The sequence below is a fragment of the Oreochromis niloticus genome, linkage group LG1, assembly GCF_001858045.2.
Source record: "Oreochromis niloticus isolate F11D_XX linkage group LG1, O_niloticus_UMD_NMBU, whole genome shotgun sequence".
Lineage (NCBI taxonomy): Eukaryota > Metazoa > Chordata > Actinopteri > Cichliformes > Cichlidae > Oreochromis > Oreochromis niloticus.
Window position 1 is genome coordinate 31408920 of NC_031965.2, and position 144179 is coordinate 31553098.

Sequence of the window (144179 nt, forward strand, 5' to 3'; positions counted from 1 at the left end):
GCTTTGAGATCTGCTATGGGCGGCAACACTTGCGTAAATGTGATGCTAGAGCATTCATTAGCCTGAATGATGTCCACTGAGTAGCTACTGATCACTCCTGTCCCTGATATTTGACCCCTGCCCTAGTAAGAGGAGACTTCAACCACACACAGATAGTGGGAAGTTTGTGGCTTGCCGATAAGGTGGTGATTAATTACAGCGCTGATGGGAGTGTGTTGGGTTTCCATCAGTGATGCTTAATGAATGTCATAATAACACAAGCATCTCTGATCACTTGGGTCAGTGAGCGGTGTACAGATGTATGCGGTGAGGGTGAGGTTTATGTGTGTGCATTTGGGGCTGATAGGGGGATGCGCCTTAGCTGAGACCCCCACCACTCAACAGCCTGCTAATGAGTCCACTAGAGACCCACCCAATACCTTTGATTGTGATGCTGTGGAAGAGAGAGGAGCAGTGCAATCTTTAGCTGGATTAAGTATCTCTTAAGGAGATCTACTTTCAGCCACAATGTTATCAACCCTTGAGTGTGTATTAATTAGGCCTATTGCAAAGGCAAAGCAGACGAATTTGCAGTATTCCCTCTACTCCCCAGCAGACACACATGTGCACACAAGCATGCATGCAGAGCAAAAAAATGCACTTAACAGTCTTTTGCAGAAATTCACACAAACACAAGGCTCCTGTGTAACAGTTCAGTTTATTTTAAAGGGAAAAATTCATGTATATGTTTAAAGTGGAGCTTCCACCGCTGTGCATGTTATGGCTTGCTGCTGCATGCTTTAATTTGACACCCCATTACATCCCCATCTACATGTTTCATCCACACTGGAGTATGAATGTTTTGGTATTGTATACATCATCCTGTTCTCATTAGAAAGGCTTTTGATATGAAGTGATGCATTATCTACGCACAAGGCAACAGTTGATTGAATGTGGGCCGGTAATGCTGTTTAGTCCCACTTAGAGCAGCCTGACTTTGATGTAAGTACATATTTCCTGGTTGGGGTTGTTATAATTTCAAACATTCACTGACTCATCATATGGGGTGCTGACATTGTTGTGGTTCACTTGCTTTTTTTATCTCTTACATGTGTTTCCTGGACCTAAAATCCACAATTTTCCTCTTCTTTGCAAATCATCAAGAAAACCCTCTATTAACTGGCCTGCAGGTATATTGTTTACCTTTTTTTTTTTATCCTATACGAATAAAACCCCTCAGCATATGTTAGCAGAAGCATTGATATTTAATCCAATGCCCTCCCACCCTCGCCCCAAACTTCATCATAACCCGGATGTTTAAGAAGCATGTCCAACTGGTATGTTTTGACTTGGTTTAAGTGGTGTTTAATGACAATGGACTGGCTGTTCTGTTCCGGAGCTGAGTTAAGAGTTTCTAATCAAACGTTCTGCTCCATCAATAATGCAGCGCCTTGGATCCCATGGAGGACTTAATTGTGGGTGTAGGGCTGATAGGGAGAGCCTTGGCTAGGGGTGTCTTGTTGCACTCTTTAATTAGAGACCCCCGTCATGTCAAGAGCAGGAGCCCTGGGTGTTTACTATGCAGCAACGTGCCCAGCACTACTTTGGCAAGAACTCCACTGTAACCCTGCCATCAGCTACCGCTCATAGCTTGCTCTTCCTGGAAGAAGAAATGAGGCAGGTGGGGGAAAGAGAGGGGGGAGCGTGAGAGAGGAGACAGAGAGGAGATGAAAAACAGACAAGGAAATGTACAAATTAAGGGGAAAAACTTGCTGAATACTGCTTGTATGTCTTTATAAATTCTATAAACATAATTTTGGTATACCTTTGGAACTGTTGGCAGCAACTAAAATAATTTAAGGGAATTATTTCACATCCAGTCTGGGAACCCACTGGCTAGTCTGCTGTCTTAGCCTGTGTGGACAAAAGCCATTTTTTTTCTTCACAGGGCTTCCTGTGAGGTCAGTGGATATTCAGGCTGAGATTTCCATTTCCATCCATGGGTTATTCTTTGAAAATACAAACAAATGCTTTTTCTTTTTGTTTTTTTTGATCGACTTAGCCATCAGGCAATAGCTGATGGCAACAGCCAGTGAATTTCACTAGTATGCACAGCACTATACATCTAGTCACCTTTACATGGGCTGTTTACCATTTATGCAACCAAAGTCGGTTCAAACTTTTGTTATATCAAAAATTCCTACCGATTCTACACATTCATATGAGGAACAATATATAATTATTTCATATCAGGTTTGCACCTGGAACTTTGCACTATACACTCGACCTTTTATTGATAATTTACGTGTGCAAAAGTTTCAAAAATGAAACAAATCTATAGTAAATGATAAAGCATTCTACAAAGATGACACTAGAGAGTTTTCCTCCTATAGTTAATTACTTATCAGTGTGGGTAAGGAAATGAACCATTTTCAAGTACCTTTTGATTATTTAAAAGTACTACTCGGTGTTTGTTTTAAATATCCAGACAAGCAGATGGAAAAATAAAAAGCAACGTTGTTATTTTACAGTTAGAGTTGGACTGCTGTAGTCTTGGTGGGGCTACAGGCCCATAGAGTTGCTGTGTTGAATAAAAGCAGTTAAGGTATTAATAGTTTTTTGTATACTTTACCAGAATCATGTATTTTAAAGGGATCTCCAGTGACCTTAAGGTTTGTTTTTACATAAACAGAACTTGTACAATGGTGCTCAAAATGTTTGACTTCAGATGGTATAAACTGAGAAAAAGTGTCTATTTCTGCATTGAAGCTTAAGGATACATTAGCTTCTACCAGCATAACAAATGTGTGGTGCCAGGATGTCCTAAAGCATGTTGGGTAAGCATATTTTTAACATTATTATGACATTATTTATCACAAACCATGATCTTTTACATAATCTCACATCATAGTTTTTAGTGCTTAACCCATAAGAACCCACCAGCCCTTTACACACTGAGGAAAGTTCCTGTTAAAGTTACAACACTGACTCTCCCATAGTTTTCCATACAGTAAAAATGGGTCTGGGCTCTTATTAACCATTATAAGTAAAAGATAAAGATTAGTGATCAATAACAAAGAAAAAGACTGCAAAATACAAGGTTCTCCAACACAAAAGAAATTGCAGTCTTCTGGCTGACATTCTTGTCACTTTATCAATACTTTTCCAACCTTCATATGCTGACTTTAAAAGAGAATGTTACCTTGTGGCATTCAATACTGATGCAGCATGTAGGCTCAAATAACAGATCTCTGCCACAACCGCCATAAATGACTCCCTGGGATGAGATCACATTGCACGTATAAGGAAATCTGTGGAATCAAATGTTTCAGTTCCATAAAAAATTGATTAAAAAAATTTATGGCAAACAGTCTGAGCTTCAACTTAATAGTAAAATAATGAGTCTTAATATTAATCTGTGGCTCTATTCCACAGCATGTCTTTTGTCCTGTCTTCCTCTCCTCACTCCAACCGGTCGCTGCAGATGGCCGCCCCTCCCTGAGCCTGGTTCTGCTGGAGGTTTCTTCCTGTTAAAAGGGAGTTTTTCCTTCCCACTGTCCCCAAACCACTTGCTAATAGGGGGTCATATGATTTTTTCTGTTTTCTAGTTATTATCATGCTGTATGTATAAAATTGAATTAAATTGTTTTGAATGCTTATTTCTTAATTTCTTTTAAAACTTTAACCCACATTTCCCACAAAACAACATCAAAATGCAACACAAATCCAGTGCAAACACATGTAAAATGTCTTGCAATTTTGAAAATTAATTTTTCAAAAAATAATTCTGGCAGTATTGCTTCCTATGAAGGAGTCCGGTCATGAGGTCATCTTTCTTTTTTACTGTTTTTTTTTTTCTTTCTTTCCCCCTGCTGTCATGGTTATTAGAGCAATTATCGATAACAGGCAAACACTCCACTTCTGGAGTCTGAGCTTCATGTTTTTTATAAAATCAATATGGCCTCCTGGCCCTTATCTTCAATCCCAAAGAAAAATGACAGAACAAATTTGGAGTATGATGGATGATGGTGCTTTTATGTGGCCCATGTAATGAAAGTGATGATAAGGAGTGGAGTGGACTTCCAATTAGCAGGCTTCTTCTATTGTGATATGGATTAATGTATTGTTTGAAATGGTCACCTGATTTCATTAAATTGGGAGCCTGACAACTGAAAGAGTGACAGGAAATCTTAGGGCAAAATAAGAGAAAACAGGTGGTGGCAACATGGTGGTTACCAACTATGTCCTCCAACCAATGTATCTTAAAGTGAACCTTGACCTCATTGCATCTGACCCAATCTTGTGGTGAAATGCAGAGATGCATGGATTTCTCAGTGCGAAACCTCAAGCAACAAATTACATAATTTGTTTGTTGTATGTCAACTGAAATTCTCTCACATTTGACGTGGCGGCTGTGATCCATCTTAATGTTTGCCAGCAGCAAAGTGGTCGAGATGGAGAGCCGCAGAAAAAGATATAATTCAGTGTCTAATCATTCTATCAAGCCACAGCATGCTTTGTGTTTGTGGGGTGTCAGAGATGGAGGGAGACCCCAGACAAACATCAGGTGTCACACTCAGCGCCAATGAATGGACAATGGTTATCCATCAATCTTCTATGTCAACTTGTCTTGTGGCCTGAAACAAACTACAATGTCCATCTCAAAGCAATTTGATCCATTCAGCTGACTCATTTATCAGCCTGGGCTCATTTGCAATCTAGGCTGATTTCCTGAAGAAAGGAGAGTTGGATTCAAAGGAGAGGATGGGTGCAAAATATTGAATTTGAGGGAAATGATGACCAGTAGTCCAAAATATTGCTTGGAGCACAGTAGCATGGTGGCTCATTTATTTTCTTGATGGATTGTTTATCAGTCTGGGACAATAGACATGTATCTGAGTAGCTGGAAGGAAGTTTAGAGGGTTTTTATGTGGCAGCGCTGTAGAACAGCCATGTACATCCCCTTCAGCCAACTGACCTCGTCGGGTCATCAGGACTTAAGTAAGAGTGAAAGTCGCTTTAAATGGAGCGAGGCTCCCAGGGACCTAGCCTTGGCTGAGCAGCTGCTGCCGACTGGCGACTATTACTTTTCCAGGGGCTGACTTTGATGTTTTAACAATCCATACATATTGATTCAGACTGATAATAAACAATTTGATTAGCCTCTTTCTATAGGCTGTCATTTCAATCACTTTCAGAGCTCCGATGGAGTGGAAGTGAGGGCTGTGGAAGGAGGGAGGAAAGTGGGGAGGGCGAGAGAAATGGAGAGACAGAGAGAGCAGCAAAAGCTGAAAGAGAGGGTGGAGGGCTAGAGCCCCCTCCTCAGACAGAAAAAGGAATCCAGCCCTGATTAGGCCTCTGCCTTTGGTGAATTGGACAAGACAGCTGAGCTGCCAGGTTATTAACTCCCTCAGAAAATTCTCAGCCCTCTCTCAGGCCAGCCTGAATACTGCGATCTGGATCGATAAGCAATCTCCGGTGTGTACCAAATGCCTGCTGGATTCATTTGTCTCCCAGCACCCTCTCCCTCCGCTGGACAATACACCTGCACAACTGAGACCCTCACCCCCCGCCTCTCCCACTCCCTTCTTTCCTGAGTGCTGTTCTCACTCTCTCTCTTCACTCCCTCTTTCTTCGTCTCCCTCCCTCTTTCCCTACCTCTCTCACATTCACTCACTGGAGTCTCTGTCACTTTTTAAATAATGACCCTGGGGCTGAAGGAACAACTGCCTGCCTCTATTTCATCACGGTGAGTCCCTCTCCTGCAGGCCTGGGTGCCCAGGCCGTCCAGGAGAGAGAGAGGGGGTAGAGAGACAGAGCTGCTGAGAGAGAGAAAAAGAGAGAGAGAGGAAGAGGAGGTGCAGGGGAGGGTTTGCCCACGGCAATGAGGAAGGTGGGGGCTGCAGCAGCATCATGACTGACAGAAGCACAGATGTCACTATTGGAGCTCAATCGAGGCATATAAATGACCAGCCCATGGCAACTGTCTAGTAAACATGAAAACATACAAAGTAGCTGAAGTTATGATTAAAAACAAACAGAATAAGTATCCAGCTGATTTAGCATTTTAAGAACCTCGTGTCTGTTTTTGAATTTTATTGAACTGCTTTGTACTCCTTGTTAAATCTGGTGAGAATATGAAGCTCTTCTGAGAAAACTATCAGAACTGTCTTGTGCTCTGTGCTCTGAATCATATACTTTATCATACAGTTGAAGCTGACACTTTGAGTATCCAATATTGTCCATTTCTGTAACACATTCTGTTCTAACTAAATGCAGCTTCACTCAAACTCAGAGCTCTCTCACACTTACAGGAGGCTCGTCTTTGTGAAGGAGAAGTAAAGATGGATTTACATAGTGATTGTGTGTGCTGATTTGGCAGCGCTTCAGCTGATAACTTTTAGTGATTCGCTGCAGCATTGATCTCCTAGATGGATTTATTGACGAGGGTGGACGGCTAAGGATGGGGGTTGAGTTGGTGGGAAAAGAGGCATGGGGGTGCTTGCTGGTTAGGTGATATGAGGAGAAAACAGTAGATAGCTACTCAGGCGAGGTGGACAGTGGATGAGTTTGATGTTACCTGCCGTCTTTACTTGTTGGCGAGGAGTTATTCCCCCAAAGGAGTTAAAAGCCATACTGTTTCTCATAGCTCATTTCTGTGGATTTGTATTGTCTTTCTATTGTCTCAGTGTGGCTGTAGAGTTGTGACCCCAGAGGGAATTGTCTGTCAGCATGCAATAAAAGCAAGGCCCGCGACCGAGGACTCCATTTCTCCGGGCTAATTGTCAAAGACAATGCATACTGCAGAAAAAAGGGTATGAAGGATAAACCTGGCGGATGTTTAGATTTTCTTATCACAGTGATCTTCCACTGAGAAAAATCAGGCTGCAGCTGAAGAGATGCTTATTAGCAGAAAGTTAAAAAAAACTGTGAGGGAAATGCAGTTATTAAAAGGAGCTCTGTAAATATTTGAGAGGACTTTAATGTAGCGAATAGAAAAACACTCAACAGACAGAGTGCTGTTCTTAGGCGGGGATGTGAGACAGACCAAACAGGAAGTCCCTCAAAAATGTATGCTGGAGTTTTTAATCAGTCAAAGATGGCTTTCTCATCAAGGGTTGATTGCAACGGAACAGTTTTGGTTCATAATGTTTTTTCCTTTGAAAGATCACAGGCTGTGATATCATCAAAGAAAAATTGTAATAATGTAATTTGGCTGATAACGTGATAGAGAAAACTGATCTCTTGATTGTTGTAATTGCAGTCCTGCATAACCACAGCGTTATCACTGCCATGTGATGAGCCTGATTCCCAAGTAAGCACCTTTTACTTAATAATGCTGTCTAATGTACACCACAAAGTGCTGCTTTAAAAGACATTGAACGTCAGTAATTTACTAGGAGTTGTTCCGGGCCCTCCCAATTCTCACGTTGTACATTTGTTAGCCATTTTAAACCACCTTAACCTACACTGTAACTCTATCCCAGAAAGAACTTTTTCATTAGCATCTCCTTTTTTCTCTCTCTCTCTTCAAGGTCATTTGTAATGTGGAATCCATAAACTTCTCAATGAAGAAAGTTATTTGAATTCTTAGATTTTAATGGTGGGGCTTAAAAATTCCCATTTCAGACCTGTAGTTTTAAAATGAACCTCCAGTGTGTATGTCAGCAGATGAAATTACTGAGGAAAATTGCTCTCATGCCATTCTCGTCTCCTCTCCCTTTCTCTCTCTCTGTCTGCACACTTACTGTATCCACACATATACTTCTTTTAATCAGGATTTACTTCAGATTTGTTAAATTTGGCTTTATGCTATTTTGTATGTGCTTATATCTCTGGCATCTTACAAAAAAAACGATTTTTCATGAGCTCAAAAATCATTTTGACACAAAAAATTTGTTTATTTAATTTTTTTCATGTTTGTATTGTTTTTTAATTGTGTTTCATTCAATACTTCAAACTGTATGTGAAACTTCTGTGGTTTCTTTTTTTTTAATTGCAGAGCATTAGTGTAATCACATTATATTTTTGTTTTGACTATACTAAATACAGTTACAATTATGTCATTACTTGTGTTACAATGATTCTTCATTATGTGCACCACAGCTGACAGAAAAGCCCTTTTTCCATTAATACCTGCTTGGATTGACTCGGCAGGGTTCGCCACAGTTTTCAGGGTTTTGCGTTAGGTCATAGTACCTGGTAACAAGTACGTTTTTAGTACCTGCTTACCCGGGATTCCAAGCAATCCGAGCAGGTACTAAAATGTGATGTCATCAGACTGCATCCCACCGATTGGCTGGTCAGTAGCGTCACTTGATGAGTCATGAGCGCATCTCATTGACAAAAATTAAAACCACCATTTGAAACCTGGCAACGAAACGGCTACAAAAAACAACGCAGTGAACGAGTGTGACGAAAAGCCACAGACCGAGCAGCAAATATATTCTCGCATCAATGTCCACCTTGTCCACCTTTGTTATAATAATTAAGTAGTGGGACACACTGCTATGATGACAATTGGACATGTTAGGTAGTTGCATTATATTGCTAACTTTGTAAACATCTTCACAGATAGCATCCATACATATATACATATATACATATATATATATATGTATATATATCTTGTTAAGGATGGGGATTTGACACAGTGCATTTCGGGACATGTTACAAAGTAATTCAAATGTAATGTAAGGAAAAGTGTTAAACCTTTTTGACTAACAGCCCCAGCACTCTATATAGAAATAAAGACTGGTAATACTGGCACAGAAATGTAGCAGAGACAGACTAGCAGCAATTGTAATTGTAATTGTAGTTTTTTACATTTTACTCACAGACTGCTTCAAAGGGAGCGTTTGATAAAGGGACACATATATGTGCACTTAATAATAGTACACTTGGAGATAACTTCCTGATCTCAAAATAAGTTTTGTCCTTTGAGTAGAACTGAAGAAATGATGGATTCTGTTTGCTTCAGAAGTTGGATGTTGGAGTTGGGAGTCATGAAAATCCCAACTTGAGCACATTTCAGGAGTACAGTCAGAAAAGCAAAGGAAAACATGATTTGTTTCACTCCTTAGCAAGGTAGAGCCTTTCATCGATCACTAGCAATAAGCACAATGTACAACATTTGATTGCACTTAAAAACACAGCTGCAGCACAGTCATGGATAGAGCCTGCTCAGTGTTCTGTATTAAATAGATAGATAGATAGATGGATAGATGGATACTTTATTAATCCCACAAGGGATTGGTGTTACAGCAGCATGATAAAGAATAAAAATAGTACATTCTACAATAAACAACAAAGTTAAAATAGAAGTGCCAGAGGTGCCTGCTAAGGGTCTTATACTATGAGATAGTACAGGAATTTATGTGTATACAACAGTGATAAAAACAAAGAAAAGTAAAAATGAAGTACATTATAAATCTAATAAAAACTGCTGCATGAAGGTATAATACAAGAATATGTTTGGGATCTTATGCCTGACAGGTGTGTTCACCTGTCACAGTATAAAGAGTTATTACACACCTTTATAGAGAACAGTAGGAATGATTTCCTGAAGCGATCTTTATGGCAGCAAGGTTGAATCAGTCTGAGGGAGAAGAAGCTCTGCCGCCTCAGAAGTGTGGACTGGAGCTGGTGCAATGGGTTATCCATGATGGAGAGCAGTTTGTTCAGTGACCTCCCATTCCTCATTGACTCATATGCCTCCAAATTCTGACCAATGATGTTTTCAACCTTGCGGATTAGTTTGTAGATCCTGTTGGCATCTCTGACACTAATGCTTCCCCCCACCAGCAGACAGCAACAAAACAGATGGCATTCAATACCACAGACTGGTAGAAGATCTCCAACATCTTGCTGCACACATTAAAGGATCTGAGCTTCTTTAGGAAGTAGAGTCTGCTCATCCCTTTCTTGTACACAACATCGCTGTTGGTCCTCCAATCCAATCTATCAATTAGGTAAACACCCAAGTGCCTGTAGCTGTCCAGACTCACAATGGTAATAGTGCAGATTGCAAGTTTTAGAGTTTAACATGCACTGCAACCACCTTGGAGTGTTAAGTCGGGTTGGAGCTCCTCTGACTTTTTGAGTTGAAAGTCTGACTTGAGGGGCATCCCAGTTAAATGAGTGTTTTATGGTTGCTGCATATTCGGTGCTTAGACAGCATCCCACATGAAAATACATTTATATTTTTTAAGTTCCGGTGTGTCCAGCGTTAGGGACTTCATTTTATTAATTTACAAACCCTCTTTCTTTACTTAGAGCTCGTGACACTATTATGTGTCTAGTGTTACTTTTGGACTTGGAATATTCAAGGTTGTATAATAAATCATCAGCATTATAGCCAAAGGTCCTCCAATTATACAATCATATGTGCTATGTGTTCCAACTGATAGGCAGTATTTCCACTTAAAGAAGCTAACACAGTCTATGAAGGTGGAGTATAAGCATAGTCCAAGGGACTTTGGGAAAAGTAGCACAAACTCAGAACATCCAAGAGACTGCAATTCAAGTTTCGATCATCCTTCACCGTTGTTTTCACGTGTTGGTCAATATGGTCAGATTGAAACCTTAAAATATATGGCTCTGTGTAAATTACACGTGTTTCCCCTCATAAAGGTAAACATGTGTAAAGGTCTAGTTTCTAGATTACCTAGTTACTGACGTCTGCCTCAACTACAGATGGGAATCCAGCCCACATGTTATATGCTCTTATTGGAACTGCTGTTTGAGGCCTCTTAAAAAATCTAACAAACAGGTTTGTTAGATTTTTTTACACATTATTTCTTTAAAGTCGTGTATAATATAAGAAAACTGCACTGTTTCAAGGTGTTTTATGTTGCTCCTTGTAGTTACCTTGGTTAAAGAAAAGTCTGTGTGTGTGTGTGTGTGTGTGTGTGTGTGTGTGTGTGTGTCCCTCTATCGCTCTCTCATTGTCCCTTCCTGACAGTGACGGTAATGCGTGAGTAGGTGAGCCACCCTCGGGGCTCTGTACATCCATGTCTGACTCAATATAAATCAGCACTTGTCATCACAGACTCATATCACACACTCTGATCCCACATCCCCTCTACAGATTCCTCCTTGTTGTTCGATACCATCCGAGATGCCAGTGGCCAGAGTATTAAACCTGTCCAGTCTTACCGGCAGTGTCTCCCTCTCTGTGTTGCTGTGTTTTCTCCCTCCTAGACCTGAAGCTGCTCCCGCATGGTGAAGTTAAACAGATGTGACTGCATTAGATTCAGCCCGGACAGCAGCACACCTCTGCTGCCCTGAATGCATTCTATAATTATCCACCACACCTTGTATCAGGAAGTCAGCTCATGTCAAAAGTGCAAGTGAAAGCTGGGGTCACTGTCAGGAAAATAAGTCTGATAGTGACAAAGGGCCAAAGCAGCTGCACGGGAGTGAAATAAGATTTAGATAGTGATGCTGAAAACATGTAGTCTGATGGCAGCGGTGACTTCTTTGTTGCAGTTTCAGATATCGATTGTTAACTATTTACTGTAAATGTACTTGAGGCAATATTTCTTCTTTGTGTTACCTGCTAGCACTGGATTAAGATTGCTATGTAATTGAAAGGTGATCTTCAAACATGAACACTAACACTGACTAACAAGATACATGTTTTTTTTAGTAACATGATTACTAAACAACAAAGCTCCAGCAAGCTAGCCTTCCATGAGCCTGCAATTCATTGCTTTGGATTAAATGTTAATGTTTTCTTGCCAAAATGCTCATAATGACAATATTTTACATTTTGGTTTACATAGCATGTTTCATGAAGGATAAAATTAATGTTGAGCTATTTCACTCAAAAACAGCAAACATCATCTGTGTGAAGATACATGAAAAAATCCAGAAATCCCCTAACACATTGATTCTCTGAAGACGATATACAATTTTATGGAAATCCATCGGATGATTTTTGAAGCAGCTTGTTATGAAAATCAAAATGGTACTGCAATATGTGGTAGTGATTAGAAACATGCTGGTGGAAAGTATTCGTGGGACAGCTGAAAAACCAAGGACATGCATTAATGGACTCTAAAGAATGAATTGATTTGAATACAGTTAATTTCACAATAAAGACCCAATGCATTTAGTAACTTATTGGCTGTTGTATGAGAGATGAGAGCTGCAAATATAAACATCATCAAAAATTAGAATTCATTTGATGCCTCCAACATTATTGATGGAGGAGGAGCAGCTGCCTTGGCCCGAATTCATCCAGCTACTCTGACTGTAGCCACTGATTGATTTTTAAGTTAGGAGGAGGCAATCAGTAAATACTACCCAATCAGAGGCCAAGAACATTGAAAAGATTAGACAATTTGAGGTAATCAATGAAAATATTCTCTGATTTGTAGGCGCTCAATGACCAGCATAAATCAGGCATCATAGCACGCAAGTTAGTTTGCAATAAAGCAAAGGCCAACGACAGGCAAACTATAAGAGATGAGTTAAAGGTCTGGGGGAGGAAGTGCCGACTAGCGTGGTAATGAGACGGAATTACAGGCCACATATTCCGGCCTGCTTCTCTTGCAGAAGCTGTCAACAACTAATGGGGTGCAGCAAGTGCTGATATCCGTTATCCTGCTTCCTGTCCACATATTTACCCACTTATTTATCGCCACTGATGCAATGTCATCATTTTTAATGTTAGAGACGCTACACTCCCAGCAAAAACAGTCCCTCTGCAGAGGACCCAATATGGGTACTCACAGGATATTGCCCTCACTAAGTCAATATTATTTTACATTTGAAAAGCAACTTAAACTCTGTAACTGCACCTTCATAAATAAAGAGTAATACCACATAAAACTGGATGACTTGAATTAAGTGTCACAGAACCAACAGGTCTTATAATGACTGTCATCTGCAGAACACATATAAACATAAACACACTGACTCCAATTTGTCTCTATCCATAGGGTACTCTGGTTCTGAACCCTCATCTTCATAGTGCATGTTTGGGATAGGGGAGAGTCACACTGTCTTGGCAGGGACTTGAAGCCCACACGCTCCGCCTTAATGGACCAACTAGACAGATGATTCTGACAGCGACCTGCACAAGTGGTTTTGATTCTATCATCCGCTATGCGGTTTATCAGAGGAATTACCTAAAGTGCCTCTTATTTTATCATCCACAATGTGAACAGGATGCCATTCTTTTAATTTATACACACCCCAAAGAATCATACAATCATACATCACACAGCGGCCTCTGAAAAATCACTGTTAAGAGCCTAGGCCAGGTACAAAGTCATTAACCTACACCATGGATTGAGATCAAGGTCATTATAGAACACTCCTTTAACATTTGTCTGAGAGCTTCTTTTGTTACTTGACCACTCCTTTATAACACTATCTACACAGACAGAAGCATGCATCAATAAACTCATTTCCTCCTCCTCTGGGTAACTGCAAAAGGTCTGGGGATGTTTTTTCAACTATGTAACTATATTCAACAATGACCTGCAATTATACCAGAGTTTCCTTACCTGGTATGCATTATGTTTTTGTCACATCAAACCTGTTTTCTCACAGTCTTCAGGAATTATTAACTCATTAAAAACATATGATTTGAGATACAGAAAATAGAATACCCTACCTGGCCCAGAAGCACTTACCAGATAAAGGTAATCAGGTTTAGCATTTTTCTGCAAGGTCTTGTATACATGAGGTAAGACCAACACATGATATCTTATGAGGATCTCTTTGTAGCCTTTCGGAGACCAGAAATTATTTATAGGCTCTAATGTAAGATGGAAATGTTAGCACTGGTCACTTACTAGATTTCTAGTCATAGAAGCAATCTAACCCAGAATTACTTTGTAGACCAAAGAGCATCATTAGCCTATTATGTTTTGTAGAGTTACAAATCACAATAGGAGATTCACTAGTTCAGTCTAGAACCAGGCCCACATATTTCCACTGAAAGAAGAGTAATCCATAAAATAGTGGGATTTGAAAATCAGAACCAATGATGCAAGGGTGCTATAGACAGGGATGCACATGGCTGGTACGTAGGTATGCATGGGCGACAAAAATTAGGAAGGCGTAGTGACCATCTCATTTAACCTTACACGTGTTGTTTGTCACCATCTAAATATCCAAAAAACAACAGGCATTAGGCAGCTACTTTGGTGTTTTGGCACCAGCTAAGAAATGCCAACCAGAGCCAGAGCCAAAGAAAAGACTTTTCTCGGAAAACTGGCTCCAAGATGTGCTGTGGCTTGAAGCTAACAATGAGCACACTGAAATGTGGTGCAAGATTTGCCACTCCCATTCACATCTAGCAGGCAAATCAGGTGCATTTTTAAAGGCCATCCTTTATTTGACAAACATGAAAAGAGCAGGAAGCACATGAATGTGGTGCAAGTCATTGCTAATAAACAAGCTAGCCGAGAAAAATTACGAGTCGCTCACTTAACAGATGGCAAGACAAGCAAAATGAAGAACAGCGGCTAGCTCTGTTTAATATTTTTCTCCTCGGCTTCCATAAAGCTAAACATGCACGTCCCATGTCTTCATATTCTGAGGATATTCCTTTATTGAAGGTGGCTAGGCATAAATGTTGGAGGTGCATTCACGTGAAGGGGGCACATGGATCCTGTAGAGCATCGCTCACACCATCAGTGGGGAGTTACGAAACAAATTCCCGTCTGCCAAATTTTGGGGGCTGTTTTTTGATCGATCTGAGGACATCACAAAAACTGAGCAGGAAGTCGTTTGCATTTCTTGGGTTGATTGAACAGACATAACAGACTGTTATGCAGACATAACAGGCGAACTTGTGAGACATATTCAGGACACAAGCTTGGATGACTGAACAACAAAGTTGGTCGCTGTGTGCCCAGACGGGGCTGCTGTCAACGTGGGTATGTACAACGGCATTGTGCCAAAACTCAGACAGCTTGCTGCAGTTGGAGACTCCCTTGTGCACATTCTGTGCACGGCACACACACTGAAGAATTGCCTAAAATCAGGTGATCACAACTTTACTTACTGTGAGACATTAAATCGCTCTGTGGTTAAGCTATTGCAGTTTTATCTGCAAAAAGGTGGAGCAAAAAAAAAATGCTGCACTGAAGAAGCTGTGTGAAGAAAACCCGTTGTGAAACTGGGTAAGTTTCATAATATCAGGTGGTCTGCATGAAGGCATGAAACACTGTTAACAAGACTATCGCCAGCCATTAAAATGCAACTGGCTACGAGTGATAACAGTGACTTGCAGCATATCTGCACAGAGCGTTTTCAATGCTTTCTGTCAAACATGCTTGACATTGGCACCATTTTAAAGACAGTATCCATTAGGTTCCAGAAGGAAAAGCTGATCAATGGAAACTGTAAGGATGAACTCATGGTGACCATTAAAAAGTTTTCCCTTCTGCTTGATAGTGAGGGCCACTATAGGGCACACACTGTTTCTAATGCTGATGCTGACAGAGATAAGACAAACTTACTCAGGGGGTTAATCGAAGAGTTTGAAATTAGATATGACTCCCTCGAGTCATGTGATCATTTCTTAGTATTTGATCCTTCAACATGGCCTCAGGAAATGCAAGTCCTCCACAGTTCTGGAAACACAACAGTTTGCAGCATTCTCAAGAAGTATGAGGTCACTTTGCAACTTGACAAAGACACCACGGTGACAGAATGGATGCAATTAAAGCAGACAGGAAAATGCCTGGGAGCCTCTTCTGTGTATGACTTGGTCCAGATAGTAAATAGAAGTAACCCCGGTGCTTACTCCAACATCAACAAGGTGGTTAATCTGTCTCTTACACTGCCTTTAAGCATTGAAGCGTATGAGAGGGGATTCTCATCTCAACTTGATAAAAACCAAGTACAGATCTCGTCTGACACATGCTCATCTCTCTGCCCTGATGCACATTCATCTGTCAAAGCAGACCGCAGAGACATTTGACCCAAAGCCAGCTGTTGACCTGTGGCTGGAGACAGCCAACCAAGTACAAGGAGGTGCATCTGCAGCATCTTCATCATCTACCATGCAGGAATCTGAAGCAGAGGACAGTGAGGGAGACTGCACTTATTAAGACAACCCTATGTATTGGGTGAGTACCAAACACCTGGTACTCACCAGAGTAGCTCACCCCTGACTATAGATCACCATAGATATAGATCACAGCTATTGCAAAAAATAAAATAACTGATAATTTGTAGATGTATTTCACAGATTCTGTCTTCGCATGAATAATGTTCCAGTTTCTGTTCCACAATTGTTTTTTTCTAAAAACCTGCAAAAATGTGGGTTGGTTCTCAAAAGGCACTAAAGCAGAACTGCCAAACAGTGAAAAAGAACTAAAATACTAATACTCTTAAAGATATTGTGTATTTATACGTTACCATATGAGTGTGTAGCACACATATTTGAAAACCATTTCAGTTCTCCTGTGTGTATACAGTGTATAAATTAGAATGGCAACATTTAGCTCAGTTTAATTCTTTAATGTAATTATAAGACATTAGTTTTCATGGTCAACAAGTATATTGTACAAGAAAAAATGGGCTCACATAGTGCATTTGGACAGAAGACACCACAACATGTGTTTTAATCATGTGTGCAAAGGCATATGTTGGTACAGTACTGACTCCCCTGACTTTGCTTACCCTTGGAAAGCTTTCTGCGCCCTATGATCCAACATCTGAAGAGCTGATAAAAACCCTTCAGTTGCCTCAAAGCAGCTGCGAGGCTTAACATTGTCAAAAAGGGGTTTTTATTTCCCTACCGTTTCGACCTCCTGTGTATATTTTATTGAGCTGTTCTCATCCCACAGCGGTGCGCGGCAGCAATAAGCTGCCGAAAATGTATTTCGAAGCTCATTAACACAGGACAGGCATGCGTCGAACATGTAGCATCCCTTTTCAGAGACACTTGTGAAAGAGCGTGAGGACCATGGTGAGGGGCTCAGAAATCGTTGTTTTTGATATTCAGTGAGCTTTTCATCTTTTTTTTTTCTGCTGCAACACCACATGAGAGGATTAGGAAAGTTAATGAATTATCCTCGCAGGGGCAAGACAGTGTGTGTAAGCTGCACTATCCCACGTCTCATAACATGGAGCTGTTTGAATTTATTGAACTGAGGGCTGAATTTTCCCACACTGATCTGTCCCAATTCATTATACACAGTCACTTTTCTCTATAAGCAGGATGACAGTATGAAAAAGTACCTGTATAAATCAGAAACATTGTTAAACCTAACCAGGGTTGTCCATAGTGCAATGCTCACAGTACTATTCTACAAGAAGCTAGGTATGTATCTACAACAATTTCTGTGATCAAATCAAGTGTGTGTCTGAGTGTGTGCTTGCTGGATCCCTTTGGGCAACTAATGCTGGAGATTATATGCTCCCAAACTTTTAAGTGAAAACAGTCCACAAAACTGAAATATCTCTTTAAGATGTCGCCTTTTGCCATTGGCGTCTGTTTGCTCAACTCCCAGAGGCAGCCCAGTATCAAATGCACCAGCACAAATGATAATAACACAGCAAGACCTTTCTATTTTTCCAAATTAGGTTGAACCCCAGATCGGTGCCCTCGAGGCTAGCACAAACGCTCTAATTCTTCCCTGAAGAGTTTTCTCTTCAGTTTTCTATCATATAAAGCAAATATCAAAAATGTGATTTGAATCTTGGAAAAAATTAAAGTTGAAGGGCGCCAGAAGGTGGACCAGTGTAGTGCAGTGGGTGACAACACACCATCTCGCTTGAGCTCTCTTTTACAGGCATTGATTGAGTCTGTTTAGCTCACTGTCAGCTGGCTACTACAGCATCTTAGATACTGTGCCCAGAGTCACTGAGCGACTGACCAAACTGCCCCAGGGGTTAATTGAAGTCTCTCAAGTGACGCAAGTGGTCTCACTTTAATGGCTCAGCCCATAAAATACTGGATCTCAGAACAATGGGAAAAAAAATATTTCCTCTCATGGGCTTTTTTTTCTTATCGTTCCCCTTCTTGACAAGGGAACTCGGATGTGACTGTGCCTAAAAGCACTTAATTTCTGGAACATCTTGGACAGGGTTAGTCTAATAATAACATGTCTCTCTCTGATTTCCTGCAACTTTGTTATTTATTATATTTATTGTAGGTTATATATTTAAGTAGATTCTGCTAAGCACCAACTGCTTGTAAGACCTGGTAGCATGTGTAAATGATAGCCCGTCTTGATCAAGACTCTTTTTATACAAATAGCCAAGTGTTTGGCTATTTGAGTATGCACCTAAATATAAGTGGTTTGAGGTGGTTTTCACTGTTCCTGTTTTTCATTAATGAATAACAGGTGCACTGTCATCACAGTGAGAGACTATGTAATTATTGACCTAATGGGGAGTTGCATTTCTTTCTTTCTTTTGTTCTCTTTCCAATTTGGGGATTTCTAGTTTGGTCATCTTGTTGTTTGTTACATGTGTCTTTCCTCTATGCTTTTCTTAACTATATTCTGTCCCTTCACTCCCCAGCCGGTCGCAGCAAACAGCTGCCCTTCACCGTGCCTGGTACTGCCAAAGGTCTCATCCTGTTAAAAGGGAGTTCTTCATTCCAACAGCGGGCAAGTGCATATTTATAAGGGATCGTTGGTCCTTGCTCTCTCTAATATTTCGAGGTCTTTTTCTTGCAATATAAAGTGAATGTCACTGTTACCTGGTACTATATAAGTAAAAATGATTTATGAATTGAACTGATGTGAATGGAATAGAGTTGGTCGAGGCTTCTTCTGTTTTGGTTCTGAGCTACCATTTATGTTTTCAGAGTTGTCATATAGTCCTACTTATTCATTATTTCCCCACCGCTGATATCTGGTTACAAAAAACCCCCAATAATAATTGACATACAAAATTATCCATAGTGTTAACAAGCTAAAATGATCTAGTTAAGTTACTTAAGTTAACTTGATTTTATATTTCTTTTGTGAAACATTGCATGAGACACTGCAGATGTGTTCAACGATCTACATAAATAGCTGTCAATATTTGACTGTTGTGGAAGGAAGTCTCAGTTTCTCACACCTCTAACAATCATTAATGGCTGCAGATTACATTGTAAAACTGGTCAGTGATGCTTTAATGTAGGTGGAACACAAAGAATGCAACATAGCTCTTCAAGTAGTTCTAACCACAGTTAATTACCATTTTACTCCTTTATTCATTGGCACAAATATGAAGCTAGGATGGATCTTCAGATGTAACTCTTAAAAGATATTATAAAAAAGTACAATCAAGGTGCCCATGAGCAGGGCACTGATACTGCAGCAGTGGAACTCTCTTTAAAGAGTACAACTACTGTGCAACTACAAGCTACAGAGGGGCACAGAAATAATGTGATATGTTACGTGAATACAGCATCAGCCCCATCAGTGTGATCAGTTAAGAACATGCCCAGAGAAAATGGAAGGCAAATACTGTTCTATAATGATGCCTGCTTTGCATTGTCGACACATTTTACAGCTACTCCACATCTATCAGTCGAGTGATTCCTCTACTTTGAATCGGAGGTATCTCTAAATGAAATCTTTAAACATCTTAAATCTTTAAAAACTAATTTACCTAATGCATTACAATTCCAGATTAAAAGCTTTGTCTGCAATTATATTGCAGTGATTACCAGGTTCCATGATGCACTCTGCAACTTCCTTCTGTCTGCATCTCTGTGTTTATGTGTCACTTTTTGGATGTTTACTCAACCTAAAATGGTGAGTCATTATATACGAATGTATATGCAAGTGTGTGTGTGTGTGTGTGTGTGTGTGTGTGTGTGTGTGTGTGGGTGGGTGTTGAAGAAAAACAAGATGGTGAGAGATGATGTTATTGGCCAATGTTCAAAATGCCGGCCTTGCATCTCTCTCATTTGTTGGAAGATAATCTTGCCATTGATTTGTAAAAATGCTTTAAAATAAAATGAGTGTCTCTCATCCCACTTAATCACAAAAGCATATTGATCAGGTTTCTAATGAAGGATCATTTAGATAGGGTGGAGAAGAATAGGCTGGCATATCATATTATGTCAAGGAGTAATAGGATGTCTTTATCTGAAGATTCCCGGATATCAGTAAAAGCAAGCCTTCCATATCATCATAATGGAAACCTGCATCACTTTCTCATCTTCTAATGTTCTCTGCTTAAAGGGATATTCCAAATATAATATACTGTAACTACTGATATTTCCCATTTTCTCTAGAATGATGCGAGATAATAGCAAAGTGACCTTTAAGTAACTCTCACTTTAAATGTTGCATTACTAAGTAAAACTAGAAGTCTCTCATCATGAAGTGACGACATGCACAAAGTGGCCACTTTATTCAGTACACTCTGCTAATACCAGGTTAGACTTTCTTTTGTCTTCAGAACCACCTTAATTATTTGTGGCAAAGATTAAATAAGCTGCTTGAAACATTTCTCAGGGATTATGTTCAATTATGATATTACACCATGTTGATATGATTCTGTGAAAGGTGGTCATCATCCGGTGGATGACGATCTGGTGACAGTGGAGGCCATTTGAGTATAGTGAACTCATTGTCATGTACAAGAAACCTGTTTGAAGTGATGTGGAGCTTTGTAGTATGCCATGTTATCCTGCTGGAAGCAGCCATCAGAAGACAAATACACTGTGGTCACGAAGCGATGAACACGGTCATCTACAGCACTCAGGTAGGCTGTGGCATTTAAACCATGTTTAAGTGGTACTAAGGAGCTCAAAGTGTGCCAAAATATCCCCTTTACACCACCAGCAGGAGTCTGAAATGCTGGGAAAATGCAGGATGGATCCATGCTTTCACCTTGTTTATGCCAGATTCTGACTCTACCATCTGGCAGCAACAGCGTAAATCAAGATGTACTACACAAGATAACAATGTTTCCAATCTTTCGTTGTCCAGTTTTGGTGAGCCTGTGCAAATTAATTCCTTAATTTCTTCTGGTCTTCTGCTGCCCATCTGCTTATGACATATTTCACATATTGTGAAATATGTGAAACTCTTCTGCATACCTGGGTTGTAACATTGATTGTCAAGTTGCTTTCACCTTCCTGTAAGCTCAAAGCAGTCTGGTCATTCTCCTCTCACCTCTGGCATCAACAAGGCTTTTTCAATCAGAGAGCTGCAGCTCATTTTCTCTTTTTAGACCACACAGTATTGTAATTGGCCTTTTGAACAAATGAAAGGCAATATATGTATAAAAATTCCCAGACTACTCATACCGCTTAAAAGTAAGTGGCTACTGGGCTAAATACCATTGGATATGGGTCCAGTGATCAAACCTAGCCTTCAATGTGCACAGGGCTTCTTTAGTTCCTGTGTGTGAAATTATATCTTTCTCAGAAATATTGAACAAAGACTAGACTGACTCTATTGGACTACCCTGCACACAGAAAATGTTTTTATGCTAATTTATGTTAAATGGGGTCTCAGTGCAATACAGTTTGACTTTAAAGTCTCACAGCTGCTCAGCTAAAATAATTAACTGGAATAATCTGAGTTTGGAGGGCAAGTAAGCACTGATATCTGTTATGTGCGCACTGCCCCGCAGAACCTCACAACTCCCACCGGGGACTCCTTAAAGGGATGTGCTTGTTCTGAAACAAAGTTTAGACAGTTGTTACATGATAAATCAACATCTGCTTGAGTGCCAGCATCAATGTAATGGGATTATCAATGTTATTCTCCTGTCAGTGATTTTAAGTAGTGACTATCTGTGCTCCCAGAAGTAATTCTCATAGGTCTCTTGCAGCCACTCCTCCTACATCACCTGATATTTCAAGCCCCTCTGCTTACCTGATTCAATTCTTCTCATTAGCCAAAGCAGTGTATATGTTCTCAGACTCATTCTATTATTCTCCTTCCTCTTTTTATTTGTTTTTTATATATTTTTTGCACAAATAGAAAAATACTTAAAGGCATATCATGCAGTGATATTAACCATATCGCTCCTTATATTTAATATATCAATAGTGAGGTGGTCAAGGAACATGGGCCAGTGCTAAACTGTGCCCGCTGCGCACTGGGAGGTGAACTTTCAACTTTGCAGCCAGATTTATCCACTGAGCTACTCAAAGCCATTAACAGTGCTTATGCCATGAAGTAGAGTTCTTGGCAACAGGGTGACCATTACAGAGTAAACTGAGTGATGTGCCTCTAACAAAAGAGGGTTATGGACTCTCCTTCTTTTCTGTTTGTTTCTGTGGGCCTCTCACGTGTCCTTGTATCCCCAGACTTAGCACTCTTATGCAAAGTTTAAATCTGAAATGCACTTCCCATAAAAGGACGAAAGTGCCCAATCACACCTAATGGCGGTGTGTTAAAACACAGTGTACATAGCCTCCAGGGCTCCATATACTACCCAGAGTGCATTGACCACAGTGACTACATGCAGAAGGGCACTGTGTTGTGATCAAAGACACAGTGGGGCTAGTGGGGATGGAGGACGAGAATCGGCTCTCATTATGGCTGCGGAACATCCATTTGAGCATTTTTAATATGTGTATCCTATTAGGCAGTTTAAGTGCTTTTTGATAATTGTGCTTTGTACCTTTACAGCACTTCAGTCTATTCCCAGTTCAATTTCCTCTTTTATCGGACGTTTGAAATATTGATCTCTGACAGATAAAAGCAAACACCATAATCTCACCCGGGTGAGCTGGCGAGTGAGTGAGCGTGCGGTGCTAGGGGAATGCACCGGGGGCCGGTCGTCCTGCCAACCTCTGTCTGTTTTATTACCTTTATTCGTCAACAGAATTTGCTTACTGCTCTGGGATGTTTATGTAAAGCACCTGCAATCTGATAGGTGGTTGATATGACCATCTCTCCTAGTGACCCCCCCAGTCCCCCACTCCACCCCCATTCTGTCTACCAGACCACCCGTCTCTTTCCCTTCCATCAACCCCCCCATGACATTTTGCAGAATGCAGCACACGGGCTCCCGAGGTGCTTCTGATGATTGCCGCTGCTTAAACTGCTGTCAGCGCTGTCAGGATAACAGTGATTTATCTCCATAGCACTTTATGGAAGTTAGTGTTTTCTGTTAACCTGAGCACTGAAATGCTGCTTGGTGCTGGCTTGCAGTCACATTAACCTGAATCAATCACGTCTTGATTTTTCCATAAAAGAAAAACCCTCTGTAAATAACACTGGAGCTATTGGCGCACTGAATACACTAAGCTCAATAGCAGCCCTGCTGAGCTCTGGTTGATGCACAGATATCGTTACCTGTTTCCAATATCCTCGTGCCAACGCAGGGATTTGATGCTTTGACTTGCGTGTATAATTTCTTCAAAAGGGGCAACACTTAATACCGCTACTGTCAAGAGATGCACTAAACCAATGGTAAGAATGATGGAGAGAGAAAAAAGTTTCCGAATACAATCCTGGGATGGTGAAACAATAATGCACATTGTGTATGAAGCAGTATGTTCTTTGGTCTGACTTAAAATCTGTTCGGTTTCAGATGGCAGGTCCGTCTTGAGATAATAGAAAGACTTGTTTTGATGTTTAAAGCATTGCTAATCTCCTAAAGCTTTAGGCTACTCATCCCACTGCATATTTGCAGGCTTGTCAGTTTGAGTGTGGATGCAAGAGGATGGTCCTCTGAGGAAATGAATATTTTTTTCTGTTTTTCCTTTTTAGCTTTGCAGACACTATTTGAGATTTACTGCAAACATTTGACCACCAGCCTGGTGTATTGACTGCATTTGACAAGCGTAATCCTTTTCTTCTTTCCAGTCACTTCCATTCTGCAATCAATCAGAGCATCAATGCCCTGTAGACTGCTATGAAGTGCAGAGTGTTCGATCATGAGCCAGGCACCTTGTGGACTTTCGCTATAATATAGTGATTGATTCATCTTCAAAGATATCTTAAGTGGTTGGCTGGGCACGGTATATAATGCCTTTTGTTGACTGCAGCCCTTTCTTTTTACCCAGCTTGCAATCCTTTAAAACGGCAACACAAGCACACACATCAAAACTTAACCCAAGACAAATACACGGCATCACTTTTGATGTGATTCATTCCCGCTCACCCCTTGAATTTCTCTTGTGGGACAGAACTTTGATTTGAAAAATGTTAAAGTGTTGAGTAGTGTACAAAAAGAAGATGCTCTTTCAGTCTCTTCGGATCTTTACTATGACTTTCCTGTTTGAAAATTGCAAATTTGAACCTGAATCACAAATAGAAAACGGTTTGGATTAATCTTGCAGTAACCCTGTACTTTAAAGGAAAGTTGCTGCAGACCTATACTTTGACCAAACACACAATAAGGCCAAATAATAGACTTTTAAGTTTCAGTAGAGGCCCGACCAGACCCATAGGTCTGCAATACCTTTATGTCCAGTTAGATGTTTGAGTTAGAGTGTGTTCAGGTTTGATTGACCTATTTGGGCTGTGATACTCTTGATCATCTCTGTGAGCTGAAGTTTAATGCTACAGCCATGTCACCAGAAACCAAAGAGCTGCTTGTGAGTGGAGCGAAAAGCAAGGATGGGTCGTGTGGTTTCTTGCCAAGTTACAAATCTGCCTTTTTATTATATCAACAGGATCAACACCTTCAAAATCCTGTCCCAGAGAAAATGAAGATAGCATTTAATTCAGACAATGCGCTTGTTCTCTTACCGACCGACATGTTCATGTTTGTCTGGAAGAGGTGTGTGCATGTGTGTGTGTGTTGGGGTGGTGGTGGGGGAACAGAAGGAGATGTGGGTGGGAGCATTGCAGAAGTAAGGAAGTGTAGTAATTACAGCAGAGGCAGTGTCAGTGACCTCTAGATTGCACTATCTTGTCTCCTTTGTGCCTGCCTTTGCAGCCCGCCTCATTGAGTGAAATTGTATCTTTTCACTTTGGCTCTCTTAAAAATGTGCATGGTATTGGGAGCCAGTGAGGCGTGATTTTTTTTTTTTTAATGCCTTTTCTCCACCTCCCCTGCACCCCTCCCTCCAGCCTCCCCCAGCTGCCCCTCTCCTCCATCCCCACTGTCTTACTGGGAGGTATTTCATGAACAGCTGGGTCCCGGGAGAGGAGAGGTTAGTCAAAGAGGCGCACTGTGTATAATTCAATGATTATCAGGTGTGTGTATGTGTGCGTGTGTTTATATATGTGCGTGTGTGTGGCCCTCCCCCTTCTATTGGCAGGTGTCAGGTGACAGGCAGGCCATGTCACTGGCTGTCAGCTGGCTTTCTATTGGAGCAGTCACACTGTTCACAACATTACCATAAGCTGATGAGCAAGGCTTGGGCCGTCTCACGCTCTAAGCTGCAGCTCTGATGTCATATAGGAGACTCGGACAATGTCAGCGCTAAAGCACCTAAATCTGAACAGCCTTCTTTTGTTATGATTTTTTAAACTCCATTTTGGGTTTTGATTAGTCTAAACCAGCATTTTCTACTGCGTGAAAAGTAAATGAACTTGAATTGTTGTTGTATGAAAATCTAAAAGTTGTTTTCTTGAAAAGCCTGATTGTGATGGTTCCAAGCTTAGCAATACTTTTATGTAGAGTTTCTTTAGCTGCAAACTTGTATCTGTGACAATACAGGTATAGGAAACAAAAAACGCTTTTTACTGCTATATTATCTGTTTTATTTGTTTGTATTTTTACAGACCACGGTGAGAATTTCGAATGTTAATTTGGTCAGGGCTACTGCACATAAATGATCTGATTAGCGTTACTTAGTCGTAAGTTATCTCTAACAGATAGTTATCTTAATAACAATAAATTTCTAATAACTTAACATGCATTTCTCACTGTTATGTTATCATATTTTAATACAGATTCTTTGTGTTTTCAAATGCTTCTGACAATCTCTGTTCCATAATGCAAAGCACCCTGATCTACCCATATTGTTTTTAGAGGAAATTAATTTTATTTGATCATATTTACAGTGTGCATGTAAGTAATCTACAGTAAAAAATCAAAAAATCATATATTACATATATTACCATCACATATTAACCTCCAGAATCTGCTACGTGAATTATGATAATCTTCGACAAATACTAACCAAGACCTCCTATTACTAAATTCAAATGTGAATTGGATGTGAATTCAAAGTTTGTCTCACATTTCTTTCACCTTTTTAGCATGGTAATTGCTATTCTCCTCCTCAGCGGGGACCTGTTTGAGATGGAAGGGACATGTGAACTTCGTTCGATTCCTAGCTGTTGTTCCCGGCTGTCCTGTCAACATGGCGGGCCATGGGGAGCACAGTAGAGCTGGCATCATCACTTGCAGGACTTTTTAAAATTCAGCTTCTTTGATTTGTTATCAGGTTATGTTTGCCTAAGAGCTAGTTCTTAGCAGTGCACCAAAATAAAAGCAAATTTACAATCCTAAACGTGCAATATATTTGAACAGAAATTGGAATCCACATTCAACTGAGTTTTATTATGCATCGTGAATAGCGTTAGTAGCCTGATTGGCACACCAGCACCTGCAATGACCGTTTTTTAGACGTCCCGCTCTTATAAAAAAAAAAACTAAACAGCGGTATTCTTTTGCTTACAAAGAAGTAAATTTTTGAAATAAACAGTAGCTTTATTTCTAAAAGACCATCAGACACTTTTGAAGCTAAAGAGCACATAAAAAGAGAATTTGTTAAAGTTTTAAAGGGTCCACGGAAAGTGGCAGCCCTGATCTGATCAATAGCATTAGCTGGGACAAAATACATAAAAAGGGAATCAATGCTAATAAAGTGAGCTCAGCCTCACAAGAAAGCCTCTGCCATTTCCATTCACCTCCAGATTGGTTGTCTTCCTTGTCTACTTCTGTGTGAGACATGGCTGACTATATGTGACACAGAGTCCAGGTCAGGGATTGCATCTATTTACACTAAGGCCATCAGTCCAGTCTTATGTAAAAACATGAATATCAGGACATCAAATGATATTACAGTAATACATACATGTTTTTGTTTCCTGTATCTCCTCAAAATGGTATTCCAAGTGCATGCAGTTAGACTTCTAATGGTAAAAGTGATGCTGAGATATGAACATATTTGCTGTTAGGCAGCTTCATTTTTGATTGCCCACAGAATAATAGTGTTGAAAAATCCAAATATTGTTTTTTAACACATTTGTTAAAAAAAATATTGAGCAAGAAGCTGGTAGCAGATTGGCATTTAAACTTTTTATTAGTAGTAGTAAATCTGTTTTTACAAACAAACTTTACTATGGCAGCAATCCATGTAATATGTTTTTAAAACTGACCTGATCAGAATGAACAGGTTCTTTGTTGGTCCATGTTCTGACCTTTCAGCCGCATTTTATGAAAATTGGGAAGGTAGATTTTGCATAATCAGACAGAGAGACATTTGTTACCACAATCTGGTGGAAGTAATGATTATTAACCTTCAGTTTAGCAAATCAGCAAGCCAAGTTGTATTTCAAAATCGGAAAGAAGCAGTAAAACTGAAAAGAAAAATTCATTTCACACATGATGCTTAACATAATACAGCAAATACTAAGTTTTGTCGGATGAACTTGATAAGTTTAGTGTATAATGAACATTTTTCCATAACCTGAATTAATTTGAATTTCATCTATGTAACAAGAAATCATCAAATATGATATCTCAGGTTACTTGACACAGGTAAGTCAAGGCCTTGCAACATTATAGAGACCCAGTGATTCACTCTGAGCAAGAATTTGTCAACAGTGCACCAGTCATTCACCAGTCAGGATCTTTACCTAGTCTAGCACAGTGTTTGGAGAAAAGTCTGTAACTAAATGCAATGTCCAGTGATGAATTATATTCCATCTGCTTGTAATGGGGTTTTAAGTGTGAAACACCAGGACGCCACTCTACATACCTTGGCTAACCTCCTCACTGTATGAGAGTCTCCCTCTCTTGAGTCTCAAGCACCTTTTAAACTGTGAGAACACTCGACTGCATGACTGCGTTCTCAAACAGAGTCATAGTCCGTCAGCAAAAGCACAAAGTCTTTATGTACAGAAAAATAATTTTATCAATAAATTCAACACAGACTTATAATATTAATGTGAAAATTGATTCCCTTCCTGCTATTAAAGTAAATGCTGTATTTAATAATGTGTAAGTGTGCTATTAACAGCAAATTTATGAAATCTAGTTTCTTTTAAAAAATGTTGTTCATATGGTAGTCTGTTGTGAAGAAATGTTGAACTAACCTGTACACCTTTCCTTTGAAAAAATGCTTATCTTTTCAGTGTTCCCTGAAATATTAAAGGCCTTATGTAATCTTCTGTATCTGCTTCACCCATGTATAATACAGGATCTGCACACAGAGGTCAAGTTACCCAAGGCTTGTTTGATTTAATCTTCATTCATGGAATTAATGTTCATAGAAATTGAATGAACTCTCTTTTTATCACGTTGAAACTTGTGACTTTGTTTAACCTGACATTGAAATCATGTTAAAAGCCACAAACATACAAATGCGCCTTAGTGTGTGAACCTAGTTCGGTTTTGGTGAATTAAGATGAAAATTTTAATCTAATTACTTGAATCCAGAGCATATGGCGTTTAAGGGAAATTCTAAAAATATATATTTTAATCAAATTATTGAACAATCTAAATGTACTCTGCCTTTCAAAGCAATTGTATGTACATGAAAAAAAGAAAACATTTTGGGGGGGTTTTCTTGTGGTCTAGTGTGATGTTTTACACATAAAAGGAGGTTGAATTACAAACTTTCTGCGTATCCAACATGCTTTTGACCAGAATAGGATATTTTCCAGCACAGTCTGGAAGCACAATTTCCAAAGAAAGAGAAAAGAAAACTGGTTAAACTTTTGTTGCTTAATGTGTGTGCACATGTGTGTAATTTAAACACACAAACACATGTTCTGGAGCACTCTCTGATCACTGTGATCTGGAGCACAGCGCCCCACAGTGGCTCAGTCTGGGACAGGTGTCCTCTCTCGCAGCTCCCAACTGCATGTGTGTCCGCTTCAAGGTGGACAGCGCATTTACATAAAGGTGCAACCACTTTGCGCCTGTGATAATCAACACTGTTTATCGTTTGATCAGCTATGATTGATGCTCTGTTAATACAAATTTAAGTTAGCGTATTTTCCCTGCCAAGGGACCCATGAAGAGGTTCAATTACAGAGCAATCTCATTAATTCGAGAGCTTGTTACTGAGAGAGGACAGCAGGCTTTTTTAAATTCTGGAATGCAGATGTGTAAGGGACATAATTAGTAGATAAGAGTCCTAATTGGATCCTGCTGTGTGGCTGCAGAGGGTGTAGCCCTTGCAATGTTTTACAAGTTCCACGGTGTGGAAGGACACTTTTTTTTTAATAACATGCTCACACACATGCGCCATCCGTCACACAAAGTGGGAAGGAGGCCCTTGTATTGTTAACAAATGATTATTGCTGAAGACAAACTTTGTCTATCAGTTGTGTAACATTAAAGACACTTAAACAGATATAAGTGCAAGGATAAAATTCGTATTTGGAATTATAATTTGATATCGCTACACATAATTTATCCCGAATCCTTTGATATACCTGAGTTTGATAAAGTAGCAACCCAGTACATTTTCAGTTAAAAGAGCATTTTCCTTTTTTCTTTTGGGTGGACAAAAGTGCAGAGGGAAGGCATCAGAGAGTTGTGTGTGCCTGCTTCTGAGCACAGTTGTAATGTTTTATGACAGAGGTTCTTTTTCTCGGCCTTGTCTCCCAGGCCGTGTAAAACGTCACTGATGTGGAGAGCTAAGCAAGTCCGCAGGGCCCCTTCAGAGGCATATCAAAACACCAACCACCCTCCAGTCCAGCACACAGAGCCGACTTGATTACCCTTGTTAGCTGGCCGTGTTATTTAAGCATGCTTTTCTCCCGGTGGGAGGGGGACCTGCAGAAGACTGTACTGATCAATGTGTGGATGTCCCATGCACACATCCCCTCTGTGTTAGGAGCCCGCTCTGTGCCGGGCAAGCACATAAGTGGCACAGCAGGACTGGGAGGCAGGACCAGGGTGGAGGAGGTGCCAGATGGGTGTGGGAAGGGGGAGGGTAGTGGTGCAACCCGGTACTGGGTGGCAGAGCTCCCCCAGCTGTGCCCATTTGAGGGGAAAAGCAGCCCAGAGGAAGCTCCATTAGTTCCTGGGCCAGCCCAGGGCCTGAGTGCCTGATAGGAGTGGCAGCAGAGCAGAAACGTGCTCTCCCTCTTCTCCAGCCTCAGTGACCCTCCACACTCAATTACTTCTTTAAGAAAGGAGCCTATAGACAATGAACACATCCTCTGGAGCACTGATTTATGCTTCATTCACAGAAGTTTTTTTTCTTGTTCAGTGTGAAAATTGCGAAGAGGTGTGCAAGAGCTGTACCTTAGTCTGGCTTATTATGTGGCAAAGGCCTTCTCAGCCATTTACTTCACTTTTTTTTTTAATAGTGTCTGGCTTGTACTTTGCTTTTTCAGTGATAAAATACTTGGACCAATCAGTCAAAGAAATCTCTACCATGCATCATGTCTACAAGACAAGGACAAGTCTGAGTGAAAGGCTCAGTTTTCTATAGCCAAACAACGGTTTACTGATCAGATCCAGTCTCTATAGAAATGTATTAACTATGAAGCCACTTTATCATACTATTTTGTCTGAAGATTTGACTTCCTGGAGAACAAAAGTGGTCTGGCACACTTTTATAGAAAAGGATTGTGTTAACATCAAAGTCAGACATGCTCTAAGGCACTCCTCCCCACCCTGAGTGATTCATTCACATCAGTGTTTCTTTAGCCAAAAAGAAGCAGAAATGTCTGTATTCTGAAAGATGACACATTCACTACTCATTTTCTCCCCTCTTAGAACAAGTGAGGACAAAAAAACACCAGAAAGGACCAGTCAGGAGCCTAAACGTCAGCTGCTTAATGACCCATATCTCTGTTAATTTCAAACTGTTTATTTCTTACACCCTGGTTGTTACAGGCCAGCCACTTTCCTCATTAAAAAAGGACAAGGTCACGAATTTGTGTCAGCTCTGTGATTTCTGTGAAGTTAACAACTCTTATCTCCTGCTAATCTATTCACCCTGATAGACAGTGTTGCAGAATTTCTGCATGAGACACAAACAACTGAGAAACACATTTTTTCACAGTAAATTCGAAATTTTGACTTGAACTCTTTTAGTCTGAAGCTGATTTATTTCTGTTGTTTTAGGAGGAACATGTTAAAAGTCTGCAAGCTACCAACGGAAACAGATTAATTGTTTCAGTGTTTTACACATGTTTGTTCATTATGTCCTCATGATAAGCATCTCGGTTTTCAAGGGTCAGGTTTTTTAACCTCTGTTCTTTTGTTTCTTTAAAGGAAAAACTCTTTAGCCATCTCTCCTATCTTCTTGTTTTTATTTGTCTGTTGCTCCCTTTTTTTGTAGTTGATACCACCTAGTTGGGTTTTGTGTCTGTGTGTCTCCATGTTAACTCTGTTTGTGTGTGTTTGTTTATGTGTCTCGTAAGTCTTGGCCAAGTAATCTTGGCCTGGTTGCCTGCTGTGCTGCCTGTCTTTCTTGCTTCCATTGACATTCAGACTGAGCAGCTGTGCCTCTTCATGTTTTTCAATTAGACATCACTTCAAACCAGCCTGTTTGGAATTTAAAAGGCTCCCTTTCCTTGTTTAAACACCCTGGAAACACTGGACATAAAAAACAAATCCAATTGTAGGGACTTTTATTTCTGGAAAAAATATAAATCTACATGAGGAATTTTTTGTGTGTGTTGCCTGTGATGGGCAACACTTTGACCTTTAATTAAGAGTGAATATGATTACTGCTGTGAAGGTACTCTTTAGTGATGGGGGAAAAGAAGTGCAGATTATCAGAGGAAGGTTTGACTCACCTCAACAGGTGTTCCCTCTAGGTGCTGGGAAACAAAGGCAAAGGCCACAGTAGTGGGACTAAATAACCCAAAAGGTTTGCATTTTTCCAATCACAACAGAGGTGTCATTTATGTCCCCGTCACGAAGCGTGACCTGGACCCAGACTGAGCCCTGAGGAGACACGCTATTGATCTGCACAGCCAAGAAAGCCAGCTGCCATTAAAGCCATGACAGTGGAACTGTACGGCATCGATCGGCAGCGCCGGGGCCCCACCATATTATTTATAGAGGAGAGCTCCATCCACTACTCTCTTATGTCTGATAATTGATGGCAAGTGGGGCCTTGCTTCCTACTCTGACCCCGACAAACTGAAAGTCAGATGGATTACATCTAACACAATTATGATTGATATTATCAGATTACGCCACGCACGGCAAGGCATGCTGGTTGTGCAGAACTGGGGCATGCACTGTTAGAGGATGTCTGGCTTTATTCCTCCAGTGGGAAAAATGGTGAGCCTGTGGTGAAGGTGCGTGTGTGAATGTAACTGAGTCAGTGCATGCAGAGGTCCCGGTGAGGCTAGCGATCCTAGAATATCCAGTATCGTCTTATCTAAGAATCAGATATAAAGCATGCATGTTGCAGCCTGTGTGTACTCGTGCATATTAGAGCTTCCACCTGGTTTGAGATGACAATTACAGCTCTCCTACAGGTGGTGTGAAACTATCCTTGCAGTTGACTCAAGTTAATTAATACATTTTCCAAAGTTAAAGTTGCCACATTGCCCCATTGATTTATTTCCGCCACTTTCATAAGACTCCCCAAGCAGAATGATTGGATTGAGATCTTCACATTTTCTTCCACCTCAGTTCATTAACATTGTTTTATGGTTTTGTGGGTTTCCCTTTCTTTTTTCTTTCAAAGGATTTCCTTTGTCTTGATAGATGTATTTAAATAATTAGCCTAGAATTTCCTAAAAATAATTTTCAAACGGTTTCCTGATTTCCTGTGAATAAACTCTACTGTGAAAACATTAGCTTGAAAAGGAATCAGAGTGTTAAAAAATCAGTTTTCAAGCAGTTTTTGCTTGTACATCCAAAACTTGACATTTGATTTTGTATTTTTTTATCTACAGTGTGAGAAAAGCTTCTCCATGCTCACTCACTTGGTTATGAAACCGCTATTGTAGATGAGGCTGGCTGAAAGTGGTGTATTCACAGAGCTACAGGAGCATGCAGCACAGACTCTTCCTGTCCCATCAATGACCAGCATACTGCTCTCAATCCATTTCTTTATGTAGTATTATTATGAGGTTTACTTGCATTTTTTCCCCTCTAATCCAATTATTCTGAATGACTATAATGTGATTCAGACATTGTTTATTATTCAATTACAGGACATATCGCTCTCTCAAACATGCAACGCTTGCTTGTAAAGCCCCTCTTTATAGCTAAGAAGTTTCTGCATTCTTTGGAGCTCATCGTGATGGGGAATTGAATTAACATGACAGAAGGAGTAGATCCTTATGAGACTTAAATTCTAACGACAAGTCTGTTAAAATTCATTTTCCACTCTGATTAGATTTAGTGTGATCATCATGACTTCACAGATTTGTCCGTTCTTCATTCATATTTGAGGGAAGAAAAACATAAATCTCCCAAATTGGTTCCAGTCTCTTCTTGTTAAAATGATGGAGATTTATAGGTCAACTGTAGCACAAGGTCTCGGCCGTTTGCCTCTCCTTGCCAACATGAGCTTCATAAATACACCAACAAAAATGTCTTGAATGGTCACAGCAATTGCCCCAGATTAAATTAAATGTACATCTTTCTCCTGTTAGATTTGTATGCCCAATTAGTTAGAAAAACTAAGATTCTTACTAGATACTGATGGTGGTTTTATGGCACAGTAGTGCACAGACTACATGTCTGCATAGTGCTTTAGAATGAGATACATAATGACTTCCAGTAGGTGCTGGTCTCCCATTTTATATATTACTACTTTAAGTAGCTGTGATAGATTTTAGGGTTGGAACTGGAGTGTTCGCATTTAAGGTATTCAAAAGTGAGCATCCTTTCCTTAAGGGGAAACTGTAGTACAGTAAATAAAATGTATTTTTGAAAATCGGTATGTACATGAGACTTACAGTCTGTGAAGTGTGCACAGCACAGTGAGCTGTAAGATCCCTGTAACAGTGTGATGAAGTGAAGGAGGGGACCAGGAACAGACTGGTTGGCTGACTCTCCTGTCTCTCTGGCCAAGTGCATTTTAACACCTGGAGTCCTGGCAAGGTCCTCTCCAAGCACCACACTAGGAGTTATTAAGAGCCCCCAAAAAAGGTGATTCAACTGATGTGGGTGGGGGGTATTGAGTGTCAACCAAACAAAAAAACAAAAGAAACCCATTCAAAAGATGGTGTAGCATTACACTCCTGCTAATCTTTATCAGCCTAATTTAATGGTTTGTGATATTTGATTTCATTTTTTACTTCAGCAAAGAGAGGAGGTACTATATGTATGGTGAACATATGGCACATATTAGATTACTCATATATTGTTTTGTTTCTGCAGTATCCTCTTTCTCATCCACTGGCTTCATGCAGCATATGTTCTCTGCCATTACTCATATCACAGAAGCTATTGAAGTTTATCTGGTATCTGATACCAGCAGTATGTTATATGTTCATAAAGGGCCGCTAAGCTCCAGGTAACTTATTTTATTCCCCTCAAAAAATTAACTGTAAACTTGCTGCAAACATGGCTCCAAATGCATTTACCTGTTGTGAAAACCTGTTTTTTGGAGCAACACTAGCCTCCAATTATTCGGGGTATTAATCATGCAAGACAGCAAATTGCATCATTTTTTTAAGAACAAATGCTACATTTTGTTCTGCATATATTTAGGCATATTTTTATGTCTAAACTGAATACTCAAACCACGTGAAGTTGTCATTTTGTTCTTAAAGATTTTTTTTTCTTATTGTTTACATTTTTCGAAACTACCACAATTTCTGCACGCTTTTTTAACTAGCCCTAATTTCAAAGCACATCTGAGGCAGATAGTCATTCTGCAGGTATTTGCTCATAAACCAAAGTAAACCAAACTAGGTTTTCACCTGAAAATGAAATCTCACGGCAATGACAGTTTCACTAAACAGAAAAAATTAAACCTTCCAGATGGTTCTAGAAAAATGATTGAATCAAAAATTATAGCACAATAAAGTGTTTTTTGTTTGTTTTTTCAATTTTAAAGTGTCTGGTTTTGGATTATTCCTCAGGAACAGAAAATCTATGCTGAAGCCAAATTATGACACTCCAAAAGCAAGCAGTAACTGCAGAAAAATCATTGTAAGCATAGATCACGTCTATGGGCACAGTGATTTTTGCACACAACACAGGTGCAAATTTAAATATTTTGATAAGTGATCATAGATAAATTATTTTAAATACATTTTGCAAATAATAAATATAAAAACGAAATAATAACGTTGCTGAGATCAAGCATATTTTCTTTCTGCTTGTACGGTGTGTCCTTCTAAATGAATCATCAATTGTCTCCTGTCTCTGTCATCATCTAAATTGTATTATAAAGTCAAAATGCGGCACAATACATCTTCAGCGCAGCTATTGTGGCAAGTAATTGAACATATCAGTTCACAGAAGCTAATAAGAGCTAGCTTTGTAATGTAGGAATTGTACATTGACAAACGGATTGCATTTACTTCTTTCTGCTCTGCTTATTATCAGTAAGTTGTAATATAAATATGCAAATCTGCTGCTTGAACTTTACAATCCTCAGTTGAGGCTATTCATCTCCTTTAAAGTGTTCATTTACATGTGGAGAGCCCCCATGCATCAAGCCGTGTCATTTTGAAAGCAAATATTAATCAATTTTGCATTGTGGATTGCCCCGGAGCGGTGTGTAATACATGCAGTGTCTCAGCTGGGATGGATGCACGCAAACGGTTCCCCATTCAAACTTCTGATAACTGTGAAGAGGCTGCACCATTAAGTGCTATCACTAAGCTTTATCATATGAGGTGCACACATGCTCCACCATTCCCAACTCTGGACCTTTTTAAAATAGCTTTGTTTACAGATAAAACAGCCTTGAATATAATGCTAATTTCCTTTATCCCATCTCGATACACCCAAACGCAGCTACTGTATTCAGGCTGTATTTCTTTGACAGACGTTTCTGAGCTAACAGAGAAATTTCCTTGCGTGCTTTGGACATGCAAGACAAAATACCACCTTGGTACAAAGGTGTAGATATAAGTTGTCTAATGGATAATTATTTATAAAAAATTAAAAGCCAGATGGCTTGTTGTCTTGTTGCCTTATTGGTGGTGGCACATGTGTTAACTGGCACTGAATCTTCCATATTGTTCAGCTGATAATACCTAGTGAGCCACCTACGGTAATCTTTCAGGCTGAAGTTTGTCGGAGTCATGCAAACTGCTCTGTTTCAGCTGACGTGGTCTATTGATGTTGATACCCTTCAGAACTTGTTAAGCTCATTTCACTGTTCAGCAGCATGACTATTCAGTTTCACAGGAAGCTACAGCAGTTTCACTTTAGTGTAATGTATTGGAATAATACTGTGATTTCCTGTACTCAGACTCATGGCCCATGTAATTTGGTTGTCGGCATCATGATGTTGTACTAATGAGCTCTCAGTGTTGTGTCATGTTTTCATATGGCACTCCTTATATTGTCTGCTGGTGATGGTGAGAGTCTTTGGCCTTGTTACAGAGCTTTATAAGCCATGATGGATTCATGTCATGTTTATCCATCTGCTCACATGCCCAGAGCTCCTCTCTTCACGGCTGCCTTAGCAGGAAAATATGAGTCTGTTTCGGGTCTTTCTGTTGTCTAAAAACTTGTAAAATGTGGTTATATTCAGTTAGCCATGTTTTCCAGGCAAATTATTTCAAATGTTTTTGGTGATTTGTTTTTTCTCTAGCAGCAACATGAGAATGTGGTCTTGAGTGAAATGTATCAGCTATCAATAAGAGAGCCATGAAGTGTAGTAGATGCATTCCATAGTCCTCAAATATCAGTCACACTTTAGCTCATAACTAAAAACCTGAGAGTAACATGTTATGATCCAATGGTTTTCCTTGAAAGTTGTAAAAATACTGTGCAGTGATATGGGGAAGAAATAAAGCTTGCAAAGTAATCTACTGTAGAGTAATGTATCTGTGCAAAAACTGTGAAAATCATCACAGTTGCATGGCACCTTTGACCAGTGCAGTACAATCAGATTTTCTAGTTTATGCTCTAGCTTTGTTGAGGACCTTTGTTCTAGCATCGCTGTCATCATACTGAGTAATACCACATTTGGCAAGGCCGCTGGTGTTTTGCAGGCCGTGTAACCAACCTTACCAGGCAATCTGACAGGCTGCAACAACAGTCCTGATAAAGCCAAGCTAGCAACTAAGTAAAAACTCAGCATACAGCAAATACAGCAGCCTGCCCCCATTTCCCTAAGGGCTCCCTCCTACTCAATAGCGTCAGACACGGCAGACAAACGATGATAAAGTGATCCTCTCATGACTTTGACAGGCCCGACAGACAGCGGCAGGTTTGGCTCACGCAATAACGCCAGTCAGCCAGACTCAAAGAAGAGCAATGAGACACGCGTTTCATCTGCAGCTGAGCAGTCAAAGCGAACACCTACCCTCACAGCCAGGTCCCTAATTATTGCAAACCACTTACTACTAAATAAAGAATATTGCTGCTGTCAGAACAGTCTCACAGTCTTTAATTTAGTTTTTAGAATTTCTAGATGACAAAAATTCTGTTTTGTCAGGAGTAGGAGGGTTATTTTTAATACAGTATACAAACATATTGGTTTATTGATTCTATTCACACTAAATCTTGGAAAAATATATTAATGTTATGAGAATGAATGTGTTTATTGGCCCAAGTTTAGGTTGCGTAAAGCACGGTAAATTGTTTTATTTTCCTATTGCTTTGAAAGTATTCCTCTATGCAGTTACCTGTAATGATAGAAACAATGCAAGTAAAAACAAAAACATTGTTTTTTGGTGTCATTTCCTCAAAATCCAAGAACGTTTTCTGGTTTCTAAATCTAAATTTGTGGTCATAAGTGCGTGGTTATAAGCACAAGTCTCAAACCTGATAAAGGTAGTTTAACTGGCTGCCACAGAAGACCCTCATAACTGCACAGCAATGTCTTTGAACCTACCCACCATAATTCTGATATAATGAAAATGCATCTCAAATGTCTGTATCCGTAGCACAAACTTGTACTCCTCTTCTGATCAGAATACCTGATTACACAACTCCCAGACTGGATGCAGGAGGGCACCTATCAGCCTCATCTATGGTACCAATGGCAGCAGCAGAATGGCTTGATGACATTAAAGCGTGTCTAAAAGTGAAATACAAGTAAATGAATGAACAGTATTTTTTTACTCTTTACATATACGAGTTCAGTCAATAGCTTACTTGGTCTTCCAGGTAATTTAAAGCACCCGGAAGGACCATAATTGCTTTAAAGAAGCAACAAGGCCACAAGGAGAATGGTTGAGCCAAAGGTCAAGCATGTAAAATCAAGGAGATAGCACAACTGTCTCCACTGCACAATAGCTTCCAGGAAAAGACACCCTGTAGCCATTTCAGCATAAAACATTCATTTCTCTGTTAATTATAGTCATATTGCTATATTGAAGTCCAGTGTTCCTTAACATATTCTTTGTTTTGAGTCCCTTTTGTCTCAGGTAATGGAATGTCAGCTCAGTGTGATTCCCGTGTGCTGCAGAGTGTTGATCAAAGTGACCTCTGCACCTGCGAATCAATACACGCAGTCAACAGGAGCTGACAGAAGCAGGCGCAACATATAATAAATGACAATTCACCAACACAATGGCAAGAGCATATCTGACAACTGCTGCTCATGGCAGTCATTTTCATGTGATGCCAAGCTGTTATGTTCAAAGTGGGATTCATTTGCCAGGACTGTCTCACACAGATGCTGATATTACAAGGCTGACTTGTAAGCACCTCATCCCCCAGTCATATGTTCCCGCTGAAGCTGTCCCAGCCAAGTGCTGACAGGGGCAGCGGTATTACAGTTGTATCTTTTTATTGTTGTTGTCTTTCAAAGGGAGCTTATATTGAAAGCAATTTTCCTCTTAAGGGAGCAAATTGTTCACAGAAAATTGTAACTGCCATTGCTTGGAGATGATTGGCTGCATCTTTTGGTGTTGGCAGCCAGGAATGGAAGGATTTCATATGCGGGAGTGGAGAGGAAGAAAAAAAAAAGGAGCAGCGCATATTAAAAGATGTGTTGTGAAAAATGAGTGTGAATTTTCACACACTCCGGATGATGGAAAAGGCTGCTGTTTTTTTGTCAGGTGGAGGGGAAACAGAAATCTGTGTGTATTTTGTTCTTGTGCAAAGAGGTAGATGCAATGTGTTGTGGCGATGGGAGGTGCAGTTATCATAAACTACTCTGTGAACCTATCAGAAAAACTGTCCATTTCCCTTCATGCTTTGTAGCTTTGTAGAGATCAAGAGGATTTGTTTTTGCTGGCAGTTTTCCCAACACCTGAAACAGAAGGAAAGGGACTTCTGGGTTGTGTTGTGGACTAGGAAGCTAAAACGTATGTCAAATGGCTGCGACTTAAAGAGTCTAAAACAATGAGAACAAACAAACAAAATCTTTGTAAACTGCACATATTTTAAAATTATGATTGGCTTATAAACATACAGAGCATATGGTTTAGCTACCCTTTTTTTCATAAGCACATAAGAAATTGATGAATATTTTGACAGTTCTGCCTGCATTGATCTTAAAGTCTCGCACTGCCTTTAGGAAATGCTCACATTTTAAAGCTTAGCTTTTAATCAAAATTAAAAATGTAAGCATATATATTCACAGACAAGGTTTCACATCATGAGGGTAGAGGTTCACTAAGCTAAAAACAAACCATAGCAAAAAAGCTGCCCTATCCGTGGTTAGGGGGGGAGAAAAAAAAACCCTGCAAATTTGGCAAACCACAAATATTTTTTGGCAAAGAGTACAAAATAGTAAAACACAAATATGGCTAAAAACAATGGCAGGCTATGTCATTTCAGGGAAAATATCTCACATGCATTCAATGGAATAAACCACAAGATATCTGAATCATGGAGAAAGCTGATCTGTATTGCATTAAAAAGCCTGTCTAGATCCATTCGTTCAGTAGAACTGTTTGGAAATTATAATCAGACTAACGGTACAAAGTGTTGTTACAACAGCCACTGGGGCAGGGTTAGCTGGTTATCCAGCTCCAGCTTCTGTAGATATCTATAAAGACCAACATAAAGACCTCAAAATTCTTTTTCATTCTGATGACAACTTTCAAAATTTGGAATATTTTGAACTACCAACATTACAAATTGCACCTTCAATACTTCTCTACACACCTGTGTACAGGACTTAACTCGCAGTGCCAGCTCTCCTGCAGACTTGCTGCCCCTAACGTTTCCCCTTGCATGCCAAATTACACCTTCTATGCCAAGGGGATTGATTGGGGAACAAAGCCAGACAGTAAACTCACTGCTAGAATTAGAGACTTCTCTTTGCTGTATGGTTAAATAAAATTTACTTTTATTTCAGGCAAATTCATTTATTTATTTTGGTACTTTGTCTTTAATATTCAATAATGTGTAGTTCTTGGGATTTCTACCATAGTAATAAAAAAATATGAGCTTTATATAGCTCCGCAGCTTGATACCAAGCATGAATTCTAAAATAGTTTTACTTTCAGTTAGTGCCAGTGGTGATGACCATCAAATGAATGCTTCAGCTGTTGCTTGTTGTATGCTGTTAAAAATGCGAAAGGATCACATAGCTGTCCTCGTGTTTTCATTTAACTGTGAAAACACTGAAAGGTCTTAACCATGATGTGGTTTTCAGCCTCCCTAAGACAAGATGTGAAGCACAGATCAAATATGCATGTCAAACTGTTTAAAAAGAAAGCAAATGCCATTGTAAAAGACAGCTGTGTGTTACCTTTCTGTTTTCAGTATGTGTTGCAACAATGATGAACCATTGCATATGGCCGAAACTATTGTTTAACCATGTAACCAGCGCAATCTGACCTAAAAACTGATGAAACCATGTACAATGTTTAAACCACGGTAACTAATGCATGACGATCTTCCAAGATAAATAAGAAAACAAAAATTCTTAGAAGTCATAAGAACATCATTGAGCTTCTGTATGCCTGCATGTCTTCTGAAATTTTCAGACTATAATGTAGGATCCATCTATCCGTCTTCTTAGACTTTCCTGTTCAAGTTTGAAGGAGGGCTGGAGCCTAGCTGTCATGGATTGGGGGGAAGTACACCTTGGAGAAGTCACCACAGTCGGTCTGTCACAGTATTATTACAGAGGGACAGATTTCATGCTCATATTCACACCTTGGGTCAATTTAGAATCACCGATTAACCTAACATACAAGTCGCTGGCAGGAAGCCAGAGTACAGAGAGTGACGCCATACAGGCGCAGGAAGAACATACAAGCTCTACACAAAAAGGCCTCAGCTGGTCACTGGATTCAAACCCAGGACCTTGCTGTGAGGCAACAGAGGCGACAAGTTAAGAGTTCATTTGCAACAAAAAAGTGTGACTTCCTTTAAAGCCATACTTCAATCTATTGCTGTCTGTCTATTCTCCAGTAAACTGCTTCTCTACATACCACATCCTCCCTCCTCCACCATCATCAACAGGTCGTTGCAGCTGCTGCTAATTACCCACCTACTGACATTTCTCTAACTATGGACATAATGAATTATGAAAGTGACAGACCCAGACCAAACTCACTCTGCAAACATCATGCCACACCTTCCACTAAACCTGTTTGTTTTGGGCGAGCTTGCCTCATCCATTAGTTGTTATTGTTTTTTCTAAACATGACATTGATTCAATTTACCACCAATCAATTTCAAATTGTTCTGACATTTCAGATATGACCTTAAAGCCAGGCAGTCCAAGAACTATGATTAGGATTAAACTTTTGTTAATGAGGTGATTTCTCTTCACACGGGGCCGTGTGACACGATAGAACAGGAGTGGTCAGTAAAAATTAGATCAATTATTGTGAACGAAACCGCTTTAACTTGATTACCTTTGCACTCGCTAATTTGTGTAATTAATAACCTCCCCTCAGCTGCAGAGAGCAGTTTATTAATAACAATCTATATCTGTGCTCCTTAATGAAATGGCAGGGGCCAGGCCATCCGTTCTGCAGGTAATGTCATAATCAATGGTGCCCAACACACATGTTAATTACCGTAGTTATTAATTGTTACAGTTGGACTTGAATGCTACATGCTGTCAGCCCCTTTGTCCTGCTATGTATAGCAATCAGTGGATTGAAAATGGCAAATCTAATTAGCCATTCAGCAAGCAGGCTGGGAATCCAAATGAGACGGTATCAGCCCTGACAGCTGGCAGCCGAGGCGCCGTTCACACTGGGCCGTGAACAAAACCGGCATTATCCACTGCCCCGGGAACAACAGGAAAAGGCATGTATCGCAAACTAATAAATACATTCACAGCAGCAGCCTGCCATATCACACAATGGTCTAATGAAATGCTTGCTTGATGCCTTTGTTTGGGTACAAGGAGTGTTTATGCGTTTATCTGTACAGAGTGCACCTCGTCCATCCTGCAGGCACCAGAGAGTCATTTTTAAGGAGGAGAGAGATTCTGTACAAACTTCTGGAAATCATTTTATGTAACTGATTAAAAAAAATGACTAAATCGATGATTCAAAATCCTTTATAAAGATGAAAAGAGCAAAAAAATAAAGTTGAAGTTTTATTTCAATATGAATTGCAGTGCAGTGTATTTATAATAAAGATCAGCATTTATATAAATAAAGATGATATTATAATACAGGAATATAATCCACGTCTAATCCATGAAGCTGCTCCATTCATAGTGAAGTTTTGTATGTTTCATAAACCCTGTCAAGAGCTCATAAGAAGTTTTCCTGCACACACAGTAATGTCTCTGAATGGTCTCCAGCTCCTTTGCAACCCTTGGATAAGCATTATGGATGGATGGATGGATGGATGGATTTGTCTCTTTAAATAAATTTGCCTAATTGTTGCTATGGTTGTGAGAGGAAAGGGTTAATGAGAGTACAAAAGGAAGCAGGATGTGGTTTACTTGACATAAAAAAAAGACCTTAATATTCACGTTTTTACATAAAGTGGATGACAATACGTAGTTCACAATGAAGCAGTATGCCTTGTGTGTGTCTGGTGTCAGTCTCCATATGCACTGCCCTTATATAATTAAGGGGTAATTCATATGAAATCATGGCCAGTAATTAAATGCTATCACGTGGGTCAAGGTTAACATTAAGAACAGCAAACAGTAGGGAGAGCTGATAGCAAAAAGGTCACAGGTTTCAATTTCCACAATGTGCAACCTGCAGAGACGATGGGGAAAGAGCATGCGCGCGTGTGCTCTCTGAAAACCGTGCATCTTCAACTTTGCATGAGTCAAAAACAGTGTTTTTAGCATTATAATAGACTAATCCCATTTTAAAGTTTGTCTTTTTTATTGATAAGAATACCACAAAAATGTGAGCATTATTAAGGATTGTTTGTTTTTTTCAAAAGTAAAGGTTACTGCAAAATGCTCCACTGCCATCGCCAGGTGTTATTACTGTGACTGTTGTCCAATACTTAGTGTCTCATTTTTTCATACTGGCACTTGACATGTTGTCATGTATTATATTATACTAGCATTACAAGTAAATCTACTAGTGAAATGAATTCATTTGACTCTTTTGCAAGCAGGCATACACATATAGTGTGCACACATTCATTGTTTGCACATACACACACACATATCCATATTTAAAGCAGGCAGCAGCTTGTGTCTTCATCCAGAGAGCACCTGTAAATAATGCAGTGTTAAAGGTGGCAGCCAGGAGCGAATTAGAGGGTGAACAGGTGGAAGGATCCCCACCCCCGCAACCTCCACCTACACACCCTTCTATGCACCAACTCCACCACAACACAAAGCCATGCCAAGTCTCACTCTCAGCTTCACCAGCCATAGTCTTAACACCACACGTGCTTCACTCCATCGTGGCGGGCCCAGGGGGGCCGCCGGCCTTTCCTCTCGCCATACTCAAAGCAGTGATGGGCAATAAAAACACTTCACACCTTAAGTGAAAGATACGACTTTAAATATTTTACACACATTCTGCATATGCAATTTATCCACACCTGGCTCTTAGGACCAACAACATCTGGTAGCTGTTGCTTTAGAGGCAATTAATTCTTCATCCAAGCGACCAGGTCCTTTCTGAAAATGAGAGAGAACAACTTACGCGTTACTTAGATGAGAATAAATGTTAAGATTACAATACAGAACACAACAGCAGTTTAGAAGAAGCAATGATACACGTTTTACTGGAAAGACATCAAAAGGTGAAATGGAGTATTTGGCTATAAGTGTAGTTTTATCTTTTTACAAAAGACAACTATCGTATTTAATGTGCTGTATGTAAGAATGCCGTTGCTGATTCAAAAAGTGATTAATGAAAATGTTAATTCCACATTTCTTTAAACCACAAGTGGTATTTTAAAGAAATGGTGGTGTTTTTTTTTAAAAGAATGTTGTTTGGGGACTGATGAAACATGGAAGGCTGCAATCGATGCTTTAAAAAAAAAGACAGAAATGCTAATTTTGTGTCCTGACAACAATCAAGCCAGAGGGACTTGCGTCTCTCTGCTGATGAATTGACTCGATAGATCTGCTAAATGTCCGAGTGTAATTTTAGAGAGGCACGTGTCCACGGAAAAGAAAAAACGATCTGGGTAATGGTGAAAAATAACTGTCTTTGGACGCCTGAAGAAAAGTTGGAGGAAAAAAAAAAACTAAAGAAAAGATTTTAAGATAGCTTAAAGTGACTGAGTAACTGCTGAGTTAATACTTCTGGCAATAAACATTTAGGTTGATTACACTACTTTGACTTCATCAGAAACTGACCTTTGAAGACACTAAATAAAACCGGTTACCGTGATGGAGTTAAAACAACACTGAAGTGGTATATTGAGTTAGGACTGATTGGCTTAAAACCATTCATGCTCCACTCTTTTTCATCTTTAGTGCCGGAAATCACTGCTTTCCTGTTGTCTGAATGGCCGCAAACATTTACCTTCCTTCTGCACTGATAGGATTCCTTTGTTTATAGCTGTTTTTTCCCATGGGAATGAAAGTAGATTTGAACTTCAATGCTAAGTGAGAACTCTTCTGCATTTCTGTGCACCATATAACAACAGTGGACACCAGATTACCTTACGAGATGGCGTTTAACATGCCCATGCTGCCACCAAGGCCTGTGTCCATGGCGTGGATGTGAGAACCACAGCAATGAAATCTTGGCATGGTTATAAAAGAACAAAACAGTCCTCTGTCAGTGAGAAAGAACAGGCTAGTGAGACATTTCTAATCCAGCACCAAAATAAGAGTTTCTGTTTTGAGAGAATTTTAAAGTTTAAGGTCAAGTGAGTAAAGAATGACTTGTGGTTTATGGGAATTGTTGAAACTCTCCACAGGATGGAGTAAGTCCTAATTTAGCTCCTTCCTAACCCTTCTATTTGTTTGGGTTCGACTGCTGTTTTTTGGTGAATCAAGAGTTTAAGACCAAAGCAGGTGAGGTTAAACTACTGTAATCCTGTTTGCCGTTAGTTTGTGTGGAGGGTGGGGTTAAGGTGTTAGATGGACACTGGTTCTACTGACTGTTTATCATAAACACAGCCTAGCCCAGAGAGGTCCATCTGCTTTGATTTTATTTAGTGATTCCCCCAAGGGGCCCTGAGCTGGAGAGAGAATAACAATACTTGAGCCCATCTGTTCCCGTAGAACCAGCCCCGGCTAAATTACCACACGCTACGAGCGGCTGGCATATGCTGTGGCATAAAGCTACAAGAGGGCATTGTGCGCCAGCTGTTCTGTTGACAAATACTTATCTGGCACTTCTGAAGTCAGCTTGCTAAGCTGGTTTCAAGTTTGACTAAAAACTAAACAGGGTGAGGTGTGGAATAGGCCTCCCGTCCGGGGTGGAGATGCATGTATAATGCATGCTGATTTATCCAGGCATATCATTTTGTCAGAGGTCGTCTGGGGAATTGGGTCACCGATGTAGACTTAAGCTGAGCATATAGGGCAGCTAGAAGACTGCAACCAAACGACTGTTCAAAACAGACTATAACTAATCTTTCACATTCTCCCGTAACAATAACAGGCTGTAATCATACTGTTGTTAAATGTTTATATGTCAGTGGATGATGGTAGTAATCCTGTCAGTAAAGAAACTGATCTTTCTATGCAGGGATAATACACACTTTAAACAGTCATGAACACACCAAGGGATCTGTAGGGATTCACACTTATGTCCCTACAAAAGGAAATGAATTAATAAATTAATTAAAAGTAATATCACTGAACAAGAAAATACATACTGACATTTATGTTTGTTAATGGTAGATGAGATGCAAGCTACAGGTATTACAATCAGTCTTTGTGCATTTGCGCTACACTAGCCTGAAATAAGTGAATGTTTTCATCTGATTCAGAAAGTAGTGTTTTGTAGTAGCCCAGTCTCACATTTTTCAGTATCACATCTGTGCCATGGAATGATGGAGTCAGTTTAAACCTAGCACCATGATTTCCTACCCAGCCCAAAAATGACTGGGTATGATAAAGTCTATAATGAAGCCAGCTAACAGCTTCTCTGAGTTGCTTTATATACTTTCATAAAAAAAGGACTGAAAATCTAGCTGGAAGTACTGTTTAGCATGAAAATTAATTTTAAAAATACCTATTTCTTCCCAAATTATTAGGCAAACATATTATTTTTTTAAAAAGTATATAAATATAAAATGTATATATAGAAAAAAAAAAGTATATATCATGCTATAACTTGGCATGTGCTTCAGCATCACTGCTGCAAATGAAGACCAAAAAACGCGTTAGCCTCATTTATTCTTGTTAATGTAGTTTCACACATTTAAAAAAATAAATAAAGATCTACTTAAGTTTCATTTTAAAACTTTTTTTCCTTTTTAAATCCACCATGCCCCACTTTATTATAGTCTTATTCATGTGCCAAGTTAAAAACTTTGTTTATTTTTGGACATGTGCCGAGAACCCTTAGTGACTACATGGCTGAAATACCAACCAGAAAACTTGCAAATTCGCTCCAACACTGCACACACGACAGCATCTGCAGAAAAATTCCTACACTGGCACAAAATACACAAGACTTGACATTTCACCCTTCAAAATGGGCTTTATTTTTAACATTTACAGGAACATCACTGACATTAATTTTCCACCTGTTACATATGTATACACTGTACAGATGAAAGAGGAAAAAAATCTAAATCCTAATCTCTGCTCTGAGACTTCTCTCATAGAGAACAAGGCTCCAATCAGTGATAAGCTCCAGCAGTGCAGAAAAAGTTTGCACAGGTGTCAGAATACCTGCAACAGTGGAAACGACCACAGACCAAAAATGGAAGTTGTCAGGTGAGAGGTACTTTAAAATTTGTCCTTATACGGTCACCTAATAATCACAACCTAATCCATGATTATTAAGGTGTGATTAAGTTAAGTAAAATATATAATATATATATATGTATATTTATAATGCTGATGCCGACATCTGTATTTTGTAGTTTGTTATTTCCCATTTTTGGATTATAAAAACAAACAAACAACAACAATCACTTTGTATTTAGATTGGTAAGCTTTTGGTTTTTGGGAATATAATGGAATCAAGGATCATCTTTTTATTTATTTTTTTCCTTTACATACATTGATGCGTCAAGGTTACCAGCCTTGTGCCTCTTCATTTCCCATCATCTGTTAACTGTTCCATGTGTCACTATGAACATTCAGTAGTAGCTGCTGTTGACAAAAACTTACTTCATATAGAGTAAGAGGACAAGGAGTACCCAAAACGTACGCTTTCATGAACTCTGTTTCATTTTCTTAGAAAGGGAGAATAGTTTGTAATATGTTTAAAGTACAATAAATAATAATATTTTGATCACAACTGTTTTGTTATCTTGTGCCTGGATGGAAATATTGCAAGTTACACTTTCATTAAAGGCAGCGAGAATCAATACCTGCTTCACCTAAATCATAGGATATCCAATGTGCCATGATGGGCAGAGAAAAGGTTTTGTAAACATAAAACATAATTTAGTTTTACTCATCAACACAATGAGTGACAGACTTAAAAACACTGCATATGAAATTCTTCACATCACACACACTTACCTTAAAGAAAACAGTCAAACTTTTCCAGTATTTCACCTCATTGACCCTATGAATGCATGGAGTGCTCCACCAATCAGCTTTACAACAGCAGCCATTGTACAAGTCCCCCTTCATGAATGTATCTGGCATCTACCCTGCATTAGCAATGCAGACCATTCTTTACAACTACAGCGGAGGAGCAAATTTGTATTCTGTAACACAAAACCGATGTCTCCCGACCGACAAATTAGCACTCACTGTGACTTCAAATGGGGAGGAAAATAAAATAAAAAACAAAACCTAAATGTTTCCTGATAGGTTCACTTGGGGATGAAGCAAAAGGTGCAGCATTAGTTATGCAAGTATGCAGTAAAACATGAGACTTTTACAATGGCTACATCTGTTTCTGTAAAACATACTGTAAAGACACTTACACAGTTTGATGGGAAATTATGCAAACCTGTTCACAAAGAGCAAAGAGTCTGGTTTTGATGCAGCTGCACAGTAGGTTGACATCTATACTGTTGATGTTACTACCAAGACTATGCTACTTAGGTATTTTACACAGAAGCGTACGTACAGGTTGGATGAGGATTTGCACACTGCATTACTTCCTTAATGTGCGTTATGGAAAGCTCCCGTCATTTTCAGTGATTAAGAATAGCAAGACTCCTCTTTTCTTAAGGTAAATGAGGTGAGCAAGGTCTTCCCACTAGTTCATTGTGTTTTTGTTGCACATGTTTTGTCAGTCACTGCAACGCAACATGCCCTCCCGCCCATCATCTCTTTCCTCCCTCAACAGGGAGTGATTCCTCATAATGCCTACATTTGCTTCATCATCCACTACCAATGCTCAGCTGTGAGACACAGGGAAGCTACATAGGACTACATGAAGAACACAACACTTCAACTAATGCACAGTGCAAATAGGCTTCTCCCCCTTTCTTCCATCTCTCCAGCCTCCAGAAACGAACAGGCATTGAGGAGAGTAAGAGGGGAAAGGGTTAATTTCTGGACAGTGCCCCTGCTGGCAGGCAGCCGTTCTTCTTTTAGTTTAATTTTTGGTCTTCCTGGAACTTTTCTGCCTTGGGGATGGGGGAGGTGGAGTGACTAAGGAGCAGGGGCAGGAGGGTAGGGGTCTTGGGAGAGGGTTCTACTTGTACAGGCTCATCGTCGGGCTCTGGTACATGCACATATAAGCATCACACAGGAGGCGTCGGGCCTGGCCCTGGATGCTTTTGGGATCAAGGGTGTGCAGCTCCTCTGGGGTCATTTTCAGGTAGGTTTCCACTTCCGGACAGGGAGAAACTTGCGGGATGTTGAAACCATTCTGCCCTCCTGAAAAGTCGCAAGCAAGGTCATTAGAGACAGCAGAATGGACACAACAAAGCTAGGTCATGACTAAAATGCCTCTTCAATTTCAATTAAATGCAATCACTATCAGTTGATACAAATTTTACAACAACATCCTTAAAAAAAGTGAAACTATAAAGCTGTTCTCAAGTTACCAGTGGACAGTAGCACAATCTCATAAGAAAGCAACAAAAATGCTACATAGCAGCTTATGCACTAGTGGTTAATTAAATATTTCTTGGCATCTTAACAAACAATTGTTTGCTTATTTGTATAAATAGTTTTTAAATTATTGTGGATCATAGTTTTGACATTAAACAAAGAAGAAGTTTTTTTTTTGTTTGTTTGTTTTTGTTTGTTTTTAAATGGTAGTAACTTCAGTCAAAATTTACAAAAACAACATCAACAGGCCATCATACGCACCATCACGGTCGGCCATGCTGTCGAAGAAGAGCCAGGCTGAATCTGCGCTGCCATACTTGACGAAGGCCACGTAGTGACTGGTTTCGATGCACAGCACGGCGAACAGCTCCATCCTCTGGCGGGGAAAACTGCCCTGACGGCCTGTACTTTCTTGTAGCTCCTTGGGAACGGACAGTTTGCCGTGTCGATGGGCTTTTCTCCTCGGATGGAGGTGAACCTAAATCAGTACAAGCACATATGCCCCGCATCAGACACCATTTGTTACAGTGGCCTTTTAGTGACAAACAAAAGATGTTAAACGTGTTATTAGAGATATACCACAGTTATATGAGAAATATATAAAGGAGATTACAGGAAACCAAAGTCTTCCAGGAATCATACTGCCATACAAATTATTTGGGGGAAAAAAAATGCACAGAGTTTGTTAAACTTAACACTGAACCACTAGGATTTCTTTGGATTTGGCGCCACCAAATGGATGATTCTGGCATAGACTTTAAAACCTGTTTCTGGTTGAAGTAATGTTGCACAAATGCCTCGAATTATTTACCTGTGTATTGCACTTTTCACAGAACTGTTTAATCTTGCCAGCAGTGATGTCCCCGTCCTCATAACAGTCTCGGCACTCATAGAGAGCCAGGCCTCCGCAGATACGACATTCCCTTGGAGCTGGATAAGAAAACACAAACCTTTATCACTGCCGACACACTGTACCAAAGTTAAATTCTTCAAAAAGTTGAGAGCACGCTGGAAAGCAAGAAAAAATGGTTCCTTTATCTCAGCTGAGCTGAAGTGACAACTGAGTGGAAATTCATTACCAAATGCCACATACAGCTTTGAATCACCACTGTCCAGCACATTACACATCTAGACTGGAAATAAATATTAGCTACTCACTGTCTTCAAGAAGATCTGTGATGTCCAGCTCCAAGGAGGGGAAAATTTTGTTGAACATTTTGAAGTCTTTGCCAAAGCGGGGCATCTGGATAATTAGGCAGGAAGGAGCCTAACAGAGAAAGAGAACCCATAGGTGGTCATCTATAAATGTCCAAGTCATAAAACAGGAACAGACTATCATGCTACAGACAAATAAGAGGAATTAAGTCTTTCACAACAGGAAAGAAAAAGAGGATATTAAATACATAATATACAGTTCAAACTGTGTAATTGTTAATATCTGTAAATATATGTCTTATTTTAAAGGAAAGGTGCGACTTCTATAGCACATGCTGGAGTAAAACTGAAAAACGTTTCTGGTCAAGTAAATTAAACACTCCAAAAACATTTATAAATAAGTACATGTCAATGTAATATTTCAGTTACGACCTCTTAATTCAAACTCTTTCTTTTCTTTGAATCTTAAAAAAAAAAAAAAAAAAAAAAAAAAAAGATAAATTAGTATATAAAATGTTTTTAGACTTGCAAAAAAAGTTTTCAAACAAACAGCTGGTTAGAGTCCAGATTTTGGATACATTTTTGATATATACTTACATTTGGTCAAAGACTACCCAATTGACACCCACCAGACCAGTCAATGCATAATAATATCAAACTTTTAAAGTGAAAATAATTCAAATAAACCTCTGCAAACTTTAGGTCGCTGTTGATGAAAGACCATTCCAGGAGCTGCTGGATGGTGGGAACTCCGACCTTGTCCTTCTTATCCATGAAGATCTGGTAAAAATAACAGTCTTGGACCTTTTGACCTGCTGACCTAGAAAACAACAGTAAAGTCTTTGTTCATTTATCTTCCTTCCTCAAGGAAAAACTAATTGTGTACAGCTCTTGGAAGCTCTTTATGAACTATGTGCTTTTTACTGAAAAATGATACAGCAAAGAGCAATTTTTACTTATATTAGCTGAAAAATACCAGTACCAATATTTGTAACAATTTATAAAAGAAGTAAAAAATAGTCTCCGAATTTGTGAAATATGAGCAGGAGGTGAAAGATCAACATAAACAGAAATTTTTAACATGTTTTTAAAATCAGGCAGTTTGACATTTAACAGCTCAAAATCTAACATTTGTTTTACTATATCTGCATGTCTCTGATAGACTGTAAAATCAGATTAAAGATTGTCAGTAGCATTCATTCCGAGGTGGGCAACTTGTAATGACGCAGCTTAACAACTCATGTACAGCAAAACAACAGTCATAAATGATGACATCCAACTCTTTAAGTCATATAGTCTGCTCATCGGAATTTCAAAGATTTGTAAATAAAACCGCAACATTAGTTTTCAGTCTGTCAAAAAAATTCCCACAGTCCAACCACTTTGCCCATGTTGTAAGCCACAAAGGTTCCAGTGTTAAGAACTGTGGTATAAATTTACATATTACAGATTTAGACACCTGGTTTAGTGCTGTTGTGACTATAGTTCCACTGTCTGGTAATGCACTGATAATCAGGGGGAAGTTCTTTATGGCACATCATAACCCTAACCTTTAATGTGATTTTTGTGTGAAAAGTATTGAATTGTTTCAGACATTTTTTTTTTTTTATTCCCATCCCTAACTAATTCTTTACGAAAAGCAAAGTAATAACATGTTTTAGCAATTAAAGACTGTTTACATGGAGGGATGGTGCTTTCTGGATATTTTGTTTAATATATTTTGCCAACAGTTTTTCTGGCATAGCTGTTTTACTACATATTCTTAATTAATATTAGGTAGAACAAATTTGTGGTTTATCTGAATCATTACACCTTAATTTATTCCACTGTGTGTCCCTGTGTGAATCCAAAAGACCACCTTTGGCATGAAGAAATGCTCAACCTGATAAAGTTTAAACTAAGCATCAGAATGGGAAAGAAAGGTCGTTTAAACGACTTTCAGCATAGCATAGTTGTGGGTACCAGACAGCCTGGTCATAGTATTTCAGAAACTATGGCTCTATTGGGATTTGCCCACACAACAACGTCTAGAATTTACAGAGAATGCTTTGAAAAATAGAAAATATTCAGTGAGAAGCAGTTCTCTGGATAAAAATACCTCACTGCCAGGTCTCTCTTGGAAATGAGATTTTTAATCTCAATGAGATTTTTTTACCTGGATAAATAAAGGACTAATAACTGATGTCAGAGGTCAGATGAAACTGCTTCAAGCTAATAGCAAGGACCCAGTAACTCAAATAACCACTTGTTTAAACCAGTGTATGCAGAAGAGCGTACCTTGGTCAGAGCCTAGAGTTCTAGACCACACTAGAGGTAACACTTTTGTCACTAAGAATGGGAAACCAATGCTGCAAACCACAAAGGTTCATCAAAACTGGCTAATAGAATATTGCCTCATCTCATAAGTAATTTTCTTTCAGTTTACAAGATTCACATGGATGTCTAGTTGACAAAAAAATGCATGAATTTTGTTGATATCATGTCAACATCTTGGAAGAATTTTTCAAAATGTATATAGTATATTAACCAAGTACTATCAAGGTGTATTTAATGAAGTGGCCAGTGAGCATACATTCTCTCCATGGCTTAATCAGTTTTCTTCTTGGTGTCTGAGACAGTCACTTTTGGAGTAGTAAAATATTTACATTTTACAAAACCTATCAGTTTGGGTATTTTCTTTTGGTATTTGGTTTTTTTTTTTAATCTTGAAAAAAAAAGTAAATTACATAAACCTGTATTTCCTTGGAATTTACAGATTTTCACATTTAGTTGTAAGTTATATGGCCTTTACCTTAGCTTGAGCAACGGATCCACCCTCAGTATGTGATGGAAAAGGATATTGAGGAACTCCTCAGGATCTGCAATGCAAAATTAACTGAAATGAGTTCTGAGGCAATGTTTCTGCACAAATGCCACCATAAACTGTTCAAACTATGAATGTATGTATATAGTATATTAATGATTTGGTATGTAGGCGTCTTCTTTTTTAAAGCATTTATTTTGAAATTTGTCACATAAAATCTACATCCTTAACCAGACACAAAAGCAATACTAGTAGAATACTAGTAATTCAGACAACTTCCAATATCAATTTCCAAACCCATGACAATGAGCACAAGAAAAAAAAAAAAACCAAAGTCTCATACCTTTTTCTTCAGATGTAAATCCAGAAGCAGCTTCTACTTTCTCCAAGATCCTTCTTAGCTTCATAACTTTAGTGGCACAAACATATCCATGTCTAGAAAACAAAGTGGTCTAAATACTCCAATACAGTTTAGTCAATACAACTACAGTTTAGCTTTTCAGAAGCAGTTTGCTTCACATCTAAATTCAGGTTTTGATGGATGGAATAAAAAAGTATTCTTTTATTTAAATGAATGAGCTCTAATTTAAAATTGTTCAGCACTGTTCCAACACAGACTTACGATACTGCAAGAGTTAAATACATGGATCTGAGTATCTTTTAAGACTTACATGCGAAGAGGGTTGACTATCTCTGTACGCAGCAGCTCTTGGGTCTCTCTGTAATATTCTACGTCAGTCTTTGATCGTGGCCTCAGCAGAACCGTGTCCAGTACAGAACTGAAGGAAAACAAGCTGCAAAGAAAAGCATGCACCAAAGGAATTAAAATGAAAAAAATAATAATAATAACCTGCCTGTTAGCTAATTGCCATACAATGGTTGTCTTTGTTTACTAAAAAAACAGACCCAAAAGTATCACAGTTGGAAATATAACTAGCTTGATGGCTGTTTATCCACAAACAAGAAGACATTTTCTGATAGTAGAGTTAAGATGTTCAGATGTTTCATTTCAATTTTAATCTAAACCTGGAACAAAAAGAAAAATAAAACAAAAAACAGAACAAATAATTCACTAAAAGCTACTGGTCAAATATCCGTTTTCAACATTTGTATTAGATCATGGATACCTAGTTGTAAAACGTCATATGATGCATATAACACAATTTGTTAAGTTACATTAGTGTCTATTTTGTTAATTAAGCATCACATGGGATTGTGTGAATCTTGAAACTTCCTTACTGTACAAAGACATTCAGCCCTCAGACTGAATTTAATAACTACAACAATAGTCCAAGCACTATTACAGGGATTTCTACTATTCTAGATTGACTGCTTCACCTAAAATGATTGTTGACAGAAACTGCTATACAACTACCTCCCAGTCAGCTCACAGCTGGAGCTCATCCTGGTCAAAGCTTTAAAATAAAAAAAACTATTAAGTTACTGCCTTAAGGCAAGGGCTGACGAGGCTCTGTGCAGTCAATCAATAATTAAAGTGCACATAGGGCAATAAAACAAATTTCATATATTATAGATGAAAAAGTATTTACCCTTACACCTAAAGAGTACTGACCAGAAGAGGGTTGAATCCAGGTAGCAGGAGTTGTAGTGACCCTGAATGCCTTTCTTCTTTCCCACCATGACATCCAGACCATCATTTTCTGTGCGTGGAGGTGTGTTCTCATGTACCACCTCACTCAGGTAACCCCCAAATGCTGCAGAAAATACACATAGTACAAATGTAAGCACACAATTTGTGAGACCATTAGTTAAACTAATCATTTTAATTATTGATATGACTCACCAATGGAGTTGCAGCGCTCTATGGGGTTGGAGGAATGGTGAAGGGACGGGAAGCGGGAATCAGGCCGGCAGCACTTCAGCTTCACAAATAGGGCTTTTTTAGGGGGACAGGTGAAATAACGTGTGCCTTTGAATGTGCCATCAGTGCAACCAGGGCACTCTTCTTCCTGGAATTGCAAGGTCATGTGATTAAATTGTTGCAAGGTACTACAAACATGTACTCTAAAAAAGTAAAATTTTCTTTAACTTCAAACGTCTGGGTACCAAGGACTGCCTGATCGTGTACTTCTTGACCATAATGTGGCTGTTCAGTATCTGATATACTGAATTTCATATACCTAGTCTATATAGAAGTCAGTATGTGTTAACCATATGCATACTGTCTGTCTACCAATATATTATTTACCAAGGCAGTGTTTGTTCAAAATGTTTGCAATGATAGCACCATATATTTACACTATGTGCAAAATGGCAATAATATGATGAGTTGAGCACTACATGCTTTGCAATTTTTCAGGCTCACAACAGACAGGAAATGCAATAAGAATGGGGGAAGGGTAGGACAAAAACATCAACAAATTAATATACTGCATAATACTCGCAAGACAAGCAGTATCTCTAATTCCTGTCCCTAATTTTACATCTTTGTGTCGTCTCACCAGCTCCAGACCAGCCAGAGGCTCCAGTAGGCCAGGAGGAAGACCCACCCAACGGATGACACCACACAGAGGAGGGTTCTCTTTCACCTCTACCAGAGACCCCACCTCCAAACCTGGTTGTCCTCGAGGAGGTGTTGAAGGCCGTGGTGAGGGAGGAGCAGCAGATGAAGGGGACTCTGATTGCTCTCCCATCACTGACTGAACAGAGAGTGACAGGGGTCCATGGCTCATGCTGTCAATAGGCCCAGGCTTACGATTGAGACTGAAGGGCAGCGAGTGAAATTTGTTGTCGCTGGACAATGAGGCAGAGGGTGGGGCCCTGGACGGTGGAGAGGACTGGTTGAAGTCAGGGGGTGTGTCAGTAAGTGACTTGGCAGGGTCCTCCCCAACTGCATGAGAGAAAACAAAACCCAAAACTTAATATGTTTTTTAAAATTATATTCTGTAGGCTGTGTGTAGGGCAGAGACTGTAGAGAGGTCTTTAGGGAGTAAAACTGTAAATGCTTGTTTTATTCAATTTTTACCACATGCAGCAGATCAGCAGATGGTTTCAGATGGTGATGAATTACTACATGGTAAACACCATTTTTACAGCATTTTTGGGCATTTTCACACAAGTGACGCCAAAGCTATCACACATCAGTGATACATCAGTAACACGTGGAAACAGTAGAGCTCAACCATTAAGAGTCTTTTCATGACCAGGACTGAATTTTACTGTTATTTACTGATCAAAAACTAAGAAATTTGTTGTAAAAATGTAGTAAATGGCATCTTTTTCTGAAAATGTAGGTGCAGGGAACTTTGAGACACATGAGAGCCAAAGTAGTGCCATCTATTCATTCATTTTGCTGACAATCTGTAAAAAGAAAATAATAGAAGTAATTCTCAAATATTGGACCAACTGATCAAGCTGAAGAAAACATGAAAATGAACAACAAAAGCTGAGATGGACCAGATATTTGTTATTTAAATGAGAAGAAAATACCAAAATAAGAGGCATCTGTGAAAGGGTATACCGTTGAGTAGATACTGGCAAGCAAAAATAATTATCTATGTCTTTTAGATATTATGTAAAAAACAACTGTCCATTGCTGAGCAATATTCTATATTTGGTGTGAAAATGCCCTCAGCTGTGGTGTGAGGTTAAGTAATTGGATATAATTCAATCAATTTACTGGCAGAATCAACTTACAGATTTTCCATATGCCACAATGAGTCAGCTTTATTTGATAATTTTGAAAGAAAAAAATCAAGTTGTGAACAAATATTTCATGAAATGAAGTACACAATGAAATACTGTACCATTAATTCAAACCATGTGTTTGTGAAATGGGACTTTTCAGATGAATTCCCTATGTTCAGGACAGTTCAGTCACTATGTAATATCTGATGCAAGCTGGAGATTCTGGTAAAGTCACCACAATTTACATTTGCATTTCCACTGCTGTAAATATGTTTCATGCAAATCCTTGAACAATGAATGACTTGAGTGACTGAAAAGCTGAAAACTGGAACTTTACACACCACCTTTTTACAGAAGTGGGAAGTTACTGAATTTATTCCCCATTACCCTTTACAACGTTCAATATACACAGCCCTGTTAGAGGACTTTGACACTTTTTTTCTTCTTGAAATTCAATATGGAAAACTGAGTAATATAAGGAGCATAACACAATAGAAAGCCACTTAGTTTTTAGCTATTTTAGTTATAAAAATTTAGTTCAGTATTTATTATCTATGGATTTTATTGCTCTTGCCACCTAGGGTGCATGCTACACAACAACCTCAAACAATCTGTAACGATGTGACTTCATAAATCAATCTCACAGTTTCATTGCCCCTCTCTGATTTTTTTCTACAAATTGTTATCCTCTAAATTGTAAAAATGAAGAAATAAACAGACACCATTACACTGTGGTAACATAGTTTATCCAGAGAGAGAATAAACAACAAATACATGTTTATTCATTGTGTCTCTCTGAATTTTAAATGTACCAGTGACACAAAAGTGCGATATAACCAGTGCTGACTGAATTGTCATGACAGAATTCACCTTCAAGCTTGTGCATCTCCAAATGAACTCTTCCTGTACTGAAAGAACCACAGAAATTTGTAACCTTGTCTGCTGACTTTGATACAAATGAGAGCACCAGTGCATAAAAGGCCCAAAATATGCAGGGCAACCCTGAGGAAGATGAAAATGATTACACATTCACAGGATGAGTAAGCAGTTGTGAAAATGGCACATCAGCTATTTGTGACTGTCCTAATTTCAAACAGCATGTGAAATTACCTGAACTAAATGCATTACTGAAATAATACAGAAGGTTTTCAAATATTATTTTGCCATGACACGGCAACATCACAAACAGCTATAGACAGCAAGTTCTGCTTATGATTAGTCCATATTTGCCATGATATTTAGGCACATGAACACCTTTTCCTGCATGTCTTTTAATCTCATTTATATTTTCTTTTACTTTGTGATTCTGTCACTGGATCCAAGGACAATAAATATTCTTAAAGAATTTATTCACAACTGCTAGTGATGATTGGTGATGAAACGAGCAGTGGAACAAGAACAAAAACAATCAACTTGTTTTCCTACACCATGAGAAACACATAAACAAGACAACAAGCTGACAAAAATTAGCCAAGCCTGACTCCACAAACCTAATCTTTTACTAATGCTTTTGCTGTCAAATTTGCTGAACCACCATCAGTAGCAAAAAACAAAAACATCAGAAAGTTAAGGAGGCATTTGCAGCACAAAGCATCAATAAAAGCCTTTAGAAACACCAAATAGCTCATGCAGGTAGAATACCACAAAGAAACACTGAAATTGTTTATAGGGACAAGACTACTGGAAAAGTCCTTACAGCAAGCTACTGCAGCAAACTACTTGATGGCATTTCTCTGTATAAATACTGTTTACTTAAATCTGGTTGCAACTTTTTGTTTCCAGAAACTTGGGGGGAAAAAAAACTCACCAAGTTATCCTTCTTTTGCAAAGTCAATCACATAACCTTTTTTTTGTCCCAAAGTTTATGACTCAGAACTCAGACACTTGAACAAATCCACTCTGGAACTGTTTTGTAAATCTTTTTGCCTGTTTTTCTTTTGTTTACATTTTTAGTCTTTCTTGGATAGCTGCAGATAACCAGGACGGAGCAGGGAAATTACATGCAGCACAGGCTCTGGCCAGCAATAAATTGGAGCAAATTGAGGCAACTGTTGTTTTGATTAGGCACTGTATGAATAAAATTCAATTGAACTGAATAAATAAATCAAATGAGTATCACGTCGTTCACCAAATTCTACAACACTCTCTTGTATATTACCCATACCTCACGGCATACATTTGGTGGACCTGTTTATTTATGGCAACTCACAGTACCAGAGTGTGGATGTCTTTTACTATAGAGGGAATGTGGAAATGGAAACCCTTATTTTGCCACTGCAAATGTATTAAAACTCTGCAGTACCTCTAAAGCTTGGTTTAATGAAGCAGATTAATATGTAGTTTGTAAACAGTAGCTTGCCTTTAAGATGGTGACATCCCATGAGTACTTTTTTTTTTTTTTTTACTTTTTACCTTCATCAATGTACCATGTGCTTTTGGATTTGGGCTGGGCTGGGGGATCAAGAGAGCTGCCATTTAAAGTATAGTAAAACTCAGACTTGCTTCTACTGCCACATTGGTGACCTAATCCTGTAAATACAGCAAGTACATGAAAAGAGAAAGTACAGAGAGATAAGCATAATGTGCAAGTGTGCACACTGTACCAGTGTATGTGGTTTAACTTCTCTCACCATGTTTCGACACTGAACAAAGGAAACAGACATCTACAACTCTAAGGAAAAGATCCATCATGAACGGCAACAAAAAGTTAAAGAGCAGGGTAAGAAGCACTGCATTCACAACAAGTCAACTTAAGCAATCTGTATTATTTTCTTTTATGTGGGACTTTCCGCATCATCCGTATCATCCCTGATTTTACTCATCTACAATATTACAAGCTTCAACAAGAATTATCTGCAACAAATAAAAGACAGCTATAACTGACTTATATAGTGTATAAAAAGTGGAAATGCGTAGGACAAAGAGGAGATTTGTAACTTTTTATATTTTTGCCTTTACAACCTGGCAAATTTGATGGAATGCCCCTTTAAAGTAAACCCACTGTGATATTTCCATAGTATAAAAGTAAAACCTCATCCATTGGTTTGTGAACTCCTAATTAAGATGAGCATTGTTAGGATTTTGGGTTCTTGGGGTTTTGAAACCAGATGTCACGAGCAATGACATCTGGTCTATCTAAGATCTTTTCTGACATATTTACACTACGGATGTTCCTCAAAAGACTTTGTGTCTAAAAGACTAAAATCCTTCAACATTTAAGACCGAGACTTTCTTTGCATCAAAATACTGAAGAGCAGCTCTGGTAAACACACCTGTCATCTGTTTATTTTCTTCCTCACTCATTTAAAGCTTTCATTTATAGAGAGCAAGTCCTACAGAGAAAGCATGTTAATGATCAAAAAGCTGTTAAGACCACAGTCACCAAGAACAGCATTTGTGACACACTACACCATAATGGATTGAAATCTTGTAACACCTGCAAGGTCCTAATGCTCAAGAGGGTATATCTACTTGCCTGTATGACTTTCTAAATGTGATCTAAATGATTCAGAAGAAAGTGCCATGGTCAGAAGAAACCAAAATTGAGCCCTTTTTGTTTGGAGGAATAGTAAGACCCAAAGAACACCATCCCCACAGTCAAACGCAGAGTTAGAAACATTATATTTTGGGACTGTTTTGACAGTACAGTGAGTACAGGACAACTTCACAGTATTGAGGGGCCATGTTTTGTAAAATCTTGGACGAGAATCTCCTTCCCTATAAAAGAACACTGAAGACGGGTCGTTGATGGGTCTTCTAAAATGACAATGACCAAATCATACTGTATTCTATTCTTCTAAAGAAGAAACACATTAAAGTCATTGAGTTTTCTCGTCAGTTTCCAGGCCTTAGTCCAATAGAAAAACTGTGGAGGAAGCTGAAGCTTTAAGTTGCCAAGCAGCACCCAAGAAACCTAAGGTATTTAGAGAGTTTCTGTAAAGAGGAGTGAGCCAAAATCCCTCCTAAGATGTGTACAAACCTAGTGGCCAACTACACTAAACAACTTACTGCTGTGCTTGCCAGAAATGGTTTCTCTATCAAGTATGGTCATGCTTTGCTTGGCAATTAAATACTAAAATGAAACCCCCTAACAATTTGAGACTGTTCAATTCTCAGTAAATGAGGAAACTTACAAATTCAGCAGGGGATCAAATAATTATTTCCACCACTGTTTCCCTAATTTCTTTATTTTGTTACTACAGTTAAGCTCAGGGTTTCAACTACTTTAAACATTAATTTTAAGGCAGCATTTTCCATTCTTATCAGCGCTATTTAGCACTAATATGGTCATCTCAGGCAAAAAGTGCTGGCTATGAGCAAGTCACTCCCACCTGCTGTTCAAAACTCTTTGGAAAAGACAGCCAGTCAAAAGAACGACACATTAAAGGGAGGAGAAGCTAAAAGCATTTTTTCAGTGGATGAACAGAAGAGTTGCATCATGACTCAGATAAGATTTTGAAAAAGGATTATTTCAAGTTTTAGATCACACAGCTACTCTAAGAGAGTCCAAGAATAAAAATACAAAGCTGGAAATAACCATAAGTCCTCTTTAAGAGTTATCAGCACATCAAGCTGTGGTTATGTATGTAGGTAGCTGTGCATCATAACTTAGTGCACTACCTTTGCTCTTTGGTTTACTTTGGCTAGAGGACGACTTGTCACTGGCCGGGCCTCTGGGGGCAAAACTGTGCTTTTGGAGCCTTTGGTCCTGCATGGAATATTCTGTGAATTCCAAAAATACATCCATATTAGAGGAAATTCACATTAATGACCAGTGCAATTTGTTAACTGCATTAACAGTTAACTAGAACATCTAACTGCTGCTTAAGATATTCTAATTAACTGCAACTTATCTTGCCCCTCACTTGTCCCACAAGCTGTAACTTATAAAGAAACATTTTCACTGTCAAGTACCAAAACACAAGGAATTGGGAACCAATAAATAACACGTTTGGTTTAGTTTTGGTTCACGTTTGAGATAACACATATGTCCATGGTCAGATACTGTTAAATGGATGGTTTTAAAGAAAGGGGGCAAATTTGCAAATTCTTTAATGTCAATTAGTCTTGAATAGTCACCTGACTATTCAAACTTGAATACAACTTTGAACAGTCAGACAGAAGCACAGATAAGCAAATCAATATTCCACTGTGGGGAACAAAGAGCGAGAGTATCTCACTTGACTTTCAAAAACAAGTGAGCCATCAACACAAAAGGCTCTCTGTTCCCGCTGCAAGCAAAACACAAACTCAGAATGCTAGGAAGCAGCTTAGTGCTGGTCCAAGTGAGGCACAGCTGAATGTTATCAGGAAAAGAAATGCTAATGCTAGACAGAACAAACACAGTAAAAACCAGGAACAAATACTTTATAACTCACCTGGCATTACGTCACAGATTGGGACAAGTCGAGTGTGTTCCAAACTGGCAAAATTACACAGCAGCTTTCCATCAAACACACCATCCCAGTCCCCGATAGGATTGTCCTGAAAGAGTTGGAGACATGACAACCTTGTAACCCTCTTAGATGCTCCTCAGCACTGGAACACTGATTAAAGTGGTGCCACACGTGGTACTTCTCCTCGTATTTTTTTGATGTTCAACAAGGTCTGCTGTATCCCACTCTATCTAAAGATTTTGCTTAAACTCGATCCTCTGTGTTATGATAAACCATAAACCATGCTCATCTCATCTTTTTCCACATTAACCATATCTTCCACCTTAGGTCCTCCTCCACCTGAAAGCTCCACTGTCTCTGCAAGTACAACCACGGTATTCTTCTTCTTCTCCTCTAGTTTGGAATCCAGTAATATGCTTCAGAGGGATAACCTAAGATAAGCTTGAAGCCAGTGCCACTAGCTAGAGAAGGCAGGGCGAGGCTGGACGCAGAGTGAGGCAGAGCAGTGGGCTCTCCTCAGCTGCCTGCTGGCCCTTTGCCATGCTGTTGGGTCATACAGCACTAAGTCTTTACCTCACTCCCCGCGTGACTGTCTTGCCTTTGTGTGGGAGGCTCAGATGCACCGAGTGGGCTGCTGCTGCAGCTGCTGGTGGTGCTGATAACGATCAGCAGTCAAACGCCTTATGTATTTCAATCTCTCTATCACTACAATACCACTCCCGCCTGACAACAGTAGTCATAGATACCAGCTACTACAATCCAAGGCAACAAGACGCGTTCCTACACAGTAACTGTCAGAGAAAAAAGAAAATAACAAACACAGGCAAGTTGTACAGCAAACATGAGGCATTACCTGTGATAATTAAAATCTAAAATCTATGAGATCCACTTATTTTAATATAATCACTTATCTAATTGCATGCAAATTCCACATCAAATTGTTTATGGATAAAAATGATGGCAAATGGTAGAACATAGGTCTAAAAAACATAAAGCATGAAAACTGTAGCAGAGTAGACATTTTTTTCCCTTTTATTTTTTTCTATTTTTGCACCAAGTCCTAAAGTAAGAATCCCATCATGAGAGAGGATGTCTAAACTGGTTATTTTATCTGAGCCAGCAGTTTAAATCACTGAGTTTTACAGACTTCTTACTAGCAAAGACTTTACCCATAGTCTGCATCAAAATAGCAATACTGACACATTTCTTTATAATAGTTGACTGAATGTGAAAAAAAAACAAAACAATGAGACACTTGAAACTGCACTGATTTTTCTTAAGACATCTCTGGCTGTTTGTCATTGTACTTCTTTGCACAAAGAAAAAAATTTGGAGGTATTTTAATTGGTTATTATTCAGTGGTTTACTGCAACATCCACTTGAGACTGAATTGAAATGTGTTTGACATGGTTGGCAGATGTAGTCCAACCACAGATAATAGATGGTCTGAATGTCAGTAACCACGAATGAACTGTATTCAAAGGAAATGCGATATATTTAAAATCATCATCATTTTCTTGCTTCTTCTAAAGCTCAAAGACAAAAACAAAATTATATTTTTTTTTTAATTCAAATGCTCAGTCAGTAGAAAAGGTTGTACAATAGCACATATGCATACTATACAACACATACTATTAGGCACTAAGGCATCTCAACTTACAATTACCTGACTGATAACAGTGGGTTTCCAAATTTACCGTTATTATTTACTTCTTAAAAGAAAAAGAGAATGTTTTTTCTGTATGATCTTAGAATATTATGTTGAATGTTTAGTGTTTTCCACAGACTGGAAGATGAACAAACTGATCCTTTATTCTAACCAGCAGTTCAGAGGCATTAAAAGTATTTATTGATTGTTTCTGCATCTGTCTAGGTGTACATCTGCAAATAGATTAACCAATTTAAAGGGAACCATTCTTACCATGTCAACTCCTACATAGTACCCCAAGCTCTCATTGCCGGGTAGCAGGTCACAAAAAATGATGGTGCCTCTCTCTGGTCCCTCCCTGGTCTGCACCAGGACCCTTGAGTTGATCTCCAGTGGAGGAAAGTCTTGATCCTCTTCCACCAGACCTATATTGTCTACCTCCAGCTCACCCAAAGGTTCGTCATCGTCATCCTCCCACAGTTCAAGCTTGTCCAAGGCTACAAACACACCACATTCATCCTCACAGCGGAAAAGCTGGCGGCCCTGGTAGGTGCCTTCCGTGAAGCCTTGACCCCGACCTTCCTCCTGGGATGCGAAAGTAGAGGAAAGTCAATGAGTCAAATTTAGAGAGCAAGTCAGAACAGGAGCAACAGAGATGAGCAACTTATTCTTATAATTAGGAGGACAGTTTGCAAAACTGCTTTCTCAGCGTTCTTGAGTAAAGGCGAGTCAACATCCTAGAGTTGTGAGAGCATCTGATCGATTACTGCAGCAGGAATATGACTTGACTTACTGTGATGATAAATGCAAAAATTTCTAGTACAGACACTGGATGATATAAGATATTGTGCATCTTTATCCACAGGCAGGTTCTTTGGATAGAAAAACTGCTGAATCACCATTACTGCTGGCAAAGCGAACATACTGAACTCTATGTAGTTAGGAGTATAAATCAGAATTTTATCACAAGCTTATATGCTAACTGAGGCAGCTATACTGAGGCGCAGTTTGAATGCTTTAGCTCCATCAGCCCACTCAAGAAGACAACAGCTGGAATCTGAAGAATACAAACAACAATGTACTGCAATAGACAAGCCTTTGTACTGTATTCAATTATTGTACTGCATGTACAGTCCAGAATGAATAGCCTAGTTCAAAAACTCAGATTTAGTAATGAGATTAAAAGGAACAGAAAATGTTGACCTTATCTTCTTACAATCATACCAGTTTAAACACTGCATCTCTGTTTTAGCCTTGAGTAAACGGTAAACAGTTATAGCCACTTCCTTTAGAAGTTTAAGTACTACCTAAGAATTTCAAATTTGTTAAATAAAACCTAAATTATCTGAAAATAAAACAAGCAATATACATTATTTAATCCCACATTTTTACTCGAAGCCATTAGATGCAAGCTTTGAAGCTTTACAGTTTGATTTTTCAGCGTTATATTTACATAAACTGTCATCATCTCACCGCTTTTAAACCAAGTGAATTGAAACAGAAGTTGTCAAGATGTGGCATCATCACTGTAAATGCAATATAAATGTGAATATTTAGCTTTTCATTTAGCTTCTGCAGCACTACTGTGTACCCTCAACAGTCATCAATACATCTTAAAAAAATCTTCAAAAAAGCTTTTTTATTGTTAACTATGCTATTTTTGTTATACATTATTTCCAAAAATAGCAACAGTTCAAGAATTCACCAGTGCTTTTGTGTAAGGCGAGGATCTGGGGATCTTTTTCCCTCCCAGTACGTAGGTAAGACTACTGAGCTTAAAATAGCAAATAAATGACACTTACACAATTAGACTGACAAAACTACATTCTTATCTATAGTCAGTTTGTAACACAACTAAAAAATGCTTGAGCACTTTCACTAATCAGGGCCATGAGATGTAAGCGGAAATGGTGGTACTTCTGTAACTTATTAAGTAAGTTATTGTGAAGAATAAGTGTTTTATTTGCTGGAATCATTTGCAGCAGTTTCCAGTTAGCCATCATGTCAAAAAAAAGTTGCGTGAGTCAAGCAAAAATCACCTGGTTTCAAACAGGACTCAAGAAACTGTTCCTGTTTTTTTGTTATTCCTATTTAGTTTTCAGTTCTTTACACAGACATAGACATAATAACTGGTTTTCAAGATTTTTTAAGGTCATGCTAAAAAGTAATACACTGGTTTTAGTGATTATTTTACTTAAATATTTGTCTCATATTAATTAGATCGAGAATGAAGCTGAAATAAAACCTTTTTTTAAGCTTGAAATGTTCTCATTTAAATTGTTAATTTTTTTTACATTTAAACAATTTTGCCAGTCCTTTAAATTTTATTTAAACTATAGTGGTCATCTCATTTTTAATGAACAGATCAAAAATCAAATTAAGAATCTACATAGATACCATGTTTTTACAAAAATGAGAATAAAACTGAAAGAGATCTCACCAGAAGTTCCACTCCAAACCAGATTCCAGACAGCGCTCTATCAGGAAGCAGTGAGCCTTTGAAGCGGACCACACCAGGTAGAGGTTCATCCCCTGAGCGCAGCTGGACGCGCACCTTGGAACCACAGTCAATATCACGGACACGCTCTAGCCGTGACTTGTTGCAGAGTAGCGCATACCGTTCCTCACAGTTAGTAATGGGAAAGAGCAATTCAGCCAGCTTCTCATCCAGCTCCAAGACGTCCCGCTCATCCAGGCTCAAAACCACGTTGGTTTGGTCCAGAATACGGAGACTTTTCTTTCCCTTGCATGGGGGCAGCGTTCTTCCTAGGCTGTTGCGCTCCTGACAGGCCTGGCCGAGACTGCCACGGGGAATCCTCAGGGTCTTCTGGGGAGGCTTCTCCACTGTACACTCCTTCACAACCATGTAGAACCGCCAGTCCTCCCTGAAGCCCCCACTGGGCTTCTCCTGGCTCCACAGGGCAGAGCTCATGTCTGCATGCTAGGCAGAAGCTCCAATGTCAAGGCAACCTTGACCTGTGGTCTAAGAAGAAACGAAAAAAATTAGGAAAAACCCCCCACCCAGAACACTTAAGGTTTGACCTAATAAGTGAAAGTGATGAGCTTACATTTCTGCAATGTAAATTAATGTGGTTAGACAGCTGCGGTTATGTGCTTTGATACCACAATAAGTTAAGCATTAATATAATTCATAACATTAACAATATTTCTACTCTAGCCCTTCCAAAGCACAAATCAGAACTGAACTAACAAGCACAACTGCTCATTCTGTCTAAAAGTACACTTGAGCAAAAAACAAACAAACAAAAAAACACACATTGGAACAGTTTCATTAATTAGATGCAAATAGATGTGTGATGAGCCATACTGAAATTAACCACGGCAAAACTCTGGTAAAACAGTCTTAACTGCACTGAGAGTTTAGAAAATCTCTGCTCCAGTTCGCTTGTTTTGGTTTCTTCTGAGAGATTGTTGTGCTCTTGTGTATTCTCCCTCATCTACATTCAGTAGACCAGTGATTTCTTTTTGAAAAATCAGCACTTTGTGTAACATTACTCATTGCTACTTATTTCAATTTTCTAAAAATAGAGAGTAAGCAGACAGTTGACTTATTCTGACACTCTGGGTAAGACAGATACCAGTCGTGTGGATTTCCCCTGATCACACCTCAGATATGATTTTTCAAACACCCGACAGAGTCAAGAGCACACAATACTTCTACATCCGTCAATTGTTTCAAACACGACAGCAGCTGCTGAACTGCGACATTTACTCCATCAATACGCTGTTGTTTTTAACAGCCTGAGTACCGTTAGATCATTTTTACAAGATTTTTTAAGGCTAACGCCATACATGGCTAAAGCCCAACACAGGTTGAAAATGAAAGTAATTTCAAACTGACACGCGCTGACCTGCTGTGACATTGAGTTAGCGGGGTCTTTCAGGTGACACCTACAAAGCGATACTATGACTTGCTTTAATCAACATTTTCCTTTGACAACATCAGCAGCGTGTCGCCGGGCAGAAGCTGTCAGTCAAAGGCCCTTTAAGAGAGGAAAGTGGCTAACGTACAGTGAGCTAAAATGCACCAGACAGTCATTTACGTCCAGTGCCAACAACACGGACACCTTACCTTTGATATGCGTGAATTCGGTTAGTGGCTACAAATGGCTGTCATTTCGAAGTCCATTCCAGTTAGACAAATGCTTCTGAAAACAGGTTAGACTGCTCTCGTAATAACCTCTGATTAGCTAAATGGACAGCTAATGCTACAATCCTAACCAGCTAAGTATCACGCTAAAGTTAGCCTAGCGAGCCGGTCAACAGCAACAAGGCTGGCAGAAGACTGCCACCTTCCTAAGTTTGCTAAAAACATTTAAATACATCTATTCTCCATGAGAAATATGTGAAATAATACAGTGTATCGCTACATCTATGAGATATATTATTTACAGGAGACGACCTCACTAAACTTAATGTATGACGTCCTCGTGCTCGCTGACAGACATTGGTTAGTCGTTTCTTTCTAAAACGCTGATTCGCTGTTTGTTTTGTCAATAACCAAGTCCCACTTTCTGGGGTTTTCCCACGGACGGCAGAAAGCGTAGTTAGGTTGGAGTGCGGCTTCCAAGGCAGATGATGCTCATCAGCTGCAGGCAGTTCAGAAATATTTATTCAAATAGAAGCAATTTTACACTATAATTATGAAATTAAAGAATGGGTATAAAATAAAATATGGCCTAAGAGTAAGAAGATTGATATTATTAATAGTAACATGTACTTAAGTATAAAATTGTTGGAGATCTGTCTGTGAAGGTTCTCAGTCTCAAATGCTGGAGATCATTTGTAATTTTCTCAGTATAACCAAACGGGTTCGTTATATGTTCTAAAATTTAAAGTGTCAAAGTTTTCCGAGACAATACAGCCTCCCCAAGTGGTCCAGTGAAATTTCTTCTTCTTGTTCTTTGGGCTGCACCCTTTAGGGCAGGGGTCGGCAACCCGCGGCTCCGGAGCCGCATGCGGCTCTTTTGTCCTTATACTGCGGCTCCGCGTGGTTTGGGAAAATAAATTAGAAGTATTTAGCTGAAGTGTATTTTATTTATGTTAGTTCTTTTTAACTCGTAGTTCTAAATTGGAAGATTGTTGTGATTTTGAAATATAAAAATAAAATTATATTCTATTATTTTTTTCATCGCTCAAAATAAGAGTCACACTCGCGGAAGCCGGTATACCCGCCGAAACGCCGTGCATTTATCGAGACTTTCAACCCCAGGTAGGTCAATTATGGATCTTCGGATCCACATTATGTCAGCAGCTGTTCTCCACCGTGAACTATGATAAAGACAAACACCGTGAGTAAACTGACTTCGTATATCCCCGATTTGCGGACTCTGTGCACAGAGGTTCAGGAGCAGAAGTCCCATTGTAAACATATCACGGCAGACCCGACGATGTTTCCATGAACACGCTTTTGAGCACCTCTTTATTGAGCACTTTTCACACACGGTTGCTGTACGCATACAGCCGGCTGTAGCTTTTCAGCTCACAGCCCGACATAGACCACCAACAACACAACAGCACAGATAGCGCAGACGTAAAGGCGGCGAGGCGTGATTGCGGGTGTCGCTCAGGTGCGTCCGCCTCCCCTGCAGCGGCGCTGCAAACCACGCCCCGCCGCACGCGTTAACCAGGTAAAATACATATTTAGGCAGAATTTTGCAAATATCTATTTTTCATTTTTCAGCAGCATAGTGCTTTTTTCCAATTATTTTTTAAGAGTCAGGTCAAGGCTCCAACAGCCCAAAGGCGATATAAGGGTGGCAGCTGACAACAGTTTTTGTTTGCTACGTGGATCATTTTAGTTCAGCTGGGTGTCTTTCCTTTTGTTATATTTCTTTAAGAGTTCAAAATGTGTTAATTACGTAAATAAAATGTAATTTTCTCTGTAGCACTTCATGGATTTCATAAGCAACACACCTTAGTTGTTCACACAAAGCACAAAGGTAAAAAACAATATATACAGTGTTATCTTCATTTTAGATGTCAAAAAGTATTTGCGGCTCCCAGTGTTTTCTTTTGCGTGGAAACCGGGTCCAAGTGGCTCTTTGGGTGTAAAAGGTTGCAGACCCCTGCTTTAGGGGTTCTCACAGTGGATCATCTGGCTCCATCTTACCTTATCCCTTGCATCTTGCTCTGTCACACACAACTCTCTGCATGTCCTCCTTCTATACATCCATGAATCTTCTCCTTAGTCTTCTTTTTTTACTCCTGCTTGACAGCTCCATCTTTGACATCCTTTGCACATGTTCAAACCTTTGCTCTTTAACTTTTTATCTAAACTGGTCAACCCTGTGCTGTCCCTCTGACCTACTAATTTCTAATCTTGTCCATTCTGTTCTCCCCCAATGAAAATCTTAACATCTTCAGCTCTGCCCTCTGCCTTTTTGTTATTGCCACCATCTCCAAACCATACATAATAGCAGGTCTCACTATCACTTCGTAAATCGTCCCTTTCATTCTTGCTACTATCGCTCACACCGACTCTCATCTCCACCCACTCCAGCCTGCATACGCTTTTTTCTCCATTTCTCTTGTGCACTGTGCATTTCTTTGAATGGTGGACCCCAGCTATTTAAACTCATCTATCTTCAGTATCTCTGCTCCTAGCATCTTCATATTTACACGTCTCTCTCTCATTCACACACAAATTCTATCTTACTTCTACTTCAACCTGTGTTGTTTTTAAATGTGCTTATGAATAAATTGATTGATTGATTGATTGATTGATTGATTGCCACCCCAACCTTAAACACATCTACCGCACACCTCATTAGTGTCTTATTGTCCTCATACATACTTCTTGGCCACTGCTGACTTTCTCATACAGTACCACAGCTCTTGGCACCCTATCATATGCTTTCTCTTATCAAGTTTGTTCAGTATGTGACCTAAATCTACATTTCTTTTTTCAGCATCTTCTATAAGACAAAGGGGGAATGATGTGCTGCTGCAATTTCAAGTGTTTGCACTACTGTCTGGGGACTATGTTCATGAAACAGTAACCAAAATAAGATACAACTCTTAGATCATACCATTAAAGATATTTTGCTTATCATGTCATCTTAGGGTGAAAAGCATGTCTCAGTTGCAAGATCAGTAGTTCGAGCTCCAGTTATGGCTTTTTTTTATATTCATTGCTTTTTGGACTTTCTACTTGTTGCTATATTTCTAAAATATAGAATTACTCAAACAGTTTCAACTATTATTATTCACAGTATTGTGCCCATTGATTTTTTAAAGAAAATGACTAACCTATACAGCATGACTACTTTTGTTTGTACAATTAGTAAAAGCTCAACTCTCTGAGGCAGATTTCTTGTAGTTTCTTTAAGCAGTCTTCTGGAATAATTCTCCAGGCTTCTTGAAGGACATTTAAAGCTCTTCTTTGGACGTTGGCTGCCTTTTGTTCAATTCTGTGTCAAGATGATCCCTCAATGCTTCAGTAGTGTTGATGTCTGGGCTCTGGGAAGGCCAATCCATGACTGGTGTTCCATTCTGTGTTATTCTATCTAGGTATGCTTTTACTGCACTGGCAATGTGCTTGGAATCATTGGCGTGTGATCACTGCAATACATTATTTTAAATCTGACAGTATTTTTCTGTTTTCAAAATTTCATCATTTTTGACAAGATGCCCAAAATCACTGGTTCAAATGCAGCTGTCTCTGAAACACAGCTTTCGCAAAGGTTTACAGATGGCTGTAGAGATTCACTGTTATACCTTTTTCCCTCCCTATCACTCTTCATTAGGGCTGCCACGATTAGTCGACTAGTCACGATTACGTCGACTATTAAAATCGTCGACGACTAATTTAATAGTCGACGCGTCGTTTGAAGCTTTGTAAGATCCCAAAAGACGCAGGAATAAGTAGTAGTATTTAAGAGTGTAATAACGGACTGAAACAGAAGATGGCAGCACTGCATGTACAAGGATGCCAGCTGCCGTTAAACCCCGAAGAAGAAGAAACTGTGTTCCAGAATTCATAGCGCGGCCCAGCGCAGTTGTCAACAATGGCGGCAGCTAGTTAGTTTTAATATTACAATTATTATTCTTTCTGGGTCACAAAATAAACGTTTAACATATTTTCAGGTGTACATTTTACGTCCAATGGATGCATGATCTGATTAGTCGACTAATCGCAAAAATAATCGGTGACTAGTCGACTATCAAAATAATCGTTTGTGGCAGCCCTACTCTTCATGCATATATATTGTTGCTGATTTGAACTAAAAAAAAAAATGCATTTGTATTGACTAGTCCACAAGTACTTGAGCTGCATTTATTCAATCAGGATTAACTGCAGAATGGGAATTTTCTTTGTATAGGATGTTTTTTTAATTACACATCTGCTTAATGAGCATTATATTAAAAGACAGAAAATAGAAACCAGTTTACACACATGACAAAAACAGGTAACATAGACAGCAAAAATATAGTATATAGTGTAAAACAGAATACACCCAATTTCCATCAAACATTCCACAGAGTTGTAAACTCATTCCTAAAGCAAACAACCAGAAAAGAAACATACAACAAAATGTGCTCTATAAACTTTTCTGCTGTGATAAGTTTTAATAAACAAAAATTGAAACTTGTAATGTCAGTAATTTCTACTTTTAACTTGCACAACAAGGACTTTGAGAATACTCGTTTGGACTGTAAGAATACTCTTTGTAAATCTCCCAGACATTTAAGCTCAGTATAGTAAAAACATACATCTGATCTGATACAGAAAATTGATTTTCTTTTTTTTCCACTCCAAAACAACATATTTGCCTCTGCCCTTCTCTGCAAACTTCAAATGTAACCTTTTTTGTAACCCTTAAGACAATGTAACTGTACATGTGTAGTTGTTTCTGACTGAAGGATATGAAGGTGTTACAACTCTTCCATAACGGTAACCACAGACTATACAGTCTTACATTCTGTAGTAAAATGTCACACCTCTTTCCACTAACTACAACAAAATAAAATAAAGAAACAAAAAATAAAAATAACACTTCTGCTGTTACTATGAGTAGTAGAAGTTGTGTTGGTGATGTAAAAGGTAGTATTTGTTATGGTATAAAGCAATGCCACACCACTTCCACCTATAAAAACCCAATAAAGAGGTGTATGTATTTTGCAACCTTGAAAAAACACTGATCCAAATAAAAGAAAAAACCCTATTACACACATTTTAAATCTCAAATATAAGTAGAAACTATTCCTGTAATAAATAAAATACATTTTCTTGCAAAGTACAGTCTTTTGCCAGTGCAATACAAATCAGAAGATCAGTCTTGATTCCAGTTGCTTCATTTCTTCTGCATCCTCCAAACTGAGATCATTGTTTCTTAACCTATAATATAAGAAGAGACAGTAGTAGTAGTAAATAAATGAACAGGAGACATGGGAACAAAAACAAAGAAAAAGAATAGTCTAGCTTACACCAAACTGATGCATTTTTTTTTAGCATTTTTCTTGGCACTGAAACTGACAAACAACTTGTCTGGATGCAAACAGTCCAAAAGTGCCTGCTCTAAAGAATGTAGGAAACTTTGTATTCATGAGTGTCAGGCTTGGTGAGCATTACATACCATACTGATGTCACATGTGTATTGTGTTTAAGGGCTTGAATCAGACATTCCACCCCCGTTCTGGTTATGCAGTTTTCTGTCAACCTTTAACAGGAAATAAGAGGGTGGAGCATTTTAAGCACTGCTGTGCAAGCAGTGGTTACCATCAAACCAGCCAGCTATTGGTAATTTGCATACAACTTGCATACAACTTGTGTCTAACACTTACCAAAGTTCCTGCAGTGATGTGCTCTTCCTGATGAGATTAGCGAGGGCACATGCTCCTGCACTCCCTACACCATTGCCTACCAGGCTGTAAGCAAAATGTGCTGACATGCGCTTTCAAAAACAACAGATAAAACATCCTAACATATCATGTAAATAACACTTTCATGGTTTTCATAATGTGAAAGTCAAGCAAACATGTTCCAGAATTATTGCAAATCTTACCTTAGCCACACCAGAGAGTTGCTTCTCTCAAGACTACTAGCAAGGGCCTCAGTTCCTGCATCACCTATCCTATTGCCCCATAACCTGGAAATGCAAAGAAATACTGTAAATGAAAATTCATCAACAATGAAACATGAAATTTTATGGGAAACACTTACCCTAAGTACGCCAAGGTTTGATTGGCTTTCAGTCCCTCTGCCAGCTGCTTTGCTCCTTCTGCTGTTATGTTATTGTTGCCTAGCCTTGAAGAGAAGAAGGTTATTTGTTAATCTTTTGGTCATTGGTAAAATCCAACAGTAGAGTCACATTTGATGACAAACGCTGACCTTAAAGAAATGAAGACCTGCTTGGTCTTCAATAAATAAGAAAAATCCTGCATGCAAGCATCAGTTAATTTGTTGTTGAAGAGCCTGGAAAGAAACAAAAAGATTTTGAAAATTAACTGATAAAATTTTATTTAACTTGCAGTATTAATCACCTTGATAATACATACGCAATTTTCTGAAAGCTGTCACACTGGATGACTTTAGCAATCAGTTTGCGGATGCCCTCATCTGTAATGTTGTTATTTCTGAGGCTAAGGAAGGAACAATATGCATTTCAGAATAAAAGTTGTTCCTCTCTTACAGTGAAAGCAGTTAGGGAGAGTTTGTTCACTCTAATGAATTGGCGTTCAATCTATTAACCAAGGAAATTTAACAAAAGAAAAATGTATAATTTCCACTTACTAAAGGGAATTGCAAATGTGCATGCAGGGAAGAAGCTGTTCCACTCCAACATCACCCACAGAGTTGTTGTCCAGCTGGAGGCCTACAGGATTTCTTAAGTGCTGGAGCACATAAGCAAGCGCCGTGCACTCTACAGGTCCGATATTACAGTATGTCAATTTCAAATGGTCCACCTCCAGCTTGCTCATAGCATCTTTAGCTATCCGACTCTCCTGCATCTCATAGAGGCATTTTATAAGCCACACAAAGTCCGGCATTGCATGCATGCTCTTCTTTTCCCCTTGTACAGGTTGGGGAATGGACCTAAAGTGTTTCTGAATGCCTTTGGAAAGGCATCTTGCCACCTGTCTGGCCTTTTTCTCCACTGCAGCACTGGGGCAGCAGTGGAGCCACAGATTTTGATGGCGCTGGGACAATAGTCCAGACACAAACATGGCTGTGATTTGCAGATTTGGTGTCTCTGCTGCTTTACTTTCCTTCTCTGAAGCTTGCTGTTGTTGATCACTGGAAGGCAAGCAGGCTGTAAAGCAGACACGTGTCAGACCTGTCTCCCTGTTCTCTAGCTCAAAGAGTTTTGGGATAACTGAACGGTTAGTGTTACTTGACAAAACAATGAAGAGAGCAGCAAAGAAACATTGCAATGTCACATGACTGAATTCATAGCATTTGGAGTGAGTAGAGGACATATCTTTGCTTTTTATCAGAAAAACCATGCAGATATCCTTTTCAGTTACACCGCATGCTTCTAGGTCTGTACCTGAAAAAATATAACAGGTGGATGTTATCCCCTCAAAAGCAAGCTGTCCAAGAAGAAGGACTGTTTTTAGGTGCTCCTGTAGCCAGCCTAAACCCATGGTGCTCTTCAGAGGACTTTGGTGCTGGAGAAAGTGCTGTAAGATCATCAGGTAAACATCTGTAATTGTTTTGGGGCTGCCTTCTCCACAGCCCAGCAGCTCCTTATGGCACTGTGAAACTATCCAGCAGAGAACTGGACTGTGACATAGTCCAAGTAAAGCTGTGTTCGCCTGCATTGACTCTAAAACCTTAGCAGCTACAGTAGGGTCCCTGTGATGTTTCCGTACAAAACTGTCAATCCCAGTTGGGGAAAACCCTTTCAGGACAACCTCTTTGCGTAGGTGCTTCTTTAACAATGGGCTCACTGCTTCTGAACGGCTAGTGACCACTTTCTGCACCCCCTTCATGAGGGAACCCTGGATTAAGTTGAACAATAATACATGAACAGGTGCACGCTGGGTGGGGCAGCAAACTCTGTGCTCATCTGTAAAGCTCTGCTTGAGCTCATCCAGGCCATCAAAAGTGAACAGGATTTGATGTGGGTGGTCCAAGATGAACTGGAAAATTTCTTCTTGGTTCCGGTCTGGCCAGCAGCAGTGCTGAAACAACAACTCCTGGACTGACAGTTCATTGTGCTCTGAATTCAACCTGCGACAGCTGAATGGAAATAGAAGGAGAAAGTCTTGAAGGGCTACCCCTCGAGCCCAAAGCAAGTGCAGCCTCTGGAGAAGGGTGCTTTTTCCACTGCCTGCCTCCCCGGATACTAGCACTGTGTCTGCCTCCTCATTCACTATACCCACCAAACCAACGATGTCTTCCAATCCCAAAGGTCCATGGGCATTAACTTCGGCTAGTTCCAGCTGGCCATCAGTGTAAATGTCATCGAGAGACATATGGCTAGTTCCCGCATAAGTACTGAGAAAGCAGGCTTGAGCAGACACAGAACTGCTCAGCTTCTTCTGGTACTTTAAAAACTCTGTGAAAGAAAAATTTGTGAAGAAAAGATGGAATGAGTGAACCAGTCATCATTTCATACATCCTGTATATCTTTGGTCAAATCTGGAACATGCATAACTGATCTTGGCATGCCTGCCAATTTTGTATTTTCAAAGCATAACCAGAAACCTTCTGTATTTGGGGCATTTTTCCTATGAGGGTGATCAAGGATAGCTTTACTCATAAAAACGATATATATTTCTGCGATTTTAAACATTGCTTTTGACAGTAACAGACCTTTGGGAGGAGTCAGTTCCCTCTGGTTAAGTGGCAATCCAGGTTCTTGTTTTTGATGAATGTACTGCAGGAGAACCGATGCTGCTAAATCACCTCTGGATCTGACATGGTCAAGCAGACGCCTTGCCTGATTGATCACATGGACATGGATGAAAATAATAAAAAGTTTATTTTTGACAGTTATTTGGATTGTTGCGGAGTTAGATAAAAGACCAACTTACATATTCATAATCTAATAATGCAACAGCAGAAAGAGCTTTACCTTGCTTAGCTTAGCACAAAGACAGGCAGCAAGTGGTAAAAACCTTGCCTGGATCTATACAAAGGCAGCAAGATATGTTTACCAGTTTTCTTTGTATTATTTTATATTACTTGTATAATTACTCAGGAATATCAGAATAGTATCAGATCTATTTAAAGTAATAGTATTGACTGATAAAGTAACACAAAAAGTAACAAAAATACCCCAGCACGTCTGCCTGTATGACATCTAAGTATCAGGAATGCAGAAATAATGACAAGCTTCATTCCAAGACAGTTTAAAGGTAAAGAACAACTGTATAAAGTTGTCAAACCACATTTTAACAATGTGACGTTCAGGTGCTTACAGTACCTGTTGGGTGGGAGTATATATAGGTAACCGCACTTCATCACAATCAGCTGAAGAAAAGTGACCTGAATCCAGCAGAGCTGCTAGAACACCATCAACACAGCCCTGAAGCTTGTGGACAAGGCTTGGTCGTTGAGCCAGAAGAGTTTGATTAGAAGTGCTCTGACATTCATCGTTTTCTTGTAGATTTGAGCAGGATTCAGAGAAGGAGAGCCCCACTGCCTGTGCTTCAGGCAAGGCCAGTTTGAGAGCAGCTAGAAAGAGCCCACATGTGTCCACACCCTTTGTATAGACCAGATCAAGCAGCTGTCTTGCATTGGTATATAGTGTTCTTCCTGGTACCTGTATGTTCTGGTAGTCCTCCCATATGAGCGCCCCCTTGGCAAGCAGTATATCCAGAACTCTCTCCAGATGTTCTGCTGACCCACTGCTGCACAGTGCATGCAGTATCTTCGTCCTTTGTTTAAGCACTAGTTCCTCGGCAAGCATTCTTTGTCCATATCAGTGCCCATGCTCAGGGACATTCAGTTTGTGGTTACTTCTGCTTCTTGTGGTGTGAAAACCTGTCACAGCAAATGGCCAAATGTCATCATGTTACTATGGGCCAACTAGAGCTTCCTTCTTTCTTTTCTAACTCTGTTTTGAATACCATACAGCAGTACATGTCATTTTGTGCGTCTTTCTGTTAAGCCATAACAAAAAGTTAAAACAGAATGAAAAGAATATATGGCTACCATTACATACACATCAAATGTGTTGCAGGTCCCTTTAAAACATGTACAAGTACAGAATAGTCGACTACGCGACCTCAATTGCAGACGCAAGTAACACAAAATAAAACCACAAAAAAGAACACTTACATTTAATGGGAACATGGCTTTCTTTCCTCCCTCTGTCATACGAACAGAGCCGCTGTAGAATTATAGGGTCCTACCGCTTCCCTGTTCTGCAGCTGAAAGTGAAACTTGCTCTGCTTCCAAGTCCCTCCCATAATATGGAAACTAAATACAGGCGGAGATGTGGCATAGACGCAATGCTCAACTTCCCTGGTGTTTTCCAAACAGAGCAAACAATGGTGACTTGATATTTAAGGGTGGTTAAATATAGCTTGCCACACTCAAGCGCTTATATTTCACTGAGACTTCCACATCCTCTTGTCTTGTTTGCAAGATACTGCATACTTCAGACCACAAAGAGGAACTGCAGCTTTTAAAAATGCAGAAGGTTGAATAGAAAGGGTAATTTTGGGTGGGTTTTTTTTCTTTCTTTTTTTAAAGAAAGTGACGGAAACTTTTACGGGTCCTAGGTATTTCCATCCTCGTCGCAGTTTGGTGTTGTAACCACTTGATGGAACTATTGCATAAGAAAACAACATGGTGTCGGCAGAGATTTTCCACTTTTAACAGTTTCTTTTAGTATCACTAAAGCTGTCTTCTTCGAATCAATTCAATCAGAGCTCTAACTGTGTCTGTGGGCACAAGATACTGCGGTTTAATTAGAAATCAAGCAGAAAACCCCAGCAGATTCATAAAGAGGTTGTAGGGAATCATTTTGCTACGGTATCAGTTTTACAATGTTAGAACAGAAACTGAGAACCTGCAGTCTAGGCGTCATGCTGTGCATCTGATCTAAACTTCAAAAAAACCCAACCCTAAAACCGCACATAATGCTCCTTACTCCCTCTGCATTCTTTGAAGCTGAGATAAAATAGGTGCGAGAGTGGCTTTTCGGGCAGTCATATATTTATCATTTTCATTATTACAGCTCCCTCCTGAGTAACATGATTAGCTTATTGTGTGTGTTCGCTGTGCCCTGTTCGAGAAAATCCTCAAACACTCAAGGGCAGGAGTAATCAAAGACAAACTGGAGTAAAACTTTCAAACGGGAGTTTCTCTTCTTCTTTTTCTTGTTCTTCTTGTCTGAAAACAGGCAACTCCACCAAGGGGAGTGTAATGCAGAGTGCTCTCTGTCAGGCATCTTACTTGAAGCTTTAAGGTGGAGTTCTGTTATCCAAATCACAGCAGGGGGTCGAGAGAAGTTTCAACACATAAGAAAAAGGGTAAAAAAAATGTCGAAAATAAAAAAATAAAATACACACACGGTCCCAAAAGACATAGCTGTATTTCTGTGCTCTGTTTGGAGACAGTTCCAAACACTTTTTTTATTGCAGGAAAAATATGTAACTCCACTTCATTTGTTTGGGCTATATAATATTCTTCATTATTATTATTATTTTTATATTATTAGGAACAGTTTTGTTGCTCAATCACTTTAAAGACAACTCTATATATATAAAAAAAAATCTCCTTGGGCAGTCTTTATCCTTCGAGCACAGGTCCTCTACCAGAGGCCTGGGAGCTTGATGGTCCTGCGCAGTATCATAGCTGTTCCTGGGACTGCGCTCTTCTGGACAGAGATGTTGTTCCTGGGATCTGCTGGAGCCACTCACCTAGCTTGGTGGTCATGCCACCAAATGCTGGGATTGCCACTAAGACTACTGTTGCCTTCATCCTCCACATCTTCTTGAGTTCTTCTCTTAGCACTTGGTACTTCTTCAGCTTCACATGTTCTTTCTTCCTGATGTCGCTATCATTCAGTATAGCTACATCTATCACTCTGGCTGTCTTCCTCTGTATGTGTGTGTGTGTGTGTTTGTGTATGTTATTTATTTATTTATTTTTCATGACAAGCCTGAAATCGCAAATTACATCAAATTACCCTTGAACCACAGGATCTAATCCCTATCTTGGACTTTATTGGACATGAATGTTAAGTCTTGATCCACCCAGCACTAAATAACCTCATCCAGTAAATCAGCTTTAAACTGTATGTCTATGAGTAAGAGTGCAGCTCAGGGCTGGATCCTTCTCACTCTCGTAACAGAGATGGAATACTTTGGCTGCAGCCATTTTATCACTGTGCATTCTTTCTGTGCAGATATCAAAAGCACATGTTGTGAGCTCAGTGTTAAGCCAGGTGCACTGATGGGCTGTTTGTGTACTGATTGCTTTACCAGAGATTCAGAACTCCCAGAAGCAAGCCGTCATGTCTCATTTTAGTGTAGTCTTACAGTTACACAAAGTGTGCTTGTTTTTAGAACATATGTAGTGAACTTTGAAAGAACTATATTGCAAAAAAAAAATAACATAACATGATATGACAAAATCAAACAGTCAAATAATCAGAAGCTGTAATTGATCACTGTCAGGGAAATTCGGTACAATGACACCACAAACATGAGCACACCGATTTGCATTATTGTTAAAAACTACATGTATTGACTTAAATTCAATCAGCTAACAGTTTATGTGTTTGTATCAGATAGTGCTTCCTTAGCAGGTTAGTAAAATTATAGTGGCACTTTGTCAAAAAGACTTTGAAAAACAGTCATATCTCTTTTATAATTAAAATTTGAATAGTTGTTTCAGAGATCAGTTCCCATAACTCCTAAGCATAATAGGAAACATAAATAAGATGGAATATTAGAGATGTTTTAATAAAAATACAGAGAACTCCAAACCAGTGATGCAAAAAAAAGCATTCTTCCCAGTATGCTTGTTTACACAAGCAGTAAAACCTTTATTTTAACAGGTTGCAAACTAAAAAAACAAGGCAGCCATATTATCTGTGGTATTGCAGGTTAAAAAGCTGAGTGTATGGTATATTGACATGCTGTAATATTGCTTTCCACTGAGAGAATGGCTGAGTGAATTACCTCATTCAGTTTATAAAGTTAAAGTTGGAGGACAACTACTGCAGCATGCATGGATATAAGACAAAAAATGCCTTTTATATTGGAAGGATTTATGTATAATTAGAAATAGCCTCTTCAAGCCAGAAAGACAAGTATTCAGCAGAGGAAGTGGATGGCGTCGCTTTCAGAGCTGACTGGTTAAAAGGAGCATGTGTCCATGATGATGTGTGTATGGGTGTGTGTGTCAATCAGGATTTAATTGACAGGAAGATTAAAGCTCACATCTGAGAGCTCCCTTTTTGCAGGAGCAGCCAAGTTGAAGGAGTCTGGTCTCCGGCATCTGCCCGAGGTTTAGGGTGCTGCGCTCAAGGTTAGCGCAAGCACCCTGCTGAGTGTGCGCTGTCTGAGATGGGTCCTACTTGTTGGACATTCATTATCAAACTCTGTTTGCGCCTTTCATCTGCAGCTCTCTGCAGCACTCAACGTAAACTACAGAGGCACCTTGCAGCTTGACACCTCTCCATTCAGTCTGTACCTTAAACAGCATGCTGCCACATCAAAGAGCTGCGTCTGCCTTTGATGTTGCAAAAAGAAAGAGCTCCAATGATCTACTAAAAACCAATGCAACTTTCTGGAGCCTTGTTTTATTCATTTGCTATCTCGAGAAGTCTGGAGTCAGCCTCTGGAAGTCCAGACAGCAGATTTGGACTTTGAAAAAGTTGGACAGTGCAATTTGCAGAATGTACTGAAAAGGAACACGCTGCTGCCTTTTATGTTGTTGTGGCGGGGTTTATATCTTATGGTGAGCTATTTAATTCATAAGTTAAAGCTGATAAAGACTGAGTTTGGATATAAATGTATGTAAAATGGCCAAACTTTGCTCTCTGCGTTATTACATCAGTTCATGCAGTGAAACTGCAAAGATCAGGCTACATATCCATATCCTGGATCCTCTTCCTAAATTAAACCTCTCATGCATACTATAGATTCCTGTAGATGCAAAACAATCTATTTTAGCTTTTCAAAAATGGACTCACTGTATAGCCTCACAATCTCTTTTACCTTGCAAAGGAAAAATAAAGGATGTATTGTTCTTTACTTACCATTCATTTGACCAAGTTTTAAAAAAACATAGGGATCAGAATATACAAGACATAATTAAACTGTGATCCTTGTTTGTTGATGTTTTATTTTTTTTTATACCCAATACTAAATAACATAATAGTAACTTAATAAACAGATTGTGTTTGCTTAAAATGCTCACATTGTTCTGGAGGTATGATATATAAGAAGTGGAAAATATTGGACTAGTGGAAAAATAACTTTCAGTCCTATATACGAGCCACCACAGCACCAGAGCTAAACAAAGTCATTGCCATCTTAGTAATTATAGGGTGAATTAAATCCTTCTAATTATGATTTCATCAGCTATAACAAAGGAATTGTCCAAAATGAAAAGTGGCATTTAATGAAAATGAGTTCTGGGTCAGTCACACTGAACTTTAACACTTTGTCAGCTTGTTTCCTAATTGAATGAACTTGACAATAATTGAAGTGTTTTATTTTTGCCCTTCTTTAGACACATAAAAGACTGCCATGCCAATTAGCTTTAATTCTCTATTTCCCCTTTTTCTTTTCATGCTCTTGAGGAGGCTGGGACCGGCATATTCCGATCATTTGCATTATCCAAAGCAAATCTGCTTTGAAGTTCTGAGATTCTGTAAGAAAAAGGATCCACTTATCCCACATGAAAAAATGTTCAAAGCTCATAAATTCACTGGAACAGATGTACATTATCATTGGATTTGCCTTTTCCCCCCTCTTTGCTCCTTTATTGGTAATAGACTACCTCATGTCCTTCTCATCCTTTAGCGTTTAGCATCTTCCCTTTACAGAAGCTAGCACCCTGCTGTGCCAATCCACACTTCAAAGCTTTTTGCCTATCTGCTGGAAACAAAGCACAGAGGACATATTATGGCAGCCTCTCATTTCCCCATATTTAAGTCAATATCATTGCGTCTTGCCAGTGGTATCACAGAGACGGGGTTTATTTCTATCCAAAAAGACCATTCCTTGTAACCCATGTCTCCCAACAACTCAAATATAACACAGTACACATTCACAGCAGCTGTTTATCCTATTATAGTCCCAGCTAATGTGGATTTTTTTTCCATGACAATCACCAGACTCTTCATAGCCTTAAATATGGAATAACCACACACATGGTTATTATCTCAGTAATGACATTAAACTAAACATAAAAAATAATCAAGGTTTAGAAAAGTCACTGTGTCACTATTAGGAAGTATACTCTACTGTGCTGAGCTCCTCACCTTTAATTACACTAAGCAACTGTCACTTTGAATAATATCCTCTTAGCCAACAGCACACTTAAATACCTCTATGATGTGCAGTGCTGAGAGAGTGCAGCTCTTTATTTTCTTCTGTAAGCTGCTTTTCTTGGTAATTGTTAACTGTAATTGCTGTTAGTAGAGTGTATGTATAACTGACACTGTGCCACATGCTCAGACTTTCTATATATGGTGTAAACCAGAAGCTGACCTTCCATCCATCAGTACCTCTACATCACTTGCACGTATTTATATCGACTATTTATATTAACTGGACTTTAAACTCATATCAGCACACGAGTTTGCACAGCATATGGCAAGTCAGATCTTTCTCATTCAAGGATAGAGAAGACCTGATTGTAACTGTAGCAATTAATAAAATGCTACTACTATTACTATTAACAATAATAATAATAATAACTGATTTATAACATTATGGTTTCACAGCACAAAAAAAACTTTTCAGGTGGATGAAAATGTAATGAATCTGGTTGTTAGACTTTCCTATCCTTTACTGTAATTTATCTTAATTTACCCAACAGCCAGACTTTTTGAAGCACCTCATAAGCTCAGCAGTTACTCATCCAAAAAAGGACAACTAGAGTTCATTACAACTTGCCAATTAGTATTAATGGAAATCAATACTGATATCGCCTGACACCTTGCATAATTTTTGCTATGACTGCTTGCAGACAATAACAAGTTGCTAGTTGTTTAAAAAAAACTGTTAGCAAACTAGACATCTGGATTGCATCTCACAATGAAAAAAATCTTATATTTCCTATTGTCATATGACACAAAGCCCATATCGGCCAAGCTAAGAATAATGATATAATCATATCTGTTTCAAGTATGGCTTTTTTTGGAAGTCACATGATAGTAGTCCAGCACATGTGAGTGAATCCAAAGCCTTTTTTTAACAGCAGGGCAATTATTGCGCTCAACAGAAGAAGCAAGAGTTTCATAAAAAGCACAGTGGGCAGCACTGTAAAATGAAAAAAAATAATGTCCGTCTGTATTAACGAGCTTATAAATAAAGAAAGAAAGAAAAAGAAAAAGAACTGCAAAAGAACAAAGGTGGCAAATGTAAGACCACATATTTATTTTGCTTGGCTGGATGATAAATCAGTTGAAGAAGAACAATGAGAGCGCAATAAAAAGGGGAAGTCATTGCATGTGGAAAAGCATATCTAGATCTGCTTGTCAACTAAAAATGAGCTGAGAAATGGTGATAGCCCTCACTGCAATGACACTGCAATTTCAAGTTTTAACAACCTTCATTTGTTGTATTTTTATATACTTGGACAGATGGTGGTGCTTTTTTTGGGGGGGGGGTTCTTTGAAAATGTTTTATTGTTTATGTAACATAATACACAGAGGTATTAATTCAGTTCATTTCAGTTACAATTCTTCATGAAGTGGCAAAAAATCATGGATGTTCAGATCTGTAGAGGTTAACAAAGTTGAAATGAACAGTCAGTAGTCCTTAACACTTTTACCTGCCACACTTATGAAGTGTCCTGAACCAAAGAGATTGAGCAGCAGAGACAGGCTTACAGATGGGAAGAAGGACACTGTCTCCAGTGCCGTCATTTCAAAAGGCGTGAATGCATTATCCAACCGTTGCTCTGCACTGGAGGAGAAAATCTCCATGAACACCAAGGCTATTACCAACATATGTGAAGAGTTGAAAGGAGTGGAGATCAAAGTCAGTAAAAAAAAAAAAGAAGAAGAAGAAAATGTCAGAATAAAAGAAGAAGCAGCCTCATGCCAGGCTACAGAGAAAAGATGATGCAGTAGGATACAGTAAGAAATGGCCCTTTCAGCTATATGGCATCTGAGACTCGCAATGTAGATGTACGGACTGTAAGTTTTTGAACACTTCTTCTTCTTCTTCTTTTGAGATTGCTGCAAAAAGGACGAAAAGAATTTCAGGGTTCATGTAACGAAACATCCATCTGTGAACCCAGTCTGAAATTCACATGTTTAGATTAAATTGCAGTTGGTGGTTTGTGAATTTTAATAAAGGGCCTGAAAGCTTCAGTCAAAAATGGTCAGCTGGTGTTTCTTTTGCTGATTCCTCTTCTCTCTTGGTTTTCATTAGTCATGGACAATACAGCAAGACATCTTTACACAGAGCAATTATGGCATTCATTAGCTTTGCCAGGATCTCACAAAAGATTTCTGTTTATGATGAGCGATGCTGTCCGTGATGCTCACTTACATAATCTTTAAATCACTTCAGAAATTTTTATCTGTATACAATGTGATTAAAAGCTTGTGGCTAACAAACTACAGCTCTGCAGGAACTATTAAGCTCTTTATTATACTTCAGAATTGCTTTCAGAGGATGACCGCTTTGAGTTCGAGAGAGTTTCTTTAGTTTGTATGCACCTAATGATACACCTCAGGCCAGGACTATACTTTCCCTTCCATCTTTGAATTTTAAAAATCACTAGAATAAGTACAAGTAAGCCTGTCTTATCTCAGGTGGTGACTTTAAAAGTGCATCTGATATAAATGGATGACCATGTGGAGATTTCTCAAAATCTTAACACTTGGAAGGTTAAAACTTTTCGTGTGATCTGTTGATGGCTGCAAACATCTGAGTTCAAAATATAAAAGAAAAAAAAATCAGTTCATTAACTGATAGAACAAAGCAAAAAAAACAAATACTGTTATGTATATGTTCCTATGTATGTTTTTCCTCCTTAACCTTACGCAGGAAACATGTTAAACATAAGCCGAAAATTAGCTTCATAATTCATAACATAACTAAATATATGTTTCCATCTAAAAACAAAAAGTATTTCTGTTGTATGTTTTATGTAGTTAAAGCTAGACATAGCTCACTCTTTACTGAAAATATTTAAGTGATCACACTGTAACAACTGTAACCACTTACTACTTACCTCTGATTGGATGTCTGATGCTTTTAATAGCCAATCTTTGAAGCAGTAGTAACAGTAACCTGGTAAGCTGTTTTAGGATAGAAACCATTTGTAATGATGATACATACAAGTTCTGCAGGTTACACTGGCTCGCTCACACAAATAGCCATGTTCGTGAGAGGAAGCCGTATCACATTGCCAAGAGGCAGACTCTCTGCAGTTGCCACGACCAGAGATAAGCTGCTAAGCTGCAGATGAAAGTGCGTGTACATGTCGAGAGTGTGGCATGGTGAGCAGCTGTCTGTGGTCAGCCCGATTTGGGAGCCCTCTGTGACACCACCAGTTAAGATACAGTGGAGTGGAGGATTTACTGTATACATTTCACCCACACCCTTTTTCATCAGTCCAGTTTAATTCTTGGAAAATAAAAAAAAAGTCAATCCACCAAAAAGAAGAGCAAATTACAGGAGATATTGAATTAATTAGAAGCAGTCTATTGAGACAATATGGAACTGAGCGCTTTAAGATGTGATGGGGCCTGATTATTCAAGACTTTGAATGTGAGCAGAGGGATTTAAAATTCAATTCTGAATTTAACAGGGCTGCATGGTGGTGTGGTGCTAACCACCACACCACAGAAGATCCTGAGTTCAGCCCTGGCTGTGGCCTTTCTGTGTGGAGTTTTCATGTTCTCCCTGTGTTTGTGTGGGTTCTCACTAGAAGTAAAGAAACTAGAACCTAAAATTAGAGTAACATTAAATCATTCGACTATTTTGTTTTTGTATATGCGCATTATAGCACCTTGGTAATATATGCATTTTACCTTTTCTGAACATGGATGGAGGGCTGGTGATTATATTGTGCTTTTTCATTCTCATTGACCATTCAACACACTATTTACTCCAACCCTCATTCACCCAATTACACGCACACACTCTCATACAAGCGCTTTTTAAAAATCTAGTATTCACACTACTTCAGACACACTTTGATGGCTATACTGGGGGTAACTCAGGGTTTAGTATTTTGACCATAGATATTTTGACATGCAGTTACCTTGAGGTCCAGTAATTTCCCCTAGGAGGTACACAGTTATGTAGATTGTATCTATAGGGATATAGATACAATCTACAGTTTTTACAGTCTACAGAAATTGTGTATCACTATGGAGGAGGAAGAGTAGTAGCAATCTATATACACTGAGAAAAAGAACAAACAAAAAAAACATATCTATACATCCCAACTGGTTTCTTACATTTCAATGCACAAAGTGTACATAAGACAAAGTGTTAAGTTTTTATGAGTGCTTAATGACTACTTAATGAAGACATTGGTATAGTTTCAACGGAATCTGACATGTAGTCAAAAGAAGAGGAAATTGACACAGCTTTCCATACTGTCCTGTGCATAATTTTAAAAACATTAGACAGAAAATATTCTTAAGTAACTCCAGAAGTCATGCAGTTTAATAGGAACAGGTTCATACTTTAATAAAAGGGTATTTTCCCTTGGCACAGATCTGCTATCAAATAAATAAAGCAATTAATCAAATACAATCTAATATGAACTAAATGTCATGAAAATGGAAAAAAAAACATTAGATGACCATGGAAGATGGGAGAAGACAGCTAGAGCTAAACAGGTTTACAGCAAACAGCAAATGAAAGTGTATATCTCTGTGGGTGAAGAGACAGATTTCCTTCCAGATAAGTGGGACAGTCACTGTGGATACTATGGGACAGCAGGAAAGTGAAATAGCTTGATAGTTATTTAACTATAAATAAACCCTATCTTTCTATATGATGCTGGTTTAACCTTTCTGCAGTCCAATATATACATCAGGTTAAAAACAATGATGATACATAAATCTTATAAAGCAAATTACTGGTGCATTAGATACTACTGTGACTCAGAATACTGACAGTTCAACAGGACCAAAGTGGGCGCATCAAAAGCAGTTTGTGTGACGCAGATTAAAATGTTATGTCTGAGAAGCGGCATTCATACATTGAAATTCATGTTACACTCATGCCCACATAACAATCTGCCAAACAGAGCAATAAAAAATACATTTTGTTAGATTTTGAGGAACAGCTGAGGACTTGGCTGCTAAAAAAAACCAAACAACAACAACAACAAAAAATCTGAGTTTTCTTCCTCACAAAATATAACTCTGTTACCTTGGTGTGATACAAGAAACCAAGAAACAATAGAGATAGCAACAGTGCTGGTTAGAGAGGGAGGTTGTGAGAACACAAGGTTTTCTTAGAGGTTGAGGTACGCTCCCTCTAAGAAAGTCTGCTCAACAAACCAGAAAAGCAATTGCTTTCCCAACCCTTAACAAATGCTGTTGAGGCACACGCTATCAAGAACATTTGAGGTTTTTAGTGAAGGTTAGTCTATGAATGTGAATCAGGGCATTAAAAACATTCAAATGAAGGGAGAGCTCTGTGTGTTCAGTCAAACACTCTCTGGGTTAAAAGAAATTTAAAAACTCCAACCTGGCTTTGGGTCTGACTCACTCAAATTCCTTCAGAAGCCCTCGTCCACCATGACAAATTAGACCACCCTACAGTCGCCTGCTCACTGTCCATTACCACAGGAGAACCATTTTCACACTCGTATTTGGAAACTAGTATCTACAAACCTACAGTGTTGAGAGGGCTCCAGTAAAAGTGACTTTTTATCTGGGAAAAACAGTAAGAGGTGAGGAAGCTAAGGCATGGAGCACAGCTGTGACCCCCGCCTGAAAATGAGGCCGTCATTGCCACCAGGTCCCACGAGATGGCCCGCCTGACCGGTGCCTCTGCTGAAGACAGGCTACAGCTGTGAGGCAACAACACAGGGCTAAGGGCAAGACTGGCATACGCTGCATTCCTGTGTATTACAATCACACACACACACCCTTACAACAAACTAAGACAATCAAACACAATCCTTTCAGTGTACTTCAAGTGGATACAGTGTGGACAATTATGAGCCCTGAAGCCTGATTTTCAAAAGCCATATGGTGAAAACTCACTTCCTCTGAATGGAGTAGATTTCCTTTGCACAAGGCACTTAAACACAGAAAACTACAGCTGCACAGAGGCAAACATTTTTCAGTGTGACACTGAAAAGTGCTTACCTAGAATTAAGGAAATCAACACCCTCATACCAGCAGCTAGTAGTTCACTGCTTCTGTCAGAGCTGAGATGGCACAGGTATGGTGATGCTAGTCCCCTCGGGCATCCGGGGACAATATGAATAGACAGTCCCCGGTGCTGGCAGGACAGCAGCAGTGAGCGGTGAGTTATGGCTCCAGTTGAGACTGCAGGGCCCTGTGTTATCCAGCACCAGAGGAATGAGACAGCTGAAAGAGCACCACAAACAGAGCCTTGTTGGCTGAGCGCTGAGGCCACATGGCGGCACGGTGAAAGACCTGCTGACAGCTGAGGGACAGGAAGATGCCATGGAAACAGAAGGAGAAGCCGTGTGACCCTGGGCAAGGATGACAAAGCTGCTACCAATTGGGGAAAGAACTAGACTTGGAGACAGAAAACCAGAGTGCGCAAAACTGTGGACAAATTCTGGAAGTGTGAATATGTGTCTCTGCTAATAGCTGAAACACAATACTTCGGAAATATTACATGCATGCTCAGCAAAGCATTTTTGCTGCATAAATAATAAACTGCAAAAAAGTCTTGTTAAAGGCCACGCTGCACAGTGATGAATGAACACACCCACCTCATGCTGGTAACAAGGTTTCAATTTATGCAAACATTCCACTATGTGATTTATCTCTAACATTTTGAATATTTAAATAAAGAAAGAGCTTCTTGGAGTGCATCGAGATCTTTACACCAGATATATTCTAAAAGCTAACTGCCGTCTGAAAAAATCACAAGACATAACATAAAACAAGATAAAATTTTAAAAACACTGGCAACTCAGTTTTGCTTGTGTCATGAGTACGAGCTTCTGAACAGCACTGTTGAGGGTTGGGATTTTAGTCACTTGCCATAATTACAGGTTACATTTGGGTGAGAGTTGAAAGTCAGTGTGAAGGAGTGTGTGATGCTGGATCACTAACAGAGTTTAATAGAAAAAATGAGGCTGCTAGTGGTCTTAATAAAAATGCAGTTGTGAAGGAAAACACAGAGCTTCAGATAGTGAATACAAAGATATCACATTATCAATAAAGCTTATAAAATTGACAACAATATTTACTTTATGTACAGAAAATGTTAGTTAATAAATGTAAGGAGCTATTCGACATTTCAGTACTGCAGATTGTGACAAAAATGTTTAAGTACATTGAAAATAACCTCTGAATACTTAGTCAAAGTCACCTTTACAACAACAATTAGGATAAAATTAGAGGTAGCAGCGGATTTAGGATCGGTCTTCTTTTTCACTTTAAAACATTTCAACATTTTCCTTCCCATTTTTGCTGACGGGGCGTTGTATGCTTAAATCAGAATCTTCATAATCATCTCTACAGCCTACATTAAATACTCACACACAAACGAGTGCACTTCAAGTGGTTTTCAGCAGACACCAGTGTTGTGACACTCAGACACACACACGCAGACCTTTGTTTACCCACGCATTCACACAAAATTTCGCTCTCTCACACACACACACACACTGTGCCCTGCTCTGCAATCACTTAAATTCCTTCATATGTTTTCATCTTAATGTCACTCTTCCTCTTGTCCCTCTTTTCCTTGAAAACCTTTTGGCTTAGTGGTCTGGAAGGATTGTGGTGCTGGTTTGGAGTTGTACAGTTCATCCAGTAGAGGAGCAGAGAACCAGGGCAAGAGCAACAAGTGAGCAGCTCCTCTTTGCTTCCTCTCAACCCCCCACCCTCAAGCTCCTTAGTCTTATATTACTGTACTGTGGCCTCCTGCTGCATACCCAACCTTCTCCATGTTTGGCAACCTCTTTAATAATACTGATTAACAACATGTCAGCATGTGCACCCGTCCCATGATCCTCCTCTCCACCTCAATGTCTATCAGCATGCCACTGCATGGGTAACTGCCCAGAATCTTAGGAGGGAGCAGCCTGCACTCTGTGTCTGCTGACCGGGATGGGTTTTGTGGCCTTACAGGAGTGCTGAGCTGTTCCAGGCAGGATGGAAATTCAGGACTGGTAAAAATGGTGGTAGTGGTGATGGTGTTCATGGTGATGGTGATGCTCATGCCGCTGCACAACTTGTGCCAGACCCCCCTCATAGAGCAGCACGCTAGGTAGGTCCCTCACCTGCTCCTTCTCCACCACTGGCCCAGGTGCTGGCAGAGGGCCTAAGGCTCGGTAGCCCTGGCTCTCTTTGGACCGTTGCTTGTGTTTGCGGTACGGAGCTGTAGACTGATGAGGAGGAGTCTGACTGGGTAGAGCTGGAGGAGGGGGAATACCTCGGCTCCTCATGACTCTGCCATTGATCTGAGCAGGAGGTGTACGGCTGTGTGTCTTTGGAGAACGGAGGGCATGTTTCCCTGAGTCTTGGCCTCGCGGCCGGGCAGAGTGGAGGTTGTCTGGAGCAACGGTGTCCACAACAGTCTGTAAGCGGCGGTGATGGGAATGGGAGTGACCATTTTCTGGTTCATGGGAGCGAGAACGAGTCTGGTTAGATGACCTGGCCTGAGGCTCTGCTTTAGTCATCTCTGCAGCAGGGGCTGTGAAGGAGAGACAAAAATGTTTATTTTAAACAACTGCAAACAACTAAAAACTATGATAGGGTCACAGAACTGACATTCAAAGTGAAACAGGCCCTTTAAACTCAGTAATAAAATCAGAGAAACTGGAGCAACTCAACGACCGAGTGCTTAGAAAGCATATTGTGTGGCAGAGAATGGTATAACCTCCCAGTCTGTGGCATCTCATTCCCCTGCTCTCTTTACCCAAATTTCCCATCTATTCCAACTCTGCTATCTTAACAATGGCAAATGGCAAAAGAAGAATTTGATAAAAGTAAAGTGAACCACAGTGTAAAAAAATGCTGTGTGACCAGCTTTCTAATAAATTTTGACTTAAGGTTTGACAGTAGGATTCTGGCAGCCACGTGTCAGGTTCTTTCTCCATGCAGATAACCCTGAAACAACTTGACAGAGAGCAGATCTCTGTTAGCACTTTCCTGACAGAGCTAACATTAAAATAATCACATGTCATCACTAACCATCAGATCAAGGCTGTTGCTCATTATGCTTAATACTTCACTTAACAACAGCCCACTCTGTTGATGGGCTTTAGCCTTGAACACTTGATGTATTGTGCTTGCCTGAGCCCAGATGTTTGTACTGGCGAGGAGCGCAGTGGGCTGGTAGTTCCATCTAATGGCTCCAAGCAGGTGCCGCAGTAATGAGGGCCCCTGGATGCAGCTTCAAAGGGCCACCGTCTGCATTTCTCCCTCCCCTCCCCTTCCACTGGCCCCTGTCCACTCACCGGCTCCGAAGCGGGACGTGTAGTTTTCGATGCCTGCCAGGTCCAAGTAGTGGTTCCTGCGTTCCAGGTTCTCATCCACACAGTGGCGCTGGCAGCCAGGCTGGGTGTGGTGGTCACTGTGGTGGCGCCTGTGGACACAAGCGGCACCGCTCATTAGGTAGCAGTTTGGGCCACTGAGGTTCACTATGGTAATGTTTGGAGAAAGTAAAACAAGTGTTCCTTATGATCAGGCTGTGGCACGGTAATTGTTAGAGAAGTGAGATTGTGATAGGAAAATCACTGGTTTGAATGTCAACTGGGAGTACTTGAACAGCACAGAGAGTGAAGTGTCTCTGCTGTTTATTCTTCCTCATTGCAATGCACTGGGCACAGCTAATTAGAGAGTAAAGGAATATTACAGAACCCATGTAAGGAGTCCTCCTAAAACAAACTCTGCCCCTAGACGTGTTTTGTAGGAATGTCTCTACTTTTAGATTAAAAAATCAGTGGCACAAGACTTAATATGCTATTTCTTCATATACAACTGTATACACTACAACCAGCAGACACCGAGACACGTACAAGAGAGATGGGTTTACCTTAGGAGTGCTCGAGACTTCTTCTCTGCACTCTTGGGGTCATCAATGCACTTGTCATTTTTCTCTCTTGGGTGGGGCAAGTCTGAGTATGTGTGAAAGACAGGAGGCTATTATCAAAGAGAGCAACACAGAGCTGCCACACGCACACACACGCACGCAAGCACGAACGACAACAGTCACACAAGCCTCAGAAGAAAGCAACCTTTGTTTTGGGGTTTTACTTTGAAGATCTATAGAAAAGGAAAAACAACAGTGCTTCATTTATTCTATTTTCAACTCCTAGTCTTTTATAAGGCGTGGAATAAAAAAAAAACATGCAGACTTCAGAAATAGTTTATTAAGGACGTGAGATCTGATGCGGTTTGAAATTAGCATGAAGTCAACCAGCAATCTTTTCAAAGCATGCTCTGCCTCAATCTCTTGACAGATATTTATAGCTGAAACAATAGGACGCAAACACACAGGAATATATACTTTTTGAGATATTTCTCCCTGACGACTTGTTTACCAAGTCGTCAGTGAGAAAAGTTAAGTTGAACGCAGCTATATTTTCCCAGCAGCTCTGAGAAGGGGGGACGAAGAGAGGGGGAGCAGGGGGGAAAAAAGGGAACTTTGGAGAAAAGAAAAATGGCTGTGGTTATCAAAAGGACTCAGCACATCTCTTAAGGTTTCTTTCAGAGTATTTGAAGGCGCTGAGGGAGGGGGCTCTCTCTTGGCTCTGTCACTCCCCCCATCATTAAAAATGAACCCCATTGAGTGGGAGAGATGGAGCGACGCCGAAACTGCAAGGAACAAAGCGCTGACAGGCCTGAAGAAGCCGCCTTTCTGCATGACAACAAACACATGTCTGGATGAGCTGACAGCATGCAACACAAGGGGGACCCCGAAATGCCCTCTCTTCTCCGCTGCTCCCACCCACTGCGTTAATGCGAGCTTTACCTGTGGCACCCTGCGTGCAGCTCCTCCACCGCTGGCTGGAGTCAGGAGCCACAGAGAGCTTGACACGTAATGTCTTGCTGCTGCCAGGAGAATGGTTGACTGAAGCGTCTACAACCTCGTAGATGGTGTGCAGCAGGCTGGTGATATCCTGCAGGAAACAGAAGATGAGAATTTGTTAAATTCGAGAGGGTTTTTTAAATCTTTCATTAATTAAATGTTCAATCTTGCAGATTCTTAGTCACACTGGTACAAATACAAATTTTCAAGAGAAATGGAACATGGGAGAGTATTCTTATGCCGACACTCTGAATCCAAGAATCTTAAGCTTTAAGCATTTAGACCATGCATAATAAATATCATGCTAGCGAAGAATTTACAGAAGTGTCTTAGACAACACTGAACAGAGAAACTGACATCAGTTACTTTTGCTTTCCAAGTGAAGCGATCAAGTTGGGTGTAAAGACAAGTTATAAATTCATAAAAACAAATGTCTTGTCAGTGGCACGGAAGCCTGTCAGGCCTGATATGAGTTGTATTAAGCTGTGAGCGCCGCACTTTCTATATTTGTTAAATTTGTTGAAGATACATCTACAGTAGCAGCAACGTCTAGGCATAGTAACACATACAAACAAGGATCAGATAAATACTATGCTGAAAAGTGGAAAAGCTAAAACTGTTTATAAAAACTAATAACTTTTGTTGTCAATGCTGTAAAATTAAAAATGTTCACAGAGCAGTAAGCCGAGTGACCACACATTGTAACACAGTGCTAGCTCTTGTGGCTCGTTAATCGGTATATTTTGCACTGAACTAATGACTCCCGCTTAAGTATCGGAAACTATGATGAATCCTTTCCTAGGTATAGAAGTAAAATGTCCAGAATCGTATCATGTGCTGCATCGCAGATGTCTTTAGGAAGTAACAGAGTTTCACTATAACTGCTAAGAATCAAGACAGAACCACACAAGACTGCAAAAGCATGATTTTTACTCACTATACCACTATGACTCATAAAAAGGACTATTATAAATTCTACAGGGATCAGTTCCACATACTGGTTTCAGACACAGACAAAATGTAAAAAATTTCAATTAAAATAAAATAAAAGCTTCCCGTGTCATTTTTGGGTTTCCTTTTCTTTGTATTTGTGTGAATGGACTACAAAAGAAGAGAGAGAGAGAGCTGGAGAAGAAAGCTTTTCTTTCCCCCCTCCAAGCCGCTGTCTCATGAGCCGTGGAGCCACAGGCAATGCCAAAAAAGCTGCACAGCCAACCACACAGAGGACAGCTCCAGTCTCTTTGCGCTGTTTCAAGTTGTTCTCAAAAAACACGGGCCTTTCTGGATGTTCTCTCAGATCTGTACCAGGCAGACGCAAGCCACAAGGTGCCTCACAGGAGCGGAAACACATAGACTTTGCTGGATTCAGTTCTTACAAGTAAGACTGGGTTAGAGGCTTTTTCTATCCACGCTTCCCTTTCGGGTGTGGTGATACCAAAAAGAAGTGAACAGGGAAGTTATTGATTTTGATTCCAACCTAAGGTGGGACATGATTCAGGATAAGCAAACTGCCGGCCAGGCTTTTTCTGTGCAAATCTCTTTAATGTGTGAAACCTGAAGGAGAATAAACAAATACGGATTTCACGTTTTAAGGATTTCAATTTAAATTTAGTGCATGTTTTTGGCAGTTATTTGGATGTATTCACTGTCTTATTATCACGTCTTCTTTTATTTATTCATTAAGCAATTAAAGGCTTTTCCACTGAAGCAGACGATTACCTCTCGCGTTACTTTGCCGCTGTTGTCAAAGTCGTAGAGGGTGAAGGTCCACTCCTGCCTGTTATCCTCCTCCACAGACACAGCGCACTCCAACTCCTGAAACAGCCCAGCACTGAATCAGTAACATACAGTGTGTGAGTGTGTATTTGTGTGTCCTGCTATTGCCCTAGTTTCATCCAGAGGGGGAAGTAATAAACGTCCTGTTTTGTGTTGACACTCACTTCAAACTGGAGCTGTTTCTGTGGCCCTGCGGGAGATTGGCTGTCCCTCTCCTGCATCTTCTCCTCCACACAGCAGCTGTCTGTCTTCTCCGGGGGTAAAGCCACTGCAATGGCACACACACAGACACACACGCACACAAAGATAAAAGAGAGAGCCTGAGGATGGCAGCATTGGGTGCAGCCACAACCTGAGGATATGTCGTCGCAATCAAGTGCGCCTTGTAAGCTCTGACTTCCGAGTTTGGCAGCCACAATTAAGACATGTCACCCATTCAAGTGCTCCTGGATGTAAAAACACAGCCAAACTCTTAACCGTTTTTGCCTTACAGTTTTTATCATGAAATTGTATTTTTATTTATTTGATCCCAGTTATATATTTTGCAAGCAGAACAGCACTTTGATGAGCTTAGGAACAACTTGCAAATTAGGTTGGGGTTTTTTTTGTTTGGTTGTGTTTTTTTAGGATTTCACTGGGCTGCTGAGATGCACTGAACTTGTAGGTTTTATTTACACTGTTTGTGATCATGCTCAAAGGCTGCAGAAAATCAAAGCACAGTTTGGTTCTCACAGTTCAAAAATGCTTTTTGGAACATTTCATGTTAGCAATCAGAGCAAACTGATCTGTGACAGTGTGGGGTCAAGTCCCTACAGCGATAAAAAAACAAGGATGTGATTCTTGTTTTTTAAAACACATTTAAAGGAGCCTCTACCAGAAACTGAAAATACACTTTTGTATTTTTCTGCAGTTAGTTAGGCAAAGAGTTCATTACTTCATCATTCCATTGAGCAGAAGTACTACAGAATCAAAACAATAAAATCAAGGCTGGAAGATGAAACGTTGAAACTGTGACAGCCCTAATTCTCTAGTGGCAAAAGCTCTTCCATCATCCACACACATAGTAATAGTTTTAAGCTGTTAGCTACAATATACTACATATCATCTCAGTGGGTTCACCCTGAGAGGTAATGTTAAACATGAAACTGAATGGCATAACATGCCTAAAACATGATAGAATATGGCAACCAGCATTTGAATATAAATGGTGGAAGTGAAAGAGCTGAAGGTCTCCAAGAGGCCCCCGAGCCCAGCTCAGTGCAACAGAGCTCACCATTTTATTGGAAAGATATATACCGTACATCACCATCCAGGCTCACAGTTAGACAGTCTGTGGAAAATGCTAATCTGTCGCATACATTTTACCAATTAATCTGACATCGTTATTCACCTCTTCACTGTACTATTCTTTAGTGAACACAGAGTCACCTGGACAGGGTTCAAAGTAACAGTGCTGTGCTAATACAAACCACGAGACCTAAACTTTCTTTCAACCTCAAATCAGTGAGCACAGGTAAGGCCATGTCCTGCTGTTTGATCAGAGGTGCTCAAAGTGAACACTGTGTGTGAAAGCAAATCTACCACTGATGTGAATGCATCTGCACTGGCTCCATGACTCTGCCTTTTGATGAATCAGTTGGCACAAATGTCTGTATAGAGTGCTTCAGGGATGATGTGTTTTTGTAGGCCAACCAGGAAGAAAGCATCGCCATGGTTACCTGGGAAAAAAAATCCATTGAGATTTTTCAAAGATTTTTGGTTTACTGGAGAAAATTTGTTTATGATCTTAAACATATTCTCCTCAATCTAATTCAGCTGTGACAGTTGTGACATTATATGCAATCACCAAAAGTCACAATGCATTATTAGCTTATGAAGAAACAACATGACAACGTCAGCATCACCACCACCACTAATCTCTAATCTCATTTGGTGTGATGATGTTAAATGTCTCCAACAACTTGTTTAGTTTCATTTAACCTTGTATTACCAAGCGCCTTTTCTGGGATACATAAAAGCTCTGAAATTCACCAGTAGAGTATTTAAATGATCAAAGAGTTATGTTAACCACTCTTTGTATGTTTTGGCATCTAAAGAAACACAAATTCATAAACCTTGACTTTGAAATGAGTAAAGTGGAAGTGCCTTTAAACATGAGGTCAAAGTTGAGGAAGGAGTTTTTTTTTTTTTTACTATATTACAAGGTTCAACTGTCGCTGTTCAGTTCAAAGTCTAACTTTCAGTGTTGGGTGTTAGCCCGGATGCAACCAAAATTTTTTTCTATGCTTTGAAATCAAGCATTTGTTTAGAACACGAGGCCACAGACACAAACAGCATGTAACTGAGATTCGGGAGGTGTATCTGTCAGGATCTTTACAACTATGAATTACCCAGACACATCATTACCTTATTCTCACAGATGTATTCAGCCGTAACCCCTAGTATGTTTCACCTCTGGTCATTTCGGTTTCCTCCCCCACCATCCCCATCATCCAATCACAGCCACGAAGGCTGTATCCACCCATAAAGCCACACCCCTCTCCCCCACCCTCCCCAAACCCCTCCCACCACACTTTGAAGTTCCATTCTCAAACCTTCTGGAAGAGGATCAGACCGGCTGTAAAACAGAATCACTAATTAATTAAGCCAAGTCAAATCTGAAACACTGTTTGTTTGCTCGCCAACAGAGCAGACACAACAGCCCAATTTCTTTCCTCCTGATCCAAAGCAGATCAAAGCAGACCTGTCTCATCCCTGGGTAGGGGAAAATGCCAGAAATGAAAGGCATCATCCCAGGGAGCTTTTACCAACTTTTTGGAGAGAAGCAGCATTTGGGGTCCTGCTGTTTGATCATCTGAGGTGCTCAAAGGGAACATTGTGTGCGAAGGCAAATCTGTTCCGAAGCAGGCTCAATATGGTGGTGAGATGCTTATCTCGCGGCTAATGAAATGCCGGGAGGAGTAACAGTAATCTGCTATCACCCTCCTCCCCCCTCTGACCCCCTCCCAATCACAGACATAAGCCCACTCTTTATGAGTGAAGCTGCCGCTAAGGGATTGGCTGCACATCAGATCTGAGGGGCAAGATGAGGGCAGTCGAGTCTGGCACCCTCCATGCCAAGGCCGTTCCAGTAACTGCGCTACACTTGTGCATGCATACGCGTTACGCACACACACACGCAGAGAGAGTCACAGGCAGGTTGGGAAAGCTGCCACACACTGTGAGCAATCACACTCAGTCGGCTTAGCTAAAATACTGTATCACACATAGCAGCCCCCACCCCCTCCCCTATATGTACAGGCAGAACCAGGGTGATTTCAGGAAGGCCTGGATGGGATGCTTCTTGTATTGAAAGGTAACTTCTTCTCCAGCTTCGACTCAAACACTCACCTACTGATAAAAAAGGCGTGTAATAGTCCAGCAGTTTTGTGACCAGCTGTAATCGCTTTGTATCCCACACGTGAGCCAGATGTGAAAGGAGGTGATGATGGAAAGGATTGTTTCTCTTTTTTAACAAAAGGTTAAGGAGTATATTAAAAAGTTTGCAACGGTAGGTTTTCTTGAATCCTAGCAGTACAGATGTAAATAATCCTTAAGCTAATTTCATCACTGAGCTTTTTTTCCTCTTCTCAATTTTTGCTGAAAGTTTTCTTTAACTTACTTCCTTCAGACAAAAGAAGCCATTTCTCTTTGTTGTTTGTGCTGTCATTTCTTCTCTCTCTCTTCCCATTTTATCTGTATTCATCTTTGTGAAATCTATACATACTGGATCTGATCAAACTAAATGGAGTTAATGCTATAAAACCTCCACAGCTACTTGCATTAGGGACCTAGTAGTGTCTTTTAATGTGTACAAAAGGTCAATTTATTCCAGACTGAAAAAAGACAACATGAACATATCAAATGCCTATAGAAATATTTTAACAATTCAAGTTATAATCAGCTTTGCCCAACCTGAGATCTAAGTAAGATCTGTAACTGCTCTGTTTCTCAAACAAAAACAACATTTTTTAGAGGTCAGTACTACGTAGATATTCACACATAAACTATGAACTCTTTTATTAAGCTGTCTTGAACTGTGGCTATTAATCAAAGTGAATGAAGAGAGCAGCATAGTCTAATTAGCAACATCTGTCTTGAAGGGAGGACAGGCTTGGCCCATACACAGTTTAGCCCAATCGCTAAAAATCATTTCAAACTCCATTTATCAGTCACATTATCTCTAGTCTCTCTGCTATTATCCACTGAAGTGAAACTGAAGTAAAACGGAATTTTCTGACATGCCTCCAGATTCTGGCTTGGTCTCGTTCGACCCTACATTTTTGCCTGCACCTCACGTCCAATCGTGTCTTTAAATGGGAGGGAGAGACTTTCTCCTCCCAGAGCTCTTAATCCAGGATCACATCACATCAGGGAAAAAACATGGGGGAATGGAGGCACTTTGCAGTGCACCGCTGGGGAGGGGCGGATGAGAGATGGAGGAGGTGAAAAGGCAGGAGGGAAAGTAAAAGGGACTTCATCAGCACATTGCTGGGGCTTAGAGAATGGGTGTGGAGCAGAGGAGGAAGGGATGAAGCACTGGATCAAAGAGCCACACAAATACCTGAAGTTCAATTCCAAATAGTGTTTTGGGGATAGGGTTTTTTTTCCATTCAACTCAAACAGTACTCCAACTAATTTCACCACAGAGAGGAAAAAGATTGGGAGTGACCTACCTTCTAAACGATAGTGTTCATTACCAATCCCCTCAGCACATGCTTCATCCATGGAGTCCTGAGCAGAGAAAGAAAAAGACGCATAGATCATTGTTTTAAGTCACATAAAGCAAAAGTCGTCATATTTTTGTCACATAAAAACAAACATCTTTAACGATGCAAATCCACACCACTGCTTTTCAACGCAGAGTGACATGGCCGAATCGAAATTACAGCTTTTATATATCTATATATGAACAAAGTTTGACAAGTGTGCGCTGAGCTTAAACAGCAGCGGAAAGTTTAAGAGGTTGGTAATTGCAGGACTGAAACAAACTAAGCAAAAGACTGGCAGTCAGATTTGAGACTATGAAAGAAATTTTTAAATTACTACCACTGACCCTGCAGCGGGTTCTGAGAAAGAGGATTGGCTATTTCAGTGTCAGACTCTCACTACAGCAGTAGGCTTGGGGATTTCTTTTTATCCTGGGACATTTTCACCTGGGATCCCTCTTCTGGAAGCTCAAAATGTTAGTGCATACCACAGAGGCGGGAGGGACATGTGATCCTTAGATTTTACTATGGAAAAGTCTGGCTCAGGTATCCATGTGGCAACACATTCATTCAGCTGAAAACTATTACTCACAGGCTGACAAATGCATATAAATGCATGAATGTTTTTCATTGCACATAAACTCCTGCAAAAGAAAATCTGCTCGATTGTTAAAACACAAAATGTGTTAAAAAGCAGACTTATCACTGGCGATGATTAACCCAGACAACTGTTAACAAACTTTATTAAAAAACGTGCATGTTTATTGTGCCTTCTGTGATCATAAATGTGAGAAAGACAGGTGTGTTACAGGGTGAGAGCAGATTTCTGAGTACTTCAGTGTAGTAAAGGGTCAAATTGGCTGATCCTACTCTCCTCAGTCTACTACTGGCTAGGTTACAACACTGTGGGTGGCCTGAGGAAGAGAAAACAGCCAACCACAGGACTAGGGCTGATAGACTAACCCAAAGCAGAGACCTGGGAAAAATCTGTTTGTTATTGGTATGAATAGGTCAACACACATTCCAACTTGGCTTCATGACCCTTCTCTACAGAAGATGTCTGCAAAACTGGGCAACTCACACCTGGCTGATTCACAGGAGAATCAGCCAGAGGAAAATTATACGAATTTGATTTTGAGGTTACTTATCCCTGGGATTTCCAGTAAATGTTCTAGTAAGCTGCAGTTATCTTAAATAAAGTATCATTATAGGTCTGATAATACTAGTGTTTACTAGTGGAAGTTTTAATTTCTTATACAAAGTCTCTTGTTTTAAAGAAAATTATTCAGCCTGAGTTAGGTTAATCACTACTTTCCCCCGTCACAGAGACTCCCTTCCACAGTACACATATCTCACTACTAAACTGCTAAACTAATACAGAATAACATTGCATGATTACTAGATAAAGTATTGACTTCTCTTTTTATATCAGTATACATAATTCCACCTCATTTTTAAACTCAGATAGTGAAAAAGCCACAAAGGAGTGAGCCTGTTGATGTGCGCGAACCCATTCAGATGGTTTACAGACACTGTCACAGTCACTTAACCCCAGAAAAACAAAATCAATCCACAACAAACATTCTTTTAATTCCTTACGCACCAAAAAACAGACCCTCACGCATGCACACAAACAGCATCTTGAATGTGTTTCAGTTTTTTGATGAATGATCCAGAATTATTGAGGGGTTAGCCAAGAACATGAGAAAAAGGGGGAAGAGGAATGTACTAATTGGTTGTTGTCTGTGGTGATGGATGGGAGCTATATTATTAGCATGCTGGGGTTACTCTCTGGGATTTGCTCTGGTCAGTGTTAAGAAGAAAATATCCCAGGATTTTTTTTCTTTTTTTTGTAATTTCACATACACACATCTACACACAAGCAGATCCAAACACATTCGCCTTCTCCCCTGATCAAAACTCTCTAACCACAAATAGATGTGAAAATACCAAAAGACCAAACAGAAATAATTTTAAAACTAGAACAGAACAACCTTATTTCTCCTCTTATGTGCATTTCCCTTTTCCATGTAGCATGTCAATGATTATTTTTGACAGTCTAATTAAAAACTTCATGTTGTAAAGCTGTCAAGTATAAAGATATAAAGGTTAAATCTGAATTACAAAAGTACTTTGCCTTGAAGCATAACTTCTCTCTTTGGCAATGATGGATCAAATCACCAAAATGCCATTTAGTTCTAAAAATAAACATTGTTTGCTTCAAGGTTTCCCACCACTCAATCGGTCACAAGAACAATAAAGCAAATCTTTTTTGTTTAGCAACAGAAAAGGGAAGATTTTTACTGCAAAACTAAGATTCTTGGATTATCTGTGCGTTTTATGTGACCTATTTATATAATATGGAGTCAAAGTTTCCAAATAATGAGGTCAGCATATGTACAACTAATTCTCACAAGCCAAAACCTCAGTAGACTCTGCTCTTCAGTCTTTATAAGGTCATCTCAAACATACTGCTATGGATGTAACAACCAAAGCCCCACCCACCTGCTGTTTAAACCTTCTGTTTGCAACAGGCGGCCAATTAGAAGAAAGTTGGCTTTATGAGAGGGTGGCCTTAAAATGGAGAGAGTGAGCTGAGGGAATTCACAAACGGCCAATATGAGATAGCCAAGATTATTCTGAATAATTGAAGGAAAAAAGGTGGAGATGGAAATGGAGCCTGTTTAACGTCCTCAACACAACCGTTATGTCATTCCAAATAAAAGATGATTGTTTCTAGTTATCTTTTCTTTTCAGCTAGACAAATGTCCTTTTTTGTTACTTTGTCACCCAATTCTAGATGCAATACGAGTCAAAAACTCCACCAAAAAACACCTGAAATAGAAACAACAAATACTCATTTGCACACAATAAATAAATAACAAAAATACAATTAAAACCACATACTAGCAGCTATAGTTGATCTTAAATATAAAAGTCACATTTTTCAAAACCACAGAAAATAAAAGTTTGAACTCATTCGTGCTGGTTGGATTTGAAATGAAAAAGCTCAACATGGATTTGCCCTAAACTGCAATGCTGGTCATCCTCTTGAAATGTATTTCTGAACTAATGAGTGGAGACGAGGCTCGACTGATGCAACATTTACAAACACGTAATGAGTCTGAATGCTCAGGGCTATCAAACGAGAAGACCGTGTCTCATTAAATTCACACACGGTGCGTGTCCGCAATAATCTTGAAAATGCGTGTAAAACAGTAACCACAACAGAGCCATCAATCTTATTTGGACAAGAAATGAGGCAGTAATGGGCTTCTATGGGACTCTTGTAAATTCAGAGGGCAGAGGTCACTGTGACAGAGCGCTTCAAAGAGAAGAAGCCCTTTCACCCCTCTCATCTACAGTAGCACAACCTCAGCTTAGACACAATTTAAACCTCCATAGTGCCATAAAATCCACACTGACGCACTGTTGATCTGACTCTGTTATACAATAGGTGTTACAGCGTTAGGTGTTTGCACTCCTGTTTCTCATTGAGGCGGTTTTATGAAAACTCAATCATGGAGTTACTTCCCAGTGTCTCTGTGGGATTCAGCCCAAACTGCAGCCTCCAGGGCACAAACAAGCATTTTTCTTCTCGACTTGGGACCAGCTAAAACAATTTCCTGACATGATGTTAAATGTTCTGTGGAAACCAGAGCATAAAGCATTTCGCTTTCAATAGCAGCCCGTTCTTTCAGAGCTTCTTCAAGCGTTTTAGTACAAGCGTACACGTGTGAATCCTGTGTGCTTTAAAGTTGTTCAATCCCCTTCACCAGAAAGTGATTTATTACTGGACTGTAACACAGAACACAGTGTGCCGGTCCCATTACAACATCCCATCTACATTGCTCGCTGGTCTGAAGGCCTGTTTAGTTTGGCCATTGGAACAGTTTTGAAAACCTCATCAACGGTACACTTTATAAATATGGATTTTGAAGTGCCAAAGATGGATGAAATGTTTAATAATATTTACTGTGCTAACATCATATACAGTGTTACTACTTTAACTCTCCTTAATATGTTTTATTTATTAACAAAAATGTCAGCTGTAAGATGTTAAAGAAAGGAACGCCAAATTAACATCAGCTGTTTCATTGATTAAGGTTACATTAGTATAAAGCAGACTAAAAATAAAATATTATCTGGAGCTAAAACTGTGTTGAAAAGATTTCAACCTTCCAAAACCTATTAGTCAGAAAATGTGTGTTTAGACAGTCTAGACATAGACGGCAGGTTTACACACCTGCTTGTTCATGTTTAACTCTTTATCAAAGATGTTTTATATTTTACTACTTATTTTGTGATTTTGGCTGTTAAATTACAAAATAAGAGAGAGAGGCTCAATGGTAAAAACAGGTTAACGTCACGCTATTTTATTTAAATTGGCAATATATGTAAGATGGCAAAGTCCAAGTTCAAAGGTAGCAAGCTACAAAAAAAGGATGACTGATAGAAATTTCCAATATTTATGTGTTAACTAAAGGGAAAATGATGAGGTCACTGTTTAGTAACTTCATAGCAATGTACCTCAACTACCTTACAACTTACCACGAAGACAGCACTTGATTCAGCAGCACCTTCTGTTCAGCTGTGATGTGTACTCGGCTTCATATACTGCAAACAGTGCTTAAGTCTGTTGTAAACAAAGCTGCCTGGGTAGCCTTCGCAGGAGGCAACACACATGAAACCACTAGCTCCCTGTGAGTTCACCAGACAGTTCCCACACAGATGCAATCAGACATCTTTGTACAATGGAGCTGGCAGGCTAAAGACTGTTTAAAGTTTTTATAGCAGTGTGCATGAGACAGAAGCTAATATGGATATATTTGTCAAAGCCCAACCTGATACGAAGCCAATTTAATTCTAAATAATTTGTTGTAGCACATTCTGAAGGAAATTAAATAAAAATGCCACAGTCCTATAAACACATTTTCCACATTATTTTCATCTTGCTTCGGGTAGACAACCTCACGGTACTAAAACGTTAGCCTTGTTGGCAGTTAAAATGATATTTTCTGAGATTAATGTCAGTGCGGGGTGAGACACATGGATTGTGTTTTGGCTAGACCCAAACGTGGCAAAGACCTGACAATGGGTAGGAAGGGGCACACAGTTTACTTTAGTAACACCCGGAGCGCTAAAGGCGGATTTGGAAAGGAATCTGCGTTACGAACGGACCAGGACGTCAGAGTGAAACGAGAGACAGCAGTGATGGAACCAACGGAGGCAAACGAAGGCTGAAGATCAGAAGGTATCGGAGCTCCTGACGTGAAAGGATCGATATCTGAGTAGAAAGCAGGTGAGGGATCTTCCTTTTGAAGCCATCCCCATGGTCACCTGACCACTACCTGAAAATTTAAAAAAAATAAATGAGTCAAAGGATCCCTTATTTGAATCCTGAAATAATCAGATAAGTCCCTAATGCAGCGCGTGATGTCTGGGCAGACCTTTTATCCAGCCTAACCCGGATAAAAGGTCTTAAAATACCTACTGGAGGTTCTGTACCACCAGATTCATATCCACCATGCAAAATCATCGGGAAGTCTGACTGGCAACAGTTTTATTTTTCAGCATGACACTAATCCCAAACATATATCAAGGCAGTAAAGGCATATCCAGATATGCTTTTACTGCACTGGCAGTAAAAGCATACCTGGATAGAGAAACACACAGTGGAACACTATCACTCATGGATTGGCCTCCCCAGAGCCTGGACCTCAACATTATTGATGTAGTGCGCAATCATCTTGACAGAAAATGAAGGAATAGGCAGCCACATCCAAAGAAGAGCTTTGAATGTCTTTCAAGAAGCCTGTAAACATATTCCAGAAGACCACTTAAAGAATTTAGAAGAAAGCTTGTCTAAGGGAGTTCAAAATAATAACAACGGTGGTCATATCAAATATTGACTTCTAACTTGTTACAATCATACAAACTCTTTTTTTGCCTCATATTCTGTTTTTCCGTGTTGTTTTCAATCATTTTTGCAGTAACTGAATGGATTTGGTCTTGCCTCCCTGGATAAAGCAAGGAGACAGCGAAAGTCAAAAGGTGAGCACATGTCAGCACAGAACCAACTTGCGGAGTTAAGTTAGAAAGTTGCCTCTAGTGTCATTCTTACACGGGCACTGCAGACATGGACCCCACTGGGCCACTTTTTCTGCAAGTCTGTGTTTGAAGCAAAAGTGTACATTAAAGTGCAAGTAATATGTACTTGTATGTGATTGTGGGGAAAGTCCCACAAGGCTTCTTGGTCTCTATGCTGTCTGCCTTCATGACCCACCACACAGGCTGACAATTTATGCGGCTGACGACAGCTCTCCCTGATCGCGCGCCAGGGCTCAGTGGAGTCAGGCCTCTAGAGCAATGGCAGCACTACTGGCACTCCATCAAAACCCAGGAAAAATCTCATTAGAACTGCGGCCTGGTGCCTCCTCTCTGCCCTCCCTCCGTTGCAAGAAAACACCTTCAGAGCTGCACAGTTCTGAGCAACGGTGCAGACTTGAAGTGGCGAGCAATGCACACAGACAGCCATTTAGCCAAACAGGCAAGACAGGCAAAAAGTGGAAATAGCAGCGATACTTCTCCAAGTATGGCTGCTTCCCCTGAGTCTTTCAAACATGGGAGGGCTGAGGTCACTGACACACACTTACATAAAAGCCACCAGGCACTGGAGGGGGTGAAAAAGAGTACTGCAGAAAGTGAGAAGTGATTACTCTCACTTGTAAAAGATTCGTTATAACCACAACATGTTCAATATTTGCATTTATATATGTTAATTCACAGGCCGTATCATAGAATACAAACATATGACTTGCGCGTCCTCATACCAGGTATGTGAAGACACACTGAAGTTGTCACCATATATTTATACTTATTTCCATAAATCTAGTCCACTTGGCAACCGGAATGATTTTGACTGATTCCGACTAACCTGGACTGAAGCCATTAGGAAAGTTCATGAATTACTAATGGAGAAAACAGCTGTATAGCATGGGGATTTTTCCGAAGCTCCAAAGCACACACACACAGCCCCAGTGCTGAAAACCAAGAGTAAAACAACCACAAAAAAATCTTATTAGTTTTAGAGCTGCAAATTAGCTTATAGGTGTAGTGTTACCTCAAGAGAGGAAATACCCATCCCCCCCTCACCATCCTAAAAAGTAAAGTGAGGCAATTTCAAAGGACTGAGCTACACACCTCTTGGAATCTGGAGCAGTACCTATCCTGCAATGTATGCTAAGCGTCATGGTGGTGCCGCTGAAGAGAAAAAAATGGACCACCAATCATCATCAAAAAACAGTTTAGACCTGGATTCAAGCTTCTTTTTCAGCTCTTTATGCTGGAGTGCTCCTCACCTTCCAGCAACATTAAACAGCCTCATTCAAAACACCACATAGCAGTAAAACATGACGCTCTGAGATGGAGCCAAGATAGAGGGTGTTGATGTGAGGTAGTGAAGCAATGCACTGCCTCTGAGTGAGGCTTCAAAGGGGATCAGTTTTCACACATGAAATAAAGATCTCAGATAATCATATAGCATAGCAAAGCTGACGTGAGACGGTCCCATTTATGGAGGGTAGGAAGATGGGGCCAATTTTTAAACCACCTACAGCCTGAGAGCCATGGCAAATTAATGTCTCTGCATTTCTCTCCAGCCAAACATGATAAATCTGTTTTTTTGTTTTTACAAAGAGACTACCAGGCTTATCGTGATATGACGAAGTAGTTTACTGAAATCACTCCAGTAGAACAGATGCTTAGGCTGTCTAAAATTTCAGAGCACTGCAGCACTCTGAACAAATGCGTAAAACACATTTCATGAGTAGTCTGCAATGCCAAAAGGAAGTCATATCTGCTCTGTTTTACAATGCAATTTTATGCCTTTGATAAGAAACTCAATGCCTTTCCAAGGGGTCACAGTCTGCAAATCTTTTGATGCTGAGCCTTTCACATGCACCCTTTCACAAAATAACTGCTATCTGGTGGATGCTTTTAATCTGAAGCACCTTACGGTACATCTAGCGTATGCTAGATGTACTGTATAGTAAACATACTACACAGCTGACCAACACTGTTACCAGTTTAGTGAGAAACAAAAACACAGCAGAAGGCTTATAATCAGATTAGACAATGTGAAAAAGTGTTTCCTCTCCTTCGTCTCAACCACTTTGTCTGCGTTGATTTTTCACCCCCTCTACAGAAAGTGCAACACTTAAGTTGAGTGGATAACAAACCTAAAGAATAATTGAGCAATTGCACCTTCTTAAACTTTGTCGACTAAAGAGGGCTAACGTGTAATTTGACGTCTCAGAGGGAGCTTCAAAGACATACACACTCTCTGCAGACTCGGCGGCCCCATGCCTGACACCCCCTCAGTCACGGCACACCCACCTCTCTTCCTGCACCCCAGGAAGGAAATTATAGCCACAGAGTTTGGATCCATCACCAGGCAGGTTGGAGGAAGCAGCTCTATGATTAAAGTGTGCATGGTCAGCAATACACAAAGCTGGAAGGGTTTGAGGAGGCTGCACATGCCGGAGGGCTTACCGTGTTAACTCCAGTTCACAACACAGGTCATGGAGAGATTCTCCACACACAAACATACACCCACACACACCAGGCTAAAAAAAAAATCCTTGCATATGGTGTGTGTTGTATGTTAAATTAAATTATATGTATGAGTAAATGAACCCTCTGACATTGCTGAATAAGAGTTTGGAAAGCCACGTGTCTGTGCGGTGAAAGTGCAAATTTTGCACACGTGTTGGCTTTCTCTTCAAATTCATTTGTTGTTATTGCTTTTTTGTTTTTGTTTTTTACACCAGCATCAAGGGCAGCGATTGGATGCCTTTCCTTTGTGGAGCGATAGTGCACAGCCACCAGTCATTTCTCCACGTCAGATTAACATTGCAAACACTGCTGGTCACATTACCTCACCCACATCAAAGGCTGCCTCCTGAAAGGCTCAGTGGAATATTAGCAGAGATTTACAGCCCTCATCTCTATGCTTCAGAAACATGCTGATCCAAAGTAATCTCCCTCCCCCTCTCGCTTTTTTTGTGTTCTATGTGTGAAGTTGGCCAACACTTTAATGACCCATTTACAAAACTTTTACACCTGCAAAGATAAGCTTTTACAACTCAGCCAGCCCCTCGGGCAGTAAACCCTGCGTGTTACTTGAGGTAACAACCTTTATTAGCTTTTGAAAAATATGTAACCACTGCAATTAACATTTATCACAGTGTTTATCAAAGCCACATCTTGCCAGAGAGGAGGAGAGGGGGGAAGCATGGTGTCAAGATCAAGAGTCTAACGGCATGATCGCCCCTACAGCAATTTAGACAACTCATCACGTTTGTTTCATTTCCTACAACGGAAGAATTATTGGGCTTCATCTAGGAAACTTTTCTTACTTTGCTCAAACTCTATTTGAGATATTGAAGACAAAATAGTATTAAAAAAATAACAGAGCCAGCTCTGCCAGGATTAGATATACTTTGCCAAAGCTGTAAACAAAACTATTACCACACATGCTTTACAGCAGTTACCACTCCAACATGTTAACCGTAGTCATTCTGCGTCTTCTTTTACTGAGCTGTCTACAGTTGAACTTCTAGTTAACAGAGTTCATAGAAAACAGTTACAGACAGACATAAAGATTACATGTGAACAGAAAGCAAGGTTTTTATTTTGCATTTTCTTTGGGAGTCAAGAGAGTTAAATGGGAATCTGAGCAAGAGGTTAATCCTTATAACATGTTCTCAACCAGCCAATGAACTGCACTTTGGGAACTTCAATTCTCAAGTGAAAGCTACAGTTTGGAAGAGAATGGAGACGGCCTGTCGCTTGGCCTTGATTTACAGGTGGTTCCCATCTGCCAAAAGTAACAAATCACAACATTATGGCCCTCTGAATTCAGAGCCAAGCCCAGTTCCAAAGAATAGGGAAAAGAGAATAGGAGCAGATTAAAAGAGAAGAGAGGGTGTCTTGCACAAAATGACACACCTCATCCCTAAAAGCTTATGTGGTTAGATATCTCATGAAATCTGTTCCATTTTGAACCTTTCTTGGCAAAAAGGGCAGAGCAGTTCTTCTGGGGTTACAGAGTGCATGCATGCACTATGGTTGGGTAATTTGCCAAATATACTGGCACAACTACTTCCAAGGTGTAAAGAAGAGGTCAAAACTTCAGCAACACTTGTATAAAGAACAACTTCATTGCTAGGCTGAAGCAGCTTCTGAGTATATGGGTACTGGCATAGGTCATCATCTGGTGGAGGTAGTGGTTTTTCTTGTTTTATTTTATTTTGTTTTATTTACTGATCTGACTTAAGGGCTTACCTACTGACGTGTAAATATCTCAATAGTTATTGTGTTGCACTAGAGCTAAGAGTTGTACACTGACAGAGATTCTCATCATGTAAGACTGGCAAATCTAGTGATGTGAAGATCTGTATGATTGAGGTTAAGTACGGTGGAGGAAAGCACCAATGTGAAGGTCTTTCTGTGTCCATCAAATTTTTAACTAACACGTTATTTCAGACACCATTCTAGGTTAGCTAGTTTACTTTTAGTAGCTCTCCAGGAGAACCAGGTTGTGCATTTTAACAGAATATGGTATTTGCCAAATGAACAGCCATGTGTCAGTCATTACTGCAAAATAGGATGGATTATATATTTAAGACAAATGCTTGGAAACACTCTTGCTTCCGTGTCTGAGTGCAAGACTCAATGTGTTACATTGTGTCTAGAGGGTCTTAGTAATTAGTCAAAGCTCTCTTTGAGGAGAGACAGTCCTTCAGTCGTCTGGGTGGCTTCAGACGCCAGTCTCAAGTACTGCAAAGTGTGGGAGGAAAAGGGTTTTAGTCAAGAAGTCTACCTCGAGGGCAGCAAGACAGTGACAGGCACTTCAGCCTTTTACCAAAGACAAATGAGAAGATCCACCCCAGTAACTTCACATGCCAGTGGCTACAGTTTAAAGTTTTTGCTCCAAAATAGCATAAAATGCATGATGATGATGTTTCCACAATGTTTTAAAATCTTACATTTTCTGAATAAAATCATAATTTGTATGTAAGTTTGTAATGTTTTAAGAAAGGACTCTTTTTGAGCAATTTTTCATTATTGGATATACTACGTGTTAGATTAAAAGCTGGCACGCACCAAATATCTCATCTACTAAGCTAGTTTTGTAAGATCTCTTTTAGGACTGCATTCTGGGCTCATTCCAGCCACCATACACAAGAAAACAACCTGTAGATTAAATGCCATAAAATCTGATCTTTGTAATCAAATCTCTCCAAATGACAGTTGCTGGTGCATCTATTCAAAGCCAAATACTAAACCTTGTCACTGTAATAAACAGTGGGACTCCACGTGGTAGGTGGCAGTTATGAAAACCTCTAACGTGTGCATGCTGACCAGATGGGACTGACCTCAACACCAAGGTGGCCAAATTCTTCCTTTCTGCCTGTGCACACTCATGCCCATGCACTCACACACACATGAACGCGCAGCACGTTTGGAGCAGCCATCTTGCCAGCCACAAGCCACCACCTCAAAACATCCCTCACATCTGACCTTTTAACTGTGGACTTATAATCTCTGTAATTACAGAGAGTGTTTCAACTTAGCAAGTAAACATAGCAGCAGAAATAGACACTTCAACTACTATATACAAGCGTGCTGGTGCCAGACGCACGTTTCTATTCATAGCTGACTGGAATTAGTGGCTTGTGTCACTGCTCACCATAATCAACTTGCAGTGGAGTAGTTACACAATTGCAAACTGCTTCCAAATTCCACTAACATTGTTCATATTAAAACATAGATAAAATTAAAAATAAAATTCCTATTGTTTTAATAGACCAGCTGCATTGTGTCAGAATCGTAATTGCCATAAATAGCATACAGGAAGCATTAACATCCTTTATGAATAATGACAATGAGAAGATCAGAGTAATATACACAAATGTAGGTTTCAATTTAGACAGAAGGGGATTTAATTTAATGTTGTTTGAATTGGGTTCCAAATATAAAGTTGTCTAAATGAAGAGGAAATATTTGATGGTAAAAAATAGGACACTTTAACACTCTAAATACACGCCTATGGTAATAAGACTATGGTAATAAGACTTGCACATCATCTCTCATAAACCCACAGCCAAACCTATATTTACATTTCACACCATGTTGTAAGTCTAAAGAGCTTTAAAATTAGACTACAGTCCCTAAAGACGTACAAATCCTACATTTAAGAATGTTTTTTTTTACATGTGAGTAGGACATTTCTGTTGCTATGAAAAAGTTAAGTGAAGAAGTTGTGAGTTTGAAAGACAGGGTAAATGGCTCTTTGGGGAGCAGAGGGCTGATCTTCTCCATTCAGTGCCTACAGGGTGAGGTCCTCCTTGGATTTTGGCACCTGTGGAGAATAAACACACCGGGGGTGGACAGCTTTCCTTTCAGCAGGGTTGATCTTCTGTTTAACTTTCCTTCCACTAAAAACATCCCCTAACAGACAATCCAGACCTCCTCCATCCCTGGCGCCACAGGAAAAGCTGAAGAGCCCTGGAACCTCTGTCAGTGAGAGGCACAATGCTCTCCCACCTCTGTTTACCTAAACCCACTTCCTCCATTCCCTCCACCTCAGGTGGCCTTAGAGCCCTGGTCACCAAAGAGCACAAACACAAGGAGGATAAATACACCAGCAGGGTTCATGGAAGCTATGAACTCCATCAGTGGCATTTCCCTAGGTCCAGTTTGTAAGACAAAGATGCGGAAGAGAATCACACTGAGACTCTATTAGCTATGATAAATAGATTCACATAACAGGATAAACACATGGATAGTGTGTGTATGTATATCAGTGAGTGCTTCTGCATTTCATGGCCCACAAGTGTGGATGTTCACTACACACTCATGAGAGCTTGATCGCAGTTTTATGCAGATGTTGATCTTGTCCTATATGAGAGTCACTTTGAGTGCTCAGTCAAATTATTCAGCACTTACTGCATGGGCCACAGCGCAACCCGCAGGGGAACCCGATAAACAAACAACAGAGAATTATTCAGGGTTTAAACACTTAAACACCCACTTCAGCTGAGCCTTTTAAGTGGGTGATTAAATTGAGCACTGAGCTCCCACAGAAACCCCAGGACCACCGCAGGGTCCCCAGTCACCTAGAGTTTTCTCCCAGACCTACGCGCACTACGCCGCCTGTCCTGGAAGTATGAAAGACTATTTTTACAGTTGCTTTACACAAGAAAAACAATGAAAAATAACAACAACATATCAGACCACAGCTTTCTCATCCTCTCAATCTTCAAAATTTTGCAATTCGCTCCAAGAAACCTCTAGTTATCTATTATCTCCATGTTTTACATTTTATTACTCTTATTTATAACTTCATGTTGTCCAAAAATTAAAAAGCAAAACCTTTATAAATATTAGCATGTCCCATCCATAAACACATCAAAACAGATAATGACGTCAGTTAAATAAACTCTGTAATTAGATTCGAACCATCCATACTGTTTACTACTTATCAGCCATTTCAATCCACAGGGAGACTAAAGAGGAGAACATCCTCTATCCATTCTTTCGAGTCGTGAAATAAATGCCACCCTCAAGTGCGGAACAAAACTCTCCAGCCAGAAAGACACTTTGATCAACAGCTATCCGTTGCTCCATACTGAGCATATATTTGGGAAAACAAAGCACAATCTCAGCTGCTAATCCCCTGAGATTCACAGCACATTCCCGTGGAAGCCTTTGATCTCTGAAGTGCATCCGGACAGCTGACTCCAGACACACTGCACACTTACATGCACACGCTTGAACAGATATGCACATACATGAGCATTTCACTCTGGCTAATAACATGTTAATAATTTTATTTCTACTGAGACCTACAGTGACAGTTCCTTCACAAAGAATATGTTAAAGACTTCTACGTCTTAATAAATTCAGTCTTAGGTATAATATGGTGAAATATATTGATTCATCAGATTTAACAAAAAAGAAACACAAGTAACCCTGATCAAGTATCTAAATGCTACTAGAGCTCAATCTTACACAAAACCACAACATTCTTTGACATAAACCCTTTACAGAAGACACCATTCACAACAGCTGAGAGTTATCCACTCTGCTTTGTCACACAGGAGAAACTCTTCCAGCTTTCAGGAACCTTTTTGACATATGATGCCTGATGTGACATTAAAGCCACGTCCACTTCCTTGAACCTCCCAGTCCCCCAGCTACGCTGATGTCAGCCCAAGACTTCCACAGCATCTTCTCATGGGAAAATAAGAAGAAAATCGCCGAGCCCCTCCATGGCCAGGTGGTACCCCTCCTCCCAAAGGCCAGGGCTTTTCTTCTCTTTAGAGTGTGGCTCCAAACTTTTCTCCCAGCCTCTTCAAAGAGCAACAACAGGCCCTTGGTCCCTTGGGAGCACAGAGGGGGTAGAGCCCAGTGGGAGAGGGGCATACGTCACACAGCACGCACAAGAGGGCAGCCGGTGGGAAAAGAAAACGCACAGGGAGAAAACAGAAAGAAGGAGAGAAAGAGGAAGAGGAGTCTGCATTTGAAAGGTGCTTTCAGCTTCTAGACAAGGGCCCTTGCTTTGTGAAAACGACAAGGAAAGAAAAAGCACAACAGCAGAAGCGAAAAACGAAAAACGAAGGGGGCGCAAAACCTGCCATGTCTTTTATCAGACTTGGAGGCTGAGGGAATGCGTTTAAAAGCTTTAGGCCTATTTCCAAAAAAACCTTTCTACTTTCAAAAAAACAAAACAAAAACAAATCAAAGACCTAGCAACCAACTGTGAGACAGGAGGAGTTGGGGGCAGAAGTTCCACTGTGATTCACTTCTGAGTTGCATTTGTCGTCTGATGTACCTTTGCTTTTTGTCTACGCTCCTCACAAACTGATGGAAGTTCAGCTGAAGAAAAAAACTAATCCAGGCTTTGGAGAGTGGTAGCTTGGCAAGACTGGACATGGAGGGGTTTTTTTCTATACAGAGGGTACGGCTTTAGGGCGGAGCGGCCATCAGTGTCACTAAAAACACCCCCCGGCGTGGCCCACTTCAAATGCAGCCTCATTTCATCAGCCGCAACTGACACAAGGCCACAGGGTGAGCACAACAAACAGATGGAGGATAGGAAGGGAGAAAGGAGGAGAAGGGAGAAGCAAAAGAGGGGGAAGGGGATTTCAAAATCGAAAGGGAGAACTTGTGAAGAAGGCAAGTGACAAGTGGCACTCAGTTCCAAATGAGGTAAGCTCATAAAGTAGTCACCAGAAACTTGAACTTCCAATTCCGAAAGTTGTGAAAATCTTCAGTCGCTATCAGTGTCTCTGTCAGCAAAAGAATTTTACAGGCTGCACATAACATATCAGATTTATTGGTGGGTGCAGACACCATGCTGTGCACTCGGGCTAAAGTGTGCCAAGGCTCACATGACCTGGATCTCGTGTGTTGAGGACCAACAGGTCCACCTGCCCACACCACTCACTCACTGTATGCCAAGCTCCCGCAGCCTTACATCTGACAACACAAATCATGAATGGGTGTAGAGCCTGCATGGAATCATCATTAAGTCTTCAAGTGCTTTCAAGTACAAGCCTTAGTCTGTCCGTGTGTGCTCGAACACAATTTCAATCTAAAACCGTTAAATAAAGAAAAAATTTGCTAATGTGAGGCACTCTACTCAACAATGACCACTTTAAAATCTGCAGTGTTCTGATGGGGAATATGGTTTGAAAAAAAAGATGGTTCAAAAGAATTCCAGGCGTGGACTCCCCACTGTTGACACCCAACCCACATTCTGCCGGACCCTGTTTCAGCATGGAGAGGGGGCTTAAAGAATAATGGGTATAAATAACTATCTCACCAGGTATTCTACGCAATATAGACAACTTTCAAAGCAAAGAGAGCAGACTTGTATTCTCGCATAAAAGATTAGCTCCCATTTTTGTTTTATTGTATTTTAAGCTTAAAGCACAGCAGGGCCAGGCTCTTAAACTTCTTCTCACACATCATTAAGTCTTTCAATTCAGTTAAAACTAATGATATGGTAAGCGTTTTCTTTAATAGAGGCAAACCTACTTCATTTTAACAACAATTCATGATCACTGAGATAATGCATTATTTATGGAGTCAATGAAACAGGTTTGGAATGACCTCCACTCGTGGAATTTTTCAGTAAATCCACTGGAAAGGTTGAGACTTGGTATGGTTTGTGTAACTCTTCTTAACAACTACTGTGAAGAAAAGCAACACACCGTGCTTATGCCACACAACCCAAACATAAAAAGTATGACTATGCAGTTATATAAGACTGTAGGGAAATTACCGAAAGCTATTTCACATCACGACACAGCTTGTAAACCACGTTGCTTCTGATTAATGATTAGCTTAATGTGAATGTTTATTCAAAGGCTACATTCAACCGCTCCCTTATTCACAAGCGGCCAGATTGGCATATTTTTACGCCAAATGCCCTTCCTGACGCAACTCCCGCGGGATTTGTGTCTCCTCCCGGAATCAAACTGGGTATCTTTTGCTTATTAGGCAAATGTGTAACTCAGTACACTACAGAGCATGAGGGATTGCGAAGTCTTGTCTTTATAAAAATGTAAAATATGCTTCATGCCCTGGCACAGAATGGAGAAAAAAAACATAAATGCTTTAAACTTTAATAATCATTACAGATTTAGAATCCACTTTATAATCACAAAACAAAAGAGAAAAGTGCCCAAATAAATATTGATGTGGAAACAACTTTTCTTCTTTTATTCATTTTCCTTCTGAGTTATAAAATAAGCTATTAGACACCGAGACTTGAATTGTTTATACAAGCTGAACTCTAAATTGTTCAAAAACATCCAACCCTTTTGGCGGGGGCCTCATCCATCCTGAGCCAAAACTTCACACATGACTGTTGCTGGGAAAAGCAGCATGTGAATATGTCGAGGAAAAAGTAACGAATGTTTGTTTTTGCAGTAATAATTTATGGTAATTGCATGATAATAATGTGGTTTTAAATGCTTAAATTGCCCAAAGCATATGAACCCCGCTGAACATATAAACAGCTAAATAAATGGAATGGATTTTTGCTGCAGCAGCGGCTACATGCTCTGAAAAAGAAACATGGGATTCAGATTGTTTTTCCTCCATAAAACCCCTCTTCAAAATACATCCCAGCGCCTGCTGTGAGTGTGATCCTGTTACCATATGAAGAAGTTTGCTGCAGCTCTGGGCACATGTCAGGATGAACAATTTTTCCTGTAGATGCCAAGCTCCCTAGACTTCATTCTACAGCTCCGCTAACCAAATCTACCAAACACCTCTTGCAGCAGAAGACAAAACAACAGCGGACTTTGTCTTTGGCTTCAGTGGGAATCAGCAGACCATTTTGTTGCCTTACACTTTCTCGGGTTGTATGCCAATGACTTCTCATACTAGTGGTTAATTAAGGAATTCTAATCTGCATGTGTATTTCTGTCTCACTTGTGTTATTTACAGTTTAAAAGCATGGGCATGACATGGTTTCAGCTTGCTGCATGAAAATGATGCCACGGAGCTGCATGTTGCTGATGATAGGATTCTAGTCTTTAAGAACAGTGAACACTAAAGGATCTGTCGAGTATTTTAAAAAGGAAAATCATGCCATGCAGTAACACAACAGAATATTACAGTGGGTGTGATATATCCTGGATTGTGGGATGCATTTAATAAATTGATGTATTTCTTCTCAAACTGTCTGGATTGTGAGTGGAGGGACTGATTTTCCTTTTCTTTTCTTTTTTTGGTTGTTGTTGTTTTTTTTTTAATTCTTGATGGGCTCCAATTCCTCAAACATGCTGCCTTTGAGGAAGGCATGGCTAACCAAAGAGGCTTAACGCTCCTCTGAAGCAATTCCAAAGGATTTCCCCGCTTGACAATAACAGCACCGTGTTTACGGCAATGCCAAAATACAAAACAAGCGTGACCTCCAACATTTCTCTCTCCAGCCCTTACGATCCACACTTGTCACCGGACTGTCACACTGAACTGCTTTCAAAGCTTGATCTATTGTTACCTGAAAAATAATCCCTCAGATCAAGTGCATACGGCTGCGCATTTGTTCCCTACAACAGTGAGCTCAACGGTCTTATTTTGTCACAGGGAAAACAAAAGTAAGATTGTGATTGGTTTACTTTAATTACTTTTTTTCTCGTCATGAGCGACATTTAACTCACTGTGAAGAGCCACTGTTAAAAGTTTATCCACCAAAGAGTCAAAAAAGACTGACAACACTTGAGGTTAAATGTAGCTTCTCGTGCTGTCGTAGAAATGACATTAAAAAAATATGAAATGAAATGTTTTTTTTAAAAAACTGCTTAAGGTGTGAAACATATACGAGGAGACACGAAATACTTGAGTTACAAGACAAACTTTACAAATACAAGAAGTCGTGGAGCAAAACTTCATTATGAATACCCGAGTGTATGTATACAGTCACACTCACCCGTGCAGTTAACCCGCAGTTATTCTTGTGGTGACAGTCCTGTTGCTCGAGGCGCGAGCTCGTGCAGTAGTATTTCTGCTTCACGAGCCAGTCATCGATTCCTTTCCTTGCCAAACAGGCATTCACTACAAAACTGTCGCCTGAAACACAAAAGCAGCAGTATTAGCAGTGACTACAAACCGTTTTCTTCCTCTCTCTCTCTAATGTGTTCACACTACAAGCGCGTTAATCTTCAAAGACTCTCGGAGCCTTCGCGCTGCAATACGCTGAGGCTGATACGGACTCTGGAAACTGCTCCGCTGTTCACAAACTGACCGAAATGCTCAGAAAATGTTTGAGTGCATCATGTAGGAGAGAGGGGGGGAATAAGTGCGCTTACCTTCTGGACTCTCCCGCGGTTTACAAATAGCAGCTTTTGAGAAGGAGATAGAAAAAGAAAAAGAAAGACAAGAGACAATGAATGTGTTACTCGAAAGTAACCCAGCAACTACAGCTGTGATATTTCTCTCGGGAATAAGACGTCTTACCATGTTTCGAGTGCAGTTTACCCATTTCTATGCATCGAGTTGGAGTTGAAAACCATCAGATGAATATAATCCAAAGAAGGAATAACAAAAAAACAGAGACGCGCTACGATATCCAGACAGAGGAGCGTCCGTGGAGACCGAGAGCAGACTGCGCTCAGAACGGGACCATAAGACCAGGGAGCCAAACGAGCCTTTGATCCAGAGCGCCGCCACTGACGAGACGCAAGAAAGACAATAGGCTGTGCGACTTCCTTCCACCGATTTCAGATTAAAGCACAAGCGACTGACGATAGCTCAAGTAATAATGGACCGAGAGAAGGGCATGTCATTCTGACTTTGAAAATAACAAATATTTACAATGCGGCGCACTCTTAGAGTCTTAAACACGTAGAGCCAGAAACCAAACCTAGTCTGGTTACAGGTGCACCACGGGTTAAAACACACACACACACACACACACACACACATCCAACAAAACCCCTCAGTGACCCATGTTCGTGCTTTACAATGCTTTTATTATGAAAATTATATCTCAGGTTTTCCGGAGCGTCGTGCCTTTTTCTGTCTGCCTTTACGCATCTAGTTCGGCTCTGGCGTTCAAGCGCGCACGAGGTGACGCCAAAATATTCATTTCTCTGTTTCATTTTTGCCAACTGGGGTCTGGTGGCATCCTAAATGATCCCAAGCCAGCGACCTCAGCTGTTATTTCAAATCCAAGCGTGTATGAAACGTCTGTTTGTTGTAGGGTTTTTTGTTTGCTTGCTTGCTTTCATATTAAAATGAAATACAAATAAGCAAAACATAAATTCACCGGAAAGCTGTGAAACATTTCCCTCGGTTTGGGTTGCTGACTCGGGCTGATTAATTTCTCTGCGTCTTACATCGCAAAGTATGCAAAATCTTTTTTCCCATTATTTTTGATTGAATTACCTTTGACGAAGCGTGCAATCATTAAATAAAAATTCTCTTTGCATTCTCTTTTGACCTCTGACTACTTTTTCACTTTTTATCAACATTATCCTCTCAGATGGGCTTCCCAGGGGTAAAAGTCATTTCATACGGGGCTCCGTGGTCAGTGCCCGCCTGTCTTTTTGGGGTCTCTAACATGAAAATAAGGGTCTTAGTGGACTGAGGCAGCAGATGAAAGTGGGCTAAGATTCTTTTGATGTCTTCAGATATAAGACAGAAGCCACTGTGCCATTTCATGCCAGGCTGCCAGTAGCTCAGTGTGAAAGTAATATAACGCACAGTGGGCACATCTTTTGAGAAAACACTGCAAAGTCGATACTCTAATCATCACCAGTGAAAGACAGCTTGAACAGGAATTGAATATTAGATTTTTTTTTTTGCCACAAATTTTAGCAGCATTACAATTAGCGTTTATTCACAGTGTTCTTTTGGTCTGAAACACATCAAATCCAACCTGATCCATTATATGAAGTAGAATTTTTTTTTAGAGTTTTTGGTTCAAGAAATAGATAAAAGAAATCTTTTGCTATCACTTGTACAACATTTTCTTCTTTTATGATTTAATCTCAAAGAACTCACACTGTACAAAAAACTAATTAAAGTATTAAGTTTAATTATTATTGCTAAATGCAAAGGTTTTCTCAATTCAATCAAACCATTATGTGCTTTTTGATCTGAATTAATCCGATCAGTCATGTGTCCTTTATTTGGTGTAGCTAGGTTTCATGAACAAATGTTTCACCTGACACTTCACATCACATTTAAACACATATTATAAATAACAGGAGAATTTGAATCAAGTTTTCTGAGGACTGTCACCTGAATAGCGCAAGTCATGAGGATTGCATAAAAGGTAATGTTTCATGTGCGTTTTCAATCAAACAGCAAAATGCTGGCATGGTTTTTCTAGAGCTGGATGTCTAAATTTAGTCTTCTTTTGTCGTTTCTGTGTCATGGAAATTTTTCCTTCTCCCTTTATATCTTAAAACAGAAGAGTCTTTGTTCAATTTTAGGACATAATTTTAATATTTGATGTCCTTGGATGCAATCCATGTTGTTACAGTGCTGCTAATCACTCCTATACTATCACTGGGTCCTGCTGTCAAGAAGTCAACACTGTGTTTTTATGTTTACATACTTCCTCTACCCGTGTGCCTCCAGCATACCAGCATGTGAAGCACACATGCTGGCAGCCTACAAACTGTTGTTTATTTGTTTAAATTAGAAGGCGAGCTGATTTTTTGTGCATATTTTATGTGATCTTTATCCCACTGTATTCACCTGAGGACTATTCCCATTTAAAAAGCACAGTTGTTGATAGCTTTACATTTTTGAGATAGGACCTCAAAAAACTTGCATGTAAAATGCAAAATGTAATGAAGCCTTCAAATGCTCAGCATTGCTGATTTACAGTTTTAGAAAGCTACCTGCAATTCCATCTGTCACAAATTTCACAAAAAGTTTGGTACTTTTGTTCAGCCATTCCTTTTGGTACATGTCACCATGCCCAAGGTTTCGATCATATAAGCACCAAAAAAATTAATTGGGGTATACAGGGTGACCTCTGCATTAATTTTCACGCAGTGATATATCAACATTATTATTGTTATTTTTGTAATCACGTATTGTGCTCTGTAACAGGTAATTTTTATTAGTGTAGCCCAAAAAGCTAATGACGATATTGTAGTGTCGGGCAAACTTGAGAAAATCAGCGCTGTACTGGTTAAACTTTACACCATGAAGTCTGAGTTTTTCTCTAAAGCGGACAAAATTAGTGTAGCCATAACAGAGATGAGGTGAGTGATAGGGGACTGTGCTGAAGGGGTGTCACAGGCTGAGCTTCAGTTATGGCCTGTTACAGCATAGGAAGAGTTAAAGACACATTCTAAAACTTTGGAGGATAAACTACACTTGGAGAAAAGATTCTGAGTGAACAACCTGAGGCTAGTACACCTGTCACATGGATGCTAGAGGATCAAACTCAAGCTTTATAAGGGAAATGTGGATACCACAGATATTTAAAGCTAACAGTGAGATTTTTCTGGAGAGATGAAAGAGAGTCTGGAAGTGATCAGTAGAAGGTTTAAGTGGAGATGTTACTACCTTCACGCCTGGCAATCTCCACTCACACTGAAACATACAGAAGTGACCAGTCTAGATGTTTTGTATGGTTTAAATATTTTGGAGACAAATATCAACCACATATTCTACATTCACAGGTTTAACTTTCACTGAAGTCTAACCAGCATGGGAGTTTAATACTACAGAAGAAGTTATAACTTGTGTAGTTAAGCAGCTAATAACCACTTGTGCCTGGAGGTGAGTTGTTAATATCAAAACTCTAATCCTGCCTCAGACCCAATTTTTTTGAGGAAGGACACATCTTTCAGGATGTGGCTGTACAGTAGACACATGTCCTTAGGCTGGTCCACATGCACAATGTTTTCCGCATCATGACTCCATCATCACGTGTTGTACTAAGAGGAATCAGACTCCCCTTTGAACTAGTCTGCCACAGACACAGATGAACGTGTTATTATAGCAACTCGTCTGAATTTGGTGGAAAAGAAGGCCTGTCCCTCTGACACACTTCCTGTCCTTTGAAGAGGCCAACGGAGAGATGGCTTTGCAGGCCCTATTTCCTAGCTTTCCCTTTGATGCCTGTGAGAGAGGAGGAGGTGGAGGGGGCGTTTAGAGCCATCTCCCGAACGTGAACCCCCAAACCTCCAATCAATCCCCATTATCAGGGGTACAGTTTATTTTTGCCTGACACACAATCAAATCAGAGAATAAATGGAGTAAATATTTCGCTTTTATTGAGGCATTTGTCAAATGGAGTTGAAATCAGTCTCTTGATTATTGTTCCGTTTTTCCATTATGGCAAAAAATGCTTCATAAGAACAAAGCTAAATTCTCTGGACACCTGTCTGATTGATGTAAGTATTTATTTGCCTAGGGGAGCACCTACCTTGGTGGTCAGCTCTGGCTCATTCCATCATAAAACTGGGCATTCTCCAAGGAAACAAGCATAATGGGGGGTATTGAGGCAGCTAAATTCAGGGGCATCTAATGGTTTGTCTGTGTTTATGTCCTTGTAACAATGTTAGGGGCCTGATGCCTGGAGAGCGCACTGGAGGGAATGCTGCCTGGTGGTGAAGAGGGGGATGTGAAGCATATAGAGGGAGAGAAGAGCAGCTGCTGGCCGCTTAAAGCTCAAACATGTGACTGTTGCCTTTATCTTGAGGAACAAAAGGGCGTGGATGTTGTAAAGGGCAGAAGACAATCGAGACTGAAGTACAGTGTTGATTCCTGCAGTGGTGGTGACTCAGCCCATTGTAGTGGCTCAGCGTGTGATGTGTCAGGCAAAGGGTCTGCAGGGGGGGAACGACAGCCTGGCATGTGTTCGCCTTTCTGCATGGTGGAAGTAATGGAAATAACCTGGATTCTGAATATTTCTAGACTCTTTGGTGTCAGTTGGTCTTTGAGGCAAGTAGAGTAAAAGTGTGTTAAATCACATGAAGCTACACACTGCAACACTGCACCATGTAGTAAAACAAGTTTCTTTAAGAGCATTTTAAGCACACCATGAAAATAAGCACTGAAAAGAGAAAAAAAGATAATAAATTACCAGCATTTGAAATTATTAACACCCCCACCCCCTACCCCCCAAAAAATACATTTACTACTAAAATCATGGGTTGTGTACATGTTAAGCGATGGGAGTATTTGTAGTTTATATATAGATTATCCAAAATATTAGAAGACTTAAAGCAACACTCCTAGGCTTGTTTTGGTCCTAACTAGCTTTGTTATAGCAGCATAAAATATACAAAACACAGAAAATAAGTATTGGGTAGTGAGACAATAAATTTGAAAAAGTGCATGTTGCAAACAGCACATTCTAATACTAAGACTGCTGATCCTGTACTTAACATTATTGGTTTGTAGTGTAAAGTAGGGGAATCCTTATCATCCCGCTTAAAAATTCCTTTTTATCTTAACAGCAGCACATAAAACACCTCTAACGGGGCCTGAAGCTCGCTGACATTTCTTTTTAGTAAAATGTGTCTACATAAAGCGAGCAATGAAGAGAGCAAGTGGCGTGCAAAGCAACACACAGAAGCAGACCTTTTTTTAAGGAGCACTGCTGAATGACTACTAATTCTTCTGACGTCAAAAAGTCTCCAAATTTAGGCCAATATAATCAATACTTTCTGCTTCTGTACTTCTCTTTACTATCTGTACTAGACACTGGCTGCTTTTTTGAAGCGGTGGGGGTGTACCCCCATCCAGAACGAGGACACAATTAGTGTATTCAGCCGAAAACAGTGGGGTTCCCCCTTTGATGTGGGGATCAAATGAAGGAGCTGTGTGTTTTTGTCCAAAATGACAGGCTTGCCAGGTTTACTAATGGGTAGCTAATAGAAAGAGAGGTTTATGATGCTCATTAATTACACAGTCTGTCATGTGTTGGAAAGCTAGAATAGAGGAGACGGGGAAAAGAGAAAGAGAGTCGGGTGAAACAGAGGAAGCAAAAGGAAGAGAGTGGGGGTAGTAGTGGTGGAAAGCAGGCTGGGTGTACCCTGAAAGGGGGAAATTATAAATGAATGGAGGGAAAGAGCAAGGGCACGGAGAAGATCTCCTAAAAGATCCATACAAAACCTGTCTTTATGGAAAGCAAGGAGAAGATGAAGAAGAAGAAAAAGAAAGGAACAGGAGGAGATAAAATAATCCGTTCCTAAAGATAAGAGCAGCCACCAAGACAGGAGCTTCAAAGAGCAGGAGACACTCTCATGGGAGCGTGCCATAAACCTTTTCCTCATCTTCAGAGGAAAATTCAGTCCCTGATCCAAACACGCCCAAGCTCTCAGCACCCACCACTCTGCAGGCGTCCAAGGCCCAGCGACTCCTGGGGTGGCGTGCACACTTCCAAGCAACTCTGCCTTTGAACTCCTTGGACTCATGTCGAGTGGTGATGGTGATCTGCACATAAGGTGCAAATGTGAATAGTTAATGAAGAGAGAAGAAAAAAATCAGAGCCTGTCACTTCCACCACAGGAGAGGCTAGTGATCTCTGCTATCAGCTTCAACCAGCACAACTCCTATGAACCCTCTGGAGACACAGTTTGTCATCTCAAGCTGATCCACTAACAAAAGCCTTGCCAACAGTAACCTATCCTTAGAGACATAAGCCCCTTTTCCATTAGTACCTCCTCGGATCAACTCGCCACGGATCGCCACTACTTGACTAAGAACAACTGGTTTTACATTACAATCCTGTACCACTTAACCTGCGTGGTTGTCATCACAGCAATGTGTTTGAGCGTCCGGCGATGTAATTAATATGTGACAGGAGCGCTAAAAAAGATGGACGTTGAGGCAAGAATATACCTGCTGCCCGGCTGTGGCTTTTCAGCAGACCCTCGTTGCCAGGTTTTAATTTTCGTGAACGAGACGCTGTCATGACTCATTGAATGACGAGCAGGTACACATTGATCCAAGTAGGTAGTAATGGAAAAGGGGCTAAAGTGGAGGTGTGACTTGTGGGAGGTTGCTAGCAGTTGTCACGGTAACTTTAGGTTAAATGAGGCTGTCCTTATGACTGAGCCCAGTCATTGACCTGTGAGAAACCAAGCAGCTCTTGTCCACGTAGGGCTAGGCACCAGTGGGGCCACTCAGTCAGACAAGGTTTATTTAGCTAAGCTTGAAGTCTCCCACACATAGAGGCTTGTGGTGCTATGGAATTCATTATCCTGGGCTGTTAACAGGCCATTGGTATTTTGAAAAGTTTCAGCAGCCTTTGAAATTGCTCTCTCTGCTTGGGTTCAATCATGGAAGCCACGATCAAATTCCCCTGACTGTTATATCATCTTCAAGGCATTCAGCTCAAGAACTGAGGTCCACACAGGAAAACAGTTGTAGGATAATACCCAAATATTTAGCAGCACTTTCTCCCATGGTTTGGCACAGTGACGCTCTTTCTGCAGAAAGGCTTCCTGTCCAAAGACTTGTAACCTTTCACATTGAGATCCCCTATCCAACCACTGCAACTCAGAGTTGTAAATTCTGCAAATACGAACTGAGTCACTGTAATGCAAGTGTTGAAAACACACAGTCTGACAAACAAAATACTGAGTCCTGCTGAGAGAAGCACTAAAGGCACCAGAAGTCATTAAATTTGCACATTAGTACCGTGTTGTGAAACACAGGAGCGAACACAGGTCCTTTGAATAAATTAAGGTACTCCACACAGCTGTAGGAACCATCAAAGTCAATCATTCGACCATTTTGTCCTTCACCAGTGTATTCCATTGTAAACAATTAAAAAAGTATTAGAATTGCTGCATGGTGTTAGATTTAGTGGATGCCTATCTTTTCCTAACTATATGCAGTAAGACTTCATATCAGTCTCCAGCCACTGAGTTGTAATCTGGACTGTTGTGCTGTGCAAACTACACTCAAACAGTTAAACACTGTTTATCGTTGTGCAGTACATGATTGCTCTGTATTAAAATGTTAGATGGGTCATCTTGTCATGGTTATCACATAGTTTTCTGCCAAACACTTACCCTGACTAATAGCCACTTTTGCACTAGAAAGCATATGTTGCACATGTACAAATATATACAAGTTAGTAACTCAGGTGCTCTATAGTGTTGTATTGTATTGCAGTATTATTGTACGTATTATTGTATTTATGTCTGTTATACATGTGCCTTTGGGACTGCTACAAATGTTGTTGTATTCAAAACTGATATTTCTCATGCTATTCATTTATGAAGCTCTATTGTTTAAACTTCTGAACTACCTCTCTTCTATTCTCATTTAAATCTTGTTAAATGCACATGATTAATTGAATCCTTAGATATTCATGCACAAACTAAGCTTGGTAGAAATTGTTTCAGGCACTGTCTCCCTTTAAAAACTGGGGGTTGTTTTGTTTTGTTTTATCATTTTTGCATCTCTTCTGTTGCTTCTACCTGATGATTTTCTTTTCAATGTTTAAAATCTCACTTGTAAGGGAGAGTTTAATCTCAATAAAAACTATTTTATGAATAATTTAAAGGAGATTATCTTATATGCTTTAGTTTTTTCAACCTTTTTTTCTGCTATACAAGATAATGTTTGTGAGCTAAAAGTTCAGATTTCAGGCTGTTAAATATTCTCTTTCATATGGTCTTTTGTTTATTTGTTGGCATTTATATTAGATAGATATTCTTAATATGTGACATCTCAGGCACACAGCTCCAGCTGTGAGTGTAGATAGTGTTTAAAACTGTTGTTTCAAACCTTTGTTTTTCAAGAGGCAGCCAATCAAAAGAAAGCTGGATTAAAGTAGAATGGAATGGATCTAAAACAGCTTGTTTCGGGTAGTGGATAGATGGACCTGTGGGATATATATAAATAAAGACTATTTAGAACAAGGTGTCATGTAAACTTCTCAGTAGTGTCCAGGAATAAGCACATGGGGATAAAAAATGAGAGCAAAGCTCTCTTTTAATTAATTATTTTCTTTGCAGATGTAGATTTACTACGGAGGAAAAGTTAGAGAATCTGACTTTTATAATATGTTCCTGACAAAGACAAACCATGATGGCAACATCTTAATTAACAATCTAAAAATACTAAACAACTTATACATGGCTGTGGTTCAGGAGATAGAGTGGATCCTAGCTGAATGATAAAGTGTTCTCAGGGGTCAGTAAAGCCATAAGTGCTATGTAAATACAGGTCCAGTGAACATTTAATTATTCACATTCACTGAATGATCAATTTATTAAGCTGGAGAATAATACAATAAAATTTTATGAAATGCTTTATGGAAGAACTATCAGGAGGATTTTGCAGCAAAGTATTTTGTAAGTATTCTTTTAATGTCCTTACTTAAAAACAATCTCATAAAGCACATCATTTAACCAGACAAAAGCTGCAGAGTGCTGTCAGCAGAAACGGGCATGCCTCATCAGCTTTGTAAGCAAGTACTTAAAATTATTTTTCCACAGCAATAAAACATTTCTCAACTGGCTCACAGCTAACACCACAGAAATCTGCCTGTAGATCCTTAGCAAGAAAGCAATTAGGACATGTTAGAAGAAAAACAATAAAAGCAACACTAATTCCTCACTGGTTGGTTTCTACCTCCATAAAATGTTTCAACCACTGTATAATACAGTGAACAAATAAATAATAAAGCATACTGATTCTTTTTATAGCCCTATTTCAGTCACAAGCCAAACCAATTTAAATTGTAAGTGGTAGCCTCCAAACTTGAATACTGTATGGTTACAATGTGGAGACAGAACAAAGTTAGACATCAAGTCTAAGCAGAGTTCTTTTTTCAAAACAACATTCATGGTTTTTATCAATTATGTGATGAGGAAAAAGAATGCAGGGTCCCGGCTTTTTCACAAAATATTGACTTAATAGATAAGCGATTGCACTGGATATTTATATATGCATGGGTATATCACTGGATTTGATACATGATTATAAGTACACTCAGTTTTTCCTCCTAAAACATGAATAGCAATATTAAGAATATAGCCAAACTACTGGGTATGTGAAGTAGAACAGCAGGGCTTGAAATTAAGCACCATCGGGAAAAGCCCCCAGTGACAAAGCTAAAAACTGTTTGTCAGTCAGAACCACTATAGTCATGACTGATATTTCCAGTAATATATAATTTGGCAGCATAGCAATGGGACACCTCCCTACCCTTCCTACCCTGCTGGGAGAGCAGCATCAAGGCAGAACAAGTATACATCAGTGACGACAGATCTGATATTGATTAAGACAGCATGAAGGGCTTAGCTGCGGTGGAGATGGGTTGCAAAGTATCTTACAGCTATACAGGCAGGCTTACATAGCATGCACAACAGTGGATACTAAACTAGATGTGTAAAAGGCTGTCAGCTGAGCCATTAGGCTGAGCTTCACTCTGTGCCCTGCCTAAACTATCTCTATGTTTGATTAAACTTATCATTCAGGCAGCATACTGTCACTTCTCCAATTACTATCCAAATGAGGCTCATCGCAGTTATCCTGGCATGCAGCGGCTTTGATTGACTTCTATGATGGGATTTTTTTTTTTGCCTAGGACAAAAATCTAATGTTGCTATCAGCTTATGTTGCCAGTGGTTCCAACTCTTTTTAAAATTTTTCAGTTGGTATTATCTGTACTTTGGTTATTGTCTTATTTTTGCATATCAGCATTCTAACATTGGACAGATTAGATTGTTTAGTTTAACACCAAACTCAACTATGTTTGTTAAACATCTGTAGAGCTTAATCTGGAAATACACGCAGCACTGACATTGTGTATCTTGGAGAACACCCTTACTATGGGCAGAAATCTGTGCCATCAGAAACTGAATTTGAATAAGTTAAATTTGAATTTGAATTACTCGGATTGAATCTGAATTGTAACTTGAATGAAAGCTTTTGAAAACTGAATTTGAATTAGTCTAATTTGAAATTGAATTTATGGTTTGAAAATGAATTGATTTGCTTTGAAACTGCATTTTATCCTTTAAAAATTCAGCTCTCGAATAATTTCAGATTCACTTCTCACCATTCAGTTTCAGTTCTACAATTCAATTTCAGTTCCAAAATTCAGTTTTTTGGGACTTACATCCGGTTCCGGTTCAAGCGCAGATTAATAGAACTACAGACTGATAGCGTTACTGACGGAATCTACAGCGTCTTGAGCTGAATTAAGACTTCAGAAGTCATTCGTCACGTCGAATGACCAGCGGATAAACTCTCAGGTTGGTAATAAATGTATTACATGTATAAGAACAAGCGTCATGTTAACAATTGATAGCCGTACAGTAACCTTTATGCTTATTGTAGCTGCTAGCTAAAAACGCTAATTTAGCGTAGTTTGCCCTGAATTCAGCTTTGACAAACAAATATGATCGACTGTTTCTAGTAGAATTCCAAAGTTGTCATCTTCTACCCTGTCAGAGCCCTGTATGCTTGCAGAGACCCCTACAGTAAGGAAACATGCAAAACGGTGTCCAAACCTTTGTATTTGAGCTTTATTTATGTCTTACACAGCATCCCAACTCTTTAGCTAACTTAATAACTTTAGCTAAAGTGAATAGTTCGTCTAATTCATTAGTGCAGCTTTACTGGATCACCTCTGTTTGAAGTAATATAATATGATATACAACTATCACTGTGTTTAACTACCATAATAATTCTTAGGGTACTGAGTGCATGCTTAATTAGATTTTTTTTTTTTTTAAACATACTGCTCCATTGCTATGTTTGACAGGCTGAAGTTGTCGGGTCACCTCCTAAATTGACCATCTTTTACAGGTGTTTTGTGCCAGAAATGGAGTGTCCACTGAAGACTGAAGATACTGAATCTCTACGCCGTGCCATTGATCCCTCCTGTGCCTTCATCTAGACAAGAGACATTAACTTAACCACTCTCACATGCTCTGTACCTACATCACCTTCCCTGACAGTCGTAGCCTGGCTCATCTGAGGGTGAAATTATAAGAATGTGTTATTTTGCAAAGTGCTCTCTAGGGTTCCTAAATAAAATATGGCATTGAGGTCATTTCTTTTGAATTAATCCCTTCTTCTGAAATATAAGAACCTCTCCTGGTTTAAATGGCACTTTCTGTTCCTTACTTCCTGTTCCACTCCCAACCCCAAATAGATGCTGACAAGCTGACACAGTAATATGGAAGAGGGAGAGAAGCTGGAAAGGACTACTACAAATAAACCCAATGCCTAACTTGAAAAATGTAAAATAAGAACAATAATAATAATAAAGATAAAAGATGAAGTAACAAGTTTTTTGTTTATTCCAAATGATCATCCAGATGTCTGTGACATGTGATGACAAACACCATAATGGAAGGCCTTTGTCATCACATGCTTAAACTCATATTTTTGCATATGCTGAACAGGCAGTCAGACATGCTGTAACTGTGGGGTAGAAAACTGCATGAACACCATACAGCAGGGGTCTCAAACTCCAGTCCTCGAGGGCATGGAAAAGTTGCATGACACCGGCCTTTGAGGAATGGAGTTTGAGACCCCTGTCATATTCCATATGACAGGTGTGGTTGAACTTCATGAAGACTCTGAAGTTTCTCTTCTCTTCTGGCAGGACAGGAATGTCGCCTTGTCCTGTGAGCCACCGTAAGGATGTACTTAGAGTAGAACTGGAGTGTCACTGGCCTCAGGCTCTTCACCTTTTCAAAGACAAAGCAGTCATTTAGATAAAATATTAGCTATTGTTTACCTGTAAATGCACAAAGAGAATTTAGAAATGTAATTATTGTCAAGAGTGAAAAAGCACTGATAGTGTAATTTACAGCTGTGGCCAAACGTTTAGAGAATGAGAAGTGTTGTTTATTTACAAAGTTCGCTGTTTCAGTGATAGTTGTATATCATATTATATTACTTCAAACAGAGGTGATCCAGTAAAGCTGCACTAATGAATTAGACGAACTATTCACTTTAGCTAAAGTTATTAAGTTAGCTAAAGAGTTGGGATGCTGTGTAAGACATAAATAAAGCTCAAATACAAAGGTTTGGACACCGTTTTGCATGTTTCCTTACTGTAGGGGTCTCTGCAAGCATACAGGGCTCTGACAGGGTAGAAGATGACAACTTTGGAATTCTACTAGAAACAGTCGATCATATTTGTTTGTCAAAGCTGAATTCAGGGCAAACTACGCTAAATTAGCGTTTTTAGCTAGCAGCTACAATAAGCATAAAGGTTACTGTACGGCTATCAATTGTTAACATGACGCTTGTTCTTATACATGTAATACATTTATTACCAACCTGAGAGTTTATCCGCTGGTCATTCGACGTGACGAATGACTTCTGAAGTCTTAATTCAGCTCAAGACGCTGTAGATTCCGTCAGTAACGCTATCAGTCTGTAGTTCTATTAATCTGCGCTTGAACCGGAACCGGATGTAAGTCCCAAAAAACTGAATTTTGGAACTGAAATTGAATTGTAGAACTGAAACTGAATGGTGAGAAGTGAATCTGAAATTATTCGAGAGCTGAATTTTTAAAGGATAAAATGCAGTTTCAAAGCAAATCAATTCATTTTCAAACCATAAATTCAATTTCAAATTAGACTAATTCAAATTCAGTTTTCAAAAGCTTTCATTCAAGTTACAATTCAGATTCAATCCGAGTAATTCAAATTCAAATTTAACTTATTCAAATTCAGTTTCTGATGGCACAGATTTCTGCCCATACCTTACATCACTATGGAAAAAGGTCGAAGTTATATTACTGGAGGTCAGAAAAAAACATTCAGCTGTGTTTAAATTTCTCTTTGGCAGAAGTCTACTTGTTTCCTAAATGTCTTTTAGTTTTGCTTGAGCCAGAGTTTTCACCGCAAGGAGAAATCACCGAAGTTGGTTAGCTTCTGTGTCACACTCTATTGTCAAGACACGCCTGTGTACCAGCTTGAGCATTTTATGTTGTATACGGACAGTGTCCTTTACAGGGAAGAAACTGCAGCTCCCTCTAGTAGCTGATAAACTGCTCTTAAATTAACCAGACTTCCTAACTCGCCCCACATTTGTCCCCCTGCATGACTACTGCTCACTTTGTAGTAAGCAAAAATTTTCTATACACAGTCAGTAAAGCTGGCTACAGAAATTGTCCTCTTTCCTACAGAGTGATGACCAAGGTCAGCTGTTAGGCTTCAAAAAACACCCACCAAAGATGTCAAATGCAGCTGGTGCAGTAAATGATCATCCACAAGCTCCTTTCATCGTGAGAGGAGGTTATACCTTCAGGGTTATGTTGAAGAGTAAAGCCAAAGTCAAACTGAAAGTGTGGAAATTAAATACTTACACATTTACATTTTCAGATGTAATAATAAAAAAAATTCAAACACTCTTTGAGTCATTAGAGAAACTAACCACCTCTGCTAAGAAACTAAACTGGCCACACAGGTAATAAAAAAGTATTGCAATGCATACATGCAACTCATAAAGTATTGTAAAAGATGTGGAGTGCTGCTCAGTACACTGGTACTTGTTTGGCTGTGAAAGCGTTCTGGATTGAGAAGAGGGGGCAGTCACTCAATGATGCGTTACGTGAGATGCTTTCCAAACAGTGAGTGAACTGACCCCTGAAGCCAGGTCACTCCATGATGCCCCAGTGTCCAGCCAGGCTCCACCCTCTCCTGTGAGAAGGGGCAGTTGGGGACTCACAATACCGCAATTCTTCTCTGTAATGAAGTCTTTTTCCCAGAGAGAGAAAGGCTGGCCCATTGGATGTCTGGCAGTCAAACAACTGACTCCAAAGCTGGGGGTGGGGTTGAAGGTAAATGGAGAGAGGGTGAAGGGTCCAAAGAGGCTTGTCATGTCATTCTGCTGGAGGCTGTCCCATTTAGTTGGGTACCAGGAGAAAAATTCAGAGAGGAGCAGGGACTGGAATTGGTACATTGTTTATTGGTTTAAGATAAAAATAAAAAAAATCCTGATGCTTTTCAGTGGGTACAAACTTTATTTTACATCCAGTGATCCAAGTAGTTTGTGGGTCAGTGAATTTGAGAGAAAGAGAGAGAGGAAGAGAGAGAGCACGACCCCATCCCCCAGCCTAAATATAAGTGAAGTATCTTCCAGCTCTCCATGATCAAATACTGAGTTTTAATGCAATTCACAATATAGTTGATAAAATTTCCAAGTTTTTGTTTTCTGACTCTTCCATTATGCCATTATGGCTTATAGATTCCATCTTCAGCTGAATTGCTGAATTTCAGGTAAAACCTCATTTAATTTCTACAAATACATTATTAATGAATCTTTGTTTTGGAGGATGAAGCAGGGTCAGGTTTGTCTCCCTTTGCATGTTGGGAAACATCTGGAAAGCGTATGGGTCACAGTACAGTCTCTGACTGTGAGACTCTCAATGTCAGTGACCTTCACCATCACCTGTTAAAAATTTCTGTGCCAGGTACTTCATAAAGCTCTATTTCTGTGACTCTTGTCAGTATGGAAGTTTCAAACGTTCACTGGCTTACAGACTAAAGAAGCACCAAATCCCTTCAGTGATCCTTTTTTTAACACATAAGGAAACATGCGAGTGATTTAACACATGCTAATATCTCAGAGGTTTTGAGGCTATTTGTTAGTAATATTATTCATGCAAATTTTTTTGTCTGACATAGGGATATGTATACAATTGCTGTTAGGTTGTAACTTAACAGGAATTGGAATATGCACAATCTCTTGGCAAGGAAAAAATATTTCTGGCACCAGAAGCTTTTTTGTTTCTGTTGTAATGCACATGTAGTATAAACTCTATGACCAGTTATGCTTGATAAGGTTTTGGTTGTGTGCAACTAAACAGCAGACATGCTGAGCAAAAGCGAGTTTTTGAAAATGCAAACTCTCTCTTAAAATCACTGGCTATCATCTGAAGATAATTTAGCTTTTTAAAATTTCTTCGATGGTTATAAACAATGGTTAAAACATGGAGAAGGAAATCTCTGTAAGCCCGGATATCCATTATCCACCATCCAAATAATCTGGCTAGACCAGATGTCCTCTGCTGCCATAGGTTACATCACTACAATAGCCGATGACTTTCCACACTGGTGTTACCTAAGTCTTTGAGTATTAAAAAATACAAATAGAAAAAGTTAAGCTTTTGTGTATAGAGCCGAAGAACAAATAAAAGCTTAACACACAAGCGTAATAATTAATAAATAGCTGTTGCAACCCCGTCTTGGTATTTTTATTGGTATTTTTCTCTTGGTCTGTTCCAGCACAGCAGAATCAAAGAGGAGCTTCTATGGTTTCTCTGTTGTTTCTGCTCTACTGTATCTGACTTTGAGGCATGATTATTGCTAGTAGACCTCTGACCTTAAAATGGTAGTGCAGCTTAATCCAAGATTACGCATGTTTTCTCAGTACAAAGTACAAATCTCCCTCCATCTATCAAAGTTAAATGCTTTGAAACTCGGAGAAACAGCCCAAGGATAAATCTGTGAGGATAAAAAAGTAACAAATATGAAAAGGCCATTTCTGACCTCAGGACAACCCCAGATACAGCCAGTCACATTGTTTGCTCTCACGCAAATTCAGATGGAATGGGAAAACAAACAATATCCTATTCATATTCTGTTCTTTCTTATTTAACTACTGCTCACGCAGATCTTCATCAAAACATCTACATGCCCACATTTACATCCCCATAATATTGCCTCTAATATTATCTTCTAAGACCTGGCAGTACCTTAATTTAAAGCATTTTGTCATTGGAAGATCACACACAGAGCCACACCTTGACGTGGCAGGCCTCATCACTGGTTTGTTTGCTCAATGTCTCCGGTTGTTCCTCCTGGTTTCAACACAGTTTGAAGTCTTTTCCACTGCAAAGTTTGCAAGGCTGTAATTGGGAGCAGATGAGGAGGCCCCTGCGTGCCTCCAGAGTGATGTCAGCCATGGTGTAGAGAAAAAGACTGAGCAATGAGGAGGGGGTTAAGGGGATGGGTTCGGGGCAGATACATGTATTAAGTAAAGGTGGGCAATTCTGTGCAGATCTGCAGGTGGGCCAACTGGCATCAACACCATTGCGAAACACAGCCAAGGCATTCACACAGATACTAAATGTGTAGAAACGTTTTTTTTTAAATCCTTAATTAAAAGCATCTTTGGGGCAGTGTTAATGAGATAGATTCTTTTTTCCGTTATGGAAATTATGGTCTCTTTTTGGTATTGGAAACTAAACAAAATGCTTCTTTGCAACACAAGACATATTAATATGCTGCACAATGTTTTTACCATCTATTATCTAATCAAAGAGACTCATGAAGCTTTTTTTTTCCATTTTAAGCTTTAGTGTGACTGCTTTTTGTAGTGCCCTGCTTGTTGAGATTCTGTGATCTAAAATGTAAATTCGTTAAGCACTTTGCTCTTATCCTAGTACACACAAACTGTGCCCACCTAGTGCTGCCCTGACCCATTTCGCTGCATGCAGGACATTTGCATGAAAGGAATGAAACTCGATGCCAAAATAAACATCAATTAAAGCTGTCAAACGCCACCAAAAACAGCTGCAGCTTTGAACAGCTCGACCAGCAGGCTTCAAAAGAAAGCCATCTTTAAAGGGCTGCCTTGCATGTACCAAAGGCCAGGCTGGAATTAGCACGGCCTAGGTTAAAACAGAAATTACCTCTGCTAATGAACTGAGACGAAAGATGATTTCAGTAAATCCTCTGATAAAGTAAAAGATATCGCTTCTGTCATTTATCATTCAAGTGCACGTGTATGCAATGTATACATGTGAGTAGTAAAGGAAACATAATAAAAAATATAGGTTTGTGTTTTCTAATACAGACAAATATGTATTGCTAATATAACTTGAAAACATGACCATTTTTTAAGCTGACACATTTCAGTTCTGTTTGCTTTTTGCAGCTGTAGATTTCAAATAAAGCACCACAGCTATTGTAAAGATAAAGGTTGTATAAACAAAGCTGACAGGTTCTCGGGAAGAGGGGAAGGCAAACAAATATTTGTTCCCTTCTTTACAGAGAGCACAGGAAGAACTGTGGTAATTTGTCAATACCGCCTTTTGTTTGATTTTAATCCATTATGGCTCCTCTACTCTTGTCCATTTACTCATACAGAGCTCCCATTGCGTTACTGCCACGGTTCATTATTGCTTCAATATCATATTTTTTTTCTAGACAGACTAAAAAAGGTTTTGTTCAAGATCTGGCTTCTCTTGCGCTCACACACACTGTAGCAAGTAATCGCTGCGTTTGCTCTTTAGGATGAGTACAGTGGGATTTAGACGAATAATAACCTCATTTATACAATGTGTTTTTAATTAATTACAGGTATTAAAAAGATCAGAAAGTGAAGCGAACCCAGTCAACCATTGATTGGAATTATTATGTTAGTTCCAGTAATATTGTAAACATTTCCCAATTCTCAAGTAACTGAGAGGTATACTACAAAACCAGGCTTTCTTTGTGTTAGCTGGTTTGACAAAACCTAAAACCTCAGAAGGAAATAATGTGTATCACAACAGTAGTTATCAACTTTGTCTGTTAAGCCAAGCTTTCAGCTTCTCCCTCTCTTTGCTCATATAAAAAGGGGCATTTCATGTGTCAAATAACTCTTCTTGTGAAGCTGCCATGGCTGCAGATTAGAACTCTAAAACTTTAAAGTGGATACATTTTAAACATTAAAGGTTACCATCCCATAGCCTAATAAGGGAAACATGAAAACTGCTTAAGTAGACCAAAGTGCAGTACATTTTTTAATTGATCAGATATTATTGGAGTGTGTTCTATGCTCTAGTTGCTGCAATTCCACCAGTGTGAAACAGACTTAGCAGCAGATCAGAAAACATTTATATGTTTTCTGTACCGCCAAAGGAATGCATGCAAATTCCAGTGCAAATCCGCAGTTTGCGCTGCTTTAACACCACAGCTGGGCTTCATTTATATTGTTACTAAGGCAGGGCTTAACATCCTGCACATATAAAACATATCTGCCCTGCAGAAAATCTATACCGCACTTAAGAAAAAGAATCAGTGGCACTTCCAGTTGACTAAAAGCAAACAAACTCTGAACATAACCAGCTCCTGACCCTCAGCACTAGTGCTTAGCACTAGTTACCATGGGGATTTAGCCAGTTAAAACAATAGCCACCTTCACAAACTCTGATTTTAAGCTCAACATAGCTCGCTAACTTATTTAATGTTAATTAACTTAGTAATAAGTGTGGTCTCAGGGATGTACTACAATGCTGTTTTACTGTAAAGACATCATTTAATACTCGTTTGATATAATCCTGAACGCCTATCGCATAAAAATTTGCGCCTATTAGCCAGCAAGTTAGCACTGGCATTGCCATTAACACTTGGGAAAAGATAAAAAATAATCACTATTTGAAAGGTAAAGGCACACTGAATAGGCACATTTTTTTAAAATGGCAGGTAGAAGAAAAATGGGTACAGTCAGTGGACTCAAGTTTTGTAAATAAATTCTTTATTTTTCTTTTAGCCATGTTACTTTTCCTCTGTTTCGGTTACATGACCAAACCTACCACCACATGTACACAGGTATTTTAGTAAACTTTTAATATTGCCTATCCATTTCGTCAAAACCAAAGTGGTGTTTTTTCATTGAAAACTGAACTTCTGAAAAACTCCTGCCAGCATGAAGAGTTTCAAAACCTCTGTGTCTTCATTACTATGTGGACAAGGAAACCTCTACGATTTTATCTACCAAAGTCAAGGAGTGGAAGTTTATCAGACTGTGCTGTGTTATTGTTTGTGAGCTTCTGATTAGCCAATAATTCTTCACAATTAGGATGATGTCGCCGCCTGCTGCTTTGCATTTTCATGTGAACAAAGATATTTTTCAAAATGAGCTTATAAAAATCTCTGTTTAAAAAAATACCCGTGTATGTGTGGACATAGCTCAAGATGGTGACAATAAAGGGTGAAAAGTATACAGCTTTCAAGGTTTAAAACTTTGATTTACATGTTTTAGTATGAAAGCTGTCAAAATAATAAGTAAGCATGAAAGGAAGCAATTTGAAATACAGGGAATTATTATGATAAGATCCTAAAACTAAAACAAAACTTTTTAATACTTAACGTAACTGAGCCAAGCAAAATATATTGTGCCTTGTTCTGGTATGGTATGTTTTTTGTTTTTTTCACCATGTTAGCATGATAATACTTATTGAGGTTAGAATGTAATTTATTTTGCAGATATTTGGTCACATTTTGTTAAAATAATTTTGTTAATTTTGTGGGACACAAACATCTGCATCAAATTTTCCAAACATTTGAGAGCTGGAACGAGTTATTCAAAACTACCACGAGTGTCAACCAAAGCAGCAGTCAGGGAATTGAGAGTGTTTGTACAAAGTTTTATGATAATTCAGTCAGTAATTTAAAAAAAAGAGAGAAGTATCCAAACAAGCAATGTTTCCATCTTTAAAGCCGGACTGGTATAATGACCAAAAGAAAAAAATAAATAAACAAAAGATAAATATAAAAATCCCTTTTAGAAACGCTCAGTGAATTGTTTGTACCCATCTGTCTTTGGACCGGCTTTTTACACAGTTTAACTGTGCTGTTACGATTTTTGTTTATCAAAGTCTTCTCGAAATGAAAGCAGAGCGTGTTCCTTCTGCTGTAAATTCTCTCTGATGTAGACAATAAAACATTTCTTGGTCTAAAAAGTTTACGCTATCACATTTTGGAGGTGGTATTAACCACATTCATATTCCTAAAGACCTAAACAGACGTAGACCTCTTTGTTGTATTTCATATGAAAAGCAAAGCAGTGAAGGCCCCGGGACATTTTCTCCACTGAAAGGGTAAACACATTTTCGCCTTGCTATACACAGAGTAAAGCACCAGCCAAATTACCAAATTAACACAGAGCCATTTGAACATCGGAAGAGAAGAAATAAAAGCTTCGCCCGCTTTGATCTGACGTCTGCAGGAGGAATCTTCTAGGCAAAATGTTAATCTACCCTCTACATTGCAGATTACCCCCGCCCTCCTTCAAAATGTGACTTTTCTCAGATGGTCAAGGTAATTTTGACCCACTTAGGCTGCTTTGATCCGAAACCCCTTTTAACAGATCCTCCATGCAAGAGTTCAAACTGATTTTGTCACTGCGACCACAGCCCCTTTGCTGAGATGCTCAGTCGAAGCTAAAGCTCTTCGAAGCTGCCAGAGATGCTGACAGCCAGCAGAGTTGAAAGCACTTTCTAATGCTGACGTTCAGTGCAAGTGACTTGCTGCTAATGGGTTGCACTCCCATTTTTTTTCCAGTGTGTGTGCGTGGAAGGGGATGTCTGTCTGATACTTAAGAACAGCAGTTCTTTATTTCTTTTCAAGAAAATTATGCAGTTTGCAAATTACCTTGTTTGCGCCTGTATTTCAGATTTTTTTTCCCCTTTTTTTTCTGAGACAGACTGACACCCTGCTTTATGTGGCTCTCCTTTTAAAGTCTCTCCTACTATGATTCTGGTTGCTCTGTTCTTAGGCAGTGAATCGGTTCGGATTCACAGCGGTACCCCACAGTAGCTGAGAGGTGACAGCAGCAAAGCACTGTCACAGCGGCATCACACACAGAAAAAAAAGAAATGTGATTAAAGAATCAGATAACGAGACAGAAACACAAGAGAGTGTTGAGAGACATGTTCACGGACTCTTCAGAAGCGATCTCAGAGCCTCTTTACTTGGAGACCTGTTCGCTGTCAGCACTACTCTTTTCTCCAACTTTTTTCAGGAATGTGTGAGCAGCATTCTGTCTGAGTTTACTTTGCTCAGTAACCAAAGAGCAAAAGCTTTACACTTCAGCTTCACACTACAGTTGACTTGTATTTTCATTCCTTACTCTTGATGGATTGGTCACTTTTTCCCACTTAGCAGATATCACTGTGTCTGATATCAAGTGCCTGGTTTAGCTCATGAACCCATAATGCTGGGAGTGTGGAAAAATGTCTAGCAGTAAAGTGCTACTTTGGCACTAGACTTTGTAGGAGGGTATAAACATAATCAAATGCTTTACGCACCAGCGACCTGTGCAAGGCTCTAAAATATTAAATGATTGCCATGGTTTTGCATCGCTGTCTTTGTATAACACCCCAAAAGTCTTCAACATGCTTTCAAGGCCAGATGTGATCAATACTTTATGATCAAACTGTCAGTTTGGCAGCAGGTAACACAACAGGCAACAACAGCAAAACACAGTGTGGGTAGAGTTAAAAGGCAGTTTAGCTTGTCAGGCTTATGATGGTCAGTAACAGGCAGGCAGGAAAAGCGGTTGGCAAAAAGCTGTATTGACTGGTTGACATTTCCCGCATGTAGTTAGAGCAGGCAGCCTGCAAAGTTCTTTATGTTAGCTGACCTCTATGCGGGACCACCTCCTATCAACATTTTAGAGTCTCCTACAAAACAACAGTGCCTTCATGGGCTCACTTCAGTTCAGTATCTTTGAAAAACACATTTTAAGTCCAGAAAACAGTATAAGAATGTTGTTGTGGGGCTGGGTAAAAACAAGTCTAATGGAAACACAGAGGTTAAAAGCAGGGTAAGCTAACTGGTGGGTCAAGTGTGAGGTTTCAGAAAGTTTCAGTCCAAATACATTGCAAATGAAAGGAGATGTTATTGTCTGTTTGTTTTTTCTGCAAAATAAAATCTGTAATGCATATTTCTATCGAATCCTGGAGTAGAATAAACAGTTAATTTATTTTACTCCATGATCAGGTGAGGTTAATTTTCCAGTTTGGTATAATGAAATTACTGCAGAATAGAAGGCCCCACATTTTAAAATGGGCTTTAGTGGTTGAATAGTAACAAGGTCTAATATTTTCACCTAAAATAATTTTGCATCTTTTCATTGGAGCAAAATCTTCAGGTCCCATGCTGTTTGCTTCAGTCTGTCAAAATACACTATTTTCCCCAAACTTTTCTTCTATACAGAGCTAAGAAAATTTTGAGATTTTGTCTGCAGAACCAATGAGTTGTTTTATGCAAAAATAGAAAAAAATGCATTAAAAATACTACTTAAGGGTATCGACCTGTTTACTCAAGTTTCACCTGTGTAAATATATTTTAAGGACAAGATCCTAATTAGCATTTATCTTTAAACAAATCCTACTAATTACAAGAAAAATCTTTATACCATTAGTACAGTAGTTAATTTTTACCTTTACCATAATGTAAAAGTTTATATAATGATCGATTATCAAAGGGGACCATCATAAAAATATACCAAAAACAATGGAAAAGTGTAAAGCTGTTTCCTCAGTCTATAAATATACCTCAGAACAATGAGATGTTTGGTGGGGAAGGGAAGTCACTGAGGTGTGCAGCAGTGTAGAATTTCTCATATAGTTATTCATCTCCAAAGGTTTATCACACACTACTGAATGTCTTGCATGCAGTGGTAACACCTAAAAGTAGGGTGAGGAAACTGGAACTGGAAAAATAAACAAAAAACTTGAACTGAAAATTACTGTCACTGCCTTTGATGTTATATGTTTGAATAGAAGACATCCTTTAGAGTATTCTTATATGGAGGTATAATTAGTTACAGCTGTGAGGACACCTCACAATGTCAATCCAAGATAGCGTTTAGTGGGAAGAAATTAGAAATGTGCATATCTGCTGTATGGGACTGAGGAGACTGCAATGTACATAAACCAGGGTAACACATGTCTCTATAAAAGAGTGCAGACGTTTGCAGTAGAAAAGACACATGAACATACTATACCATACAAAATAAATCACAGGTACAACATATTTTGCTTGGCTAAGTTCCATTAACTATCGAGAAAAAAAAGTGACTATTAAGGAGACAGTGTGTGGGTAGAAAACTGGCATGGAAAGTTGCACAAGCACAAAAGAGTGTGTTTAATATATATTTTTTAAATCTATCTATATGCCATTATCTGGTAGGTTTTATTTTTCCCGGATGTCCTTTGCATGATTAAAAAACAAAAGAACCTTGTACTAGCCCTTTGACCAGTGTGGCAACTTGTGATGTGATTAAATGACCAATTAGGGCGGGCTCAAAAACAAGTCCGTTTCCATAGACTCACATGTTGAGATGGCCAGTTTTACAAAGATAAGTCAGATTTTTTTCAGCCAGGAGACTTTGGATTTTATCCTGTTTGGACCTTTGTGTTTTGCACTTTGTTTTACCTTTTTTTTCACTCTGATACCAATCTCACTTTTTACCTTTGTTTTCACTTTGCCCTTGCTTGGAATTGGGTTCTAAAAGCTGTGTCCCATAACCAGTGTGTCATGAAAGGTCACGCCGCTCAGAGACAGTAGCAGCTTTGATGAAACAACATTATTATATGGGAATGAGAATGGTCTGACTGATAAGATAAAGTTGCAGCAACTATTCAGAAATGTGTATGAGCTAGAGGCATTGTTTGTTTGTGTTTTAATTCAAACCCTGCATATTGGCTTGTCTATTTCACAGTATATTGTTTTGTCAAGTTGACTAAAAGAACTGACTTCACTTCAAAAGATTTGGTTAATGAAGCCATTT

At 39.6% G+C, this 144179-nt stretch overlaps 3 protein-coding genes across 9 annotated transcripts; all 3 read right to left on the bottom strand.

Annotated features, from left to right (window-relative positions):
- Positions 1–47109: 47109 nt before the first annotated feature.
- cyld (cylindromatosis (turban tumor syndrome)) lies at positions 47110–68725 on the bottom strand. Of its 4 annotated transcripts, XM_003437542.5 has the most exons (17): positions 68362–68725; positions 66709–67251; positions 64542–64853; positions 62603–62708; positions 61845–61946; positions 59637–59753; positions 56039–56427; positions 55381–55546; positions 55150–55291; positions 54248–54370; positions 53920–54011; positions 53565–53631; positions 51461–51593; positions 50777–50885; positions 50430–50548; positions 49880–50096; positions 47110–49441 (listed from the first exon to the last, which is right to left on the bottom strand). In XM_003437542.5, the coding sequence occupies exons 2-17, from the start codon at positions 67198–67200 to the stop codon at positions 49257–49259; spliced, it is 2871 nt and encodes a 956-aa protein (XP_003437590.1). In that variant the 5' UTR covers positions 67201–67251; positions 68362–68725; the 3' UTR covers positions 47110–49256. The 4 variants fall into 4 exon arrangements, with proteins under 4 accessions (XP_003437590.1, XP_025763401.1, XP_005447711.1 ...); XM_025907616.1 differs by lacking the exon at positions 61845–61946; XM_005447654.4 differs by lacking the exon at positions 59637–59753 and having other exon boundaries at positions 68362–68724.
- Positions 68726–72553: 3828 nt separating this feature from the next.
- nod2 (nucleotide-binding oligomerization domain containing 2) lies at positions 72554–78795 on the bottom strand. 4 transcript variants are annotated; one of them, XM_019360441.2, is made up of 11 exons: positions 78523–78781; positions 78005–78225; positions 77053–77179; positions 75025–76795; positions 74790–74873; positions 74623–74706; positions 74455–74538; positions 74297–74380; positions 74076–74159; positions 73868–73951; positions 72554–73629 (listed from the first exon to the last, which is right to left on the bottom strand). In XM_019360441.2, the coding sequence occupies exons 2-11, from the start codon at positions 78149–78151 to the stop codon at positions 73557–73559; spliced, it is 2622 nt and encodes an 873-aa protein (XP_019215986.1). In that variant the 5' UTR covers positions 78152–78225; positions 78523–78781; the 3' UTR covers positions 72554–73556. The 4 variants fall into 4 exon arrangements, 2 of the variants coding, with proteins under 2 accessions (XP_019215986.1, XP_003437591.1); XM_003437543.5 differs by having other exon boundaries at positions 77666–78225; XR_001224774.3 differs by lacking the exon at positions 72554–73629 and having other exon boundaries at positions 73886–73951; positions 74076–74185; positions 77666–78225; positions 78523–78791.
- A 9267-nt stretch (positions 78796–88062) lies between these two features.
- On the bottom strand, positions 88063–120364 carry nkd1 (NKD inhibitor of WNT signaling pathway 1). Its single transcript, XM_003437544.4, has 10 exons — positions 120164–120364; positions 120016–120048; positions 119637–119776; positions 101090–101147; positions 96539–96642; positions 96318–96413; positions 94542–94689; positions 93603–93684; positions 93025–93152; positions 88063–92258 (listed from the first exon to the last, which is right to left on the bottom strand). The coding sequence occupies exons 1-10, from the start codon at positions 120186–120188 to the stop codon at positions 91726–91728; spliced, it is 1347 nt and encodes a 448-aa protein (XP_003437592.1). The 5' UTR covers positions 120189–120364; the 3' UTR covers positions 88063–91725.
- Between the last annotated feature and the right edge of the window lie 23815 nt (positions 120365–144179).

Bases quoted from the DNA above. Each gene is read 5' to 3' on its own strand.
- cyld (XM_003437542.5), bottom strand. From the start codon at position 67,200: ATGAGCTCTGCCCTGTGGAGCCAGGAGAAGCCCAGTGGGGGCTTCAGG. The intron at 61,947-62,602 runs GTGAGTTATAAA...TGGAATTCACAG, and splicing joins AATCTGTGACGTAATGCCAG to AATATTCCATGCAGGACCAA. The intron at 49,442-49,879 runs GTGCGTATGATG...GCGACTTTTCAG, and splicing joins CAGCATGGCCGACCGTGATG to GAGGGCAGAATGGTTTCAAC.
- nod2 (XM_003437543.5), bottom strand. From the start codon at position 78,151: ATGCTTGCCGAGGAACTAGTGCTTAAACAAAGGACGAAGATACTGCAT. The intron at 76,796-77,052 runs GTCTGTTACTGT...TTTCTTTCACAG, and splicing joins GGAACTGACTCCTCCCAAAG to AGTTTTTAAAGTACCAGAAG. The intron at 74,160-74,296 runs GTAAGATTTGCA...TTTTGCTTACAG, and splicing joins AACTCTCTGGTGTGGCTAAG to CCTGGTAGGCAATGGTGTAG.
- nkd1 (XM_003437544.4), bottom strand. From the start codon at position 120,188: ATGGGTAAACTGCACTCGAAACATG. The intron at 93,685-94,541 runs GTAAAGCTCGCA...ACACATACTCAG, and splicing joins CTGCACGCAGGGTGCCACAG to ACTTGCCCCACCCAAGAGAG. The intron at 92,259-93,024 runs GTGAGTGGACAG...TCTCCTTCACAG, and splicing joins CACGTCCCGCTTCGGAGCCG to CCCCTGCTGCAGAGATGACT.